The sequence below is a fragment of the Carcharhinus amblyrhynchos genome, chromosome 8 (assembly GCF_965287045.1).
Source record: "Carcharhinus amblyrhynchos chromosome 8, sCarAmb.v2.hapA, whole genome shotgun sequence".
Lineage (NCBI taxonomy): Eukaryota > Metazoa > Chordata > Chondrichthyes > Carcharhiniformes > Carcharhinidae > Carcharhinus > Carcharhinus amblyrhynchos.
In genome coordinates, this window is record NC_137331.1 from 40,594,642 (window position 1) to 40,738,820 (window position 144,179).

The 144,179-nt window shown below is 43.4% G+C and overlaps 3 protein-coding genes across 3 annotated transcripts in view; 1 reads left to right on the forward strand and 2 right to left on the reverse strand.

The window, feature by feature from the left end:
• Nucleotides 1-421: 421 nt before the first annotated feature.
• LOC145346539 (cytosolic non-specific dipeptidase-like) lies at nt 422-29,402 on the reverse strand. The gene is made up of 12 exons (XM_080193929.1): nt 29,254-29,402; nt 26,735-26,842; nt 24,027-24,170; nt 21,812-21,974; nt 20,051-20,139; nt 18,402-18,599; nt 15,144-15,228; nt 12,447-12,607; nt 10,815-10,979; nt 6,977-7,118; nt 4,480-4,627; nt 422-3,019 (listed from the first exon to the last, which is right to left on the reverse strand). Exons 1-12 carry the CDS (start codon nt 29,254-29,256, stop codon nt 2,956-2,958), a joined length of 1,470 nt encoding a protein of 489 aa, XP_080050055.1. The 5' UTR covers nt 29,257-29,402; the 3' UTR covers nt 422-2,955.
• Nucleotides 29,403-37,933: 8,531 nt separating this feature from the next.
• fam91a1 (family with sequence similarity 91 member A1) lies at nt 37,934-93,929 on the reverse strand. The gene is made up of 24 exons (XM_080193928.1): nt 93,658-93,929; nt 85,678-85,762; nt 84,546-84,697; nt 81,398-81,455; nt 79,554-79,621; nt 78,230-78,343; nt 76,364-76,454; nt 74,511-74,573; nt 70,264-70,370; nt 67,948-67,986; nt 65,269-65,381; nt 63,032-63,147; nt 61,553-61,665; nt 57,949-58,035; nt 55,716-55,839; nt 53,782-53,930; nt 52,315-52,449; nt 51,249-51,362; nt 50,197-50,269; nt 49,875-50,027; nt 47,979-48,086; nt 44,867-44,990; nt 41,903-41,972; nt 37,934-40,566 (listed from the first exon to the last, which is right to left on the reverse strand). Exons 1-24 carry the CDS (start codon nt 93,727-93,729, stop codon nt 40,387-40,389), a joined length of 2,508 nt encoding a protein of 835 aa, XP_080050054.1. The 5' UTR covers nt 93,730-93,929; the 3' UTR covers nt 37,934-40,386.
• Nucleotides 93,930-133,968: 40,039 nt separating this feature from the next.
• Nucleotides 133,969-144,179, forward strand: part of anxa13l (annexin A13, like) — a 23,026-nt gene continuing 12,815 nt past the window's right edge. Inside the window, exons 1-3 of the mRNA XM_080193930.1 lie at nt 133,969-134,139; nt 136,389-136,422; nt 142,819-142,898. Coding sequence (XP_080050056.1) covers nt 133,981-134,139; nt 136,389-136,422; nt 142,819-142,898 — 273 coding nt within the window. The 5' untranslated portion in view covers nt 133,969-133,980. The remainder of the gene's footprint in view (nt 134,140-136,388; nt 136,423-142,818; nt 142,899-144,179) is intronic.

Genomic DNA, 144,179 nt, shown 5'->3' on the forward strand with positions numbered 1-144,179 from the left:
ACAAAGCATTGCCACTGACCTCAATGAAAGCTTCCAAAAAGTTAGCGACCTCTGTAGTATGGATTTTCCCTTTCCCAAAGTTAACCTGAATCTGGCACCAAGTCAAGGGGATTCTCCAGGTATGTAGCAGTGATGTCATCAAACAGGTAAGAAACAAATTACTGAAGGGAACTAGGAAGTTAAAGTCCCTTGAGGGGATCTCATAGAAATTTATAAAATTCTAACAGTTGTAGACCGGCAATGTAAAAGTGGACTTTTTTGCCAGCTCACTCTTTGCACCTAGATTGTATTGGTTGTGGAAGAGGGAGGGACCTCAAAAGCACACCCTCTCAACATCTGGATTTCTGCATTATTCCACACTGATTTGCATCCAAGTTATAGAATCATAGAATCCCTACAGTGCAGGAGGCAGCCATTTGACCCACTGAATCTGCACCACAATCTCACCCGGCCCTATCCCCATAACCCTATGCATTTACCCTAACTTGTCCCCCTGACACTAAGGGCAATTTAGCATGGCCAATCCATCTAACCCGGAGACAGCAACCTGAGTTGCTATCAGTTTGTGTAGAATAATGAGAATTTCATTTTCATCCCTACCACAAAATCCAGGCCAAAGCAATCCCCCATTAGCTCTTAGATAGGATTTGGCCCCTTGCACAAGGATACTAGAGATTGCTTTGTTCCAAAGAGTAAAGACTTATCAGAAGTTACAATCTAAGTAATCACAGTATTATTCCTTGAAGACTCTTGAGTTCTCCTTTTCATCTGCTGACCACTGCACATTTCAGAACAGAGCAAACACCAGCACTAAATGATTATGAGTTTGACATCTCAGCCAAAAGACTTTGTCACTGCAGCATTCCCTCAGTGATACACTCGAGTGTCAGCCTTGATTTTTATTTCCAGGCCTTGGATTGCAACTTAACCCACTGCCTTTTGACTCAGGCAAGAGTTGTACACACTGTTGATGTTCTAGCATAAGATGTCTCATTGCAGGGCACTCATCAAGTAGGCAATAAGTAACCAGGGTTTAGGCAACCTTTAGCTGCATGATATACCATTGCTGTTAATCTTTAATGGAAAACCTTGTTCCACAGAAAGCCCAGAAAAGAATGGTTTGTGTATATCCTGCACTTGCTGTCCCTGTGTTAGATCCTCAACGTTTGCAGTATTTTTCTTCATGTGGGAACCATCAAGCACCATTAGACTGACATGGGCCAGAATTCTCCGACCTCACCGATGACTGGTATTCTCTGGTCTCACTGCAGTAATGGAGTTTTGGCTGAGCGCCAAATTCTCCATTCGCACTGGTAACAATGGCAGGACAAACGAGACCACAGAATCCCAGCCATCGTAAGGCCATAAGACCATTCAATCATTGTTGATATTTTTCTCATCTCCAATCTCATCCCCAAAACCAGGGGTTCCCATAACCCCTAATTCCCTTATTAATCAAGAATCTGTCTATCTCTGTCTTAAAGACACTCAATGACCTGATCTCCACTGCCTTCTGCGGCAAAGAGTTCCACAGATTCACCAGTCTCTGGCTGAAGAAATTCCTCCTCATCTTTGTTTTAAAGGATTGTCCCTTTAGCCTGAGGTTGTGCTTTCTGGTTCTAGTTTTTCCTACATGTGGAAACATCCTCTCTATGTCCATCTGCTGCGTAAAAAAGTTCTCATATGCCCCTCGCTGCCAATTATTTGTGTCCTCTGGTTACTGACCCTTCTGCCAGTGGAAATTAGTTCTCCTTACTTCCTCTAACAAAACCCTTCATAATTTTGAATGCCTCCATTAAATCTCTTCTTAACCTTTTTTGCTCCCAGAGGAACAATCCCAACCTCTCCAGTTTCTCCACGTATAAGCCTAGGTCAAGCCAATGTCCTTCCCTAAAGGACATTAGTGGACCAGTTGGGTTTTTACAACAAAACAACAGCATCATGACCATTTTTACTAGATTTTGTAAATGTAACAGCATTTATCTGATTGAGTATTATGGGATACGTGACCTGTTCAGGATGCTTTACAATATGAATGCTGGATAGATTTGTTTACATAGTGATTCTCTTCACATAACAAGGATGAAGAGTGTCACGGCAGTTAGCACTGTGCCAGGGACCTGGATTCAGTTACGGCCTTGGGTGATTGTGTGGAGTTTGCACATTCTCCCTGTCCATGTCTGCATAGGTTTCCTCCGGGTGGTCCAGTTGCCTCCCATAGTCCAAAGATGTGCAGATTAGATGAATTGGACATGCTAAATTGTCCCTTAGTGTCCCAAGATGTACAGGTTAGGGGGACCAGCCGTGGTAAATGTGTGGGGTTACGGGCATAGGGCGGGGGAGAGGGCCTGGGTAAGATGCTCTGTCAGAGATTTGGCACTGACTCAATGAGCCAAATGGCCTCCTTCTGCACTGTAGGGATTCTAAGTCATGTAAGTCATGTGACCATGTATGTAATATTTGTATTTTTGACTCTGGATTCTGTAGACAAATAATACGCAACAGATTTGAAATGAAACAGCAGGACTCCAGCAAACCCTTTTTCTCTACTAATCCAGTGTTGTGCTGAAAATAAATTGTGGAGTGTTAATACAGAGAAAAGAATTTCAGATGGTGTGTTTATAGTGGAGATTCCCCAGAGTAATTGCAAAACTTATGAACTATAAACCCCTGAAATGCTAAAATCACTGTGGATCAAAACACATATCGATATGATTTTTTGACAATTAGAATTGAAAAGATGCAACAGAAAATATTTTCCTGATTAATATTTGAGAATTCATTTTGCATCATTTCAATTTCTGACTGCCATTGTATTTTTAAAAACTTATTCAGAACTAATTCTATTTCTTTGTCTCATGCAATTTCATGCCACTTTGTTACAATACACACAATATGCTTGACTAGTGAAAGCAAAAAATCTGTTTTGATATATTGTAATGTAGACCGTTCTTCTTAAAGCTGTGAAATCTCAGCTATGTATGCCGCAAACAGCTTTGTACCATTTATATAGTTATTCCTAAGAAGAAAGACAAAATAACATTTAATCACACATGTTGTAATTTAAGTGACTAAATGAATATCCTAACTCCCATTTATTCACCATAGCTGTGCTTGTTGACCTATACTGACTCCCGGCCTAACGTCACTGGGAATTTAAAATGATCATCCTCATTTTCAAATCTCTAATTGGCATCACCCTTCCTGAGCTCTGTATTCTCCAGCGTGATCACCTGGCTTATTGGTAATGATAGACTGAGGGCTATGCCTGGCAATGAGGGTACAGATTTGGTTGAGTACAATTCTCCTGCTGCTGATGACCCACAGCATTTCATGTGTCAAAAGTCTGAGGTCAAAAGTCTGAGATCAAAAATCTGTGGTCAAAAGTCTGAGGTCAAAAGTCTAAGGTCACACACCAACCATCTCAAGAACAGCTTCTTCCGTTCTGCCATCAGACTTTTGAATGGATCTATTTTGCATTAAGTTGATCTTTCTCTACACCCTAGAGGTGACTAATGCTACATTCTGCACTCTCGTTTCCATCTCTATGAATAGCATGCTTTGTCTATGGGGCGCACGAGAAACAATACCTTTCACTGTATACTAATACATGTGGTAATAATAAATCAAATCAAATTAAATTCATGGTTGCCCAGTCTTGAGTGGCTAGATCTGTTCAAAATCTATCCCACTTAGCACAACTGTAGTGCTACACAACACAACTGAGAGTATCCTTAACGTGAAGAGGGGATTTTGTCTCCACAAGGACTATGCGATGGTCACCCCTATCCATACTGTTATGGACAGATGCACCTGTGGTAGGCAGGTTGATAAAGATAAGGTCATGTATGTTTTTCCCTAGAGTTGGTTTCCTCACCACTTGCCACAGACCCAATCCTTCCAAATCTGGCCAGCATGGTTTGTGATGGTGTTTCAGCTTGTGGGAGAATCCAAACTTTGGGCCCATAGATGTACAATAATTACAAATTAATCCAATACAGAAATGTGGGAAAATATCTTTAATCAGTGAGTGATTAGAATGTGGAACTCAACACCACAGCAAGTGCTCAAGGCTTAGATGCTTCCAAAACAAAACTATGATGTGGAGATGCTGGTGTTGGACTGGAGTGGGCACAGTAAGAAATCTCACAACACCAGGTTAAAGTCCAACAGGTTTATTTGGTAGCACGAGCTTTTGGAGTGCTGCTTCTTCATCAGATGAGAAGAACTCAGTTAACTAAGAAGGACTCACCTGATGAAGGAGCAGTGCTCCAAAAGCTCGAGATTCCAAATAAACCTATTGGACTTTAATTTGCTGTTGTGAAACTTCTTAAAATGAAACTAGGTGAGGACCTGAGGGAAAAGGGAATAAAAAGATATGCTGAAAGATGAGACAGGGGGAATCAGAGGAGTCTTGTTTGGAGTGTAAACACTGGTAGGGCCAAATGGACTGTTTCTGTGCAATTCTATGTCTGTTACCTGCTGAGTTTTTCATTCTGGGAATGTATGCCGTCATCAGCACCGCCAATTGGCAACATCATCACACTTTTCTGCGTGGTATGCTGGAGGGTCCTGGCAACAGGAATTGTTCCCCCTTCTCGGATCAGATCAGCTTCCATTCCAAACACTGAGCAGGAACAAAAATAAAGAAGATACAAGGTGAGCAACAATTAACTGCCCCCAGGATTCTGTCCTGAGACATACTTCACTTCACTCAGTATCAATAGCTTTCACAAGCATGAATTAAACAGATAAGTTTGGCAGGGATGCTAATTTGCTCAGTATCACTCTGCCAAGTACTGTCCAACTGTCATGACACAGTGGGAGGGTTGTACCCATCATTGTAATTTTATTGAGAGTGGCTCAAAAAGTCACATTCTCATCGCTGAGTCACGAATGTTGGCAGTTCAAGTCCTGCCTTGGGGCCTTTCACATTGTATCAAGTTATCACTCCCAGTGTAGTACTGAGGGAGTACTACATGTTTGAAGGTACCATCTTTCAGATGAGCTGTTGAACCCGTGACCCTTTAACCCTTTGCCTCTCAAGATGACGTAAAAGATCCCTTCAAAGAAAAGCAGAGGGATTCTTTTGGCCAATATTTATCCCTCAAGCAAGGTCACTGTGAACAGATTTGCCAATGATTATTATATTGACGTATGTACGAGCATGCCATGTCCAAATTAGCTGCTGTTTTTCCCACATTGCAACAGTGACTAGATTTCATTGGCTACAAGGAGTTTGGGATGGCAAACCTACCTTCACCAGACAATATATACATTGAGTTTCCTGTAACTCCATGTGCTGTAAGATTGGCTTTATCAACAATCTCGCAAATAGAATGGCACGGTGGCACAGTGATAAGCACTGCTGTCTCACAGCGCCAGGGACCCGGGTTCAATTCTGGCCTTGAGTGACTATATGTGTGGAATCTGCACATTCTCCCTGTGTCTGCATGGGTTTCCTCTGGGTGCTCTGGTTTCTCCCACAGTCCAAAGATGTGCGGGTTAGGTTGATTGGCCATGTTAAATTGACTCTAGTGTCAGGGTGATTAGCAGGGTAAATATGTGGGGTTACGGGAATAGGGCCTGGATGGGATTGTGGTCAGTGCAGATTTGGTGGATCAAATGACCTCCTTCTGTATTGTAGGGATTCTGTTCTACGAAATAGGACTCTCGCCATTTGCTCACTGCGCAAGCTTGATGCAGGAAGAAAGCTTATCAAAGCTATCTTGTGGGCTAATCGTTATCCTGGTCAAAATATTGCTATGTATCTCATAAACTCACAAATGGGCCTAAGGCAGCCACTTTTGGACCTGAAAAGTGCCTGGTCTATCTCAATTTAAAGTTAAAATTTATTTGTTAGTCACAAGTAAGGCTTACATTAACACTGCAGTGAAGTTACTGTGAAATTCCCCTAGTTGCCATACTCTGGCACCTGTTCGGGTCACTGCACCTAACCAGCATGTCTTTCAGACTGTGGGAGGAAACCGGAACACCCGGAGAAAACCCACGCAGAAATAGGGAGGAAGTGCAAACACCACACAAACAGTGACCCAAGCCGGGAATCGAACCTGAGTCCCTGGCGCTGTGAGACAGCAGTGCTAATCACTGTGCCACTGTACTGCCCAAAATTTATCTCGGAAAGGCAAAATATCTCAAAAATTTGAACAATTTGAAGCTGATTCATGCTGCTGCTATGCAGTGGCTATTTGGATGGCATTGCTGCCATCAGTTCAAAGGGACAACATAACTGAGCAAAGTCGAGTATAATTTCTAAGTCAGTCTGATGTTAGGTTCTCATGACGAACATCCCAATGATTGGCTAGTCAAATCAAACATCATGTTCCTTCTGTTGTTCACAGTAGGGAGAACACAGACCAGTCCACAGTTGCAAAATACAACAGGCCTACAGTTACTTGTAATACCCCATGGTGGGGCAGCAGTTTCTGAACAATCTTGAATGTGTCTATAGTTATGCTAGTAACCAATCTAAGATATTCAGTTGAGCTTGGAATATGGTTCATTTATGTTTACTGGAATAGACACATATTCATACAGGGACTCTTCTCTGCAAACAAAAGGTGTATGATCAAGCCTTTTTTTTCCTCTTGTTACCCAGGAGATTGAGAAGCCTATAGTTCCTAGTTCCTTTCTCCATGACAACACCACAACTAATCAGAGTCAACATGCTGACCAATCAGCACTCCTGTGATATAAATTGTTGCAATCATTAAAAATTTGGCATTTATGCATTTGTCCTGCTGAATGCAAGACACAAAGCTTTAGCAACTTCTCTCTTTTCAGCAGTATTTGAGTTCAGTACCAGCAAGGGAATGTTTACCTGCTCTTGGAATAGTGGGCGTGGGATCTTTTGCCTCCATTTGTGAGAGGAGAGGCACCTGCTCGAGGAAGCAGCAAGAAATATCTATAAGTTCTAGCCTCTTGCTACCTACAATGAATGCTAACATTCACTAACCCTTTCTGATGGCTCTCCTCCCGGCATCATATTGCTTGTCGGTAAAATGAGTAACCCACGCTTTTGATCCAGATTCCAAGGTCACTTGCAGTCGGTTGGGACTTCCCCGGGCTGCAAAGATTCCATGGAGATACGTGGTCACCTATAAGGAACATCTGAATAAATTAGCATAATGAAGATACAATAATCTATCCCAATGAATTATTTCATTTGCAATTGGAGTTGTTAGATTCACAGATGAATAAAATTAGCAACACAGATAGACTAGAGCACAAAAATAATACAGCAAACCAAGCACCTGGAGTTCATTACCAGAGGAACAAAATTAAAAAGTGGGCAAATTACATTTCATCGAACTTCAGTTAGACCACATTTGGAGTACTGTTCTGTTCTGCTCTCCTGATGTAGGGAGGCTAATGAGGCCAATAAAAACACATAATCATGGGTTTAACAAGACTATCACAATACTAACTTTAGAATGAATGATCCTGGACTATGGGAACATAAGCCAGCCAGGACTGTTGACATAGAAGACAGCTCTGCAAGATTAACAAATATTTCTCATTTAAAACATGTATTTTGAATTTGTAATATGGGTATGTTTTGCTTTTAGTGACATTTTGTGAAACTTCAAGATACAGCAGGTCCTGGTGGGAGAGTAAGAAACAGTAGGTCCACTGTAGAGCTGTTATGTTATCAGCAATGGTCGGGTACAGGATGGCCATCAATGCCAGTTTTATGAATAGAGTCATACAACTTTGAGTTGATAACACAGGCGGTGAGTAGACATAATTAGTGCTCAGGGTCGGACAAGAGTCACATGGGTTCAATTTAGTGGGAATCATTGCCCCATTTCACTGACCAGTGTCCCATGTTGCTGGGCAACAGAAGGGAGGTACATAAGAACATAAGAAATAGGAGCAGGAGTAGGCCATCTAGCCCTTCGAGCCTGCCCCGCCATTCAATAAGATCATGGCTGATCTGTTGTGGCTCAGTTCCACATTCCCGCCCTCTCCCCATAACCCTTAATCCCCTTGCTTATCAAAAACCCATCAACCCTCATCTTAAAAATATTTAGCGAGGCAGCCTCCACCACTTCAACGGGCAGAGAATTCCAGAGATTCATCACCCTTTGAGTGAAGAAGTTCCTCCTCAACTCCGTTCTAAACCGCCCCCCCTTTATCTTGAGGCTGTGCCCCCTAGTCCTACTGTCCTTTCTGAGCGGGAAGAGTCTCTCCACCTCTATCCTATCCATCCCATTCATCATCTTATATGTCTCAATGAGATCTCCCCTCATTCTTCTAAACTCTAACGAGTACAAGCCTAGTTTATTCAGCCTCTCCTCATAGCTCAGCCCCCTCAACTCCGGTATCAGCCTAGTAAACCTCCTCTGCACCCCCTCCAAGGCCAAAATATCCTTGCGTAAGTGCGGCGACCAAAACTGCACACAGTACTCCAGCTGCGGCCTCACCAATGCCCTATACAGCTGCAGCAAGACCTCCCTACTTTTATATTCAATCCCCCTTGCTATGAAGGCCAGCATCCCATTAGCCTTCCTGACCAACATCTGTAATTAATGACAAATGAAATCCCATGAGGTCAGGATGTATTGTTATTGACTGGAGTTAATGACAGGATGGTTATTGACTAATTTGTATTAACGTTCACTAGAAAAGTGGGTGGTATGATTTTTGGGAATGTATAATTGCCTTCACAGGTGCATTGTTCATCAGAGTGACGTTGGGCTGCCCACAGTCTTCACCTTGAGAGCAGGACTTCCTCATATCATTCTCCCATTCAATCATTTGGTTAAATAAAGTCACATCTTAAAAATCAGTACACTGCATTTTAGCTTAAGTAACAATACATAGCCTTGAGAGGAAAACCCCTATCTACATCTCCACATCACAAGATGACATCAGAACTGAGAAGTGATAGTTTCAGGAAAGACCAACAAATGGGCATCTTTTCTTTAGGATAAAGTTCGAGGAGGACTTAATGGAAGGTTTAAGGTTATCAGGAAGTTTGATAGGGTAGTGAAAATATTTCCACTTATGGGGGAGCCCAGTGCTCAGGAGTGAATAAATATGATAAATCCGATTGGGGATTCAGGAGAAACCTCCGTAGCCAGAGGGGGTTAAGACGTGGAACTCTCCAATGAGAAGCAATTGAGGCAAGATGCATTCAGGGAAAGATGTTTTGGTATCTGAGGGAGAAAGGAATAGAAAGATATGCTGATGGGGTTAGATGAAGATGGATGGGAGGAAGGTCATGTGGAGCATGGACCAGCTACGCGTGTGGCCTATTTTGGTGCTGTACATTCTCTGTAATTTTATGATATCTGAGCTCAAGGGTTACATGGTTCATTACATTCCAGCTGGATTTCTTGCTGCTGCTTTTGGCTTTCCCAAATCCCAGGTCTGGTGAGGGGAGGGCAGGGTGGGGAGCATAGGAATATTCCAGGCAGATAGCCATTCCTCTCTTGAGATGTTGGAGGCAAAAGCTACAACCTTTCAACCCAAAATTAGGAAGATATTCAAACCGTGAGCCAAGCTCAGTACAATTGGGTCTTCAAAATTTACAAAACGTTTATAATGTTTACAGGGCGGCCTGGTGACACAGTGGTTAGTACTGCTGCCTCGCAGCACCAGGGACCCAGGTTCAATACCCAGCTTGGGTCACTGCCTGTGCGGAGTTTGCACATTCTCCCTGTGTCTGCGTGAGTTTTCTCTGGGGTGCTCCGGTTTCCTCCCTCAGTCCAAAGATGTGCAGGTTAGGTGGATTGGCCATGCTAAATTGCCCCTTAGTATCAGGGGTCTAGCAGGGTAAATACAGAGATAGGGCTTCGGTGGGATTGTTGTTGGTGCAGGTTTGACAGGCAGAATGGCTTCTTTGCATACTGTAGGGATTCTATGAATAAAACCCTACCTCAGTGAACAAACTGGTGAACTTGCGAAGGAGGCCAATTCCAGCTGGGATCAACTATCACAGGATGAGGGCAGAATGGACAAGATATTCTGAGGAAAGGTAACAGCCACATACTCAATAATCTACTGCAATGTAATGAGGTAATCACTGTGTCTTTGCTGTAGGGTCTGCCTGATAGGGCAGATATACATACAGATGAGGTATGGATTGAAAACATTTTATGGTTGGATTTGTGCCTTTGTTGTAGAGTTCAACTGTCTGGTCCTTGATTATGTGAGACTTTATTATTGATGCTCAGTGTGTTTGATTGGTTAAACCTGGGTGTGGACTCAGGGAAAGGTAAACTATGATGTCGAAAGAGCTGGAAACTCAAGCTGACACATGGAGCAGACATCTTGAAGCAATGTGAATAATAACTATAAAAAGCATCTCTACATTGATCCAAGCTATACAATGTACAGCATTCATTGCACCTTTCCAATTCTCTTTCCAATCACACATCCCCCATCTTCTCCTCTCTCTCTCATCTCCATCATCACCATTCTTGTGCAGGTCAGCTCAATTTTCCTCTCAAAGATGCACGGTGGCACATTGTGTTGGCACTGCTGCCTCACAGTACCAGAGACCCAGGTTTGATTCCAGGCTTGGGTCACTATCTGTGTGGAGTTTGCACGTTCTCCCCGTGTCTGCGTGGGTTTCCTCTGGGTGCTCTGGTTTCCTCCCGCAGTCCAAAGACATGCAGGCGCGGTAGATTAACGGTGGAAATGTTTGGGGTACTGGGGCTAGGGCAGGGAGAGACAGCCTGGGTAAGATACTCTGTCAGGGAATTGGTGTAGACTCGATGGGCCAAATGGGTCAGATTCTACAATTCTAAGATAAATCAGCATTCCTGTGTGACTCAGATGTTTACCTGACTGCTCAGCTTGTCAGGATCCATATTGGGTACTAAGCGTATGGAGAATTTTCCTGTCACTTTGGCTGGGATAACAGTCTTAGCTCCAGGATCTGAGAAAGCTCCTTCAATTCCATGAATGGACAGTGATGGAAATCTCCACCGGTGTAGCAGAATATCCTCCTGAACGAAGTAACATAGACATAAATCATTTAAAACATTGGTGTTGAAATCTAAGAAAGCATGCTCCTTGGATCTGTAATAAGTCCTCCGGGGCAGAAGTCCCTTCACCAAAATCCCTTTATTTAAAAGTCTGACACCAGTATACGGAGTGCTTTCAGTCAGCAGTCTACACTAGGAGTGCCAGAGGAACTGGCATGCCTGGTTATGTACAAAGCAAGAGGCTCCCTGATTGGCCTATCAATTTGGCGTTTAACCAGGGAGTTCATATTCTAATAGGCCCACCTCCATTGCCTGATTAGTCATTAGAGATCCAATGGCACAATTTGCACATGTAATAACGGCAGTAATCACAACGCCTTGTATTTATATAGTGCCTTTAACAGGATGAAACATCCCAAGGCGCTTCACAGGAGCAGTTTTCAGACTGAATTTGAAGGTGAATAAGGTCATTTTAAGAGAGAAGGAAGTAGCTTTTTGAGAGGACAGGGAGATGGGGATGACAGAATGAGATAGGGAGAGATGGAACTAGAGAAGTGGAGAAGTTTAGGGAGAGAATTTCAGAGCTTAGGGCTCAGGAATCTGAAAGTACACTTGCCAATGGTGGAGTGATTAAAATCGGGAATGCCCAAGAGGCCAGAATTGATGAGGGCAGAAATCTGAGAGGGTTATAGTGTTGGAGGAGGTTACAGAGATTGTAAATGAAGCAATGGAGGAATTTGAACACAGGAATAAAAGTTGTAAAATGGAGGGATCGCTGGATCCACGACCAGTGTGGATAAATGGCAAGGTCTTAGCAATTTGGCAGTCAGCTGATCTGTGAATAACCTGCACAGGCATTGGAGTCACTTAGGGAGTTAATTATTTGGATATCTTTAACTGCCTGTGCTGTACTCAACTTGAGAATGTGACCATGATTTGAAAAGAAACTTGCATTTATATAGTGCCTTTCAAGACACTCCAAAGCGCTTTACAGAAAATGCACCACTTCTGAAGTGCAGTCACAGTCACTATTGTAATATAAGAATCATGGCAGCCTATTTGTGCACAGCAACCTCCCACAAATGTGATTACCGGATAATGTGTTTCAGTCTTTCTGGCGGAGGGATAAATGTTGGCCAGGACAACAGAGAGAACTCACCCGATCTGTTCGAAATAGCACCTTAGGATCTTTTACATTCACCTCAAGAGGGCAGACAAGCCCTCATTAAGAAGATAGCACTTCCAGCAGTGCAGCACTCCCTAGGTACTGAGTGGAGTGATAGCCCAGGCTATTTTGATCAAGTAGTTGGAATGGGACATGTGATTCACCAGTGAATGAATGCTACCCATTGAGACACAATGACCAAATTGGAAAAAGTGGCACAGTTATCCACAATGATGAGCAGAGACAGTAAATAATCATGCCATTTAAGTTTTTCTTTGAAGGCTTTATTGGGTTGACAGCTGATATTTTTAATATTACTGTACCTTGGTTTTATGAAGGAGTTCTGTTATATTGAGGGCACGCTTGAAGGCTTCGAGATTAAATTCAATTCCTTTGTACAAAACACGCTCCTCATCTGTTAGGGGCATGACATCTGAATCAATGCCAGGGATCAGTATATAACCAGTTGAATTCACGAGGCTGTCTGAAATTGGATTATTGAATTAAAATTATAATAGTTTACAGTTCAGAAAGGCTCTGTTTAACTCATAGGATGTGAAGAATCTTACCTTCAGCTATCTGAAAATAGTCCCACTGCCCTGTTCACTATTCAGAAGCTCAGAGCCCTCCAGACAGCATGGGAATAAAGGATAAGGGGATCGAGGGAAAGTGAAGATCAGCCATGATTTTATTGAATGGCAGAGAAACATGAGGGGCCGAATGGTCTTCTCCAGCTCCTACTGCTTCAAATATTTATCCAACTTTCCTTCAAAAGACTCAAATTCCTCCATGACCGATCGCTGCGAATTAATCAACAACTTGTTGCCAACTCATTGATCATAAAGAAATATTCATTCTCTTCTCACCATATCCTTCATTGTTTAAAACATCACTGTGCAAATAGCTCCAGGGTCTCAAGTCTTTCCTGTCATTGCTTTTCCATCTCTTGTGTCTCCCTGGTGAATTGAGGTTAAGCACTCTCTAGGTCTTGTGGCGCAGTGGGTAGCATCCCTGCCTCTGAGCCAAAAGCTCTGGGTTTGAGTCCCACCTCAGGACTTGATGGTCAAGGAAGGTGCATTCAGAGCACAGCCAAATAGGTTAAGTGTCAACCTGCAAATTCCTTCCAAACAGGCCAATGGCTGGCAATAAGAGTGGGAGAGACTCCTGTTCACACTTGGTATGGAGTGGCCCTCCTCAAGATATGGATCTCCAATGCCAGGCTAACTGTAATGACTTCAATCAGGCCATTGAGGTTGGCCTATTGAGTATGAGCTCCCTGATTAAGGAGTCAATTGATGGGCCAATCAGGGAGTCTTTTCCTTGTATTCAACCAGAGTGTCAGTTCCTCTGGCACTCCAAAGGTAGACTGCTGACTGTGATCATTCTGTGTACAGCTGTTGGAATTGTAAATAAAGGGGTTTTGGTGAAGGGACTCCAAGAGTAACGACCTGTTCCAGGGAAAATGTTGCAATGGAATTAGATGAAAGTCAGCCTTGTGCGCCACTAGGCACAGGAAGAGAAAAAACAACTTTCTACTGTTGTTTATGTGCTTCCTACTTTTCAGCTCCCAAAGCTACACAGTGAGCGGTACAATGTCTCATCATCATTCACTGTTATCTCTTATAACTTTACAAATCTATTTTTAAACCCTAAAATGTTATGTTTTTTTGAATGCCTTTGTCCACCAGCACATTGACTTTCAGAGAATTACCTATTCCAAACCTCATTCCTCTGCTTACCCAACCCCTTCCATTAAACGCAAATACCAATCTCCTAAATTGTATCTCCCTCCAAGATAAATTGCACCCTCCCACCTACCTAGCCCGCCTATGAAATATTTTACCCAATCCCTACCCTACAGTCTCGACACTCACACTTTATGCAAGGTATTTGTTATTTTTATTATTCATTCATGGGATATGGGCATCACTGGCTAGGCCGGCATTTATTGTCCATCCCAAATTGTCCTTGAGAAGGTGATGGTAAGCCACTGCCTTCTTGAGTCATTGCAGTGTAGGAAAACCACCAGCTACTTAGCATGCAGGATTCACTAATATACAGCAAAGAGATACAATTTTGCATTTACTGCGCTTCGACAATCATGAAAGCACATGCATTAAAAATAGAGTTCAAAATTAATAAATTGATAACATCCTTTCCACTTCTGGCAACCTGGGGCCACAGAATAGTAAACCACAGATGAAAGCCATTCAGCCCAATGTGCCTACCTTTGGTAACCTAATTAATTCATCCCATTCCCCCTGCTCCAACCAACAAGGTCAGCAGAAACCAGAGGCGATTGTTTTCCACCTCCTTAGCCAGACCATAAGGAGGTCTAGTGACACAATGACTAGCATCCTGGTCCCTGGGCGTAAATGCTCCAGGTTAATGTTCTCAACACATAGGGTTCAATTCCCACCACAGCAGCTGGTGGAATTTAAATTCAATAAATCTGGAATACAAAGTTAGTCTCAGTAACTATGAAACAATTGTTCAAAAACCCATTAATGTTTCACTAATGGCCTTTAGGGAAGGAAATCTGCCATCCTCACCTGCCTGATCTATATGCAACTCCAGAGCCACAGCAATGTGGTTGACTCTTAACTGCCCTCTGAAATGACTGAGTAAGACACTCAGTTCAAAGCCTTGCCAGCAACACCCACATTCCATGATAGAATAAATAAATTAAAATGTAAAGATCTCTTAACTTTCTATACTTAAGAGAATACAAGCTGTGTCTATGCAACCTGCCCTCATAATTTAATTGTTCTAGGCAAGCGTCACTCTGTGGACATCGAAGGCCGATATAAATTTCCTGAGGTGCAGTGCTCAGAACTGGATTTGATTCAGATGGGGGTCTAACTTTTATATAACTTTAGCATAATTTTTGTACCCCTTTGTAATCCAGTGGCCCTGAGTTAAAGGCCACTACATTGCTATGTTACTGTTCCACCTGGTGACAATGTCTGTATCTGAATGTAATACACCCTCATTTTCATCATGTGTAGATGAATTCCTACCTAGGAGAGCTATCAGGTCAGTCATTGCTTCATGTACTGTTCCCCCATACAGACCGGAGTGCAAATCCTGATTGGCACATTGGACCTGAGGACAGAAAATGCACAGGTTACATATAAGAATATAAGAACTAGGAGCAGGAGTAGGCCATCTGACCCTCCGAGCCTGCTCCGCCATTCAATAAGATCATGGCTGATCTTTTTGCGGACTCAGCTCCACTTATCCACTCACTCACCTTAATTCCTTTATTGTTCAAAACCTTTGCTTTAAAAACATTCAATGAGGTAGCCTCTAGTGCTTCACTGGGCAGAGAATTCCACAGATTCACAACCCTTTAGGTGAAGAAGTCCCTCCTCAACTCAGACCTAAATCTGTTCCCCCATATTTTGAGGCCATGCTCCCTAGTTCTAGTTTCACCCATCAGTGCAAACAACCTCCCTGCTTCTGTCTTATATATGCCTTTCATAATTTTACATGTTTCTTTAAGTTCCCCCTTTATTCTTCTGAATTCCAATGAGTATAGTCCCAGCCTACTCATTCTCTCCTTATAAACCAACCATCCAGAACAGAAACAGCAGTTTGATGAACAGAAAATACTGTGGATGCTGGAATCTGAAACAAAAGCAGAAAAATATTGGAAAATCTCAGCAGGCATTCACGCCTTCTGATATTTCATGGACACTTTCAACATCTTCTCAGCCTTCTGTATAGTCATTTACATTCCCTTTGTCCAATTCCACTACTGCTCCCTACCCTCATAGTATAAATCTCTGCTGATTCTCTTTGCTCTCAGCTCTGACAAAGGGTCATCCAGACTTGAAACGTTGGCTCTATTCTCTCCCCACTGATGCTGTCAGACCTGCTGAGATTTTCCAGCATTTTTCTGTTTTTGTTGTGTTAAAAACAGCAGTTTCTTTGCTAAGGGAACATAGAATTACGCAGGGTCCATAGCACAGAAACAGGCCATTCAGCCCAACCAGACCATGCCAGCATTTATGCTGCACTCGAATCTCCTGCCATCTTTCACTATCTGACCCCATCAGCATAGCCCATCACGTGCTTTTCCAGACTTCTGTTAAATGCATCTGAATTATTGTCCCTGCATTAGTGAGTTCCACATTCTCATCATTCTCTGGATAAAAAGTTTATTTTGAATTCCCTATTGGATTTTTAAATGATTATCTTGTACTGATGGTCTCTGGTTTTGCTATTCCCCACGAAGTGGAAGTATTGGACAGGATTCTCTGGCTGCGCACTCCCCAAGACCGGAAATTCCCACCCGAGCTCAACAGATCTTTACATAATCCGTCAAATTTCCTGTCTTGCTCCCTACGATTCCGGCGGCAGATGAGATGGGAAATTTTCAGCCATTCTCTCTGTGTGTACCTTATCAAAAACTGCATAATCTTAAAGACTTCTACAAGGTCTCAGTTTTTTCTCTTCAAGAGAAAAGAGCTCAAGCCTGTTTGTTCTTATCAGTCAAAACCTCAACATAATAGACATCAACAACTTAGAGAGATGAAGGCAGAGGGAGAGAGAGGGAGAGAAAGAGAGAGAGGACAATTTAGTTAAATGAACATGTGTGACAGTAGAGCAGGTGGAGTGGGAAATGAGGAGCAAGCTGGTGGGGACTGAATATAAAAGTAGGGAGGTCTTGCTGCGGCTATATAGGGCATTGGTGAGGCCGCAGCTGGAGTACTGTGTGCAGTTTTGGGCGCCGTACTTACGCAAGGATATTTTGGCCTTGGAGGGAGTGCAGAGGAGGTTTACTAGGCTGATGCCGGAGTTGAGGGGGTTGAGCTATGAGGAGAGGCTGAATAAACTAGGCTTGTACTCGTTAGAGTTTAGAAGAATGAGGGGAGATCTCATTGAGACGTATAAGATGATGAATGCGATGGATAGGATAGAGGTGGAGAGACTCTTCCCGCTCAGAAAGGACAGTAGGACTAGAGGGCACAGCCTCAAAATAAAGGGGGGGGCAGTTTAGAACGGAGTTGAGGAAGAACTTCTTCACTCAAAGGGTGGTGAACCTCTGGAATTCTCTGCCCGTTGAAGTGGTGGAGGCTACCTCGCTAAATATTTTTAAGACGCGGGTTGATGGGTTTTTGATAAGCGAGGGGATTAAGGGTTATGGCGAGAGGGCGGGAATGTGGAACTGAGCCACGACAGATCAGTCATGATCTTATTGAATGGCGGGGCAAGCTCGAAGGGCCAGATGGCCTACTCCTGCTCCTATTTCTTATGTTCTTACAAAGATTAGTTTTGATTTGATTTGATTTACTACTGCCACGTGTTAGTATACAGTGAAAAGTATTGTTTCTTGCACGCTATACAGACAAAGCATACCGATCATAGAAAAGGAGAGAAGAGAGTACAGAATGTAATGTTACAGCCATTGCTAGAGAAAGAGCAATTTAATGTGAGGTAGGTCCATTCAAAAGTCTGATGGCAGCAGGGAAGAAGCTGTTCGTGAGTCAGTTGGTACGTGACCTCAGACTTTAATATCTTTTTCCCAAGCAAGAGGTGGAAGAGAGTGTGTCTGGGGTGTGTGGGTCCTTAATTATTCTGGCTGCTTTTCCCAAGGTAGCAAGAAGTGTAGACAGAGTGGAAGGATATAGGAGAGGGAGGAGTCTATGGCGGTGGAGAGGGTGAGGCTGGCAAGACAGTTGAAGGTGATGAAGAGAATCTTGAAATTGATTCTTTACGGCAGGACATCAGTGGAGTTTGGCAACGACAGCAGTGACAGAGATATGGGTTTTAGTACATGTTAGATCAATAAATAGATCATTCTGGGTGTCTATATGGGTAATGGAAGCAGAGATTTTCTGTGCATCAAATAAAAACGCTTTCTTTTATTTTCCCAAACAAAGTTCCTCTGATCTTAGTCACTGTTCAACTCATTTGTCATCAAGTTATAGAGGTTTACAACAGGGAAACAGGCCCTTCAGCCCAACTTATCCATGCTGCCCAGTTTTTACCACCAAGCTTGTCCCAATTGCCCCCATTTGGTGCATATCCTTCTACCCATCTTACCCATGTAACTGTCTAAATCTTTTTTAAAAGACAAAATTGTACCCGCTTCTACTACTACCTCTGGCAGTTTGTTCCAGGCACTCGTCACCCTCTGAATGTAAAATTGTCCCTCTGGACCCTTTTGTATCTCTCACCTCTCACCTCAAACCTGTGCCCTCTAGTTTTAGACTCTTCTACCTATTGATTATCTAGCTGATCTGGCTATGATGATTGATTTATCTTCGTACCTCAACACGGAAATAGCACAGTCCCCGCGTTCCGTAAGTCAGAGCCGGCTTTTTGCTTAGCCATGCACTGTCTGATATTACAATGTAGTCAATGTTGGATAAAAAGGTCTCATTTTTCTCTTTTAAGACTTCATCCAGTCCCTGAGATCCAGATTCCTCCATACCTTCAAAAATAAACTTTAAATTCACTGGCAGCTCCTGAAATGAAAGCAGAATTAAATGGTTGAATAGTAAATATTCCAAGGCTTCCCAGCACTATTATTGACCTCAACAATGGATCAAGTGCAATTCCAACAACTTTCAAGAACATTGACACTGCCCAGGACAAAGCAGCCCACTTGATTGACACCCCATCTGGCACCCTAAACATTCACTCCCTCCACCACTGACACACTGTGGCCGCCGTGTGCACCATCCACAAGATGCACTGCGACAACTCGCCAAGGCTTCTTAGACAGCATCTTCCAAATCCATGAGCCCTGCCACTGAGTAGGAAAAGCTTAGCAGTTGCATGGAAATACCACCACCTGCAAGTTCCCCTCTAAGCCAGACAGCATCCTGACTTGGAAATATATCAGCCATTCCTTCACCGTCGCTGAGTCAAAATCCTGAAGCTCTCTCCCCAACAGCACTGTGAGTGTACCTACACCAATGGGCTTCAACAACTCAAGAAGATGGCTCATCCCCATCTTCTCAAGGGGTATTGGGGATGGACAAAAATGCTGGTTCAGCCAGCGACACCCACATCCTGCAAAAGAATCAGAATAAATCCTTTCCTATTATCCCTTTATAGTCAGGTACAGCACCCTGGACAGTTCTCCTGGGGTTTAGCTGGATGTACTAGTGGGAAAGGGTAAATCTCAACATTTAACATGTGACAATTTGGCCAAAACCCATGAACGCACACCACAAGGGCTGCCTGCAGATGTCGCTTTTGTCAATTTGACAATCTAAACTCAATTTAAACATTTCAGTGGGGCAATTAAAAGTCAACCACATTGACATAGGTCTGGAGTCACATGTAGGCCAGACTGGGTAATAATGACAGATTTCCTTCCCTGAAGGACATGAGATGGGGTTTAACGATTATTGGTGATAGTTTCATGGTTACCATTACTGAGACTAGATTTAAGTTTAATTTATTAGTCACAATAAGGCTTACATTACCACTGCAGTGAAGTTACTGTGAAATTTCCTAGTTGCCACACTGCGGCATCTGTTTGGTTCAATGCACCTAACCAGCGCGTCTTTCAGACTGTGGGAGGAAACCAGAGCACCTGGAGGAAACCCACACAGACACAAGGAGAACACGCAAATTCCACAGACAGTGACCCAAGCCGGGAATTGAATCCGGGTCCCTGGGGCTGTGAACCAGCAGTGCTAACCACTGGAATTTCAATTCCAAGTTTTATAAATTCCACCAGGTGCTGTGGTGGGATTTGAACCTATGTCCCCAGAGCATTAGCCTGGGCCTCTAGGTTACTAATGCGGTGACAATAGGACTCTTCTTAAAACCTGTAAGCTTTTGACTGAGCTTTTGACTATCTGTTCTAACAGCCCCTTGCAAGGCTCAATGTCAAATTATGACTGATAGTGCTACACTAAAAGATGCTAGGTAAATGCAAGATGTTGTTGTAAGTGATACCTACTTGGTTCAGTGCTTGAAATGCTTCAATGGCATGGAGCCAAGCTAAAACAGGCCCTTTGTCATCTGAGGATCCACGGCCATAAAGATTACCTTCAGGAGAATCAAGAGGAGTATTGTTACTAAAGGCAGGAGAATTAATTGGGTCACGGAGGAGAATTAATTTCCCTTGGTGACCCAATATATGGATCACCAGCAGACTACAATAAACCAACAACAACAACGTACATTTATAAAGCAACTTCAACACGATGACCGTTCATAAGGATTTCACAGGAGTGTTATCAAAAACAAAATATCTGACACTGAGCCACACAGCATGACGGAATGAATTACAAAATCACAGCAGGAGAGCCATTCGGCCCATCCCTTCTCTGCCTGCTCTTCAGTAGAGTTATCCAATCAATCCCAAATAGTTGAAGGAGATATTAATACTAATGGCCAAAAGCTTAGTCAAAGAGGTAGGTTTTAAGGAGCATCTGAAAGGGAAAGGGAGAGATAGGAGAGATATTAGGGAGGGAGTTCTAGAGCTTAAGACACATGCAGCTGAAGACACGGCCACCAATGATGGAAACTGAGGGGGCTGAAGAGGACAAAATTTAGAAGAACACCGAGATCTAAGAGGAATGTAGGTTTGGAGGAGATTACAGTGATAGGGAGATGCGAGGCCATGGAGGGAATTGTAAAGCAGTTGAGAATTTTATAATCAGGTGTTGGCAGATGGAAGCTAAAGATTGCACTACCTTAAGGGGGTTCTTGTTACAGGATGAACAAAGTCTTGTTTAAGATAACTGATGATGATTTTCTAGCATCTGTTCGAATTAGAGTTACCACAGGAATAAAGAGCGGCATGCTGGCACAGTGGTTAGCACTGCTGCCTCACAGCTCCAGGGCCCCAGGTTCGATTCCTGGCTTAGGTCATTGTCTGTGCAGAGTCTGCACGTTCTCCCCATGTCTGCGTGGCTTTCCTCTGGATGCTCCGGTTTCCTCCCACAGTCCAATGATGTGTTGGTTAGATGGATTGGCCATGCTAAATTGCTGCTTAGTGTCAGGGGGACTAGCTAGCGTAAATGCATGGGGTTATGGGGATAAGGACTGGGTGGGATTGTGGTCGGTGTGGACTCAATGGGCCAAATGGCCTCCTTCTGCACTGTAGAATTCTGTGATTCTAGTGTTACTACAGGAATAAAGGGTGGCACGGTGGCACAGTGGTTAGCACTGCTGCCTCAAAGCACCAGGGACCCGCGTTCAATTCCTGGCTTGGGTCACTGTCTGTGCAGAGTTTGCATGTTCTCACCATGTCTGCATGCGTCTCCTCCGGGTGCGCCAGTTTCCTCCTACAGTCTGAAAGACATGCTGGTTAGGTGCATTGGCTGTGCTAAATTCTCCCTCAGTGTACCCAAACAGGCGCCAGAGTGTAGCAACTAGGAGATTTGATAAATTGTCCCTTAGTGTCCAAGATATGTGTGGACTAGAAGGATTAGCAGGGTAAAAATGGGGGGCTTACGGGGATAGGGCGGAGAATAGGTCTGAATAAAGATGCTCTGTGAGAGAGTTGGTGCAGATTCGATAGGCTGAATGGCCTTCGTCTGGACTGTAGGGATTCTATGATTCTAATACAGTGGTAATTCAGCCTAGAACAGCAAGAAGGTAATGAAATAGGCATTGAATATTCCTCCAGAAGAACATGGAAATAATCATGGTGGCCCAACAACCAATGTGAGTTGAGATAATATAAAATGTAGCACCCAGTTATAATACTGACCATCCTTTTCTGTCAGCAGGTATGGATCTGTCGACCATCCATCCTCGATTTTTGCAGATTGAACATCAACATGTCCATAAATGCCAACCGTAGTTTTATTCGGATCTTTTCCCAATTCACCCAGAACCACTGGAGGTAATGGAATGATTTTTCCATCAGCGAACTAGAGAGAGCAAGCATACATCACATCAGGCAAAGCAGTAACCATACATTAGTCATGGAGACATATAAGGCCAGAAAGAGGTCATTCAACCCATCAAATCTGTGCTGGCCTCTGCAAGTCAATCCAATCAGTTCCACTCCCCCATTCTATCCCCTCGTCCTGCAAGTTTAGATCCTTGAGGGCCCGTCAAATTCCCTTTTGAAATCATTGATTATCCGTGCTTCCTGCACCCTCCTAGACAGCTAAGTCCAAAGCATAGAATCATAGAACCCTACAGTGCAGAAAGAGGCCCTTCGGCCCATCAAGTCTGCACCGAACACAATCCCACCCAGGCCCTACCCCCATATATTTTACCCACTAATCCCTCTAACCTACGCATTCCTGGACACTAAGGCGCAATTTCTTAGTATGGCCAGTCAACCTAGCCCCCACATCTTTGGACCGTGGGAGGAAACCGGAGCACCCGGAGGAAACCCACACAGACACAAGGAGAATGTGCAAATTCCACACAGACAGTGACCCGAGCTGGGAATCGAACCCAGGACCCTGGAGCTGTGAAGCATCAGTGCTAACCACTGTGCTACCATGCTGCCCACTCGCTGAGTAATAGGACGGTACGTTGGCACAGTGGTTAGCACTGCTGCCTCACAGCGCCAGGGACCTGGGTTCGATTCCCGGCTTGGGTCATTGTCTGCACAGAGTCTGCACGTTCTCCCCATTTCTGCATGGGTTTCCTCCGGATGCTCCGGTTTCCTCCTATAGTTAAAAGATGTGCTGGTTAGGATGCAATGGCCGTGCTAAATTCTCCCTCAGTGTACCCAAACAGACGCTGGAGTGTGGCAACTAGTGGATTTTCACAGTAACTTCATTGCAGTGTTAATGTAAGCCTACTCATGACACTAATAAATAAATAAAGTCTTCCTTATTTCTTGGTGGGTCAAAGGATTTGTTTCCTGTGTTGTATTGTTGCTACAGTACATTGCTAGACCTGAGACCAGAAAATGCTCCACACAAATACTCCACAAGATACTCCACACAGACTGCCCGAGGTCAATGGATGTTTCCATTGTCCACCTCTCGCCCCCTCTGATTCCATAGTGGACAGCAAATGGCTTCATGGTCACTGTTAGAATCATAGAATCCCTACAGTGAAGGAGGCCATTCATCCCATTGAGCCTGCACTGACTCTCTGAAAAAACATCGTACCCAGGCCCTCTCCCCATAACCTCATGTATGTATCCTGCTAATCCCTCTTACCCACACACCCTGGGACACTAAAGAACAAGTTACCATTACCAATCTGCTTAACCTGAACATCTTTGGAGGAAATCGGAGCACCTGAAGGAAACCCACACAGACACGGGGAGGACATGCAAACTCCACACAGACAGTGATCCAAGGCCAGAATTGAACCCGAGCCTCTGGCGCCATGAGGTAGCAGTGCCATTGTGCCGCCCCTGTTATTGAGTAGTTATGAGACTAATTCCAGATGCGTTCATTGAATTGAATTTCTACCAGCTGCCATGGTGAGATTTGAACCCATGTTCCCAAAGCATTAACCTATGACATGACCATAGCACCACCATCTCTCCACCTCACAGTTGAGATCAATCACGTTATAACAAAGTTGATCAATTTTCCCTACATTGGTTTTACAATTTCCAAATTCTCAAATTCCAATGGTGGGATTTGAACTCACTGGATTATTACACCAAACCTCTGTACTAGAAACATAGAAGATAGGAGCAGGAGGAGGCTATTTGATCAAAGAGTCAAATGGCCTCCTCCTGCTCTTATCTTCTATGTTTCTATTAACCTGCACATCTTTGGATTGTGGGAGGAAACTAGAGCACCCAGAGAAAACCTATGCAAACATGGGGAGAATGTGCAGATTCCACACAAACAGTGATCCTAGGCCAGACTTGAACACAGGAACCCTGGCGCTGTGAGGCAGCAGTGCTAACCACTATGGCACCATGCCATCCCATAATCTAGTGATAATACCACTAGGCCATCACCTCCCCCTATTCATCAGGTTGAGTTATACTGTACCTCCTCATTGCCCACATCTTTAAGCTCGACAGTTCCTCCAAGGTGTTTGATCATCTCACCCACAACCTGCATCATTCGAATCACATCTTCCCTCTTTGTCGGGTTTCCTGATTCACTCTGAATCGCTATCCATTCTTTCAGACGCTGTAAATTGAAATTGCTGCACAGTTATGTACTTAACGCAACCAAATCTTTACAAGTGTCTCTTTGACCAGAGATAAAATGAGCAGTTTAAATACTATGTTCTTGAACATAGATATTGCCTCGATTGTGCTATGCTCCCTGTTAATGGTCTTGTAGACATAGAGTATTAACTTGGCTTAGAGGAAGTATCCTCAATAAGATTGGTAAACAACGTCAACACCGCACAAAGAATTAATGGGAAAAGGGTGACTTTTTTTTTCTTTACACATATTCATAAAATCATAGTGTGATAAAGCAAAGAGGGAGGCTATTCAGCCCATCATGCCTGTGCCAGCTCTTTGAAAGAGCTATTTAATTGATCCCATTCTCTCGCTCTTTTCCCATAAACCTGCAGTTATTTTTCCTTTACAAGTCTAGATTAATAGCACAACTAACAAAGAATAAAGAACAGTACAGCACAGGAGCATGCCCTTCGGGCCCTCCAAGCCTGCGTTAACACATGATGCCTTTTGCCTCTACATGGTCCTTATCCCTCTATTCCACGTCTATTCATGTCTCTGTCAAGATGCCTTTTAAACGTTGCTTAAACTGTGGACCATTCAGCCTCGCAAGCCTTCTCTGCTATTTAATTAGATCATGACTGACCATTACCACAACCCCCACTTTATCTGCCTTCACTTCATATCCTTGATACCCTTTTCCAATAAAAGCCCATCAATATCAGTCTTTAAAGACTAAGTCCCTCATTCTTGATTTCTCCTGTCGGAGAGAAATAGTATTTCTGTACCTATCCTTTGGTATTTTAAACAGCTCAATCAGATCCCCCTTCAATCTTCTACATTTGAGAGAATACAAGCCCAGTTGATGCAAACTGTCCTGGTAATTTAGTTCTTTCAGCCCAGGGAATCTGAGCAAGGCCTCACTCCAGATACTTCAGCACAACTCTGACCATGGAGTGCTACACTGTATCTCAGATGCGACATTAAACCATGCCCCTGTCTATCTTCTCTGGTGGATGTTAAAGATCCCATTGGCACTGTTTTGAAGAGAAGCAAGGATGATCCCTCAGTGTCCTGGCAAATATGTATCCCTCAGCCAAAGTCATTATCACATTGGTCATTATCACATTATCACAAAGGGTTGAGAGCTTCAAGTTTTTAGGTGTCCAGATCACCAACAATCTTTCCTGGTTCCCCCATACCGACACTATAGTTAAGAAAGCCCACCAAAGCCTCTACTTTCTCAGAAGACTAAGGAAATTTGGCATGTCAACTATGACTCTCACTAATTTTTACAGATGCACCATCATCAGGTGCACCGGCATTCTTTCCGGTTGTATCATAGCTCAGTATGGCTCCTGCTCTGCCCAAGACCACAAGGAACTACAAAAGGTTGTGAATGTAGCCCAATCCATCCTGCAAATCAGCCTCCATCCATTGACTCTGTCTACACTTCCCGCTGCCTCGGCGAAGTAGCCAGCATAATTAAGGACCCCACACACCCGGACATTCTCTCTTCCACCTTCTTCCTTCGGAGTTGAGTGGATTGGCTTATGAGGAGAGACTGAGTAGACTGGACTATACTCATTGGAATGCAGAAGAATGAGGGGAGATCTTGTAGAAACATGTAAGATTATGAAGGGAATAAATAAGATAGAAGCAGGGAAGTTGTTTCCATTGACAGGTGAAACTAGAACTAGGGGGCATGACCTCAAAGGGGGAGCAGATTTAGGACTGAGTTGAGGAGGAACTTCTTCACACAAAGGGTTGTCAATCTGTGGAATTCCCTGCCCAGTGAAGCAGTTAGGGATAGATAGATTTTTGAACTGTAAAAGAATTAAGGCTGTAGTGTGTGGGCAAGTAAGTGGAGCTGAGTCCATGAAAAGATCAGCCATGATCTTGAATGGCAGAACAGCCTCAAGGGGTGAGATAGCCTACTCCTCCTCCTAGTTCTTATGTTCTTATGATGTGGGGATGCTGGTGTTGGACTGGAATGGACATAGTAAGAAGTCGCACAACACCAGGTTAAAGTCCAACAGGTTTATTTGAAATCACAAGCTTTTGGAGCACTGTTCCTTTATCTCACATAATGAAGGACCATAAGATATAGGAGTAGAATTAGGCCATTCGGCCCATTGAGTCTGCTCTGTCATTCAATAATGGCTGATATTTTTCTCATCCCCATTCTCCTGCCTTTTCCCCATAAGCCCTGATCCCCTTATTAATCAAGAACCTATCTATCTCTGTCTTAAAGACAGTCAATGACCTGGCCTTCACAACCTTCTGTTGACCTTTAAAGATTTCCCAATCCTCTAGTTTCCCACTAATCTTTGCCATTTTGTATGCATTTTCTTTCAAATTCCCTCTAAGGACTCAGTTAAGGAGAATGTGTGAAACATTTTCAATTAACGTGTCCATTAGCCACACTCAATGTGCCAACTCCTATTAAAGTTCCCGAGCAGAAGACTACAGAGAGGAAACTTATCAAGTACCAAGCACCGAAAGATCAGTAGTATAACCTATACTGTTCCAACTCTGACAACTATTTGTATGTGCAGACCTTACCCGGACATAGTCATCCTGATGTTCATCAATATAGTGGAACACCTGGTCCAGGGGAGATGACGTTTGCATTGCAAAGTGCAAAAGCAAACTGAAAACGGCAAGGGTAAGCTGTAAAGGAGGTTACACTGGTGAATTATTTTGTTATTTATTTATTATTATTGTCATAAGCAGGCTTATATTAATACAGCAATGAAGTTACTGTGAAAATCCCCTAGTCACCACACTTAGGTGTCTGTTCAGGTATACTGAGGGAGAATTTAGTTTGGCCAACGCACCTAACCAGCATATCTTTCAGAGTGTTGAAGGAAACTGGAGCACCCAGAGGAACCCCACACAGACACAGGGAGAGCGTGCAGATTCCACACAGATAGTGATCCAAGCCGGGAATTGAACCTGGTCCCTGGCATTGTGAGGCAGCAGTGCTAACCACTGTGCCACTCAAGATGCTTGGGTGAGACTGCAGTGACTACTATGCACAGTACTTTTCTTGCCTCCATTTTCAGAATTAATACAGATTTCAACATAGCTAATAATGTCAATTAGAAGGAGGTGTGAATGAAAGGAACTAAAAATATTCTGTGAAATAATTGTTTTATAATATTTTCCAAGGAGTCTCATCCTACGCAAAGTCATTTCAGATGATTAGAAAAAGCATTGACAATGAGAGATTGGGCAGTAACAAATCTGAAATATGCAAGGGATTTATTGCATAGAGTTTTACAGCACAGAAACAAGGCCATTCAGCCCCACCCGGTGGCATTTCTGATACAAAAGCAAAATAATTCGGATGTTGTAAACCTGAAATGAAGACAGAAAGCGCTGAAACTGTATTTGTTGATTTATTGGTGTCACAAGCAGGCTTACATTAACACTGCAATGGAGTTACTGTAAAAACCCCCAGCAGATCCAACAACACTGGGCTTTAGTCGCGCGAGTAAAGGCATTCAATAAGGTGAGACTAGATAAATAGGTAACGGAGGAAGCAATGGAAGGATCTGCTGCTAAGATGAAATGAAGGAGTGGGAGGAGGCCCATGTGGAGCATAAACATCAGCCTGGGCCAAAAAAGAGAAAGTGCTGGAGAAACTCAGCAGGTCTGGCAGCATCTGTGGAGAGAGGAACAGAGTTAATCTTTCATGTCTGTACGGTTCTGCTTTAGAGGTCTAGAGAGAGGATACAGACTGGAAACATTGGCTGGGATCTTGTGGCCCCTCCAGCTGGCTGGATTTTTTATTCCTGCCAATGTTGATAGATGTTTGAGACCAAAAGAGAAAATGCTGGAAGATCTCAGCAGGTCTGGCAGCAGCTGTAAGGAGAAAAAAGAGCTGATGTTTCAAGTCCAGGTGATCCTTTGTCAAAGCTTAGTCATCTGGACCGGAAACGTCAGCTCTTTTTTCTCTCCTTACTGATGCTGCCAGACCTGTTGAGACTTTCCAGAATTTTCTCTTTTGGTTTCCGATTCCAGCATCTGCAGTAATTTGCTTTCATCGATAAGTGTTTGAACTGCTTGCTGCTTTTCTTGCCCGCTGACCCTCCCCTATCAACCCACAAAAAGACTGTAAAACACTGCCCATTAACTCTGTTTATCCACAGACGCTGCCGGACCTGCTGAGTTTTTCCAGCACTTTCTGTCTTCATTTCAGGTTTTCAGCATCTGCACTATTTTGCTTTTATATCAGCAGTGCCACCTAGTGGGGCTGAATGACCTTGTTTCTGTGCTGTAAAATCCTATACAATAAATCTTTTGAGTATTGCAGATTTGTTACTGCCCAACCTCTCATTGTCAATGCTTTTTCCAATCATTTGCAAACAACTTTATCTGGGATGAGGCTCCTTGAAAAAGGTTACATTGCCAAAACAACGCAAGTCAACAATTGTCCATTATCTTTGGCTTATTTTGCACTATTAATAGAATTTAATTTAAGAAAAAACTTAACTAATTTGCTGGAAGATTTTATGAAATGCAACCCCATTTAAAAAAATGCAATTCCTTCAAAATGAAAGAAACTATTATGATGTAAACAAAATATGATGTAATCTTCCAGTAAAGACAGCGATGAAGACATATCTTGCATTCAAAATGCAATCAGTTAAACTTTATTTTGCTGATAATCAGCCGGAAAGCAAGAAGGATGCAAAATATTTGCCAGACTGATTTACACAGTCGACTAAACATTATTCTGGCAACTTGCAGACTTACAGACATAAAAGCCAAGGAACTGAATTTACATTAGTCTGCCATTCGGTACGTTCTCACAGAACTGTGATAGCACAGAAGCAGGCCATTTGGCCCGTCACATCTGCACCAGCTCCCCAGTTGAATAACTGCACAATTCATGAAAAGCTTTAACATTTCTTAGCGAAATAGCACAAGTTACTTTGTTACATATTGGGTTCACATTTCTCTAGCTGCTCAAAAATACACAGAATATTCCATGAAAACTGAATGCAATTGAAAAGCAAGTTCTATGAATGTTGACTGATATTTTTTAAATGTACTAAAGGTGGAAACAGACTTACCATGATCAGAGGCTGTTTTATTAACAGAATCAATCGAACTTAACCGTCTTTAACACAGTCTGCCTCTCAGACACATCTGGAAAGCTCTTTTGCTCTATGCATCCAACACTTGAAGCCAGTGAGGACAGACTTACTGGATAATGAGTGTACAAACTTTTGCTGCCAATTGGTTTTAACTGCTTTTTTTCCCTCCCGAGGGGAGCTCATACTAAACAGTCAGGAGGACATTGCCAAGTTTTAAAAAAACACAGAGAAGGGAAGCTTCGTGCATTCAAAGTGGCCTGGAGGAGGGTTTTGAAAAAAAGCAATTTTATTTGCAAAGGGAGAGTGAGAGAAGCGGGGAGGGGGTGGCAGTCATTCTGTCCTATTTTCTCGAGTGAGAGTGATGGAGTTTGCATGCTTTAATGTGATTTAGTGCATCACATGCTGCTGGTGAACTGGTTTGCCAAATTAATTTTGTTCCTGCCCCTCTATGCACCAATTAATGTTATTTCACATAGCATGAAGTTACAAATGATTTACAGTTGGTGTCACCAAAGTTGCATGGAAAATAGTTTTCACAAAGGTTGAGGAGTAATAGAGGTTTGCAAGATTGTGAGTGGCATGGACAGAATGGATAGTCTGATTGTCTTTCCTAGGTAGAAAAATCAAGTACTAGGGGACATATGTTTAAGGTGCATGGGGAAAAGTTTAGAGGAGATGTGCAAGGCAAGTTTTTTTACACAGAGGATGGTGAATGTCTGGAGGTACAATAGTGGCATTTAAGGGGCATCTAAATACATGAATAGGATGGAACTGGAAGGATACAGATTCCATAAGTGCATACGGTTTTAGTTTAGGCAGGCATCATGATCAACACAAGCTTGGAGGGTTGAAGGGCCTGTTCCTGTGCTGTACTGTTCTTTGTTTGTAAAGAACCACAGGTTTCTTTTTAATAAAACACGGATTAAAGCACAATAGTGTGACTGAAAATTGACAAATTACTTTGTGCTGTTAACTTACATTATATTCAACTATTATCCAACAATATATTTTCTAATCTTATTTTCCTCTGCTGGCCATCCTGCATCATCTCCTGATCAAGCCACATCAAGATTCTAAAATCCGCACCCTTGTTTTCAAATCCCTCCACGGCCTCACCGTTCCCTATCTATGTAATCACCTCCAGTGTAGCAACTCTCCCAGACAAAGTGCTGGAAAATCTCAGCAGTTCTGACAGTATCTATGGAGAGAGAACAGAGCCATCATTTCGAGTCTGGATGACCCTTTGTCAGAGCCCTCTGAGATCCAACAGCCTTGTACATGTCTGATTGTAATTGTCCCATCATTGGATAGATACTTTCTGCTGCTCCAATTCTAAGCTATTCTCTCCGTAAATTTTCCCACCACTCTTGCTTCAAGAGCCCTCAAATTCTTGACCAAACTTTTGCTATTGGCCCTAATATCACTTGAAGTCATTTGGTGTCTACTTTTGCTTTTTGTAAAGCTCCTGTAACAAACTTTGAGACAATTTATGTTAAACACATCACATTAATACACATTGTGGTTTCCCCCAGCAGGGTGGCACAGTGGTTAGCACTGCTGCCTTGCAGCACCAGGGACCCGGGTTCAATTCCGGCCTCAAGTCACTGTTGGTATGGAGTTTGCACATTTTCCTCCTGTCTTTGTGGATTTCTCTGATTTCCTCCCTTGGTCCAAAGATGTGCTGGTTAGTTGAATTGGCCATGCTACTAAATTCCCCCTTAGTGTCCAAAGATGGATTAGTTTTAGTAACTGTGTGGGGCTGTGGGAATAGGGTGGTGGGTGGGCCTGGGTAAGATACTCTGTCAGAGAGGTGGTGCAGACTTGATGGGCCAAATGGCCTCTTCTGCACTGTAGAGATTTTATGATTCTAATTTGCTGATGCTATCTCCCAGTTAAGCAGAACTGATGTTGTCCTAATAAGTTCCGACCTTCTTGGAACATGGTCATATTGTGGAATGATTTGCTCATTCTGTTTTAATCAGGGCACATTCTTTATCCTTCTCAGATAGTGTGTCTGGGATGGCCCGCATTATAGAGATGTGCTCAAGGTGCATGGGGAAAAGTTTAGAGGAGATGTGCAAGGCAAGTTTTTTTACACAGAGGATGGTGAATGTCTGGAGGTACAATAGTGGCATTCTCCCACCTTCTTCCATCGGGAAAAAGATACAAAAATCTTCTTCCCTGCTGCCGTCAGACTTTTGAATGGACTTAGCACACATTAAGCTGATCTTTCTCTACACCCCAGCTATAAATGTAACACTACATTCTGCACTCTCTCAGTCACTTGCAGCAAGTTAGGTACTCGTTAGGAATCTGGGAGACATCTTACATCCAGCTCCCTTGACTACTCCTCCTTTTCAAACTGCAACAGTTTGCTGTGTAGCTAATGATGGATACAATTATTTTTGTTCCTCCTTTTCGTGTTGCACTGTTTTCCTCACAACATATTAAATTCTTAATAACTCTTGACAGGGAGTAGGATTGCTGTAAACATGTACAAGTATTGCATCTTTTTTTAATTTTGATTTATTATTGTCACATGTATTAGTATACAGTGAAAACTATTATTTCTTGCTGCTGTACAGACAAAACATATTGGTCATAGAGAAGGAGAGAGTGCAGAATGTAGTGTTACATTTATGGCTGGGGTGTAGAGAAAGATCAGCTTAATGTGTGCTAAGTCCATTCAAAAGTCTGGCGGCAGCAGGGAAGAAGATTTTTGTATCTTTTTCCCGACGGAAGAAGGTGGGCGAATGCCTGGGGTGTTTATGGTTCTTGATTACGCTGGCTGCTTTTCCGAGGCAGCAGGAAGTGTAGATGGAGTCAATGGATGAGAGTTTAGCTTGCGTGATGGATTGGGCTACATTCACGAACTTTTGTAATTTCTTGCAGTCTTGGGCAGAGCAGAAGCCATACCAAGCTGTGATACAACCAGAAATAATGCTTTCTATGGTGCATCTGTAAAAGTTGGTGAGAGTCATAGTTGACATGCCAAATTTCCTTAGTCTTCTGAGAAAGTAGAGGCGTTGGTAGGCTTTCTTAATGATAGTGTTGGCATGGGGGAACCGGAACAGGTTGTTTGTGATCTGGGCATCTAAAAACTTGAAGCTCTCGATCATTTCTACTTTGTCCCCATTGATGGAGACAGGGGCATGTTCTCCACAATGCTTCCTGAAGTCGATGACTATCTTCTTTGTTTTGTTGACATTGAGAGAGAGATTATTGTTGCTGCACCAGTTCACCAGATTCTCTATTTCATTCCTGTACTCTGTCTCGATATTGTTTGAGGTCCGACCCACTAAGGTGGTGTCATCAGCAAACGTGAAAATTGAGTTGGAGGGGAATTTGGCCACAGAAAAGACAAAAGAATGGGGAACAATACCATGGCAATGGCAATACCCCAACAAATCATAGTTGACTAGCCCGCTAATCAGCACCCTTTTCTGATGCAGCCTAAATTGTTGGTCCCTTTGAAATTTTGTGTTCTGATGAGTGCTAGTCAACAAACTTCAATAACATGCCTCTTTTTTTTGAGAAATACTCAAGTTTTGTATTACCAAGGAATGGGATTGTACGTTATTGAAATTTTAAACTGGTTATAAGTTTGCATACTACCTGAAATTATTATATTATCAGTTTTGCATCTCCAAGGATGGGATAACTAATAATAAGCACCAACCTGACCAGTCCATTATTTGAAATAAGAAGTGACAGCGGAAATTTAAGTTTATAATTCCTAAGTTGTGCATCTAGAATCACAGAATCCTACAGTGCAGAAGAAGGTCATTCAGCCCTTCAAGTCTGCACTGACCACAGTCCCTCCCAGGCCCTTATCCCCGTAACCCCATGCATTTACCCTAGCTAGTCTCCCTGACACTAGGGTCAATTTATCATGGCTAATCCATCTAACTTGCACATCTTTGAAGGGTGAAAGGAAACTGGAGCACCCAGATGAAATCCACGGAATCACGGGGAGAGCATGCAGAGTCTGCACAGTGACCCAAGCCAGGAATCGAATCCAGGAACTTGGCGCTGTGAGGCAGCAGTGCTAACCACTGTGCCACCATGCCAGTCCTTGTGCTACAGTGCTGTCTTTTTTCCTAACCTTTCCCCCTGGGGAATTTTGGGCTGGCAGGTCAGCAAAGCAAGGTTAGAGATACACTTTGTCCCGTCTTAGTCTCTCTCTTACATTGCCTCAGGGTTTCTGGGGTTTCTCAGCATTCTCCAGTTCAGTAGAGATATTGAGATATGCACTGAGGAGAGGGACAACTGCGCAAAGGAAAGAATTACTGGAAAAATGAATGATTAAAAGTACAAAAGAGAAATTGGAGATTCAGGTGTCGTGATTGGAAATATCTTCTATATCTTGGCCTGCAGTTAAACTTTAATGGACCCCGAGCTGTTTGCCTTGTATTGGCAATACATTCAGTATTTAATGGTATAGTATTCAACATGTGCAGTAACATTCTCATCCTATGACCCAAACTTATGCATTTTTTTTTCAAAAGTTTATTTATTAGTGTCACAAGTAGGTTTACTTTAATGCTGCAATGAAGTTAATGTGAAAATCCCCTAGTCGCCACACTCTGGCACCTGTTCGGGTACACTGAGGGAGAATTTAGCACAGCCAACGTGCCTAACCAGCACATTTTTTAAGACTGTGGGAGGAAGCCGGAGCACCTGGAGTAAACCCACACAGACATGGTGAGAATGTGCAGACTCGACACAGTGACCCAAGCCTGGAATCAGTCCCAGGTCTGTGGCACTGTGAGGCAACAGTGCTAACCACTGTGTGGATGCCTCTGCCACAGTGGAAGCGCTACAGACTACAGCAAGTCCATCTCAGGTGGTCGTCAGTCCATAGCAACGAAATCCTCTGTCCCAAGATGCTCACAGCAGGCAGACATCACATGACCTCCTGGAACTCAAGTAGCACCAAGAAAGAGAATGGGTTTGCACATCTGGCCCAAAGGGGAAGCCTACAGCTAGAAGGCAGGAGACACAGGCAGGTACTATGGAAGTGGCTTTCACTGCATGTTTTGAAAGGGAACTTGATCAATGCATGAAGAGAAGGGTGTACTGATGATTGACGGAAGTAGTCTAGTGGCCAGAGGTTAAATTGGTTTCCTGTATGAAAGTAGCATCAATGTTTCTTGAAAAGAATTTCCAAGATGCCCCTCAACTTTTTTTCTCATGTGTAGGACATGTGTCATTGGCTGGTCAGTATTGATTGCCCATCCCTAGTTGCCCTTGAGAAGGTGGTGGTGAGCTGCCTTGTTAGGGAGTTCCAGAATTTTGACCCCACAATTTCAAAAGAATGGTGATATATTTCAAAGTCAAGATGATGAGTGGCTTGGAGGGGAAACTAATCCCTCTCCTGCCCTTGGTGTATCATCTTCCCCAGAACTCTCAATGGCAGGCATTGCTGCCTCGCAGCACCAGTGATCCGGATTAAATTCCAGCCTTGGGTTACTGTCTGTATGGAGTCTGCACGTTCTCCCAGTGTCTGTGTGGGTTTCCTTCCACAGTCCAAAAATGTGTAGGTTAAGTCAATTGGCCACGCTGAATTGCCTCTTAGTGCCCCAAGATGTGTAGATTAGATGGATTAGACATGGTAAACTCAAATGATCTGGGAAATAAAGTTCCCATGAATATTGGGAAAGTTGTCACAGGCCCTTCAAATACACTCATTTCTGTCAGCTGTAGTGCACCTGTCTGTTTAAATGGGCATTACGTGTAACCTCCTTTCAGATCTTTGCAATACCCTCTTGTCCAGTTCTTGCCTCTTATGCGTCCCCAATTTTCAGCACTCCACCAATGGCTACCCCACACTCTGTTGCATAGACCCCAAAGCTCTGGCATTTCCTACCTAAACCTCTCCTCTACACATTTCTTAAAACCACTCTCTCCAACCAACATTTTGGCAATCTATCCCAATCTCTCTTTAGGTGAGTTGGTGTTGTATTGCTTGGAGCAAAGTGTTCCTATGAAGTGCAATTAGATGTTAAAAGGTGCTACCGAAATGCAAGTTTTTGTTGTTGGTAACAATGGATACAAGGGCATCATCAGATCATTATAACGCAATTTAAACATGTATGATAGTAGGGTCAGTGCTTCAGTTGTCTGATAGAAATTAGTTGGATAATATCCAAAGATTTGATGAAATGGAATCCTACCCCATTTCCCACTTCAATAAAACCTAAATGACAATCATTTCAACTTGATCCAAACATTGGCCTGACTGTTTGTTTCTGTAACAAACTTATCTTTGACTCTCCTGTTGCATTCCTCATTCACTTTGGGGCCAGTCTGACTTAACCTTGTGTAGTGATTGACCCTTTAAAGATCAATCTGCAGACCCAGGGGACCAATCATGGAGCAGGGTGGGGGATTACCCCAGTGAGCACAGGCCCCAGAGTCCTCTTGGGAGCTAGCCTCTGTATGCTTTTAACCTGGAAATAAACAAGATGTGTTTTCCTTAATTGGTGAATGAGCATTTTTACATCTTGTGAAGTGTTCAACTCAGGTGATATTGTAAACATTGATGAGTTCTTTCAAACTGAAAACACCTATGAAAACATCAGATGGAAATCACAGAATCCCTACAGTAGAGAAGGATGCCATTCGGCCCATCAAATCTGTACTGACCACAATTCTACCCAAGCCATAACAGACATTTACCATCCAAATCCCCCTGCCAACTTTAGCATGGCCAATCAACCTAATCTGCACATCTTTGGACTATGGGAGAAAACCGGAGGGAACGGACAAACTCCACACAGTCAGTGATCCAAGCTGGGAATTGAACCGGGTCTTTGGAGCTCTGAGACAGCGGTGCTAACCATTGTGGCATCGTGCTGCCCTATGATCAAATGAAATCATTGAACTGTTTTATTGTATGGAATTCATAAACTGCAAGGAGAGATAAATTTAGACAGTCAAGGGATGATTTGATTGCACCCATTAATATTTCAAACTTCAAAGAGGATAGAGAAATAATTTCTTCTGATTGCAAGTCTACAGGGACATCACTCCAAGAGTTAGAGTCAGCCTTTAAGGGTGAAATTAGGAAGTACTTATTCATGCAAAGTGTGGTAGAAGTTTAGAACTCTTTTCCAAAAGGCAGTTGACACTAGATGCGTTGTTAATTTTAGTTGGAAATCAATAGACATTTGTTAACCAAAGGTATTAGGTATATGGGGAAAAGGGAGGGCATGTGGAGTTAGGTCACAGATCAACAATGATTGGAGGAACAGGCCAGAAGGACTAAGTGACCTCCACCCAATCCTATGAATAGTGCAAAGATACTTGGGGTTAAAATTCTTCATCCATTCCACAGGACTCCTGCTGTAGTTTTGTAAAGAGGCCACTAGGATGTTCACAATTTCCATGTGACCCCAATACACAGTCTCAATTTCACAGTTGGAGGTTCTGTATGCCTCTTATAAGATTCATAGAGGGATATGGTTGATGGGATGGGGGTAGGATTTCCCCATGTGTTAATTCTCACAACCTAGCTCAGCATTGCTGATGGTAGGCCCAGTGTCTCACATCTGTACTTTGCCCCAAACATCAGGAAATTAGGGTAGAGAAAAAGAACTCAAATGTATGCAGGGATAAACTAATACATTTTTCCCTTATATTTGTATCGGCAAAGATTATAGATCGTTAGTTGGTTTTCAGAGTATGCAAGCTTGTATTGTTAGAAACAGTGCACATAAGGTTAAGAAGGCTCATTCCTGGGATTAAGGGCTTGTTTTATGAAAAACTTCGAGTAGGTTAGAGCCCATACCTATTGGAATTTAGAAGAATAAGAGGCGATTTTATTGAAACACACAATGACCCGAAGGGACTTGACAGGGAAGAACGATAGAATCCCGACAGGAGGCAGTCCCTCAAGTTGACAACGCCCACAATCCCACCCAGGCCCTATTCCCATAATCCCAGATATTTAGCCTAGCTAGTCCCCCTGACACTAGGGGCAATTTAGCATTGCCAATTAACCTAACCTGCACATCTTTGGACAGTGGGAGGAAACCAGAGCACCCAGAGGAAAAGCACACAGACATGTGGAGAAGATGCAATCTCCAGTTACTGAAGGTCGGATCACTGGCACTTTAAGACAGCAATGCTAAACACTCTGCTGCCCTCCACAATGTGGAGTTTTCACTCATTTGTGGGGGGGGGGGGGGGGGAGGAATACTAGAACTAAGTAACTCAGCTTAAAGAATAAAGGGTCTCTCTTAAGACTGAGACAAGGTTTTGCTCAGAGGATTGTTATTCTTTGGAATTTTCTCTGGACCTATTTTTGATAGATAAGAGAGTTGAGGGTTATGGGAGGGTGGTGGGGATGGTCAGACAGGAAAGTGGAGTTGAGACCAGAACCAGATTAACCATGATCACCTGGAAAGGCAGAGCCAGCTCAAAGGGCTGAATTGTCTCCCTGTTGCAACACCTTCATATCAACGTACAAATTAAATGCATTACAATTGGGCAACGATGAGTGTAGATGGAACACTAAGATAAAAGCAAAAGTGTACTTGCAAAACAGTAAGCCAACTACAATAATATGTAACCAGAAAATGCAAAAGATCAGTGCAGTTCTGTGGACCATTTACTGGTACACGTGAAAATGAATGAAAGGTGGAAAAACATGAAGATCTTGTTAACATTTATTGTCTATATTCTTCCAAGATGATACGCATAATAAATGTCCAAAGGTATTACCCTTTAACATTAATCAACAGTCTCATCATTGAAAAAGGTGTCATATTTAAGAGGTCAAATTTCACCGACTGAAGTAACTTAACTTTTTCTTTTTATAAAACAAGATGAACACCCGCAGGAGTACATAGTGTAAGAAAAAGACAAATGGTCATTGTCTAATGTTACGGTCCACTAATGGCATCAATGAACATATACACTCAATGCCTATGTTTATATATATATATATAAAAAAAATCTTCTTACACCTCATTAATCTTTTTGTAAAGATCTCTCTCACATCCATCGCACCTCAAGGCTGACGGGCAATGTAGAATGGAAATGAGACGAGGCATACTCCTGAAATTTCGAGAGTATATGGATTACAAAAGACAAGTACACTGAATACAAGGTGACTTAACTGATTCACTACCATTCAACATCATCTGTGCAGCATTGTTGCTCCCAGAACAGACCAAAGGGCGTCAACCGTGGAAATACTATCCATAACCTGGGATGCAGACAGCTGTAACCAAGATAGATGAGGGTACTATAGAGTGAATGAGCCAATGACACTTGGCATAATGAACCTGCCAATTGCACTTGCCAGATACCTTAATACTTTCATTAAAGTGAAATTGATTTTTAAGCAGCAGCTTAAAAACTGCATGTCGAAAAGCAGCTTTGCTATGGACTTGAAAAGAAAAAAATCTGTTGTTTGCAAATCATGTTTTTTTTTGTAGGTTGCAATAAAGTCTTTATTGGTCACTTAACTGTTCAAACCATTTCCCCAATTTAAAAAAATGAGCATAACTTAAAAGTGGAAACTGTTAAATTCAGAATCCCTCCAAATCAACTTTGGAATCCTGAAAAAATAAGTACAAAATAATCAATGCAATTGTTACTGAAGCCAGAGTTACAACAGATTGATAATTAAAAACTATTTACTGTTATGCAAAAATAGACCCTTACATTAGACAGAATTTCTACTATTAAAAAAGGTATATTTAACTTAATTCAAACCTTTCTCCAAATATTTTCACACAATTGTACATGGGTCTGAATAGTGATATGTTGCACTAACATACTTGATATCAGAGTACAGCATATTATCTTTCTGGAATCGCAAGATCATGGGCAGACACATCGATTAACGAAACTAGGCAGTGTGGCCGTTGAGTGACTCGTCTATTGGCTCAAGTCGATGAATTAGTTCTCAACTAAGCCAGCATAAAACAAACATTGGTTCCCCCTTCAACTGCATTTATATATCATGAAATAGACAACATTTGCAGTATATTATACAGCAGCCAACGCTAGAACATCCCAACATTCATAATCATCAGTTCTTGCTCTCAAACTGCGCTCATGCGTAACGGTCACAAGTTTGAAGCGGTGCCCAAAATGCCCATCAACATTGTCCTTCAGTTGCCTGTGTCAGTTCGTCAACTTAGTCAACTAGTTTTCAATTTGATTCGCAGATTTGGAGGTAGGCCAATGTACATTTTTGTCCCCCACCCCCAAAAACAGTCACCACTCAGCCACTCCAAAAGTGAACAGGTTATAATGAAGAATCTACCAATCCATCTGCACGGTCCTGATAACAACTAACACTGATGCCTGACTAACCAGTCACCAGTTTCCACACTGATTCCACCAATCCCTCAGGCACCGAGGAAGGCAGAAAACTGAGCACAATTATTGTATCAACCATTCCGTGGGATTGCAGTGAATATTACAGCTCATCTTCTCACTGTACTCATATTTTGATATCGGGGTCAAGTGGTTGTTCTAACTGGAACTAAAATAAGCATAATCTGTTCAATTTCCAATCTGTGGAAGTTAAGGGGAAATCACCAAGAAATTCTTCAAAACCAAAACAAGCAACTACTGTTTACAGTAATCCAAAAGATCATCTCCTTCAGAATTCTCAAGAAATTTAAATCACACAAGAGTCCTTAGCTTTTTTTATTAAAACATTATTAAGGTGCTATATAACCACATCAGTTTGGATCAGCGTGTAAAATGTGGCTGTCCTGTAGCAACTGAGAGTGAGACGAGAGAGAGAAAGAGCGAGAGTGAAAGGTAAGGGCTGAGTGAGAGGAAGACAAGTGGGAGAAAGAGACAGGCAAGGGGTGGGGGAGGAAGGGGAAGGGTAATAGTGGGAAGGAGTGGGGGGGGGGGAAATAGAAGAACGCGTATGTGAGAGAGAGAGAGAGAGAGAGAGAGAGAAAAAAGGGACAGTAGAGCTAAGAGAATGGCAAAGTGTGATAGGGAGGGGAAGAGAAAGGCAAGGAGAGGGAGAGATGGAGAGAGAAAGACAAAGGGGGAGAAAGCCAAAAAAGGCAAGCAGAGAGATTCTGACACTTGCTTGAGATGTGCAGTATTTTAACAAGACAAATGGGTTTAATTAGTTTGGTCCTTGTGCAATCTTGCAATATGTAGAGATGAGGGAGAGCATCCAATCCATTCAGACAAAACACCATCTTTGAAGATCAGATTCTTGGCTGGAAGTGGAACTCCTACATCAGCGGACGATGATTGAGTAAATAAAGTTGCAATACTGCTATCCGAGTTGCCAGTTTCCTGAACACAAGAGAATAGTAGTTATTAGAAGCAAGCTTTGTTTAAAAAAAAGTTTTCCAGCAACATATCAATTATAGTCAATGTTTCCTTATCCATCACGCCTGTTATTTTCTTAATATTCTAACTTGTTTCAGGGGTTGGTACCTGATCGACACCAATATTTACTCTAATGCACGGCCAGCAACACCAACACACAGCATCAACTTCTATTTACACAGTGGCTTTAATAAGAGAGCATTATAAAACAACCTGGAGATCTTTTCTTTAGAAAAGAGAAGGCTGAGGAATGACCTGAAAGAGATTTTTAAAAATCACAAAGACCTTCAAGGAGGTAGACAAAGAGATATTTTCACTTATAGAGGAAGCCGAAACTAAGAGGTATAGATGTAAAATAGTGACCAATAAATCCAGTAGAGAATTCAGGAGAAATTTCTTCACCCCAAAAGTGGTGTGAATATGGAACTTACACTGTCTACACTTCCCGCTTCCTTGAGAAAAGCAGTCAGCATAATCACGGACCCTACACACCCCAGGCATTCTCTCTTCCACCTTCTTCCATCAGGAAAAAGATACAAAAGTATGAGACTCAAGAACAGCTTCTTCCCTGCTGCCATCAGGCTTTTGAATGCCTACCTCATAATAAATTGATCTTTCTCTACACCCTATGACTGTAACACTACATTTTGTACCTTCTTTCCTTCTCTATGTACGGAATGCTTTGTCTGGATAGCGTGCAAGAAAATATTTTTTACTCTAACAATAATAAATCAAATCACAAGAAATGGTTATGGCAAATAACATATTTGCATTTTAGGTTAAGTTGGCGAAGTACATGAGGGATAAAGGAATGGAGAGATATGCTGAGAGGAGCATAAACACCAACAAGTGGGCTGAATAGTAACACAAAAACTAAAACAAGTAGGACAAAGTATGATGGATTTTGTAGATATTGAGGTGAGGAACATTCAGGCTGGACAATGGAACTCAACTTAATTTCGGGTATCCGGTGGCTCACTCCCAGACCAGTTCATACCATTTAGATACCGAATAAAGTTCCCGCTACTCTAATTCAATATATCCCAACCCCAATTTCCCACAGTCATTCTTTAACATTTTACCACTTTAGTACCAATTATGATTCAGTTTGCACCAATAAAGGAAGTAAGAAGCTGCATTTAAACAAGTGATTTAAGACAGTTGAAGTCAACAGGTTAGATTTTCATCCTGAATTTGAGTCCTGAAGGGGTAGTCCTTATCCCTCTTACCTTATCCCAATAATATGTTTAAAATCAATTTCATCTTTACACAACATTGAAGTGTTTTGGGTAGTTTCTACCTGGAATGACTGTACAAAGCTGAGGACTTGCAGAGATAGTTTCCTACTGGAATGCAAAAGTTTCTGAAGGCTGTGGAGAGAACAGAACACAATGGATTTAATACTCTGCAACACACTGACCACCCAATTGCACAGGAAGATTAACATGGAAGGAAATGCAATAGTGCAATGCTGTGTTTACAGTGACCAAGGAGCCAAACAAATTCAGAGCATTTTGAAATGTTTTTCTGGGATGTGATCATTATAAATGCTTCAGACAGGTTTCTACCAATGCGCAGACTAAAACAATACAGTAAAATATCACAAGTAGTTATTAACGGGGGCAGTACAGTGGTTAGCATTGCTACCTCACAGTGCAGGGACCTGGGTTCAATTTCTGGCTCGGGTCAGTGTGTACAGTTTGCAAGTTCTCCCTGTGTCTGCGTGGATTTCCTCCAGGTGCTCCAGTTTCCTCCCACAGTCCAAAGACGTGCTGGTTAGCTGCATTAGCCATGCTAAATTCTCCCTCAGTGTACCTGAACAGGCGCTGGAGTGTGGTGTGGTGACTAGGGCATTTTCATAGTAACTTTATTGCAATGTGAATGTAAGCCTATTTGTGACTAATAAATAAACTTCAAAAAACAATATTACAAATAGTTAAAATACTAAAATAATACCACACATCTTTAGTTACCAAAACAATATTGCAAAATATTGCAAATAGTTCACTAAACCAAGACCACAAATAATTAAAGTTAACGAAAACTAAAAGGCGGCACAGAGGCTACTATCTCAGTGCCAGGGACCCGAGTTGGATTCCGGCCTTGGATGACAGCCACATGTGGAGTTTGCATGTTCTCCCTGTGTCTGCATGGGCTTCCTCCCACAGTCCAAAGGTGTGCAGGTGAGATAGATTGGACACTGTAAATGCGCGGAGTTACGGTGGAGGTAAGGGCCTGGATGGGATGCTCTTTCAGGGAGCCAGTGTAGACTCGATGGGCCGGATGGGCTCTTTCTGCAAGGGTTCGATGGTTCTAATACATTATTACAAAGAGTTATCTGTTAAAATAATACCACAAATTGTCAATCACTAAAAATAATACCGCAAATGGTTAACTTGCACAGGCCCAAAAGCTGGCATCTCCCATGATTTGCTTTTCAACAGTTTTAGTTGCTCTCAATTGGCAGTGAATTTCATTCCTCCTCACCTTGAATTTGCAGGTTCTCCTCTTCCCTTTACCCCTGTCCACACTCCTCTGCCTCTACCAAACTTTTTTCAGGGCTAAAATGCCCAAAAGCAGATACTAAGTCATTTTGTTTAGAACTGGTTCAGTGGAAGACTGAGACCATTGCAGGTCAACAGGAACCTGGCTGGCTTCTGGTTTTAGGGTAGAGGGTGTTGTGTAACATTGATGAAACAAGGCCCAATTTGCATTTAACTTTAGTTAAAGGCAGTGAGTGCACTATCAAAGTCAATGCAGAGTGGGGAATTCAACCTCTAAAGTTCCAGCTCCATTGCTGACTTCAGTATCTTTCTAGCGCGGGAGGACAGAATTGATCCACTTGGTCATATCGGGTGGAGAGAAGATTAGTCAATTGTTTTATTTATATAAGTTATCTTGTTTCGTATTGTACACAAGAGTTTAAGAAAGGCAGCAAAATACACAATCAATGGAATCACTGTTCAAAAATCTGATGAAAATCTGCCACAGTTAAGGCAGCACAGAAGTTATTCAATGTGACGGCACTATCCTTGTTTACTGCAGGCATTAATCGGGAGAACAAATGTATGAACATTACCAATTTAAAGTGGTCAAGAGTATACATGGCTGACAAGAAGCCCATTGTGTGTATTTAAAAAAATGGTTCTGAATTGTGTGCCATTTTGATTGAGTAACATGGTGGCACAGTGGTTAGCACTGCTGCCTCACAGCACCAGCAATCCAGATTCGGTTCCAGGCTTGGATCACTGTCTGAAGAGTTTGCACGTTCTCCCCATGTCTGTGTGGGTTTCCTCCAGGTGCTCCAGTTTCCTCCCACAATCCAAAGATGTGGGGGTTATGTTGATTGGCCATGCTAAATTGCCCCTTGTCAGGGAGATTAGCAGGGTAAATGTTGGATTACAGGGATAGAGCTTGGGTTGGATTATTGTTGGTGCAATAATTGATCATCAATGGGCCGAATGGCCTCCTTCTGCCCTATAGGGATTCTATGATTCTATTCTACGAAACTGTTTCCATTGGCAGGGGATCTGTAACGAGGATACTCATTTAAAATTGATAAGAATCAGGCGAGAGAGATTTCTCTAACAACTCAGTACTCCAGTGTCAATTTTAATTTTGTGCTCAGGCCCTAGAGCAGTAATTGAAGCCAGCACATTCCAAGTGCCACCAACTGATACACAGATGATCAGGGAATGCACTGCCTAAAAGGGGTGGGAGAAGTGGAAAGGGAATTGGATCTCAACTTGAGGAGAAAGAAAATTGTAGGGCTATGGAGAAAGAAGGGGGAAGTGGGGCTAATGGGTGGGTCTCTTCAGAAGCCAGTGCAGGCAAGATGGGCCTCTCAGCCCCATCTTTTGCTACATAATTTTATCACCGAACCCTAGTGCAGGAGGCAGCCATTTGGCCCATCAAGCCTGCACCAACCACAATCCCACCCAGACCCTATCCCCCTAACACTACGCATTTACCCTCACTAGTCCCCTTGACAGTATGGCGATGCTAAATTGCCCAATTAACCTAACCTGCACGTCTTTGGACTGTTGTAGGAAACCGGAGCACCCAGAGGAAACCCACACAAATACAAGAAGAACGTGTAGATTCCTGATAGAGTAACCCAAGGCCAGAATTGAACCCAGGTCCCTGTCACTGCGAGGCAGCAGTGCTAACTACTGTGCCACCATAATTTTATGAACCAGCAGCAAGAGCTGTGTATGTGCAAGGAAAACAATACTCATTGTGCAAAGCTTGTGACAAAATTTACCTTTTCTTCCCACATAATTGATGCGTGGCAATTTTCTGACAGACGCTCCTGTTTAGCTCCGATACGAAGAGTGGGATCCCGAAGCACAGCTCCAGAGGAATCCAGTCCTGCTCTGTTATGGAGGCTGGAAAAGTACAGAAAATTTAAAGTCAGCACACTTGAACTTCCTGTTACCTTTTCCCCCCTCATTCTGTGGGTGTCTTGCCCAAGTATGCCAATTTGCTGCGTAGTAGTCCTGACTATAGGCAGCAAGGGCTATTTGACCTGTGGGGCATCACTGCCGACTCATGTACAACCCGCAATGTCTTCAAACATCCCAAGGTGCCTCACAGGAGAGATTAGATAAATTTAACACTCAGCTACTTAGGATATTGGGACAGGTGGTCAAAAGGTGGCATGGTGGTTAGCACTGCTGCTCACATCGTCAGGGGTCCAGGTACAATTCCCAGTTTAGGTCACTGTCTCTGCGGAATTTGCACTCTCTCCCCATTTCTGCATAGGTTTCCTCCGGGTATCCAGTTTCCTCCTACAGTCCAAAGGTGTGCAGGTTAGGTGGATTGGCCATGCTAACTTGCCGCTTAGTGTCAGGGGGACTAACTAGGTAAATGCATGGGGTTATGGGGATGGGACCTAAGTGGTAGTCTGAGACTTGATGGGCTGAATGGCCTCCTTCTGCATTGTAGAGATTCTATGTTTTTAAGGGCATCTTCAAGTTGGAAAAGATGCAGACAGGGAGAGATTTAGGGAAGGAATTTTAAATCATACAGCTGACATGAACAGTGGAGCAATTACAATAGGGGATGTGCAAGAAGCCAGTACTGGAGACATGCAGAAATCACAAAGGGCTGTATGGTTGGAGGACATTACAGGTATATTGAGGGAGACATCAGTCACTTGACAGAAATTAGAGGAGAGCAGTTCATTCTTCTCCACTCTAGCGGAAGAGTCTGGTCCAGAGGTTGGGATCTGCTAGTTCATCACAGACCAGGGATAAGACGCGAGACATTTTGAATCGTACACCTCAAGATAATCACAGGATGCACAGATTCATGGACATGCAGGAAACCCAAATTCATTTTTAAAAAAAACCTTCATGATGTGGGTGTCACCAGCAAGACCCACATTTATTACCCATCTTAGTTACCCTGGAGGAAGTGGCAGTGAGCCACCTCCCTTCAGCTACTGCAGCCCAGATGATGAAGGTACACCGGCAGTGCTGTAAGGTGGGAGTTCCATAAGGTCGGACACAGATAAATGTCCAAGTCAGAATTTGGAGGGAAATCAGGTGGTGTTTCCGTGCCTAGACTGCCCTTGTTCTTAAGAAACATAAGAAATAGGAGCAGGAGTAGGCCATCTAGCCCTTCGAGCCTGCCCCGCCATTCAATAAGATCATGGCTGATCTGTCGTGGCTCAGTTCCACTTTCCCGCCCTCTCCCCATAACCCTTAATCCCCTCTCTTATCAAGAACCCATCAACCCGCTTCTTAAAAATATTTAGCGAGGCAGCCTCCACCACTTCAACGGGCAGAGAATTCCAGAGATTCACCACCCTTTGAGTGAAGAAGTTCCTCCTCAACTCCGTTCTAAACCGCCTCCCCTTTATCTTGAGGCTGTGCCCCCTAGTCCTACTGTCTTTTTTGAGCGGGAAGAGTCTCTCCACCTCTATCCTATCCATCGCATTCATCATCTTATACATCTCAATGAGATCTCCCCTCATTCTTCTAAACTCTAATGAGTACAAGCCTAGTTTATTCAGCCTCTCCTCATAGCTCAATCCCCTCAACTCCGGTATCACCCTAATAAACCTCCTCTGCACTCCCTCCAGGGCCAAAATATCCTTGCGCAGGTGCGGCGCCCAAAACTGCACACAGTACTCCAGCTGCGGCCTCACCAATGCCCTATACAGCTGCAGCAAGACCTCCCTACTTTTATATTCAATCCCCCTCCCCCCTTGTTCTTTCAGGTGAAGAGGTCACAGGTTTGTCAGCTGCTGTATCCTAATTCACAGAATCATAGAAACCCTAAGTGCAGAAGGAGGCCATTCGGCCCATCGAGTCTGTACTGACAATAATCCCACCCCAGGCCCTATCCCCACATTTACCTGACTAATCCCAGAACACCAAGGGGCAATTTAGCATGGGCAATCAACCTGACACACGTCTTTGGACTGTGGAAGGAAACTGGAGCACCTGGAGGAAGCCCACACAGACACAGGGAGAATGTGCAAACTCCACACAGACAGTGACCCAAGCTGGCAATGAAACCGTGGTCCCTGGAGCTGTGAAGCAGCAGTGCTAATCACAGTGCCACTGTGCTGCCCATAAAAGCAAAGTGGAGAATGTGGGCATCAAACTCACTACCTCACATGCGAAGCAAGTGCTCTACCATTTGAGCTAATTCCCCCAAGCTTACGTGCACAGAGTCAACATTACTGCTGAAAAAAATGTGCTGTTGAAACTTTTTGTCTTGTACCCACCAGGACAGATGCGAGAACAGCAAATTTCACAGGTGTACAAGATTGCACCTCCCTTTGAAATTTGGTATTCTTGTGTCTAGAACAAAGAACAACCCAGCACGGGAAACAGGCCCTTCGGCCCAACGAGCCCGTGCCACCGCATCACCCTACACCTATTCTACCCTGCATGTCTACAAATGGAACCCCTAACTTAGCCAGATTCAGGGGAGAATAGTGTCAATTTGGTAAAACCAATCAGCCTAAGAGCACATCTTTGGGGTGTGGGAGGAAACCGGAGCACCCGGAGGAAACCCACGCAACCACAGGGAGAATGCGCAAACTCCCACAGACACAGGCCCAAATCCATGTATCTGCACAGCTAACAGTGCTAGTCACCGAGCTGTTGCGGCGCCCGTCTACCGGTCCGTGTCTGTCCTGATGAGAGCAAACATAAAAGCTCTGACAGCATGTCTCTCCTTCTAGCTATAGTTTCTGTGCTACCATGCATTTAGAATAATTATATTTACACAAGATAAAAGCAAAACACTGCAGATGATGGAATCTGAAACAAAAACAGAAGGTGCTGGAAAATCTCAGCAGGTCCTACAGCACCTGAGGGGTGGGAATAGAGCCAACATTGAGTCTGGATGCCCCTTACCTTCAGCAATTCTTTTGGGCACAGGATCAGCCATGGGCTCATCAGTTACCAATTCAAAGGATTCTGTACTGCCTTGAGCATCAGATCCAGGCGGGGATTCAAATTCTTCTGCAAAATATTTCAAATTACACTGTATTTTTGACAAAAACAATATTTTAGGTGATTTCTACTGAATTTAGCTCCTGAATGGAAACAGAATTGCTAAGCAAATGTCTCTTCAAAAGATTGGAACATGCAGCAATGGAATAGGGCGGAACAGTCTTGAGGTCCCAAAGTAGGATAAGGCAAATCAATATTTTAATATCTAAAAAATCAAATTTAAAAAGGAAAAAATATTTATACAGCGCCTTGCACACATCCTGTCAGGAGATCCTAGAGTGCTTCATAGCCAAGGGTTAAGAACTAGGAAGTGTAGCAGCTAAATTGTACACAGCAAGCTCCCACAAACTACTAACGATAATGACCAGCTAATCTGTTTTGGTGATGTTGGTTGAGGGAGAATTCCCCTCTTTGAGATAATAGCCATGGGTCTTTTACAATCAAAAAGGCAAACAAAGATTTAACATTTCATCTGGAAGATGGCACTTCTTGACGGTGCCTTCAGCACTTCACACAGTTTATTCTTTCACGAACGTGGGCTTCACTGGCAAGGCCAGCATTTGTTACCCATCCCTAACTGCCCTCGAAATGAGTGGCTTGCTCTGTCATTTCACGGAGTATTTTAAGAGTCAACCACATTGCTATGGCTCTGGAGTCAGACGTAGGCCAGGCTGGGTAAAGACTGCAGATTTCTTTCCCTAACGGACATAAGTGAACCAGATGGGTGTTTTTTTTAAAAACAACAATTGCTGACAGTTATCCATTGAGCCATGACAACATTCAAGACAACAGATTTCAATCCCACTAACTTCCCTGACACCAAGGGACAATTTAGCATGGTCAATCCACCTCACCTTCACATCTCGGGACTGTGGGAGGAAACCCACACAAAGGGAGAACGTGCAAATTCCGCACAGACACCCAAGGCTGGAATTGAACCTGGATCCGTGGCAGTGCGAGACAGTAGTGCTAACCACTGTGCTACCCCAAACATTTTGGATTATGGATGACCATAAAGCAACATATGTCTTTAAGGGGAAGCTAAGCACCTGAGGGGGAAAAGGTGCAGATATGATTAGGTGAAGGAAGCGAGGTGGCTCATGCGGAGTTCAAATACAGACACAGTCCATAACATAAAAACAAAACACTGTGGATGCTGGAATCAGAAACAAAACAAATCTCAGTAGGTCTGACAGCATCTGTTGGGAGAGAATAGAGCTAGCGTTGCAAATCAGATTGACCTTCCGGTATAGTCCAATTAGGTCGAATGGCATGTTTCTGGGTGGCATGGTGACACAATGGTTAACACTGCTGCCTCAGCTCCAGGGACCTGGATTCGATTCCCAGCTCAGGTCATTGTGTGTGTGGAGCTTGCACATTCTCCCTGTGTCTGCGTGGGTTTCCTCCAGGTGCTCCAGTTTCCTCCCACAGTCCAAAGATGTGCAGGTTAGGTTGATTGGCTATGCTAAATTACTCCTTAGTGTCCTGCGATGCATAGGTTAGAGAGATTGGCAGGGCAAATATGTGGGATTGCAGGGATAATGCCTGGTTAGGACTGTTGTCAGCACAGGCTCAATGACCAAATGACCTCCTTCTGCACTGTAGGGTTGTATGATTCTCTGCTGCAAATTCTATGAATGGTGGTACTAAGTTCCACATTCACACAAACATTTTATTCATGCGCTATTTTCCAGCGATATGGCAAAACATTTTTAAATGGATTAAAATAGCTCAGTGCATTCTTTGAGTTAGAAGAAGCTGGCGCACAAGTTCATTTCCAATGCAATTTTTGGGTACCTTTCTCATCCAAGTCTTCACTGGGATGTCTTCCACTGGGGCGGTGAACACGAGGGTTCAGCATGTTCACAAACCCACAGAAATGGTCCAGATCCACTTTCGTCCTCAAACTTTTCAAAGCTGGGTGAGCACACATGTTACTCCTGGAGAATTCTGCAGCAAATTCAACATAAAAATTATGGCTTGAAGAGCATCTTAAAACAGAAAGTTGACTGGAGAAGATGAGCTGAAGAGAAAAAAAATTGATCAGGCATATTGCAGGTAATTTCCAGCAATGCACGCTGATCAGAACTGATAATAAGAGGTAAGTACAAACGTTTACCTCCTTTCATCTCTGCTTCATCAAAAGGAAATGGAACGTAAGCAGTTTCTCCATCACCGTGGATACCGTAACCCTGTAAACAATCACATATTAGCCCAGTTTATTAAAATTATACAGTATTAGCAGCACAGCAAACCACTCTCAACGGGAGTTAAACTGAATAACATGAATAACTTGTTATGATTCAACACCTCTGTAAAGTTAAGAGCAAATTATGGCGATGCTGGAATCTGAAACAAAAACAAGAAAATGCTGGAAAATCTTGGCAGGTCTGACAGCATCGGTGGGGAGCCAATAGGGCCAATGTTTCGAGTCCAGATGATTCTTCATCTGAAGAAGGATCACCCAGACTCAAAACATTCTCTTCCCACAGAGGCTGTCTGACCTGTTGAAGTTATTAAAGATGCTTGGGAGAAGAAAAGCACTGATTGAAATGCTGATCTTTTCTACAAAAATACATCAAGGAATTTCTTAAATTTATTTGCAGAGGAATAAAAAAGTACATAACTAAATTGTCAAGCTATCACAAACTTGTATCGCAACATCAAGGCATCAAAATTTTCCTTCAACATTCTCAGGCCTTCTGAAGACACACACTGATGACTATGCACAGGATTGACAGAAACCTTCTGGAAAACACTTCATAAAGTCACAACCTTAATTGCAAGTATACATTGAAAGCACCTCCAGGTGCTCCGGTTTCCTCCCACAGTCCAAAGATGTGTGGGTTAGGTTGATTGGCCATGCTAAAATTGTCCCTTAGGTGTCCTGAGATGTGTAGGTTAGACGGATTAGCAGGTAAATATGTAGGGATATGGGAGTAGGACCTGGGTGGGATTGTGGCCGGTGCAGACTCGACAGGCTGAATGGCCTCTTTCTGCACTGTAGGGTTTCTATGATTACATATCAGCATTGTTAGATTACTCACAACACTTCTATTAATTGAACATCAAAAAAAATCCTGCACCTTTCCCTGAGTCGGATTATGAGTTTTTTAATGGGTCAACAGGCATGATGTTTGATTAACAGAAGATTGAGTCAAAAGCTTTCACCTGTATTAATACAGCTGAATGCGTCAGTGCATCATTCAGCATGCTGAGCACGTTTGAAGTGGGAACAACACCAGGATCATGTCCCCAGGAGGTTATAAGCAATCGGTCATAGCCCTGAGGAAATAAGAGGAAGAAAACAACATTGCATTTTTAATCATCAATTAATAATTACAGTCGCACTGTAATAAAGAACAAAGTACAGTGCAGCATTGGAACAGGCTCTTCGCTCCTCCAAGCCTGTGCCGATCATGATGCCTGTCTAAACTCAAACCACATGCGCTTAGAGTCCGTATCCTTTCGTTTCCAACCCATGTATTCGTCTAGATGCCCCTTTTCGTATTTGCTCCCCGGCAGTGGGGGCATTCCATATCCTCTGTGTTAAAAACTTGCCTCGCACATCTCTAAACTTTTCTCCACGCATGTTGAATATATGTCCCCTAGCACTTGACTTTTCTACCCTAGGAAAGAGCATCTGACTATCCACCGTCTATGCCACTCAATCTTGTGAACCTTTATCAGTTGCCCCGCAACCTCCTTTGTCCCACTGACGATAGAATTCATTCAACCTCTCCTCATAGCTAATGCCCTCCAGACCAGGCAACATCCTGGTAAACATCTTCTGTACCCTCTCCAAAATCTCCAAACCCCTCTGGTAGTGTGGCAACCAGAATTGTACACAATATTTCAAATGAGGCCTAACTACAGCTGCAGCATAACCTGCTAATTTTTATACTCAATGCTCCAACCAATGAAGACAAGCATGATTAAAATTTAAAGTTCATTTATTAGTTACAAGTAGGCTTACATTAACAATGCAATGAAGTTACTGTGAAATTCCTCTAGTCGTCACACGCCGGCACGTCTTTCAGACTGTGGGAGGAAACTCATGCAGAGATGGGGAAAACATGCAAATTCCACAGAGACAGTGACCCGAGGCCAGGAATTGAACCCGGTTCCCTGGTGCTGTGAGCCAGCAGTGCTAACCACTGTGCCATCCCATGCCTTCTTCAGCGAACTCTGCATATTTAAATCGGAAAGTTATTAAAAAAATCATTTTCATAAGTACCTGAAAAATTTCTGGAAGCTTTCTAAGCCTTGATCCTTTTGAAAGTAACAATGATGGGGGTCCTTGTCCAGTAATATGATAGATATAAAGCTTAAACCAGATCGAACTAACCTCTGGGATAGCCGGTCCTATGTGCTAATTAGTTTATACAAAAAAATCTAGTTAGATGATGCACATTAAATAATTTAGTCACATCATAGAAAATATAAATCATGTACAAATCCTTAACATCTATTTTCCTTTCAGAGATTGAATAGCATACACTGTATTTTCAGCAATATTTCACATTACAGTTTTTGTTTTATGCTCAAGACACCAGGTGCAGTTTATGAAATATTAAAAGGGACCATTATATTCATTTAATCTCCAGAAAGTTATGATTAATTAGATAGGTCCATTAACACAGCTGAATAAAACCTAACTGGTTATGCAACTAGTCAAGAATTCACAGTAAAGACATTGGCAAAGACAGGTATTTAAAAGACCGCATCTTTGTTAAAAGAGAATACCGAGAATGATAAGCTCTGCAATCAAAGGCCTTCAAAAAAAGGTAAGTGACGGTATCTCATTTCTAATCTTCCACATACTGTGGCTTATTGACAGCTCAAAGTACTTGTGGGTTTTAACTTTCTCGAGGCTCAAAGTAAATTAGAAAAATCCAAATTAATTCTCAAACATGATAAAATGTTTAAAAACAAAGTATGTCGGAAAGAATAAGAATAGTTAAGTTGCCTTTGATCAACAGACAAGTAGAGACTGCAAGCCAAGCACAGCATGGCATCAAATAGAGAACACAAAGCAAGGTTAGCTGAAGTTAAGTGATTACAGCTACAGAACGCCGATAACCAGTCACTGTGCTGATGACAGATTCTGTTAGTTATCAGTGTGGTTTTACTGTAATTGCCAATATGCCTCACAATGGTATACAAGGGCATTTTTACCTGATGATTAGAAATTGGTGGCAATATAGTCAAAATCAGTATGAAATCAAAAACAATATTTCACTGCACATTCAGAAATTGTGCATGTAAAATGACTCATACCTAAAGCATGTATTGAACGAAAGAAAAACAAATCTTCCAGTTTCCCTCATTTAGCTATTAATTTCTGGTCTTTCATACGTTAACATTGAATTGCAGCTGGTTACATCCTTTCTGAAATTCAGAAGCTCCCAAAGAGCAGTCAAGAATGCGCATTGATGCAGAGAGAAGTGGAGGGAGATTCTAGATATTTAGCTTTACTGTGATGTTCAATTCGTATTATGGAATGTAATTATAGACATATTTTACTGGAGCAGGACAAAACAAAAATATTGAGTATTCAAGCTTTTTCTTCCATTATTTCAGCTACACAACATGGAATGATTCAGCATACAAAGCGGCTATTCAGTTCATCGTACCTGTGCTGGCTCTTCTGAAAGAGCTATCCAATTATCAGCACTTCCTAGAAGATCATTCTTATGCTTACCTGTGGGGTACAGCTGCTTATTGGCCGGATTTCATTGCTGAGTGGTGCCATGGAGACCAACAGAGTATAATTCTTGTTCAGAACTCTGCTGCAGGTTGCAGGATCTAACCCCAACAAGCTCTCGCAACGTAACAGATCTAATGGAAAGCCTGTACAGAACAATCTCATCAGAAAATAAAATCTCATTCATAGAACCATTCTTTGGAGAAACGAAAAAAATATACTATACATTCGCCACTGCTGCCAGAAAAAATAATTTCCAAAGTATTGGTTGTCATTTTAACTCGAGTAGGATTTTCCAGTAAATTAAGCCTATAGCTTATACTTACAGGACTTGTGATACTTCAAGCAAAGAATTAAAAACCAGAGTGCTAAATGCTCCCAACCTTGATCTGGGAGGAATAAAACTATTAAAATTAGTGTAAAAAAGTGACAGATCATTTTAACACTGTCCTTCAATCAATTATCACTTTTTTTATTACAATGCTTTTTTGTTAACAGCACAAAACTGATTGGTCAAATTTCTGCTAGCAGAGGAAGACCCATTTCCTCTGGGGCTTCTTCATATTAATACTTTAAACGATTAACAGATTAATGTGGAAATAATGCTCAATCACTTAGAATCCTCCATAAAACTGCCCCTCAAAATACAGTTGTCTATATTCTGTTCCTAAAACCCCTCACCTCTTCTCTCGTCAAGTTCCAATGCTTTGCTTGCCTCAATGAATCAACATCAGCATCTTTGTTCTTACCTTCGATACTACCACATCTTCATCCCTCCTATCCTAATGACCACCTTCCATTGTTCCCTCCCACTTGCACCCACTGCTCATCAGATGGGGAGATAGCAGCATTGTGGTAATGTCACTGAGCTGATAATCCAGAGACTCAAACTAATGTCCTAGGACATGGGTCAATTCCCACTGAGATCACAAGTGGAATTTACATACAATTAAAGATATCTGGAATTTCAAGTTAGTCACGTAATGGTAACCCTGAAGCAATTACCAATTATCAAATTGTAAAAAGGAACTGCCCGTACCTGATCTGATCTACATGTGACTGCAGACCCACAGTAACGTAGTTAACTCTTAACTACTCTCAAAGGTTTTAGTGGCTTAGTTAATAAGAGCATCAGACTTTTAATCTGAAGATCCAGAGGTCATGTCTCTGTTCAGGCACTGCCTTGGTGAGCGGGACAGTTGATTCATGATGCAGAGCGATGCCAACAACACGGATTCAATTCCCATATCAGCAGAGATCATGCACAAATGCTCTGCCTTCTCAACCTTGCCCCTCACCTAAGGTGTGATGATCCTCAGGTTAAATCAGCGCCAATCTGCTCTTCCTCTCAAAGGGGTGAGCAGCTAATGGTCATCAGGGACTATGGTGATTTTACCTTTACTCCCAACAAATGCTGGTGTCACCCACAGAGATGCCCACATCCCAGACATAAAACAGCTCCTGCACATCATCTTTGCTCCATTACCAGGAGCCATTATAACCCTGCTCTTAAATACTCATTCCAAACCCCTCCGCATTATAGCTCCTTCCTATTTGTAAAATACTTTATTCTTCAACTACCCTCACAATCCTGACCTGCCCCATTCTTTCTCCCCCAACCAATGCCCACATTCTTCTCTGTAAAGCACTGGCATCTTACCAGTCAAGCAGTGCTATTTAAATGCAAGTCATCACTTAACAACCTACAATACTTGCCTGGTATAAATCAATTTTAAAGCATGCTACAATAGATTTCAATAGTTGATTAACTTTATAAAGAATTACAAAACTTTTCAAATCCTAACCCTCTAGAAATAGCAAAAAATCACATCAAAGAAAATGACAATTGTGTGTCAGTGAAGTGATCATGGTATAATTTGAAAATAAATACCAGCGTTGAACTACTACTTTCAACGAAATATAAATCCTACCATTGTTCGGTTGTTCATCATCTGTAACCAGCTCCTTGTTGTGGCGCAGGAAGAGTATAGTGTTTCTTAAAGTTAGTGCGTGATCAAAGTACCTTTGGGCTTCCCCCTCACCAGTGTTTTGAACCTTTAACATTGAACATCTTGGTTACTTTGTGATTTTAAACTGCATCGAAACAAAAGCATTTAAAACTAAATATGTATACTTATAAGTATGATAACAATCAGAACCTCCTGGTTTTCAGCAGTGGAATAGGAAACAGGAGGATGACATTCGGCCCCTCATGCCTGCAATGCCATTTTATAAGATTATGGCTGATCTAATTGTGGCCTCAATTCTACTCTCCCGCCTGGGTCAGCACGGCAGTTAGCATTGCTGCCTCACAGCGTCAAGGACCCGGGTTCGATTCCTGCCTCAAGTCAGTGTGTGTGACGTTTGCACACTCTCTCCGTGGGTTTCCTCCAGATGTTCTGATTTCTCCCACAGTCAAATGATGTGTGGGTTAGGTTGAATGACCAGACTAAATTTCCCCTTGGTGTCAGGGGAAACTAGCAGGATAAATATGTAGGGTTCAGGGGATAGAGCCTCAGTGAAATTGTTGTCGGTGCAGGCTTGATGGGCTGAAAGGCCTCCTTCAGTGCTGTAGGGATTCTATGATGCCCCTATAACACTTGACTCCCTTGTCAATTAAAAATCTAACTCGGCCTTGATTATATTCAATGAACCAGTTGTCACTATTCCCTGGGGAACAGGATTCCAAACACTAAAGATCCTCAGAGAGAAGAAATTCCTCATCTTCGTCTGTAATGGGAGACTCTCCAATTGGAACTCTGCAGCTTAATTCTAGAATCCCCCAGGAGAGGAAACATCCTCTCAGTATTTATCCTATCATATGCCCTGAGAATCTTACATGTTTCAATAAAATCAAGTGCTAATTTTATGACAGGAAATTTCATGATTTATTTTTAAATGGATGTTTTTGAAGTTGCAAATCATTATTTCTTCTACTTTTCTTTCAAAGGCTGAAAGCCAATGGTCTTTATCATAAAATAAATGTAAGCACATCAGGGAAATACAAGTGCAATTACCACTTTTACTGTCTGTGCAAGAATTGGGCAACTGCTCATGCAAAGCAATTTTGCATCACTACAGAAGTTAATTGCGAAGACCCTGTTTAAACATGCCAGCTATTTCAAGCAATTCAATAAGCTTCTGAACCTCCTTAAAATGTGATTAACTGAATTATTTAATCCACTCTGTTGACCAATGTAAAAGCTCCACTGATTTCAGGCAATGTCCTACCATCAGCTCTTTACCAAGAGCACAGTGACATGACAGCATCAGACTGCAGCCAGTTTGCAGCGTTCGTGCTACAATGGATTTTGATATTTTCTAATTAACTTTACAAAGAATTCCACACCTTTTCAATCCTAGCCCTCTAAAAATGACAAAGTCACATCAAGGAAAATGATGGTGGGGAAGTCCAGAACTAGGGGTCATAGTTTGAGGATAAGGGGTAAAGCTTTTAGAATTGAGGTGAGGAGAAATTTCTTCACCCAGAGGTTGGTGAATGTGTGGAATTCACTACCACAGAACGTAGGTGAGGCCAAAAAGTTGCCTGATTTCGAGAAGCAAGTAGATATAGTTCTTGGGGCTAAAGCGATTAAAAGATATAGGGGGGGAAAAGAATCAGGATATTGAACTTGATGATCAGCCATGATCAAAATGAATAGGGGAACAGGCTCGAAGGGCCAAATGGCCCACTCCTGCTTCTAGTTTCTATGAAACGTATAGCAATTATGTCTTAATGTTTTACACAGTAGAGAGACCAGGGCATAATTTGAAAACTCGAAGTTTTAATCTGAGTTTGTAGGAGACCCAGTCAATCCCCAAAATAATTAATTCAATTAAACAGTTAACTTATGATTAACACAAGTTACTTTTGAAGCTGCTTCTACCACACTTTCAGACATTCCAGATTTAAAGTTGTGGCATAAAAATGTTGTCTGACTCCTGTTTTTTTGCCAATTACCTTAAATTAGTGTCCTTAGAATGGAAAAGATTCGATGGTTCTGTTCGATGTCCTTACTAGAGTCCTCTGCTTTGGGAACCATTTTCACCTTATTTGTTCTATCAAACTTTGAATGTATTTCATTATTTTGAATACCTAGTGACTGCTTCAAAGCAAATTGCAGCAACCTCCCTAACAACATTAACCTCACCCTAGTGACGTACCTTCTCAAGTTCCACAAGGAAGCTGTCCAGTGATTCATCTGATAGCTTTCCAACTTCAAACATTGTGACAGCATGGCTCTTCAGATTCTGCAGAAAAATAACAATAAAACGTGAAACACACAAAACAGGGACAAACAATTATCAAGAAGTCAAACAGCTGCAGCAATGCAATACAGAAACTGGCCCAAAGTTTACTCCAGCTTCCTAAAGCAGCATTAAAACTCATTCATGCAATTTATCAACTCCAACATGGTGGCGCAGTGGTTAATGCTGCTGCCTCACAGCGCCAGAAACACTGTTCAATTCCGGCCTTGGGTGACTGTTTGTGTGGAGTTTGCAAATTCGCCGGTTTCCTCTGGGTGCTCCGGTTTCCTTTCATGGTCCAAAAGATGTGTACGTTAGGTGAATTGGCCATGCTAAATTGCCCATTAGTGTGCAAATAAGTGCAGCGTGCAGGAATGGGACAGCCGTAGTTATGGGGGATTTCAATCTGCATATTGATTGGTCGACCCATGTTGGACGCGGTGGGTTCGAGGAGGAGTTCTTGGAATGCTGCCAGGATAGTTTCCTGGAACAGTGTGTGTTGGAGCCGACAAGGGAGCGGGCTATCTTGGATCTGGTGCTATGTAATGAGGCAGGTAGAATTAGGGAACTTGCGGTGAAGGATCCTCTTGGGGAGAGTGATCATTGTATGGTGGAGTTTCTGGTGCAGATGGAGGAGGAGAAAGTGGGTTCCCGAACACGTGTCCTTTGTTTGAACAGAGGGGAGTACGGTAGGATGAGAGAAGAATTGGCGAATGTGGACTGGGGGAGCGCGTTGGAAGGTAGGTCTGCTGAGGAGCAGTGGAGGATCTTTAAGGAGCTCTTTCTTGGTGCTCAGCGGAAATTTATTCCGATGGTCAAAAAGGACCATAGGAGGAGAGGTAATCAGCCGTGGATAAAGAACGAGGTGAAGGAAAGTGTTAAATTAAAAGCGGAGGCGTTTAGAGTAGCTAAGAGTAGTGGGCGAGAAGAGGATTGGGAGAGGTTTAAATGTCAACAAAGATTGACAAAGAAGTTGATAAAGAAAGGTAGGAGAAACTATGAAGCTGGCCTAGCGCTTAATATAAAAAAGGATAGCAAGAGTTTTTATAAATATATAAAAAGGAAGAGGCTGGCTAGGGTGAACGTTGGTCCTTTAGAGGATGAGAAGGGGGACTTAGTGGTAGGGGATGGGGATATGGCGGAGGTCTTGAATAACTTTTTTGTTTCGGTCTTCACGGAGGAGGACGTGAATAATTTGCCGGATGTTAGAGATGGAAAGGTGGTAGGACTGGACGGTCTTGATGACATTACTGTTACTAGAGAGGTGGTGCTCGACAGACTGGAGGGGCTGATTGTGGACAAGTCCCCAGGACCGGATGGAATGCATCCGAGGGTCCTGAAAGAAATGGCGGAGGTGATAGTGGATGCCTTGGTGGTTATTTTCCAGACGTCGCTGGATTCCGGGGAAGTGCCGGAAGATTGGAAAACAGCTAATGTTACGCCGTTGTTTAAGAAGGGTGCCAGGCAAAAGGCGGGGAATTATAGGCCTGTTAGTTTAACGTCTGTTGTAGGTAAGATGTTAGAATCCGTCATCAAGGAGGAAATAGCGAGGCATCTTGAGGGGAACTGCTTGATAGAGCAGACGCAGCACGGTTTTCTTAAAGGGAAGTCGTGTCTGACAAATTTACTGGAGTTCTACGAGGATGTGTCTAGGGCGGTGGATAGAGGAGAGCTGGTGGATGTGGTCTTTCTGGATTTTCAGAAGGCGTTTGACAAGGTACCTCACAAGAGGTTATTACAGAAGGTCGGGGGCATGGAGTTGCGGGTAGGGTGTTAGCGTGGATAGAGGACTGGTTGTCAAATAGGAGGCAGGGAGTGGGGATCAACGGGTGCTATTCGGATTGGCGGATGGTGACTAGTGGAGTGCCCCAGGGATCGGTGCTGGGGCCTCAGCTATTTACCATTTATATAGATGATCTGGAGGAGGGAACCGAGTGTAGGGTGTCGAAATTTGCTGATGACACCAAAATTGGTGGAAAGGCAAATTGTGCGGAGGGTGGGGAGAGTCTACAGAAGGATCTAGATAGGCTGGGCGAATGGGCCAGGAAATGGCAAATGGAATTTAATGTTGGCAAGTGCGAGGTGGTCCACTTTGGTAGGAATAATGGTAGGAAGGATTATTACTTACGTGGAGAAAAACTGCAGCAGGCGACAGTGCAGAGGGACCTCGGGGTCCTTGTGCATGAGTCGCAAAAACCCAGCTTGCAGATGCAGCAGGTGGTCAGGAAGGCGAATGGGATGCTGGCCTTCATCGCGAGGGGGATTGAATATAAAAGTAGGGAGGTCTTGCTGCAGCTGTATAGGGCATTGGTGAGGCCGCAGCTGGAGTACTGTGTGCAGTTTTGGGCGCCGTACTTACGCAAGGATATTTTAGCCTTGGAGGGAGTGCAGAGGAGGTTTACTAGGCTGATGCCGGAGTTGAGGGGGTTGAGCTATGAGGAGAGGCTGAATAGATTAGGCTTGTACTCGTTAGAGTTTAGAAGAATGAGGGGAGATCTCATTGAGACGTATAAGATGATGAATGGGATGGATAGGATAGAGGTGGAGAGACTCTTCCCGCTCAGAAAGGACAGTAGGACTAGGGGGCATAGCGTCAAGATAAAGGGGGGGCGGTTTAGAACGGAGTTGAGGAGGAACTTCTTCACTCAAAGGGCGGTGAATCTCTGGAATTCTCTGCCCGTTGAAGTGGTGGAGGCTGCCTCGCTAAATATTTTTAAGACGCGGGTTGATGGGTTTTTGATGAGGGGATTAAGGGTTATGGGGAGAGGGCGGGAATGTGGAACTGAGCCACGACAGATCAGCCATGATCTTATTGAATGGCGGGGCAGGCTCGAAGGGCTAGTTGGCCTACTCCTGCTCCTATTTCTTATGTTCTTATATTATCCATGGAAAACGTGTGGGGTTACAGGGATAGGGTCTTGGTAGGAAATTCTGTCAGACAATCAGTGCAGTCCCTTCCAGGCCTTATTCCAATAACCCCACACATTTACCCTGCTAATCTCTCTGACACACTATGGGTCAATTTAGCATGGCCGATCAACCTAACCCACACGTTTTTGGACTGTGGGAGGAAACCCATGCAGACATGGGGAGAATGCGCAAACTCCACACAAACAGTGACCCAAGGCCGGAATTGAACCGTGTTTCTGGCACTGAGAGGCAGCAGCATTAACCACTGTGCCACCATGTTGGGAGTTGATTAATTGCATGAATGAGTTTTAATGCTGCTTTAGGAAGGTGGAGTAAACTTTGGGAGGAGCTGAGAATCGAACCTGGGACCCTGGTCTGTGAGGCAGTAGTGCTAACCACTGTGTCACTGTGCCTGCAACTACTGTTTGTGGGAGCTCGCTGTTTGTAAATTGACTGCCGCATTTCCCACATTACAAGAGTAACTATACTTCAAAAGTATTCTGCTAGCTGTAAAACATTTTGGAGTTGTCCATTGTTAAACTAAGTCTTTCTTATATACAATAGTACTAATTATTATGTACCACGAAAGAAAGATTGTAGAAGTCTTTACCGGTGAAAGGTTTCCCATCATTAGGAATGCAGTAAGGGTTGAATCAAACAGGAAGGCGATTCGCTTAGTGTGTCCACTCGATATGCTCAGACTGTTCACACTGGCAGAGTCAGCTAAAAATCAAGATAACAGTGATCCCTTATATCTGTAATAAAAGTTATAACAAACAAAAAAGCTAGCAACATACTTGAATGACTCACTGACCTGCAAAGGCTACAACCTATGGTGCTTCATTTTGTTTTAAATTCATTCACAAAACATGGGTGTTGCTGGCAAAGGCAATAATTATTGTCCATCCCCAATTGCCCTTGATAAGGTGGGAGGTGAGTAGCTTTCTTGACAATCAAGTGGCTTGCTAGGCCATTCCATAGCATCGTTAAGTGTAACCACGTTGAAGTGGATCTGGAGTCACCCACAGGCCAGACCGGGTGAGGATGGCAGATTTCTCTCTCTGAGCAACACATGTGAAATCATGTTATCATGATCCCAAGCCGGTCAGTGAACCATTAAACTAGACACTCGTACTTTTCTTGATACTAGATTTACTCACAGATTGCAGCACAATGTATGTCTGTCTCCTAACGACCATTTATTTGATTTGTCACATGTATTAGTATACAGTGAAAAGTATTGTTTCTTGTGCGCTGTACAAGCATACTGCTCATAAAGAAGGAAACAAGAGCATGCAGAATGTAGTGTTACAGTCATAGTTAGATGTAGTGAAAGAATTTGAGCTCTATTAGAGTGTTTAAAAGAGTTAGAATGAAGTTTTAGAAGCAAAGAATGAGAGTAAAAGATAGAATTAGAAGGTATGCTGGGCACAGCTTGCAAGAAGTCGTCTACCGCCAGTGCCATCTTGGGGAAAAAAAACACTAACTCAGTTAAGACTAATTAAGACAGTTAACCTAGTTAAGACTAACCCAGTATCCGAGCATCTCAGTGCTTAATTAAACAATGCCCTTCACTTATGCATCTTAATAACATAGCTAACATACAATTAATTAGCAGATTTTTTAAAAATGACAATTCATGGTTACGCAGTCATTATTACTGATGCTTGTTTAAGTTTCCAGATCTTTAATTAACAGAATTTAAATTCTCCACAGTTGTTGCAGTGTCTCCAGATCATTAGTCCAGTAACCACCCTAACAGAAGCTTGACAAACGCAGCAGATTAGAAAGACATTTTAAAAATAAATCATCTATAGGAATGCGGGTATCGTTAGGCCAGCATTTATGCCCATTTCTAATTGCCCTGGAGGTGGCAGCAGTGAGCTACCTTCTTGAATTGCTGTAGTGTAGGTAGGCCTACATACTTACAGTGCATTGTCCTTTGTTTTTAATTGCAGAAGTCTTTTTTTTAAGATCAAGTCACTCCATCCATTTTTTGACACTCAAATAAGTTACCTAAATGTATAACATTATTCAGTACCAAAACTTTGTAAACTTGCTAAGACCAAGTCCAGAGTCATGCACTAACCTACATCATCCTGACTAGCTGTATCGGTGTCTGTCATTGATGTTGCATCATGCACAGGACTCCTATTTTCAGTCCCATCCCACGACAGCAGCATCTTCTGTGGATCCATCGCACACCTACAGGAAGTGACAACATTGGGTGGTGTTCTTTTTCAACAACTGTAAAATTACCCATTTGAAATTTGTTACATGTACAACTTTGAAGAATGTTTATTTAATCGAAGCAAATTCATAATAGATTATTAGAAATTATGGCCTTAGATTAATTCTCTTGCTTTTTGCACCTCTCTTCTACTGACTATAAGAGCTAAGCACTGGTTAGAAACATATCTACTAATAACATATTACATATTAATAACAAATAACATCACATATTAATAACATATTACATGTACATATGACATTAATAACAATTAATAATATCAATTAATGAGTTATTCATGTGTGCGCATTTCAAGCTCCAAGTGTATGACTGGGAGGTGCAGAACAGACTATATCCTGACAAAGCTGTGAAGAGCAGGATAGGAAGAGAACAGGGACAAGGCAATGGGAACAAAAGAATAGGAAAGACCCCAGCCAACAGAAAAAGAGTTGGGATTTCTTTTTAAATGATCAGGGCTTGAAAATGAAGAACCTTAAGTACTCTTAACACTTGTGTACAAAACATACCAAACAACATTTTGAACTGGGTTCCAACAGCAATACATTATTCGTTCAGACTTGGGGAAAACATTAGCTGATATATATATAATATATAAATAAATGAAATGTTATATCAAACGCACACAACAGTTTATTATGAGTGGCTATGAGTTTCAGCAGCTTAGAACAATCTCATCAAGGTGCAAAGATATTGTAAAGTCTGATCTGTGAACAGAATATGCCAAAACAGCTCTTACCAGGTTTTCCTTCATCGAGTCCATATTTGTGCAAGGAAAAGAATTTCATCAGAATAAACTTAAGTAGGAACATATTTTACAACAATTCAGACAAGCATCATCTTCATGAGGGTAATAAAAATCAAGAAGACATTTAATGTGAAACACCCTTCACTCAACCAGTAAAGCGTATTCTATCTGCAGGTCAGTGATGGAAGTGTGCCTAGGCTGCAGTTTTTAATTCAGAAGCTAAGATGTTCCTTGGTCAGCTTTTTTTAAGTATGGTGATAGTCGTTTTAATTAAGTAATGTTGCAGCATGTACAATACAAGGCCAACTTTTTGCTCTGCAAAATGTTAGTACAACTCTCTACTGATTAGATTTATAACTAATAGACAAGATTTGAAGAGTTGGGGCAGTACGATGGCAGTGGTTAACACTGCTGCCTCTCAGCGCTAGGGACCCTGGTTTGATTCCTGGCTTGGGTCAGTGTTTGTGTGGAGTCTGCATGTTCTGTCCATGTCTGAGCGGGTTTTCTCCAGGTGCTCCGGTTTCATTCCGCAGTCTGAAAGACGTGCTGGTTAGGGCACTGGCCATGCTAAATTCTCTGTCAGTGTACCCGAACAGGTGCCAGAGTGTGGTGGATTTTCACAGTAACTTCATTGCAGTATTCTTGCAAGCCTACTTGTGACACTAATAAATAGACTTAAACTCAAGAGTGTACAGGGCTGGGGATACTTTCACTCAAAAAGGCAGCTGAGAAGTAGCCAGAGGTCTTTAAAATTATGAAGTAATTCGATAAGTTAGATATAGACGTATTATTTATTTACACGTAAACAGCACATCCACCTAACCTGTGCATCTTTCAGACTGTGACAGGAAACCGCAGCACCCGGAGGAAACCCACACAGACACGGGGAGAACGTGCAAACTCCACACACTGACCCGAGGCTGGAATTGAACCTGGGTCCCTGGTCACGGTCTTCAATCCACTATTTTTATGTGAAAGTAGATGGCAGCACTCAACTAGCATGAGCCACCAGGACCATTAATATTGCTATGCATAATCACAAGTATAACAAGTGCCGCAAGTAAGGGTTGCCAACTTTACAATGGGAGTTCCACTAACGAGCAGCACTTAACTCTTCAGTGTAATCCGATATGGTGTTATAGGTCAGCATTTTTGATGTACAACGGAAACGTTTCTAAATTAGTAACTAGTTAACAGTTTTTTTTTCAGTTAATCAACATGTCTCAAATGTCCAGATTATACTCTAGAATGAGTTTTTGTTTCTCACCCATTAGGTTTACAAAATTCAGAACCTGTTGCTATGACCCATAGTGGGAAAGTCTCCACTTACTTTAATCTGTTGACTGATGGAACATTCCTCCATGTTGGGTGAAGCTGCTCTGCATTTATCACTTGACCTTTTCTGTGTGCAAAACCCAATCGGCAATACATTGACACTGCATTCTAAAGAGATAAAATGAGCTAAAAAAATTAAGTCCTCGAGCAATGATGCTGCACAGAATTATCACAAAATATATCTAAAGGACATATTAGAGCCACCTGACTCCAAAATTTGCAATGAGTGATTAAGTGATGGCACTCACATCTAAGCCCTCAGAAAGATGCCCACAAAGATCTAACAAGCCGTGCAACATGGACTTCACCTTTCCTGGCATAAATTTAAATCAGGTGCCAGCCATGGTGGGGGTGGGGTCTTTGGAATTCAGCAAGTGATGCCATCAAGCAGCCAATCATATTGAACAATTCTCACAGACAGCAAGTCAGGAAATACACTCCATAATTTTCATTAAATGAATTAAAGATTAGAATATATACATAGGATTATGGAAAAAGTTGAAATGTCAAACGTTCACGAAATTTTTATGAACTGGAGAACTTTGGCATTCTACAAATATGAAATCAATTTCTCAGGATCAGAGAGGTTGTTCACTGGTAATTATGATCTAGTATGCTGCTAAAAACTTAGATATACCTCATTCAACATTTTAAGGGCTGTTAGTGATATAATATGGTAAGAGATTGAAATCCTTGTCAATTCAGTGATTTCTCAATGATTTCCATCTGGGAGGTTTTTAACAGCACACCCTCTAGGGGAACAAGGAATCAGTGACGGGATTTTTGAGTTTTACTGCGTCTGTGGCCGCTCGAAGCTCCTGTTAGTTTCAGAGAGTAATGACAGAAAACATTGACAAATTTTAGTATCATTATAATGGCAAATGTGAATTTGTCACGCTGCAATTACATCCTCCTGACACCAAGTTAAAGTCCAACCACTTTATTTGATAGTAATCCCACAAGCTTTCGGATCAACCTCCCACACGCCTGACGAAGAAACACCATTTCCGAAAGCTTGTGGGATTATCAAATAAACTGGTTGGACTTTAACCAGGTGTTGTGAGACTTCATACTGTGTTTTACCCCAGTCCAACGCTACCATCTCTACATTATTACATCCTCCTGCCAATGACCACCCTGCAGTCACCTACCGGTATAATTATCACCTGACAAGTTCTACACAAGTAGACTGCAATTCTCCCAAAAGTGCTGAATTGGCGGGAAAACTGTTCCAGATCCCGACTGGTTTGTTAGTTCAACTTCTCACCCAATCTCCGCACTCTGGGACCTCTGAAGTGCACAATCGTGATTCTCATTAAAAGCTCTGGAGGGTGAGGCCTATTCACGTCAGAGTCTGACAGTTCTGGAACTCTTGCGCACATGCAGTGAGCCCGATCAGTCTCCCTGTTAGCTGGCCAGCCCGGGACCCTCGCAGTGCTGCCCCTCCAGCACCCCCCCATGGCCTGATCACCGCCCCCACAATAATTCCTGGGCCAACCCTGACCCCCCACTACCCCGATATCCAACCCACTGCCCTTCCCCCCACCATTGGCAATCCGCCAGCTCCCTTACCCTGGCAAACCCTCCCACCAGCCCCCCACCCCCCAGCAGACCACCCCAATCTCTGCCCTCCCTCCATCCCAGACCGATTGCCATGCAGACTGGCAGCAGGACCCTCCCACCCTCACTTCTAGGCTCAGCCCACAGTAGGCCCTGCCTGATGCTCTTTGGGCAGTGCCAGGGGACACAGGCTAACACTGCCAGGGTGCCCATGCCCAGGGGGCACCGCCCCCCCCCCACCATCCGATCCCATGAGGGGCCTCAATTGCCTCCCTTTCATTCCGGCAGGGTCTCCTGCTAGTTCCCTGAACGTGGGGAGCTACTCTAAACCACATCAGAATGAAGTACTCCTGGTGGGGTAGGAGATTTAATCGGGACTGCTAGGTTCCCGATAATGAAATGTAAAAGACATTTAAAACATATTAAAAACAGATTCAAATTACTTAACTGCATTTCTGCCAGTTTCCAGTGTGGTCTGGCCTGTGACTGTTCTCTGGCTCTGGGAAATGCGCATGCGTTCCTGGCGCACGCGCAAATCCCAGAACAAGGCTGGCGACGCACATTTCCCACCCTGACCCGCCAGAAAAGTTGCGGGTCAGGATGGGAGAATCGCAGTCATAGTTTGTAGTATAAATGTGGCTTGGGATTGTATGTTGATCAATGTTGAATGGAAATGTCGCAGCTGTAAGATTTTTAATATATTACTAGTAGATTGTCTCTGGTTTTGCCTGCAACAAGTCAGAATATTCAATGCTTCATCATAAAACAGGTATCTGCATTTTGATGCAGCAAGTAACATCAGGGTCACTGACTCCAACAGGATCAGCGACATTTCATTCAATTGCATGACATTGTGGAATTTTACTGGATTTTTGGAAATTCAGTTTTACAACTTATATCCATTGTTCAATGGAAAACACAAAGATGCAATATAGTTAGAGTAATCAAATTTCCTTGCATCTACACTTTTGCTCCTTATAGCACTTGAAATCTCAAGTCATATTGCTGGAAAAATAATGCAACGAAGTATCATAAGCCAAAAGTGGGGACATGCATAAAAAGGTTTAGGATACACTCAGCTTTACCATGCAAATTTGTAAAGCATCATACGTACCTTCACAAGGGACAGGTCTATTTCCAGCACATTTGCCAACTGTAAAACATTAAACAATTCATTATAATCTTCAGAGAGATGCACTTTCTATAAACACCAAAAATCAACAAAACATAGGCTCCTGATTTTTTGAAAAGCTTGTTCCCAGCCATACTGATGGCCATTCCTCCAGCTTGTCATCACCCATAGCCACTCTGTTTCCATGATCTCTCAGAGAAGGCAAAAACCCACCCTTTCCTTGTATCCATCCCTTTCCAATTCAAACCCTTTCCAAACTCAGTTCTGAAAACTCTCCAAGTCACTTACAATTGCACTTCCTAAATCCTAAATACCTACTCCTTTATAATGTTTTTCAAGAAACCTCCACTACATCTCTTCATTTCTGCTGCTCTACAGGAAATAGTCTCGTCTCTTTTCAAGTCACAACAAGAATTTCTCATCTCTGCCACTACCCGGGTTAAATCTGCGCTGTTCACCAACTAAAGCACTTAATGTTCCTTCAATAAATCAATACAAAACTGCACAAATTACAACAACTAGGCAGCACAGTGGTTACCACTGCTGCCTCACAGCACCAGGAACCCAGGTTTGCTTCCCGGCTTGGGTCATTGTCTGTTTGGGGTCTGCACGTTCTTGCGATGTTTGCATGGCTTTCCTCCACGTGCTCTGGTTTCCTCCCACAATCCAAAAGACATGCTGGTTGGACATTGGCTGTGTTAAATGCTCCCTCAGTGTACCCTATCAGGTGCCAGAATGTGGTGACTAGGGGATTTCCACAGTAACTTCATTGCAGTGTCAATGTAAGGCTACTTGTGACGAATAAACTTCAAAAAAATAATTTTCCAAATTTTCTGAACCCTTGCGTTCTCTAATTTTCTTTAATTAAACCAAAAATACATGGTCCGGTTTCAAACTTGTGATGAATTGCTCTATTTTCTCTCGTTCAAATGTCACAAGAGGTTCCAGGAATAGGAATCTCCACTGGCCTCCGGCGGGATTTTACAATCTCATCCAAGCGGGGCCATAAAATCCCACCCAATGAGTGGTTTGGGTCTGGAATGCACTGCCTGGGAGTGGTGGAGGCAGTTTCAACTGAGGCATTCAGGAGGGCATTAGATGATTATTTGAATAGAAACAATGTTCAGAGAAATAGGGAACGGCACTAATCATGATGTTCATTCGGAGAGCCGGTGAAGACACATTCAGCAAAATGGCCTCGTTCTGTGCTGTAATAATTCTGTGATTAACCCGAAAGTCATGGCTAATGTAGCTGCATACACTTTCTTGGGTGGTCTTAATCCCAGCTTCAATTGCCTTAATTGTGGGTATTTCTGTGTAAAATTGTCCGTTGAAGTGGTGGAGGCTACCTCGCTAAATATTTTTAAGACGCGGGTTGATGGGTTTTTGATAAGAGAGGGCATTAAGGTTTATGGGGAGAGGGCGGGAATGTGGAACTGAGCCACGACAGATCAGCCACGATCTTATTGAATGGCGGGGCAGGCTCGAAGGGCTAGATGGCCTACTCCTGCTCCTATTTCTTATGTTCTTATGTAACACAAAGGAAACAATTCAAGTGATGTGAACATTTCAGGAAAGAAAGCAGGAAAGAAATGATGCATAAAGGGCCTTTTACAACTCCGGGGCATCCCAAAATGTTTCAGTCAATTAAGCAGTTTTGAAGCTTAGTCAAAGCTGCAATGCAGGAAATACCAATTTCCGTACACCAAGATCCCTCAAATGGCAATGAGAAGACCAGGTTGCTTCTGAAGTGATGTTTTTAATTTGATTTATTGTCACATGTATTAACATACAGTGAAAAGTATTGTTTTTGCATGCTATACAGACAAAACATACTGTTCATAGAGAAGGAGACAGTGCAAGAATGTAGTGTTACAGTCATCACTCGGGTGTAGCAAAAGATCAACTTAATATACGCTAGGTCCATGTCTGATGGCAGCAGGAAAGAAGCTGTTCTCGAGTCGGTTGGTACGTGACCTCAGACTTTTGTATCTTTTTCCCCAATGAAAGAAGATGGAAGAGAGAATGTTGATGAAGGGATAAATATTCTCAAGGATACTTGCACACTCTCTCTTGCTCTTCTTTTGAATAGGACTGTGGGAGATATTTTATGCCCATGTGATGGGGCAGAAAAGGCCTCAGTTTAATGTCTCACTAAAGATAACAACCCTGACAGTGCAGCACTCTTTCAGGAATGAAACCTGCCTGCATGTTTTTGAAAAAAATTCCAGTGGCTGCTTGTTTGCATTGGTTCAGAAAGTACATAGAACAAAATATCTTTTGTTTGTTCCCCCCTACCTCTGCAACATTGGTATGCTCATCGATAGAAACAAAAATCTTGTAGAGAAGCGTTTCAAAGTAATCACCTTGGACCCGGTTCATCACAAAACCCTCTAATGGTGGCACTAAACACAAAAGGAAAAAAATTTCAAGATGAATTTTCCAGCACTAATATAAAACTCAAATGGTCACTTGGTTGTACAGAACTTGAGTATTGCTGGAAAAGAGAAGAGACACATGCTGTCAAAGATTTCAGTCTTGCACTTCTCAGGACAGGTGCAAGAATATCAAATCTCGTACCGTAACAATTTATAATGCATAGTTCATTCTCCAAGGCAGCTCCTCAACCACAGTCAACTAATGAACCTTTTCTCACTTAGTATAAATTATTGCTCCCTTTGAAGTTTGGCATTCTTGTATCCATCCTGATGAGTGCAAGACAAAAAGCATCAATAGCATGTCTCTTTTCTTCCCAGCAAAGCTTAGATAGCTGAAATACTAAATTTGAAGTTACCAATTCCAAAAAGGATCAGGTGTCCCCTCAAAAGGAAGGAGCAACATCACGGGAGAATGTGCAATAAGTAACCAATTTTCTGTTGCAAAGAATTCTTTACCCTTTTTCTCTGTAGTATTCCATTCCAAAAATATTTACCTAATCTTCCCATTAAAGCTGCAACAGTTTCTGCTGCTACCAGTCTGTCTAGAAAAGCATTCACCAATATTCCAAGTACAGATATTTCTCCACAGTCTGAGAACTTTAAACTGTTAAAGTCCACTGTCTTGCTTGCAGACTGCATGAAGGTGGTCAACAAAGCAATCACCCTGTGTTTTTGTGCGGAGGAGATCACATTGTGAGCAGAAAATGCACTTTATTATAATAGAAGTACCACCAAGTAAATCATCCTTTCACCTGGAAAGAATGAGAGGGGTTCCAATGGGTGAGAGTGGGTAGGTGAATGGGCAGATTCTACATGCGCAGCATGGTTGGGTGGGTGTGCCAGTGCCACCAGGGATAAAGGAGGAATGGGGATCTCCCATCAACATTGCCAACATTCCAGGTTTCAATCCATATTTCTTTGATGCATTTCTTCTGTGAACAGATTGCACTGCATCTGCTCCCATCTTGTGTCTCTTTATTTGTCCCATTACCACCTCCTTTTGGTCTTGTACTAAAACCAATCGCCTCTAACATTGAGACTTAGCTCATCGACCTGAAATATAACTGTTTTCTCCCTGTCTCACGCACTGATGTTTCCAGACCTGCAGAATGTTTTCCAGCATTTTCTGTTTTTAATAAGACAATCAACAGTCTGTTTTTGGTGGCGCACATTGGAGGAATAAATCTCAACCACTAGACTGAAATCTTCAGTTCCTCATTAAACAGTGCCACTTGAACATTTAGACAGAAACTCTGTTTAGCACTGGATCGAACGAGGGACCTGGTGTCCACACTTCACCAGCTACCCCACCTAAAACACTGCAACACTTTAGTACTGCACTGCAGTGCAAGCTCTGATTGTGAATTCACATATGACAAATGAGACCTGAATCAGCAGCCTTCTGACTCAAGAGGTGAGATTGTTACAAACGAACCAAGTTGACACTTTAGATCAAATAAAGATCTTGCTACCAAACCTTTTTATGGAACACAAGAAACGTCTATGCTTAATAGGGTTTAGTTTTTAAAAATATTGTGACGTGATATTGTGATGAAGATGGTTAGCACCACTGCCTCACAGCACCAAGAACCCGGGTTCGATTCCCATCTTGGGTCACTGTCTGTGTGGAGTTTGCACATTTGCCCCTTGTCTGTGCGGGTTTCCTCCCACACTCCAAACATGTGTAGAATAGGTGGATTGGTCATGCTAAATTGCTAGTTAGTGTCAGGGGAACTAGTAGGGTAAATGCATGGGGTTATGGGAATAGGGCCTGGGTGGGATTGTGGTTAGTGTATACTCGATGGGCTGCACTGTACTGTAGGGATTCTAAGATAATAGTGCAATTGATATGAATATATGTGCATTACGTTTGAGGGGAAATTCAGCTTTATTTTAAAGGCAATTTGTTTGGAAGGAATGCTCAGTGTTTGAGAGAGCAAAATAATTATCATTTTAACCTTCTAAGTGGCTACCTTAAGGAGAGGTAATAGACTTTTGTTTACTTAAGTCCCTCTAGGATTTCTGATTACAGTGATTGACAGAATCATGTGATGATGTGGTTTTGTGAAGAGATAAAAAGCTTTTGCAAAAGGCAGTTTAGTTTGCAGCTGAAGCCTGTTTTAAAGTTTATTTATTAGCATCACAAGTAGGCTAACATTAACACTGCAATGAAACTACTGTGAAAACCCCCTAGTCGCTAACTTCAGCGCCTGTTCAGATACACTGAGGGGCAATTTAGCATGGCCAATCCACCTAATTAGCACATCTCTGGATTGTGGGAGGAGACTGGGGCACCCGAAGGAAACCCACACAAACACGGGGAGAATGTACAGTGAGCCAAGCTATGAATCGAACCCGGAGACCTGGCAATGTGAGACAGCAGCGCTGATCACTGTGCCACCATACCACCCTGGTTAAAGTTAGAGGGGTTTAGCAGGCTTCTGGAACTCCATCTTTCTTTCTCTGAAAGTTTCAAGATTGTCGACACTCATTATAGCAAATATATTTATGGTTTCTAACTGTAGTTGAAGTGGCATTTGCGTCTATAAGAAGAATGTTGCTTATTTGGATCTGAAAAAGTGGCAAGTTAGAAATTAAAGTGGTTGCCTTTTCATTTTTAAAAATGTTTCAACTGTTAGTAGTTAAGCTGCTTCATTTGTTAGTGTTGTATTTAAATGTGATATTAAATAAAGTTTGTTTCATTATAAAAGATCCCTACTTTATCAGTGGAATCATTCCGACAAGTAGTATCCTTTTCTCACATTTAGACCAAAAATATTAAAATCTTTTGGGGTCTAGTCCTTCCTTATGTAATTTAGGGTTCTGGTCCAGCACCCTAACAATATGTCAAAATAGGTACTCAAGTTGGCTATTGAGAAGATTCCAAAAGAAAAATAAATCCTAGGATCAAAAACAAAAAATGCTGGAAAATTTCAGGTTTGACCACATCTGTGGAGAGAGAACTGAGCCAACATTTGAGTCAGGACAACTTGATTCTCCCCACAGACCTGCTGAGATTCTGTTTTTGTTTCAAATTCCAGCATTGTTTTTATAAATCCTAAGATTGTAGGGTAACTAATATTAAATAACTAACCCCCTACAATGGATTTCTACACAAAAAAAACTGGGTCATCTGTTAACATAGAATACAGAACTGAAGGAGGCCATTACAAAATTCTTACTCCAAAGATGTGTGGGTTAGGTTGATTGACCATGCTAAATTGACCCTTAGTGTCAGGGGGACTAATCAAGTAAATACATGGGATTACGAGCATAGGACCTGGGTGGGATTGTTGTCGCTGAAGGCTCGATGGATTCATTGGCCTCCTTCTGCACTGTAGAGATTCTATGATTCAACACATTTTGCACGTGCCAGCTTGAATAGCTCTACTCACCTGCACTTTTGCAATAGCCAAATCTTTTCCAATTTCTTTGAAACTGCTTTCACAATTCTTTAGGCAGTGCATTCTACATCATCAGAACTCACTTATGCATTCCTTTCCACCTGTCACAAAAAACCCCTAGCCTCGGGTCATTTGCCAATTAAGTCTAGGTCCTCTGGTTATCGACCTTTCTATCAATGGAAACATTTTCTCCCTCCTCTTGTCAAAATTCTTCAAGATTTGGAACTCTTCTTTCAAAATTCTTCTAAACATTCCTTGCTCCAAAGGAAAACAATCCATGCTTATTCCAGTGTTTAAAATAAGGGGTTAATTAAGGGATGGGTGGTACAGCAGTTAGCATTGCTGCCTCACAGCACCAGGGATCCGAGTTGGATTCCCAGCTTGGGTCACTGTCTGTGCAGAACTTGTATGTTCTCCCTGTGGTTGCATGGGTTTCCTCCAGGTGCTCCAGTTTCCTCTCAGTCCAAAGATGTGCAGGTTAGGTGGATTGGCCATGCTAAATTCTCCCTTGGTGTACCCAAACAGGTGCCAGAGTCTGGTGACAAGGGGGTTTGCAAAGTAACTTAATTGCAGTGTTAACGTAAGCCTACTTGTGATACTATTAAATAAACTGAAATTATTTCATACATCGACTCAGATCACACATATTGGTAAATTTAATCAGAGTAGGACTGCCAAATCTAACTTCAAAGAAACTGCTCACCTGCTATGCAGCTGTCATCTGATATTGGGACATCAAGATAAATGAAGCCTTTGTTATACAAACCTGCAGTGCAAGAGGCAAAACAAATCAATGAAGAGTAAACAAAAAGTATGAATTGACCAGCTTGGAAAACACCATGCACACAATTTATTTACAAAAACAGCAAGGGCTTTTTTCCCCCCGAGAAACTGAACATACCCCCAACTTTGAACAATTAGGTACACCCTGGTTCAACATACAGCAGAGCACCCTCTACTCTTCCCCAACAATCTGATTTCATCCTAATTTCAGAATAGCACCCTTTCCAGCATCATTGAAACAATGTTCCATCTCCATCAGTTACCTTCTGACTTTGATAAAAGGTCGAACTAATATCAATCCCTGCTAAAGGAGGGACATCTTTACTTCATCAGCACACGCTCACCATGAAGCCAAACGCAGAAAATTAAAACATTAACACGCAGAAAGAGGCCATTTGGCCCATTGTGCCTGTGCCAGAAGTGCATGAGTGAGGAAGGAATACAAGGCTATGTAGCTAGGGTTAGGTGAAGGATGATAGGAAGAGGATGGTGTGGAGCATAAATGCTGGTATGATCATGTTAAGCCAAATGGCCAGTTTCTGTTCTGGAAACACTTTGTAATTTAGCTGAAAATGCCAAGTTAACTTCTCATAGGATTCCCACAGCCAACAAGTAGACAAGACCATTAGTCTGCAACATGGTTAAACAACATAAAAATCCAACTCAGGTACACACCAGGCAAGCTTTGTGCTGGGGACCAGCTTCCTTGCAATGCAAGAGTCCAGTGTACAGCAAGAGCCACCCCAATACATAATCAATGTAAGTTCATGGCAGAAAATACCCCACAGTTCTGCACAAATTGGTCAAAGTTATGGAAAAGATTTTGCAGCATAGACCATCTGACTTGCATCAATGACATCCTTTTCTTTATTCTTTCATGGGATGTTGGCCTCACTGGCAAGGCCAGCATTTGTCACCTATCCCTAAATACCCTTGAATTGAGTCACTTGCTAGCTTATTTCAGAGGGCTGTTAAGAGATAGCTAAATTGGAAAGTGCTGAGTCTCCTTTAAATATAGCCACTTACAACCACCAACCACTTCCACCTAGTGTAATTCTTGACAACTGTTTGCACGATTGGACAAAGCAAACTGAACTGCTAAACGTTGTATCTGCCGGGCAAGAGCTCTCAGCCTTATCCTTGCCGGCAGTGATTAACAACCTAGATACTGTGTTACAGCAGCTTTGAAAGTTTTGGTGAGGATGGCTCAAAGAACATTGTTGAAAACTGCTGTAGTAAATTGCAATCTTTTACACTAAGTTTCACCCAACATAATTGAGAGTTGCATGAAAGGGAAATGACATTAGCTGACTGCTTGCATTCTTTCTTGGGACATTTGCAGGACATTGCGCTGAAGGCTGGAGTGGTACCTACAATTTGAAGTGAGAAGTGGAAGAGAAGGGTGGAATGGTACTCATGAGTTTCAATCTGCAAGGTGCATTGAACTGCTGTCTGAGAGGATGGGCTTTGTAGGAATTTCCTGGTGCCATTAGATGATTCTAACAGTGCCAATTTCAGTTTTATACCTACATTTTAATTATCTGTGAACATGGAACCCTAAATCTGCTTGAACCACCACTGTTGCCAGCTTTTTGCCATCAGAAAAGAATCTGTTAACTTATTCACCTCTTTAGTTAGTCCACAACGCTTGGCAACACACTTGACCGCAAATCTATATGGCCCAATTTTGTCCAGCTTGCAGATGAATAGGCCACTTAAGTTTCAGGGTTAAGCAAGATAGGTTTTACTGTAATGTCATTTTTAAATACTCACCAAGAATCACATTGTGCTCCAATATTCCAGCCAGCTGAGGCCCTGTATCAATGATTTTATCAATAGAACTCTTCTCAGGTCCTGAACAAATCTAGGGGCAAATAGACAGCCATTCTCAAAATGATCTCCGCTGAGCAATAGGGTCAACAGAAAAAATATTTACAACACTACAAAAGTATCAGCTCTAATGTCCTAAGTTGTCAGGTGGCAGCATTCTTGGATATCATAAAGGACATACTTTCGGATGTGGAAACACGATCCATCTACAGTCTTGCGTTATGGACAGTTAATTCAGAACTAGCATTAGCAGGATTGAGCTATTCCGAATGTTATTAAGACTCTTTGAAATTTCCATATACATTATTTCTGTAAATTCCCCAGATATGTTGGCAGTATGACAAGAACGTCCTTCCTTAATAAGCTGGCAAAATTACCTGATCACTATTGATAGAATAAACAAAATATATCTGACAATGCTGGATATACTTAAACTACTGGGGAGAGGGGTTTGGGGGGGGGGGGGGGGGGGGGGAGGTAATCACACAGTATCTGCGGGCCCTGTTATGTACCCAGAGCCATTTATATCTCCTCAACTCTCTCCTTCATACCCACCTCCAGTTCAAACTCACTCCACTATGAATTCCAGCTTAAATTTCACCATTATAGATCAACCCATCATCACTGATACCTCTGCGATATTTGCTGTTCTTGCAAGCAACTGTTCTCACTGATTGGTTAAGTCCATCCTCTCCAACAGACTGTCAATAAGCAGCCCTGTTCACTTATTTCAGAGCTGATCAGGTTTTCAATGGCACATCATCCTCTGTCTCACTGGGCACTTCTAACGTAAAAACATTTACCTTCCTTTCAGACAGCAACACAATCTTCAACAGCTTTTGAACGCCAGCCTAACTCCCAGTCTCTTTCCCTTTCATCCAAACTTCCCATTGGATGCCTGGTCATACTTTCACTACACCTTCTGAACTTATGCTCTCTGACCCCAGAATGTTCCTCACTCAGCACCATCTGTCCTTCACCTCCACCTCAACAATTTCTGCACTCAATGCGATGCACAGCGTCTCTCTTTCCCTCTATGCTTTAAGATTTAAAGCCAAGAGATCTTAGCCTTTCCACTGTCTTCAGTTTCCTTGATCGATCGGGACCTTCCATCCTCACTCCAATCACCTACCCTCTTCATTTTTATTTTTAAACCCTTGAGATTATAAAGGAGATGAGAGGTTGACGCTTCTATATTCCAAAATTATCTCCCTCCTTACTATTCTCTTCAATCTATTCCTGGCATGTTAGCAAACCCACCAACAAAGAGGATTAACCATGATAAATATGTGGGGTTATGGGGATAGGGCAGGTGGGCTAAGCCTGCGTGAGAAGTTCTTTCATAGAGTTGGTGCAGACATGATGGGCTGAAGAGCCTCCTTCTGCACTATAAGGATTCTATGATTCTATGTCACATAGAGGGAAAAGAGCCTATTGCTCGTCACTGCTGAATAACAATTCTCCAGTAATTCTGATCATCCACTACTGTTATTGACCTAATCTTCTCTTGGAAATCTCTGTCTGTGCCCACACCAACCCCAGTCACCAAACTCAAGTCAACCAAACTTTCTCAGCTCATTTCTATCTCCTCCTCCTTGAGAGGCAAGTTGGGTAGCCCTGACAAACCAAATGATTCAGCCTATTCCAGTCTCACCAAACTGCTCTTACTCTTTCCTCAGCAATGCATGAGAACGTCAGTCTGGATTTTGTGCTCAGGTCTTAATAAGACTCAATTAACCACGTCAGGTAGAGCATTAGAGCTCATATTGCATAATAAATATCACTTTGTTCTGTTCATTTTAACATTACCTTGATATCATCCTCTGTGATGAAACCAGCCTGCACCACCCACCAGGGCTCAATAGTAATCTCCACAGGCTTCACTGGCAGCAGATCACGAGCCGTTTTCCGCCTAAAAAATTTCTGGAATAATGATTATTTTGCACAATTAGTGAATACAGTTTTCTCTGCAATTAAGAAAAGCCAACATAACACATAGTAACTACTTTGTGGATTAAGCACAAACAGAAGATATTATCTCCTCAATAGGGCTCGAGACATTTATTATTCTACATCATACACAGAGTTGCATTTGATATACTGTGTCCTTGTTAAGGTGAACAATGTCAGTGTATGGTGGAACACTATCCAATTTACAACATTCTTTATCAGCATCATCTCATATTTGGCAATATGCAAAACTTGTACTTAGTTGGATGAATCGTGAACTTACATTTCAAGTTTTTTTTTATTAGTGTCACAAGTAGGCTTACATTAACATTGCAATGAAGTTACTGTGAAAATCCCCATGTCGCCACGACCCGGCGCCTGATCAGGTACACTGAGGGAGAATTTAGCTTGGCCAATGCACCTAACCAGCACGACTTTCAGACTGTGGGAGAAAACCCATGCAGAAATGGGGAGAACATGCAGACTCCACACAAACTATGAACCAAATTAGGAACTGAACCTAGATCTCTGGCGATGTGAGGCAACATTGCTAACCATTTTGCCACCTTTCTAATTTTACAGCACGCTATGGTTTCAAATGGGCCAATTTACAATTTGTTCTTCCAGATTTGTTCATATTGGACCTGGAGGTATTAGGACTATAGAGGAACCCATGTAAAGTAAATCAAAGCAGGACTGTTTAAAAGCGGGTTACCCACAGCAACCCAAAGTAAATATTAAACAACTCATTTCTGTTTAGGAATATAGTGAAGGTACAAGAAGGTTATTTATATTCTGCATCTCGTCACCTTACACCCAAGGATACACAACAGAGAGGAGGTGCCCAATTTTTTAAAATCTAATTCAATCCAATCAAGTCCAATTCAGAGTCTCAACAAGTGAGACATTCTCGATCCAAGCAGACAAGACAGGGCTCTCACCTCCTGTCTTGGACTTGATCTACATGATCCAAGCTGATTGGAGTAGGGTTGCACCTCCTCCAGGCTTGATCTCATTTGCATCTTAGCCAAAAGGCCAAGACACCACTTTTAAAAATTGCTTCAAATGAAGCTAACATGTAAACTAATGACTTCAACCAAGTACATTGGTCTTGATCTAAGCACTTCAATTAATGAACAACTATATATTCCTGCAATGACAAAAGCAAAACAATGGGACTCACTTTTGATGATCTACATTGGTTCATGAGGTCAATGTACTGGTTCCTTCCAATGCCTAAAAGTCGCAGACCTTTATATGAAAAAAATAAGATCACACTCAAGAAAACCTTCATTACAAACATTTTATAGCTGTTCCCCAACAGGTAATCTGTACTCTTTTCTATTTAAGATGTGGAGAAGCTGGCGTTGGACTGGGGTGGACACAGCAAAAAGTCTCACAACACCTGCTTAAAGTCCAACAGGTTTATTTGTATCAGGAGCTTTCAGCATACTGCTCCTTCATCAGGTGAGTCACCTGATGAAAGGGCAGTGCTCCGAAAGCTCACGATTCCAAATAAACCTGTTGGCTTTAATCTGGTGTTATGAGACTTCTTATTGTCTTCCATTTAAGCCAGGTCTGATAATTCAAGTTATCGTCGCTTTATCATTAAAATAGTTGCAAAAATTCCACCACATTCCGAAACCCAAACAACGTGAATTCTTCACGTCAGCTCAGCCCAGGTCACCTCTGAGCCAGAAGACAAGGGACTCCACACCATGCGTAGAAACTCGAGACAAAAATCTAGACTGATACTGCCATTGCAGTACTTGGGACAGTGCTGCATTCTGAGATGCTGTCTTTCAATACGAGGCATTAAAATGACGCCATATCTTTCCTCTCTGGTGGATGTTAAAGGGACAAAGGCACCAACTCAAAGAGGAGCAGGGAAATATTCCCACTGTTCCACCTAATATCCATTCTCCTTTCAACATCATTAAAATCTGATTGCCTGGTCATTACCTCATCAAGATTTGTGGGACATGGCTACACGCAAATTGGCTACCATATATCCTAAACTACAAGAGTGACTGCACTTCAAAAAGTACTTCACTGGTTGTAAAGCACATTGGGACACAGTAAACTCATGGAAAGTATTATAGAAACACAGGACTTTCTTTTTAATGCAGTCACGTGTCCCAAGCCACTGCTCAGGAGTGTCAAAACCAAGCTGCATAGGAGATACTATGTTACATAACAAAGGTTTGATCAAAAGAGGTAGATTTTAAAGGAGAGGAAAAAAAAAATCAGAAAAGCTTAAGGAGTGAATGTTGGAGTTTAGGGTCCAGGCAATCGAAGGCATGGTCACTCCTGATGCAGCCATGAGAATTGGGGATTTGCAGGAGGCCTGAGTAGGTCAGGTGCAGAGAACTCAGAGGATAATGGGTCTGGGGAAATGTTCACGAAATAAATATTTATTTCCAACAGGCCAGTTAAAGAAATCAACATCAACTCAGCCAATTCTTGATGGGATGCCATTCCTTCCAATTCTTTGAAATAATGCTTTGTTCAGAAGGCAAAAAGTTAGTTCTGGAAACTCAAATCATTTCACTTTAACTGATTTCAAATCATTTTTTTGAGACATTCTCTCTCAAAAGAAGAAAACAGGTCTATAGACACAAAATGGCATTGCCCTGGGTGGACACATGATCTGATTCCTGACCTCACTGGTGTGTGAGAAACCTGTTCCAAAGTCCCTGACAACTGCAGTATCCACAGTAGGTCAGAAACCTCATTTCCAGATCTTCAATCAGCTTGGAGAAATTGTTTTTGAGTTTATTGTCTCCAATCCCATCCTACATCTATGACCAATCCTTTAATCAGCTGCTCCATGTTCTCCTTAGGCGGTAGGGGGTCAAATTTTGTTTGATAATAGCACTCTGGCGTGTTTTACTACATAAAGGTGGTCTGCAAATAGAGGTACTTGGAAGTTCAGTAGGCAGGGAGTGTTCTTCAGAGATAGGGCTGAAGAGCATTCACATAAAAGATCAATTTTATTCAGACAGCAAAACTGTACAGAAGACTCACAATCAGCAGCTGTGAAGTTAGGTAACGAATCGTAACTTTTTTCACTGTTCATAATATCCTAGAAAAAGGAAACAAAAGATATTTTTTGTTTAATTTGGTTATACAAAATAAATGATAGCTCCACCAGAGTCCAAAATTGCAGAGATGTTGCTGTTGTTGAACTTGTAATGCCATCCCTACATAGGCCTTCAATCCATCCACAGGTTGCAATTAGGCAGCTCTCCAACAGGCACTGACACATCTGGCAACTTCTCAGTTTGCATTCATCAATTTTAAAAGCAGCAGTAAGGGTTTGAATGTGCTCCAGCTGGTGTCACACAACAGTTAAAATTCTTGACTGTTCTTTCAGCAGCTCTAGCTTTTGACTCCTATTGTCAATCTCCCCGACAAGCAGAACTGAGGATGAGTGAAACGTGTTAGTTCCAGAGTTCCTTTGCATGCAACTTTGTATATGATGAGACAAAGGCATCATGCACTTGGAGAAACATAAACTAATGGGGGAAATGAACATGGAATTTAGATGATGCTGTGGAGTGAAGCAAAGAAGGGTAAAGGGAGGCTCATGTGGCGCACGGACACTCGGCACGGGCTGTCGGTCTATATGGCGCATTTCTGTGCCATAAAAACTATGTGGAATCATAGGATTGTACAACATAGGTTGGTCATTTAGCCCACGGCACCTGTGCCAGCCCTTTATCAGAGCTACCAATTAATCCAATACCATAGCCCTGAAAACATTCAAGTTAGATGTAACACGGTAATTTTTAATCATTAGAAGCTTCATGGTGCTATGATATCAATGCAGTAGCACAATGTGCAAAGGTCTAGAGAAAGATATGATGGAGATGCCAGCGTTGGACTGGGGTGGGCACAGTAAGAAGTCTCATAACACCAGGTTAAAGTCCAACAGGTTTATTTGGAATCGTGAGCTTTTGGAGCGCTGCTCCTTCATCAGAAGAATGGAAAGCCTCTCCATTCGCTTGATGAAGAAGCAGTGCTCCAAAAGCTCGTGATTCTGAATAAATCTGCAGGACTTTAACTTAGATAAATACAGGTAACCTAAAGGAAAGCATTCCTGATTGACTTAAGACTTCATTTCAGTTGACTTGTTAAAGATGGCAAATGTGAAAGGTTATTTTGATTTCTTAAGTCACACATTAATGGTAGGCAAAAAAGCAGCAAGGAGTCTGTTTGCAAACCTCAACAAATACTGCTCTTATTTAGAAATGGCAATTCTCCATCACAATTTTCTTCCCCATATGGCAAAAAATCTTGTACTGCATTAACAAAATTAATAGCCATCCAGCTCCATGATTAGAATTACAGAGTGATATGGTACTTTCAGGTTGTTTACGCCATGTTGCCTCTATATAGAATCATTGAATCCCTACAGTGCAGAAGGAGGCCATTCCGCCCATCAAGTCGGCGCTGACTCTCTTACCCAGACCCTTTCCTCCGCCCCATCCCCATAATCCCACACATTTATCATGGCTAATCCATCTAACCTACAACTTGGACACCAAGGGACAATTTAGCTTGGCCAATCCACCTCATCTGTACACCTTTGGACTGTGGGAGGAAACTGGAGCACCCAGAGGAAACCCAAGCAGAAACAGGGAGAACATATAAACTCTACACAGACACCCAAGGCTGTAGTTGAACCCAGGTCCCTGATGCTCTGAGGCACCATTGTCAATCACTGTGCCACCCTCTGTTAGCTCTTTGGTTGGGCCATCAAATTCATCCCATTTGGTGTAGCACTGTTTAAAGTCCAGACTCTAATAAATGAAACTAATAGTACAGAATTTCTGACCACAACAGAAACAACTTCAATCAATGGATTCATAAAAACATTCACAATTAAAGAAAAAATCTTGTATTTATATAGTGCATTTCACAGCCACCAGACATCACAATGCAGTTCACCATCAATAACATTCCTCTGAAGTTAATAAATTTCATATCACAATAATCAAGGTTCACCCATCAACAAATGCTCATTTTACCGTTTGCTTTCAGTTTTATTTAACAAATTTTAATTAATGCTACATATTGCATGAAGCAGCATCCAACAAATCGAAAGATCCCTGCAAACTGGCTAATTCTATTGTTAAGTTCATTCATGGAATTACTGCAAGAAGATTACGGTGAGCCACCTCCTTTAATTGCTGCAGCGTGTCGATGAGCACTGCTAGAACAGGAGTTCTGGAACTTGGGCCCAGCGACAGTGAAGGAATGGTGAAACATATTTCCAAATCAGGATGGTATGTGCCTCAGAGGAGGCATTGGTGGTGTGCCCATGTGCTTGTCGGCCTGGGTTTTCATGGTGGTTCAAGTCACAGATTTGGAAAGTGTTATTGAAGGAAGTATTCTGTAGGGGGTAGACACTATAGCCACTGTGCACTGTTGGTGAAAGCAGCAAATGTTTACAGTTCGAGGACAGGGTTCCAATCAACTACTACCTTTTTTTGAGTTAAGGGAAGATGAAGTGATGGTACAGGGATACTTCCCATTTAATAATCCAAGGGTGAACCAGAAGCTTTCATTCACCAACACTGGATTCTCCGTAGAGGAGTGAATTCCAAACGCATTTGAACTAGTTATCCTCAATGGGCAAGTTTGATTTGGTAGCAGGAACATCTAATAAGCAAATGGAATTTGACATGTTGCTGTAAGTAATCTAGATTCCAATGAACGGAAACAATACTGACTACAGCTGAAATACCTTCGGTAGCTGTCATCAAATTCCCAATGGATACAGGTTTACATCAGCAAGTTCAGGATGGCACACAGTGGTGAGGACTGCTGCCTCACAGCACCCAGGGACCTGGGTTCAATTCCGGCCTTGGGTGGTTATCTGTGGGGAGTTTGCACGTTCTCCCCGTATGTGCGTGGGTTTCCCATGGGTGCTCCAGTTTCCTCCCACAGTCCAAAAATGTATAGGTTGGGTGAATTGGTCATGCTGAATGTTTAGGAATAAGGAGATTGGGCAGGGGTGAGGGCCTGGGTGGGATGTTCTTTTGGAAGGTCAGTGCAGAATCAATTGGCCTCCTGCTGCACTATATGGGTTCAAAGTTGTCCACAAGAGATGCACAATTTAAAAAAAAACTTATTTGACAATGTAAAGTCCCTGAATGCTGAAACTCACCTCCATAATTCCTATATAATAGGAAAAAGGTGTAACCCGTAGTCCTTTCACCATAATGTCAGATAAATGATATGGATACAGCATGAGATGCTCTCTGCTATATTTAAACAGCTCTTCATAGTACTTGCGTTCATCTTTCTTGATGTATCTCACTGGGGGGAGGGGGTAATGCAAAGAGAAAACAGTCAGTAATGAGGTAGAATTCCAACAACAATAACTAGCATTTATATTGCACCCTTAATGTAGCAAAGGCATTTCACAAGGGGAATTAGCAGCCAGAATCTGACACCACCTCTTAAGACAAATAGCCAAAATCTTAGTCAAAGAGTTTGGTTTTAAGGAACATCTTAAAGGAGGTGGTAGAGAGGCGTGGGTTTAAGAAAATCCCAGTGCTTAGGAGCCAAGCAACTAAAAGTACAGTCACCAACGGTGGAGCTGTTAAAATCAACGATGCACAGGAGCATGGGCTGGAATGATCATGATCACCTTTCAAACTGGATAACATGGCACAGTTTGAAACAAGCCAATTTAGGTTTCATAAAAGAAACCCCAGATATAAAATGATAAGATTCCAGTTTAATTTCTGGCATATATGGGTAGGTATGGAAACAAGGGATCATGGATCATTTTGTATTCATTCTCTGATAATGGGCATTGCTGGTCAGGCCATATGTATTACTCATTTCTAATTGCCCTTGAGAAGGTAGTGATGAGCCACTTTCTTGAACTGCTGCAGCTCTTGTGGTGAAGGTACACTCAGTGTGGTTAAAGAACGATGATATTGTTCCAAGTCAGAATGGTGTGGCTTGTTGGAGGACCTGCAGGTGATGGGGCTGCCCTGCTGCTACTGCTCTTATTCTTCAGAGTGGCTGTTGATGGAGGCATCATACAGATGGTACAAACTGCAGCCATGGTGTGCCAGTGACAGAGGGAGTGAATGTTCAATCCAATGGCTGGTTGGGGAAATTTGTCTTTCATTAATACAATCGCATACTTTCAACACACTGGGGGCACTGGGTAGGAGTTAGCACTTAGCCTCACATGACCTGATGGGGCATGATGAATGAAGTAAATACAATTGAAAATATTGTACATCAGGCTTCACTGAAAAAAAAATTATAATTCCACTGACCCAAGTTACTTCTGTACCGCAGCTGATTGCGGATGCTGTAAAGCAGAACTTGCTTTTCATACTCGCGCTGCGAGTTTCCCAGACTCTGTAAAAGACATCAGAAAGCAGTTTTCACCTTCCTTATTAAATGTCAAAGATTCACAATAAGAACGTTGACTCAAGTGAAGCAACTTCCTATGGACAGTTACAAAAATAGACCACAATTAAAAGAGTGCTTTCTTGAGTCAACATAAATGAGATAATGAGAAGATAATTTGTTTTTTAGTGATGTTGACTGAGGAATAAATACTGGCCAGGACACCAGGGATAATTCCTCCTGCTTTTTGGCAAAATAGTACCACAAGATCTTTTGCATTCACCTGAAAGGGCAGCTAGCATTGTGGTTTAATAGATTGTCTGAAAGACAGCACCTAAGACAGGGCAGCTATCCCTTAGGGCTGCACAGAGATTGTTGCCAAGATTTCATGCTCAGGTCCTGGGAGGGGAGCTCAAACCCACACCCTCAGAGGCAAGAGGGTGATCCACAAGTGACAGCTTTTTATAATATTCTATGTGACTTCACTCATTAGTGGGGCCTTCTTCCAGCCACATTCTGACTCAAGTCAGCTTGAGCACTGAAAGAACCCAACGCCAAAAACATGTATTAAAACCATGGCTCCATTTTGAAATTTCAAAACATTTGAAGCAAGCGCTTTCCCCACAGTTAAAATTTTGATCACGATTTCATAGAATCATGGAATCCCTGCAGTACAGAATGAGGCCATTCACCCATTGAGTCTGCACTGACTACAATCCCACCCAGGCCCTAACCCCATATATTTACCCCGCTATTCCCCCGACTCCAAGGGGCAATTTAGCATGGCAACCCACCTAATCCGCACATCTTTGGATCGTGGGAGGAAACTAGAGCACCTAGAGGAAACCCACACAGACACAGGGAGAACATGCAAACTCCACACAGACAGTGACCCAAGCTGGGAATTGAACCCAGGTCCCTGGCACTGTGAGGCAACAATGCCAACCATTGTGCCACCATTTGATTACTGCACGTAAATACAATTTCATTCTTGTATGCAAAATTGTGGTTAAGGTCAAAAGCTTTAGTAATACTTCATAGAAATAAGAGTAGGCCATTTGGCCCTGCAAGCCTGCTCCATCATTCAGCATGATCATGGCTGATCCTCTATCTCAGCACCATACTCCTACATTCATCACAGACCCTTTGATCTAATCATTTGCATAAGTTTTATTTGCTATCGAAACTGCTAACACCCAAATTGTCTTTTTTACTAAAAGCAAGCAGTGTTCTGGATTAATTTGCCCTTAGAGTCAAAAAGTTGTGGGCTCAAGTCCCACTCCGGGGGACTCCTAAGCATAAAAATTCAGACTTGAAAGCCCAGCAGTAGAGAGAGGAAATGCTGCATTGTCATAGATGTCACCTTTCAGCTGCGACAGCAAATACAGGCTCTATCTGCCCTCTCACGCAGACTTAAAAAAGAGAGTCTGGTGCGCTACTTCTAGAAGAGTTGGGATGTTGGCCTCAGTATCTTGTCCAATATTTAGCCCTCAATCAATATCATGACAGTAATAGATGAAACCGCAGTGCAAGATGGATGGGCAGGTACTCGGTTAACATGCTGCGTACCAAACACTGGTGACAAAGAGCAACAGAGCCTGAGGAACAAAATAAAAGTAGGCAGCAGAAAATGCCAAAGCTGCAATCTGGTAGATCTGGCATCAGCAGATCAATAAATTCATAATACACTAACCACGGCAATAAATCAATAAATTAAACAAAGAGATGGACCACTGAGATGTATAAATGTAATTGGAATGAATCAGTTAATTAAGTACCGAGCAGATCAGAGAAAAAGTAGTTAAATTAATACAGCAGCAGGTTACAGTGAGCCAACAGATCCACAGAGCAGAGAGCATGGCAATGTCTCAATAAACCATTGGAACAGCAAGTACAAAACCAGATAATAATATTGTGGGCACACCAAACATTGAATTAATAAATGAGAGACAAGCACATCAAGCCAACAGAGTAATGGAACAACAACAAATTAGTATTTTTATTCCAATTAAATCAAATCAAGTCCAATTCAGGGTCTCAACAAGTTGAGACATTCCCGATCCAAGCTGACAAGACAGGGCTCTCACCTCCTATCTTGGGCTTGATTTACATGATCCAAGCTGATTGGAGTAGGTATAGCTCCTCCTCCAAGGCTTGATCTCAGTTGCATCTTACCAAAAGGCCGAGATGCCGCTTTTAAAAATTGCTTCAAATGAAGCTAAAATGTAACCTAATGACTTCAAACAAATACAGCATATCAATACTATACTTGATCTTAGCCAGTAAAGCAAACAAGAAGTTAACTGGTAATGGTCAGGGCAACAGAATAATAAGTTAACAAAGGAGAATTAATGCAGGCTAAGGGCTCAGTCAATTTCTGGGAAAGGAAGATTACAGAGGGGCCAAGCAGCCACAGCTTTCAGTTTGCAGTTTATTGGGTGCAATCAGCAAGCTGGAACGGTCAAGGTGAGTGACTTCATCACATAATCAGTCAATAGAATGGGCCAGCCAACCCAAAGTCCAACACTAACCGCTGTCCAAAATAGACGCATCAATGGCAAAGTACAATTAGCAAATGCACATGGAAGGCCAGGGGCCCATTTATTGGGTGAAGATGACACTTATTCATTTGATTAGCAGGAAGAAAGGTACAGGGAGCACCAGGGGGATAGAGAAAATTCCTTTCGAAATTGGTCAGATTTCAGTTACCTTATCCACACGGTATCATTAAACATTAAAACACACTTAGAACGGCAACTTCAGCATGATAACATGCCCAACTGCAGATCAGCAAATAAAATTCCACACTTGAGCCACGTAAGAGAGTAAGACAGATGTCCAAAAGCATGATGGAAGGTTTTAAGGAATGTCTAACAGGACAGCAAGAGGTACAGAGACTTCCAGATATCACACCATTTCAATATGATTGACATACCAAAGATGTATTAGAAATGCTACAGATCTTTTTTTACATTGTAAATCTCACCACTAAAGTGTGAGCAAGAGAAGAGAAAATGGGAAGTACGTTTTGTAGACAGGAAGTGCATGCCATGCACAAAATTTTCAATATCAGACATGCACCAATACACGATTGGAGATACAGAACTTGAGTATTGCTGAATATCTGAGATAGGGATATACAGCGTGGGACATTCAGCCCCTTCAATATTCAATCAGACAATCACTGAACAGCACGGTAAGCCATTCAGCCCATCGTGTCTGTGCCAGTTCTATTGAATGAGCAACACATTGAGTGCTATGCCTCCACATTATTCCTTTTTAGACAACAATCAATTTCCTCTTGAATACCTTGATTGAGCCTTCCTCCACCACACTCAGGAAGTGCATGCCAGAGCTTAACCTCTCGCTGCTTGAAAAAGATTCTCACGTCTTCATTGCTTCTTTTGCCAATTACCTTACATCTGTGCCATCTCATTCTCAATTCTTCCACCAGTGGGAATAGTTTCTCCCCATTTACTCTGTCCAGCCCCCTCATGATTCTGAATAACTTGATAAAATCTCCTCTCAATTTTCTCATTTCTAAAGGGGAACAGTCCCAACTTCTCCAATCTATCCACATAACTGAGTTCCTCACACTCGGAATCATTCTCATTAATCATTTTTGCACTCCCCTCTAATGCCTGATCACCAACTGCCCAACCCTCAATATCTTTGCCTAACGGAAATAGGCAGTCATTCATCTGAAATAGGGATTCTATTTCTCTTTCCACAGAGGCTGTCTGACCAGCTGAACATTTCCAGCATTTTCTGATATTCATTCATCAGCCATGTTAAGCAGTCATGGCAAATAGCTAGGCTATCTGCTTTTTTTTTCAAATTTTACAATTGTATCCAACACTCTTAGTCCAGGCCTCTGGGTTACTATTCCAATAACATAACCACTAAACTACTGTACCAACCTAACTCCTAAATCTCACTTCATTCAAAGGATGTGGATATCATTGGCTTGGCCAGTATTTATTCTCCATCCCTAACTGCCTTTGAGGTGGTGGTGATGATGATGAGCTGCCTTCTTGAAACGCTGGAATCCATGTGGTGTAGGTACACCCACAGTGCTGTTACGGAGTAAGTTCTATGATTTTGACCCGGCAACAGCGAAGGAATGATGACATATTTCCACAACAGGATGGATTGTGTCTTGAAGGGTGGTATTCCCAGATATCTGCTCCCCTTGTCCTTCTAGGAAGTAGAGGTTGTAGATTTGGAAGGTGCTGTCTAAGGAGCCTTGGCGAGTTGCTACAGTACTATCTTACTGTAGGTAGTATACACTGCCGCCACTGTGCTTCGGTAGTGGAGAGAGGGATGTCTGTGGATGGATCCGAATGCAAAACTGACAAAATACTGCGTAAAATTTTGCGCATATCAATTGCACCCTCGTTACTAGTGGCAAAATATCATTCTGCAAAAAGATACACAACTGAAAACATGGAATCAGTCATAATGGCACTGGAGGCCATTTGGCCAATAGAGTCCATGCTGGTTTTGTCCGGGAATCTAGTCAGTCCCATTCCCCACTCTTTTACTGTAACCCGGCAAATCTATTTCCCTCAAGTGTCAAAGCAATTTCATCATGAAATTACCAATTGTCTCTGCTTCTTCCACCTTCATGGGCAGCAAGTTCCAGGTCATTACCACGCACTATTAAAAGTGTTCTTCCTCCTGCATCTCTTGCCTAAATGTGGAGACGCCAGCACTGGACTGTGGTGGGCACAGTAAGGAGTCTCACAACACCAGGTTAAAGTCCAACAGGTTATTTAGTAGCACAAGCTTTCGGAACACTGCTCCTTCATCACTCACCCGATGAAGGGGCAGCACTCCGAAAGCTGGTGCTACCAAATGACCTGCTGGTCTTTAACCTGGTGTTGTGACACTTCTTATTGTTCCTTGCCTAAAATCTTAAATAGATGTCCCTTCAATGTTGCATGTCAACTAATGGGAACAACGTTGATTTGTCTACCTTATCCAAACCTGTCACAATCTTGCACATCTCTATCAAATTTTGTTCTGAGAAGAACCCCAGGTTCTCCAACCTCCCCTTGCAGCCAAAAAGCCTCATCCCTGGAGGCAAATTTATTCTACAATATCACCCCTCAACTTTGCAACAAACAGAAGGCAGCATCTCCAAATGCCAGCAATTGCTCTCTGTGTAGCTCAGTTGCCGTCTTATCTAGCAGGTTTTTCTCATTGCTGCATCAGATTTCCATGTTCCAATAATTGCAACCCAACCATGTTTACTGCATGCAACACTCTCACATTCCTCTACACCATCAAATTCATTCACCTACAGATTAAACTCAGGTATATCTTGCACTTCGAAGTGCAAGTAAAACTGATGTATGGCATACAAAGCAGAACGTGCTTTAGATTGCAAAACAAGACAAACAGCTTAACTGATAATTAAAACAAAGATGCAATTTTAAAAAAATTCTGCTTCATTTCTTATTTAATGGATATTATCACAATTTTCTTTAGAAAAGAAGTTCCAATTCTTTTCTCTTGCACATATGACTATTGCTCAAAAAAGCAGCACATTATATTGATATCAACACCTTCAAGCAACAAAATTTGACACGGAGCAGCATGAGCTTTCAGGGGATGGAGCTGCAGGGGCAAAGAGAGCTGGATTTAGGAATACTGCACTGCGAGTGGGATGTAGGGTAAAGCTGCAGGAGAACAATTGCTCAGGTAAAACAGGTTCTGACTCCTGCTATGAATATCGAGTTCATGACTCACATGTTTCAGATTCAAATATTAATTCTTAAAATTAAGTGTTAAATGTAGGAAATGGGGTAAATGTAACGTTTACAAATTGGGAGGTTATTACACTAAAAAGATCAGAAGAGGTAGAGTTTTAAAATAACGGACACACTGTGCATGACCCTAACCAAAATAGAAAAGTGAAACAGACCCCCTCCATTCTGAAGGAAACAAAACTTGAACAGAAGGTTTGGGAACTATAACCACTTGAGGCTATATTAGAATGCCGCAGCATCCATAAGAACATAAGAAATAGGAGCAGGAGTAGGCCACCTAGCCCTTCAAGCCTGCCCCGCCATTCAATAAGATCATGACTGATCTGAAGTGGATCAGTTCCACATTCCCGCTTTCTTCTCATAACCCTTAATTCCCTTGTCTATCAGAAACCTACCTACCCGTGACTTAAATATATTCAGCGAGGTAGCCTCCACCACTTCAATGGGCAGAGTATTCCAGAGACTCACCACCCTTTGAGTGAAGAAGTTCCTCCTCAACTCTGATCTAAACTGCCCCCCCCCCCCCCTCTTATTTTGAGGCTGTGCCCTTTAGTTCTGCTATCTTTTCTAAGTGGGAAGAATCTCTCTACCTCTACCCCATCTAGCCCCTTCATTATCTTATATGTCTCTATAAGATACCCCCTCAGCCTTCTAAACGCTAACGAGTACAGGCCCAGTCTATTCAATCTCTCCTCATAGGCCAACCCCCTCATATCCAGTATCAGCCTGGTGAACTTTCTATGCACTCTCTCCAACACCAATATATCCTTTCGCAAATGCGGCGACCAAAACGGCACACAGTTTTGTTAAGGTTCAGTGGCAGCTTGGAATTGGTGTGTGCAGTTCACATCTCTCAAACAGATGATAGCCAAGTACATGAGTGGGGCAGACCTGCATAGTAAGCATTTATTGTGTCGAACACAGGTGAGGCATAATTTCAGCTGGAATGCGAAGAAGAAACCAAAAGGCTGCCGAGCTTGAAATCGAGGATCTAGTGGCGCGCTGACACTGCGGCGCTCCCCCAGCGCTGACCCTCTGACACTGCGGCGCTCCCCCAGCGCTGACCCTCTGACACTGCGGCGCTCCCCCAGCGCTGACCCTCTGACACTGCGGCGCTCCCCCAGCGCTGACCCTCTGACACTGCGGCGCTCCCCCAGCGCTGACCCTCTGACACTGCGGCGCTCCCCCAGCGCTGACCCTCTGACACTGCGGCGCTCCCTCAGTTCTACCCCTCTGACACTGCGGCGCTCCCTCAGTTCTACCCCTCTGACACTGCGGCGCTCCCTCAGCGCTGACCCTCTGACACTGCGGCGCTCCCCCAGCGCTGACCCTCTGACACTGCGGCGCTCCCTCAGCGCTGACCCTCTGACACTGCGGCGCTCCCTCAGCGCTGACCCTCTGACACTGCGGCGCTCCCCCAGCGCTGACCCTCTGACACTGCGGCGCTCCCCCAGCGCTGACCCTCTGACACTGCGGCGCTCCCTCAGTTCTACCCCTCTGACACTGCGGCGCTCCCTCAGCGCTGACCCTCTGACACTGCGGCGCTCCCCCAGCGCTGACCCTCTGACACTGCGGCGCTCCCCCAGCGCTGACCCTCTGACACTGCGGCGCTCCCCCAGCGCTGACCCTCTGACACTGCGGCGCTCCCCCAGCGCTGACCCTCTGACACTGCGGCGCTCCCCCAGCGCTGACCCTCTGACACTGCGGCGCTCCCCCAGCGCTGACCCTCTGACACTGCGGCGCTCCCCCAGCGCTGACCCTCTGACACTGCGGCGCTCCCCCAGCGCTGACCCTCTGACACTGCGGCGCTCCCTCAGCGCTGACCCTCTGACACTGCGGCGCTCCCTCAGCGCTGACCCTCTGACACTGCGGCGCTCCCTCAGCGCTGACCCTCTGACACTGCGGCGCTCCCCCAGCGCTGACCCTCTGACACTGCGGCGCTCCCTCAGTTCTACCCCTCTGACACTGCGGCGCTCCCTCAGCGCTGACCCTCTGACACTGCGGCGCTCCCTCAGTCCTACACTGTAAATAACCAGGCACGGGAGAAATTTGAAGCTGGCAGCGGCAGATTGTGGCGAGTCCTGTGGCAGGCTTATTGTCGCACTTCCCTCCCCGGGGCCTCGGGCTCACCTGGCGGACATTCCCAGGCAGTTTGACCCACGGGTAGTTCTGGCGGATGTGAAACTCCACGTCGATGTTCATGGTGAGGGCTGGGCCCGAGGTCCGGGCCCGTCAGTCCGTATGATCGGCTGCTGCTAATCCATGTTGAGGAGCAGTGAGTGAGGAGGGGAATAAGGACGGAATTGTCGGGCTTCACCCTCACAACACAAGCCGAGCCAGGTCTCCACGGCCCCGGCTTCACCGGTGCCCTTCTGCGTGCGCGCCGCCGCCACCTAAGGCTCATACGTACTCGTACCTGACGCTGCACATGCGTCCGACGGGGAGCACGAACGTCAGACGCATGCGTCTCAAACCAAACTGGCTCTGCACATGCGCCCTACCGTCTCAGCGCCTGCGCAGACTGGCGCATGCGCCCTCAACCCTGACCAAGATGGGGGAAGGTTCGCGTCAACGTTAGCTGTTCTCAGAACGACCACTCAGCCTGTCTGCGCATGCGCCTGTACCCTAGCTGGGGCAAGACCGTTTGCGCATGCGTCCTAAACGCACCTGACGGAGGGTTTCACGTTTACGCATGCGCATTAACGTTAGCCTAATTTACGCTGACGGCTGCCGGAATGCCTGCGCATGCGCGACATTCTGTCGCGACAGGATTTGCGCATGTACCCTAACCTCCCGCTGGATATGGAGATTTGCGCTCCAACACCCGTTCACTCGTGACCACAGGATGTGCGCATGCGCTTCTCTCTCCGCCAGCTGATCACGTCGCTTGCTTTCTGCGCATGCGTTTCTCCGCAAGCCGCGTAAGCGCATCACTTTTAAAGGGGCAGCTCCTTTGGCAGTGCAAATTGAGGGAGTGAATGTGGACTGTACAAGACAATTTGTGAGTGCTTTCTGTGTGTAAATTGGCTGTCATCACTCCTTCATATTGATAACATTTCAAAGGTTCTTTGGGACATGTGTAAGGTGATATAGAAATGCAAGTCTTAACATCATACCACACAGAAGGCAGACATTCAATTGGGTGTACAGCCAATCATGGCTTTCAAAAGAGAATTGGATAAACAGCTGAGGATAAAATCATTTGCAGGGTTATGGAAAAAGGCAGGAACTGGGACTGTATGCATTGCTCTTGCAGAAAGGTAGCACTGGCATGATGGACCAAATGGCCTCCTGTGCTGTATCTGTTTTGTGATTGTATTCTATTGGTCATTCAGCCTATTGTGTCAGTTTTGACTGGTTAAAATAACGATACAATTAGTCTCACTGTCACAACACCTGGTAGTATGGAAACAGGTTATTATTAGTGATGGTTACATATGGGTAACAAGATCTGTGCCCATTCGTAATTAAACAGTAGCTTTAAACAAACACCAAAGGAGACATTTGGTTGCCCAATAAATCTGGAAAACTATAATCACATAAACCAAAACAGTGGGTAGCACTGCTGCCTCATGCCACTAGGGACCCAGGTTCAATTCCTGGCAGAGTTTGCACATTCTCCCCATGTCTTAGTGAGTTTCCTCCAGGTGCTCTGGTTTCCTCCCACAGTCCAAAGATGTGCAGGTTAGTGGATTAGCCATGGTAAATAAGAACATAAAAACATAAGAAACAGGAGCAGGAGTAGGCCATCTAGCCCTTCGAGCCTGCCCCGCCATTCAATAAGATCATGGCTGATCTGAAGTGGATCAGTTCCACTTTCCTGCTTTCTCCACATACCCTTAATTCCCTTGTCTGTCAAAAACCTATCTACCCGTGAATTAAATATATTTAGCGAGGTAGCCTCCACCACTTTAACGGGCAGAGAATTCCAGAGATTCACCACCCTTTGAGTGAAGAAGTTCCTCCTCTGATCTAAATTGAACCCCCCCCATCTTGAGGCTGTGCCCTGTAGTCCTGCTATCCATTCCAAGCGGGAAGAATCTCTCTACCTCTACCCTATCCATCCCTTTCACTATCTTATACGTCTCTATAAGATCCCCCCTCATCCTTCTAAACTCCAACAAGTACAGACCCAGTCTATTTAGTCTCTTTTCATAGTCCAACCCCCCCATCTCCGGTATCAGCCTAGTGAACCTCCTCTGCACTCCCTCCAAGGCCAATATATCCTTGCGCAAGTGTGGCGACCAAAACTGCACACAGTACTCCAGCTGCAGCCTCACCAGTACCCTGCACAGTTGCAGCAAGACCTCCCTGCTTTTATATTCTATCCCCCTCGCTATAAAGGCCAGCATTCCATTCGCCTTCTTGATCACCTGCTGCACCTGCAGACTGGGTTTTTGCGACTCATGCACAAGGACCCCCAGGTCCCTCTGCACTGTAGCATGCTGCAGCTTTTCGCCCTTTAAATAGTAATCCCTCCTACTATTATTTCTGCCAAAGTGGATAACCTCACACTTGCTAACATTATACTCCATCTGCCAGGTCCTCGCCCACTTGCTCAGCCTATCCAGATCCCTCTGCAGACTTTCCACACCCTCCACGCAATTTGCTTTACCAATAATCTTCGTGTTATCAGCAAATTTCGTCACCCTACACTCAGCCCCCTCCTCCAGATCATCTATATAAATGGTAAATAGCTGAGGCCCCAGCACCAATCCCTGCGGCACTCCACTATTCACCAACCGCCAATCAGAATAGCATCCATTGATACCAACTCTCTGCTTCCTATTAGACAACCAATCCTCTATCCACGCTAACACTTTACCCCCAACTCCGTGCACCCTAACCTTCTGTAGCAACCTTTTATGAGGCACCTTATCAAATGTCTTTTGAAAATCTAGAAACACCACATCCACCAGTTCCCCTCTGTCTACCGCACTAGTCACATCCTCATAGAAATCTAATAAATTCGTCAAACACGACTTCCTCTTAACGAATCCGTGCTGCGTCTGCTCTATCAAACCATTCCTTTCTAGGTGCCTCGCTATTTCTTCTTTGATGAAGGATTCAAGCATTTTTCCAACTACAGACATTAAATTAACTGGCCTATAATTCCCTGCCTTTTGCCTGCTACCTTTTTTAAACAGCGGCGTAACATTAGCCGTTTTCCAATCTTCTGGCACTTCCCCGGAATCCAGTGAATTTTGGTAAATAATCACTAAGGCATCCACTATCACCTCTGCCATTTCCTTCAGACCCTGGGCTGCATTCCATCCGGTCCTGGGGACTTGTCCACCTTCAGTCCCATTAGTCTATCAAGCACTACCTCTCTAGTGACAGTAATTGCATTCAGGCCCTCAACTCCTACCATCCTTCTATCTTTAATATCCGGCAAACTATTCATGTCGTCCTCTGTGAAGACCGAGGCAAAAAACTTATTTAAGGCCTCAGCCATTTCCTCATCTCCCACCACTAAATCCCGCCTCTCATCCTCTAAGGGTCCAACATTCACTCTAGCCAGCCCCGTCTTCTTTATATATTTGTAGAAACTCTTACTGTCCTTTTTTATATTTAGTGCTAGTTTAGCTTCATAGTCTATCCTTCCTTTCTTTATCAACTTCTTAGTCATTCTTTGTTGATTTTTAAACCTTTCCCAATCTTTTAATCGCCCACTACTTTTAGCCACTCTGAACGCATCAGCTTTTAATTTAATACTCTCCTTTATTTCCTTTGATAGCCACGGCTGGTTATCCCTTCTCCTACATTCCTTCTTTACCATCGGAATATATTTCCGCTGAGCACCGAAAAAGATCTCCTTAAAAATCCTCCACTGTTCCTCAGCCACCCTGCCAACCAATCTGCATCCCCAATCTACATTTGCCAATTCCTCTCTCATCCTATCATACTCCCTTCTGTTCAGAGGACACAGGTTCGGGACCCTACTTTCTCATCCTCCATCTGCATCAAAAACTCAACCATACAATGTTCGCTCGTCCCAAGAGGATCCCTCACAATAATTTGTGATCCCTAATTCTTCCTGCCTTATTACACCACACCAGATCTGAGATAGCTCGCTCCCTCGTAGGTTCCGTCACACACTGTTCAAGGAAACTATCCCGACAGCATTCCAAGAACTCTTCCTCAAGCCCACACTTCCAACTTGGGTCAACCAATCAATATGCAGATTAAAATCCCCCATAATTATCGCCATTCCATTTCTGCACGCATCATTTATTTGCTTGTTTATAGCCCACCCCACCTCTAAGTTATTATTTGGGGGCCTATAGACCACACCCACCAGCGTCTTCCTCCCCTTACTATTCCAATGCGTGGGGTTATGGGCATAGGGTGGACAGGAAGGCCTGGGTGAGATGCTGTTCTGGAGAACCATGCAGACTCGATGGGCCAAATGGCCTCATTCTGCACTTTAGCGATTCTGAAGAAAAAAGAATTTAGTAAACTTAAATACTAATTTTATTACCATTAATCATTACAAACTCCAATCCTTTTGATGCCTATGATTCACAGAAGGTCTTAAGCGTGCTGGCAGATAGTGCATGCTCCTTTTCTAGAGTCACTTGGGTATGATCAACTTGGAAGGAATCAGTTAGACAGCCAGAGCCCACTGATCATGCACAACCTGGATATTTGTATGGCCTCCTGGTCCAGGTCCAGGAGAAAACCCAGCCTTGTGGAGGGTCTCCAGTGTCCACCCCTACAGCACACTGGATAGCCGGAAATCAGGTGGTTAGGACTGGGGTGCTGTTAGAATTTTAATAGTAGCCCCTTCAATTATTTCGAGCAACATGGAAGTTATTAAACCAGCCAAAGTTCTTATTGGAGGGTGCTGCTCCATGAATAGTGTTCCAATTTAGATCCAAATATTGCAGAGGAGATTTATTAGAATGGTAACAAAAATGAGGAGTTTCAGTTGGAATAGAATTGTAGAACAACACTATGCAGAAGTAGATCATTCAGTCTATATCACCTCCACTGAAAATTCCACTTCCTTTCTCGTTACCCTTAGCCCTGCAAATTTCTCCTTTTCACAAATCTATTCAGTTCCCTTTTTGATGTTCCTGCTGTATCTGCTTGTCACCCTTTCAGACAGCATGGCTGGAGTTTTACTGCCTTGCCCACCGCAATTCCAGCTCACAGAACAGAAATCTCCATTGTCCTTGGCTGGGATTTTACGATCTCACCCGGGCAAGGTTGTAAGATCCCACAATATATTCCAAATCATAACAACTCGCTGCAGAAGCTGTTTGTGTACACTGAGGGAGAATTTAGCATGGCCAATGCATCCAACCACATGTCTTTCAGACTGTGAGAGGAAACTGGAGCACCTGGAGGAAACACATGCAGACACAGGGACAACGTGCAGATTCTGCACAGATAGTGACCCGAGACTGGGAATCAAACTCAGGTTCCTGGCGCTGTGAGGCAGCAGTGCTAATCACTGTGCTACCGTGCCAAATCTCACACTACCAGCATAAATGTCCATAATCAAGTTTAATGTAACCGAGTGAGACTACCGGAGCAGTTTACATATCTATATCAATACATGTGTCATGGAAATCATTGACTGGTGCAACTGTGTGTTGGTACCGACTGTTCACCACTGATAGCAGAATTGACTTATGGTGATTGCAACATTAGTTCACAGTTGTCAAACATTCCTGGTATCTGTACCCATTGATGGAAGTCAATAAGTTGATTTTACCTCAGTTACACATTTACTAATGCCGGTAGGTTTGTGGTTTCAGAATGCAAAAAAACAAACAAATACAGCAAGTACACAAAATATAAACAGGAAGGTAGTCTTATTCTCTTCCCTTTAATGCTGAAAGTGCTAAAGAAAACAAAAACATGCATTTGTATAGCACTTTTCCCCAAACCCCAAAGCTTTTTACAGCCAATGAAATACCTTCACGGTGCAGACATTGTTGCAATGTCAGTGACACAGCAAGCTCCCATAGACACCAATTTACACAATAACCAACAGACCTGTTTTGGCAATGTTGTTAAATATCGATTAATGAAAGTCTCCTGCAACTTTTAAATTGAAATACTAGCCATGTGTTCTTTTACATCCACTTGAGAAGGCAGACGGGGCTTTGTTTGAATATATTTTAATATGCATTTAATATCAAAAGGAGGCAATGGCCAAGATTATCACTAGACTATTAATCCAGAAATTCAGCTAATATTCTGGGAACCGGGTTTGATTCCTGCCACGGTAGGTGGTGGAGTTTGAATTCAATAAAAATATCTGGAATTAAGAATCTACTGATGGCCATGAAACCATTGTTGATTGTTGAAAAAACCTGTTTGATTCCCTAATGTCCTTTAGGGAAGGAAATCTGCTGTCCTTACCCATTCTGGCCTAAATGTGACTCCAAAGGCACAGCAATGTGATTGACTCTCAACTGTCCTCAGGCAACTGGGGATGGGCAATAAATGCTGGCCAGCCAGCAACACCCATGTCCCACAAATGAATAAAAAAAACTCATCAGAAAAACAGCATCTCTCACAATTCAGCACTCCCTCAGTACTGCGTGGGAGTATCAACTTTGATCTTTTTTTGCGCTCCTGTCCGGGAGTGGAATTTGAACCCACAACCTTCTGACTTAGCGATCAGTGTGCTACATATTGATCCGCTGCAGACCGCTCATTGGAATGCTGCAGTGACAATCAGGAGGTTTGTAAATGGACTGAGAGTGATTATTTTTTAGAGATATGGATGATGGTGCTTTCCTGTTATTTATTATCCTGACCTGCGGTGTAGTCTGAACAGCAGAAATAGTAGCTCTCAAAGCAGAACTCCATCACAGCAGGCTCTGAAATGCATTCCGTCTGGTAACTGGATCATCAGTTTCAGAGAACAACAGAGATCATAGCTGGAAAATATAACCACAGCTCCTTGATTCATAGATTCCTTAATTCTCACTCTAAACTTCTCTGCATTGCTACATTTCCTCTTTAAGTTGTTCCTTAAACGGATTTCTTTGACCTAATCTTTTGGTCACCTGTCCCAATATCCTGTTGTGGCTCAGGTAAAATTTTATTTGATAATGCTTTTACTGATGTGAAGGTGCCACATAAATGCAAATTGTTATTCCTTGACCCAGAACCCTCCCATTTAAATTTCTTCTTAAAATTGACAATTATTGGCATTTTTAAGTTCCCTGCAAGAAGTAATTGGCTACATTTAACATTGTTTCCGCAATTTCCTGCTCAGTCATTCTTTAATTTGAGATGCTTAATAAAGTTAGAAAATGAATAAGTGAAATAATTATAGGCTAGAAATTATTGTTTCTTTTTCACTGAGAAAGGATCAACCGTGTAAATTGTTTATACACTCCTGTCAAATTAAACATGTTTGTGAACACAGAACTTAACTGTTTAGGAGCTTAACTGTTTGTCAAGTGGCCACTCGACAAAAGTGGCCATGCAAGAAAGACCTTGCTTTTCATAGAAACATATAAAATAGAAGCAGGAGAAGGCCATTCGGTCCTTCAATTCTGCTTTGCCATTCATTTTGATTATGGCTGATCATCAAATTCAACATCCTGATCCCGCCTTCCCCCCATATCCCTTGATCCCTTTCGCCCCAAGAGCCACATCTAATTCCTTCTTGAAATCACACAATGTTTTGACCTCAACTACTTTCTGTGGTGGTGATTTCCAGAGATTCACACAGCCGCTGGCCATCCGAAAGGGCCTTACAATCAATGAAGTACGATTGAAATGTAGGAAACGTGTCAGCTAGTTTGCGCACAGCAAACTCCCACAAGCAGCAAAAAGATCGTGACCAGCTAACCTGTTTCTAATCATATTGTTTGAGGGCCTAATGTTGCCAGGCAGTAAGGAGAAGCCCCCACCCCCCCCCCCCCCCCCCCCCCAGCTCTGTTTCCATATAGTGCCATGGGATCTGTTAAATCCACTTGTGAGGGCAGGTGCTTTGGAAGCAGTTTAGAGAAAGTTCACTAGGTCAACTCCTGGGTTGAGAGATGACAAGGGAAGGTTGAACAGGTTGCGGGTCTATGAATTTAAAAGAATGAGAGTGGATTTTATTAAAACATAAAACATTCTGAGGGGTACGTGCTGGGAGCACATTACCTTTTGTGGGGTAATCTAGAACCAGGGGCACAATTTCAAAATAAGAGGTTCCCCATGTAATCTAGTTTAAGGGCTTTTAGATAAGCACATAAATATGATTTGATTTATTATTGTCACATGTACAGTGAAAAATATTTTTTGTGCGCTATACAGATGTAGCATACCATTCATAGAGAAGGAAATGAGAGGGTGCAGAAAGTAGTGTTGCAGTCAAAGATGGGGTGTAGAGAAAAGTCAACTTCATGCGAGGTAGGTCCATTCAAAAGTCTGATGGCAGCAGAGAAGAAGCTGTTCTTAAGTCGGTTGGTACATGTCTGGTGTATCTTTTGTGGAAGAGAAAATGTCTGGGGTGTGTGGGGTCCTTAATTATGAGGGCTGTTTTGCCAATGCAGCAGGAAGTGTAGACAGAGTCAATGGTTGGGAGGCTGGTTTGTGTGATGGATTGGGCTACATTCACGACCTTTTGTAGTTTCTTGCAGTCTTGGGCAGAGCAAGAACCATACCAAGCTGTGATACAACCAGAAAGAATACTTTCTATGGTACATCTATAAAAGTTGGCAAGGGTCGTAGCTGACATGACAAATTTCCTTAGTCTTCTGAGAAAGTAGAGACGTTGGTGGGTTTTCGTAACTATAATGTCGGCATGGGGGAACAAAGACAGGTTATTGGTGATTGGGGGAACGGCAAATTGTGCGGAGGGTGTGGAGAGCCTGCAGAAGGATCTAGATAGGCTGGGCGAATGGGCCAGGAAATGGCAAATGGAATTTAATGTTGGCAAGTGTGAGGTGGTCCACTTTGGTAGGAAAAATGGTAGGAAGGACTATTACTTACGAGGCGAAAAACTGCAGCAGGCGACGGTGCAGAGGGACCTCGGGGTCCTTGTGCATGAGTCACAAAAACCCAGCTTGCAGGTGCAGCAGGTGGTCAGGAAGGCGAATGGGATGCTGGCCTTCATAGCGAGGGGGATTGAATATAAAAGTAGGGAGGTCTTGCTGCAGCTGTATAGGGCATTGGTGAGGCCGCAGCTGGAGTACTGTGTGCATTTTTGGGCGCCGCACCTGCGCAAAGATATTTTGGCCTTGGAGGGAGTGCAGAGGATGTTTACTAGGCTGATACCGGAGTTGAGCTATGAGGAGAGGCTGAATAAACTGGGCTTGTACTCGTTAGAGTTTAGAAGAATGAGAGGAGATCTCATTGAGACGTATAAGATGATGAATGGGATGGATAGGATAGAGGTGGAGAGACTCTTCCCGCTCAAAAAAGACAATAGGACTAGGGGGCACAGCCTCAAGATAAAAGGGGGGCGGTTTAGAACGGAGTTGAGGAGGAACTTCTTCACTCAAAGGGTGGTGAATCTCTGGAATTCTCTGCCCGTTGAAGTGGTGGAGGCTGCCTCGCTAAATATTTTTAAGACGCGGGTTGATGGGTTTTTGATAGGAGAGGGGATTAAGGGTTATGGGGAGAGGGCGGGAAAGTGGAACTGAGCAGCGACAGATCAGCCATGATCTTATTGAATGGCGGGGCAGGCTCGAAGGGCTGGATGGCCTACTCCTGCTCCTATTTCTTATGTTCTTATGTGATCTGGACACCTGAAAACTTGAAGCTCTCTATCATTTCTACTTCATTCCCATTGATGTAGACAGGGGCATTTTCACTCTATGCTTCCTGAAGTTCGATGACAATCTCCTTCATTTTGTTGACATTGAGGGAGAAATTATTGTTGCCGCACCAGTTCACCAGATTCTCTATCTCATTCCGGTACTCTGTCTCGTCATTGTTAGAGATCCGACGTATTAAGGTAGTGTCGTCAGCAAACTTGAAAATCAAGTTTGAGGAGAATTTGGCCACATAGTAATAGATGTATGAGCAGTAGAGTAGGGGGCTGAGAACACAGCCTTGTGGGACACTGGTGTTGTGAATGATCGTGGAAGAGGTGTTATTGCCTATCTTTATTGGTGGTATGGAATAGAGGAATGTGGACCAAGGGCAGGCAGAAGGGATTAGTTTAATTTGGCAATTTGTTCGACAAATCAATGTGGGCTGAAGAGCCTATTACTTGCTGTACAGTTCTGTGTTCTATCTTCTTTGTTCCCTACATGCAGAAGAATGCCATTTGAGCCGTTGAGTCTGCACCAACTTTCCAAAACAGCATCCTACCCAGGCCCACCCTTGCAGGCGATTGGGTTGTTAACAAGTGTAATAGCTTCTTCATGATTTTAGAATGGTATTTCGCTCACTCACCTTCCATCATTTCTGAGACTAGGCTGGTGACATTATGCTGCTGACTCCTACACCATCACACCCTATTTTACATTTGCTCAAAACAGGGAGAGGAGGGGGTTTGTGAATGGTGGTGGAGGGGTGGGTGGGGGCGCGAAACTGCCTAATGGACAACTATCATGGGTAGTATAGTGGTTAGCAGTGCTGCCTCACAGCGCCAGGGACCCGAGTTTGATTCCCAGCTTGGATCACTGTCTGTGTGGAGTTTGCACATTCTCCTCTTATCTGCGGAGGTTTCCTTCGGGTGCTCTGGTTTCCTCCCATAGTCTGTAAGAGGTGCTGGTTAGGTGCATTGGCCATGCTAAATTCTCCCTCAGTGTACCTGATCAGGTGACTATGGGATTTTCACTAACTCCATTGCAGTGTTAATATATGCCTACTTGTGACTAGTAAATGCACTTTTAACAAATTGAGCCACTTAAATCACGGTTTACATCCATTTATGTCCCAGCGCAATGTGTGGGATCCCAGCAGATGTGTTCACTGAGTGATTTGTCACGGAGAACGGAGCAGACGTTGCAAAAGAAATTAGGTGGAATTTTCCCACCCTGCCCACCACAGGAATCGTACGGCCGGACACACACCATGCAAAGGTCCATTAACCTCGGGCAGGCTTTTCCAGACAATCCCACTCATTAAGTCCAAATTGAAACAGGAACAGAGCAAGCCGGAAAAAACTCAGCAGGAATTGTATCTGTAGATCTTTAGTTCATTTTTAACCTACAGATAATCAATGGAATTCCATACTTGTAAGCTGGTGTTATTTAAACATGAATGGGAACTCTGAATTGACCCTAGCACTTTCGGGTTGACCCAATAGACTTAAAACCCACAAGGATCATTGAAAGATTAGAAACTAAATACTACAACCGTACTGCAAACACCATCCATAAACAACACTCAGGAGATCCATTAGTATAAATGTATATAACCTTTCAATTACCTTTATTTATTGTTACCTTTATTATTTATTAACATATTTACTTTTCATTTACATAAAAAAAACCCGTGCTATGAATATAAGATAGTCTCTAATAAATAATGACACAGTGGTTAGCACTCCTGCCTCACAGCGCCAGGGACCTGGGTTCAATTCCCAGCTTGGGTAACTGTCTGTATGGAGTTTGCATGTTCTCCCCGTGTCTGCATGGGTTTCCTCCGGGTGCTCCGGTTTCCTCCCTCAGTCCAAAATGTCTGGGTTAGGTTGATTTGCCATGCTAAATTGAACCTTAGTGTTAGGGAGATGTCAGGGGGATTAGCAGGGTAAACACATGGAGTTACGGGGATAGGACCAGGATGGGATTGTTGTCAGTGCAGGCTCGATGGGCCGAATGACTTCCCTCTGCACTGTAGGGATTCTGTGAAATCCCATCAGGAATCCAGGAGAAATTTGTTTACCCAAGGAGTGGTTAGTTTAGAATGTCAAACTCATTTCCACTGGGCGTAGCTGAGGCAAATAGTGTTTAGAAAGGGAAACGTGATAAATGCATGAGGGAGAAAGGAATGGTAGGATATGTTGATAGTGTGCGATGAATTAAGGAGGCTCCATTGAGCTTAAACACTGGCACAGACCAGTTGATCCTGTTTTTGTTTTGTAAATGGCCTGCTTCCATTTTCTATATATGCTTCCATGAGATAAAACACTCCACATGCAACGTACCTGCATCTAAGCAACAGTATGCATTGACAGTACCCTGTGATCTGTAAATAGTTAAATACTAACAATAAATGGCTCATGTTTAGATTTACAAGTCTCAATACTTGATATTTGACCCATCTAAAGTACCGATATTACAATAGAGGTGGCCTGACAGCAGCAGGTCAAAACCTCTTTACTTTCAATAGAAGCACAATGCTGCAGCTGCTGGAAACCTGAAATAAAAACAGAAACAGCTGGAAAAAAATTCAGCAGGTCTGGCAGTATCTGTGGAGAGAGAAATTAAATTAACGTCCGCTTTTACCCTTCTTTGGAGCTCTCTCTCTCTCTCTTTCCCCCTACATTTGAGGCTATTGAAGAGCTTCAGCAGCAATGGCAAGGCTACTATCTGCCCATCTCACAGCCTTACTATTGAGTGAGGAAATTCTGGATTTCTGTGTCTCTGATGGCCAGATGCACTGAACATCGCATCCATTCAACAGATATGAAAGGTGGCTTCCATTCCTCCCTGCGATGCCAGCAGTCCAGCCCTGGGCAGAGGTCCCACTGCTCTTCCAAAAACACCATGGAACAGTGGTAATGCCAATGGGTCCGTTTGCCAGAGGTCACAAGCAAATGCTCTGGGGTTATGGGTTCAAATTCCAGATGGCCAATTCATAGAATCATAGATTCCGACAACGCAAAAGGAGGCCATTTGGTCCATCGAGTTGGCACCATCCATAATCCCACCCAGGCCCTATCCCCATAACCCCATGCATTTAACTGAGCGCATTCCCCTGACACTAAGGGGCAGTTTAGCAAGGCCAGTCCACCTAACCTGCACATCTTTGGACTGTGGGTGGAAAACCGCGCAGACACAGGGAGAGCCTGCAAACTCCACCCAGACAGTGACCCAAGCTGGGAATTGAACCCATGTTCCTGGCGCTGTGAGATGGCACTGCTAATCATTAGGCCATCATGCTGCCTGTGCTACTCCTGCTCCTAATCCGTGTGTTACTCACTGTGTAAAAAAAATTCTCATCATCTTCTATCTCTATCCTTTACTATTTATATTAAATTGGTGTCCAAAGGTTACCCACCACCACTGCCAGTAGAAACAGTTTCTCCTTATATTGGGCTGAATGGCCTTCCTTTGGGCTGTAGCCATTCAATGATTCTACTGTGCTGATATTTGATGGAACATTGGGCGGTGTTTTCCTCCTCCCCACTACATGTTTTGCAGCGGTGGAAGCCAATTGCCATTGGCCGGTGGTGGAATTTTTTGGTCCTGCTGATGTCTGTGGTATTTTACATTCTTCACAAGCTGTCCTGCTGTGGAAACCACCATGGTGGAGGGTGGGGATCAGCCTCGATGGGATCCTGCCAGCGGAATGAGCCTGCCTGAAGATTCAGCCCATTGACTCAGCAAACTATCAATGAATTCGCAGAAACCCTTATTGTGAATTGGGTGCATCAAGTGAATATTATCATATCTGTTTGTTAGGGTGCTTGAAGCTGACACGTTGAATATTGGTACAAGATGCTTTATGGTGTAATTTCTCCTGATAGTGTAAAAACATTCAGTTGTACCTTATAAGAGACAAATGCTTTGCATTGCCTTTTGACTTACAAGTTTTTAACTCTAAAACCACTGCGCACTGTATTATTTTATGATCTTTTAAAGTGCAATGGTCCCATATAAAAGATTGTCATTGCACACTATACAGAGTGCTAGGATTTCAGACAGCCAATGTTTTGTAATGTTTTTAATTATTTACTATCTTATCTCCGATGGCAAGGGTCACATACAGGAACTGCTTTTACATGGCGCAACTGAGAGCATATTGTCATCAGGAAAGATTGGCAGACTGGACTCTTTTCCCCAGAGGCTGAGGGGCGATCACATCAAACTCTTTAAGGTTATGATAGAGTTTAACAGAATAGAGGCGGAGAGGATATCCCCACTTAAGGTGAACACCAGAACTCGGTTGCCATAACTATAAGATAGTCAGTAACAAATTGGTAATAAATCCCATAGTAAATTTAGGGGAAACTTTTTTGCCAAGAGAGTGGTGAGAATGTGGAATGCGGGCAAGGAGCAGTCGAGGTGAATGACACTGATACATTTAGGCTCAATAAACAGGAGGGAGAAATGAATGGAAGGGCATGCAGATAGGGTGAGCTAAAGAGAGGTGGGAGGAGGTTCATCTGGAGCATAAAGACCAGCATGGACCAAATGGCCTGTTTCTGTGCTTTAAGCTCTGTGTAATATCTTGTATGATGATCTGCATCATTTCACTCTAGGGTCCTCCATGAGTTTATCTGTTATTTTAATATATAAAATATATAAAAATTATCCTCCTACTTTCTTCATAGAATAGAAGAATATCTACAGAACAGAAGGAGACCTATTGAGCCTGTGCCGACAACAATCCCACCTAGGCCCTATCCCCATAACCCCACATTTTATCCTACTAATCCCCCAGACATTAAGAGGCAATTTAGATTGGCCAATCAACCTAACCTGCACATCTTTGGACTGTGGGAGGAAACCGGAGCACCCGGAGGAAACCCACGCAGACACTGGGAGACTGTGCAAACTCCACACAGACAGTCACCGTTGTGGAATTCGAACACAGGTCCCCAGAACGTTAGCTGAGTTTCTGGATCAAGAATGTAGTGATAATACTACTAGGCTATCATCTTCCTGACACTGTGAAAATACCCTGCCATGTTTCAGTTCTGTTGGGTCCGGATTTGTCAGTTTAATATATTTTTTCTCCACAGGCGCTGAAACAGAAGAAGGCCACTCAGCCCCTTCTGACATTCATTTCGGCTAAAGCAGTGTGCTTTCAGCCGTTTCTGCTCTTCGTTTGATTTCCAGCATATGCATTGCTTCGTTATAAACTATCTATTTATGTCAATCACTAGGTGCATTATAAAGTACACCTGTAATCTGTTGGGGCCATTAAAGTGTACTTTGCATGCTAATTAGGTAGTTTCCAAGCAAACTTACATAGGTTCAAAACTCAGCACACCCATCAAATATATAATTTTATAAGATTATAAAATAAGATCATTTTACAATCTCATATTTTGAAACTACTTTGAAGAAGAGGCAGGCAGTTCACCCCCAGCATCCTGGTCAATATTCATGCCATGCACAACTTCACGAAGAACAAACTACCTGGCCAATTATCACATTGCTGTCTGTGGGAGCTTGTGCACATTTTGGCAACCATGTTTCCTGTACTGGAACACTGCAAAAGGTGCATGATTGTCCGTAAAGCATTTTGGGACTTTCTGAGGGTGTGAAAGTTCTTAAGCAACTAAGACACAGCGGTGTGACATTTGTACGATCAATCATTTGATGTAATTGATTAGGTGTGTGTCGCAGGTTAAAACCTTCATTGCTTTTGGTATTTGGGTCTTAAGTTTCTTTGTAAAGCAATTAATGAGTTTGCCTTGTCAGCAACTACTGATGTAAAGGTTGGCTGAATGTTTTCAGTGTGAGAGAATGTAGGATTAAGGGAGCAACGACTAAAATGACCTGGATTGTCACTGCAGAAGATATTGGTTTCAGCTGAGATTGGAGGAGGCTACCTAACCTTGTGACTAGTGCTTCAATTCTGTGTGGTCATTGATTCAAAAGGAAAAACTTGAATTTATAAAGCACATGCACAGGATGTCGCAATGAGCTACTTTGGAAAGTTTCCTGTTTGCTCTCACACTCAAAAGATGCGCAGGTTAGATTGATTGGCCATGCTAAATTGACCCTTAATGCCAGAGAGATTAGTAGGGTAAATATGTGGGATTATGGGAATAAGGCCTGGATGGGATTGTTGTCAGTGCAGGTTCAATGGGCTGAATGGCCTCCTTCTGCACTGTGGGGATTCTATAATTCTATGTTTGCAAAGCTGCTTAGGTATTTTTAAAATGCCGTCACTGTTGGAATGTAGGAAATACTGCAGCCAAGTTTAAAGCGTATTTATTAGCGTCACAAGTAGGCTTACATTAACACTGGAATGGAGTCACTGTGAAAATCCCCGCATCGCCACACTCCGGTACCTATTCGGGTACGCTGAGGGAGAATTTAGCATGGCCATGCGCCTAACCAGCACGTCTTTCGGATTGTGGAAGGAAACTGGAGCACCCAAAGGAAACCCACCCAGACACGAGGAGAATATGCAAACGCTACACAGACAGTGACCCAAGACAGGAATTGAACCCTGGTCCCGGGTGTTATGAGGCAACAGTGCTAACCACCACTGTGCCACTGTGCCAGGTACAAATGTACAAATGTATAATTTGTACACAGTAATGTCCCACAGACAGCAATGTCTTTTTATCTGTTTTCATGTGTTAGTTGAAGGATAAATATCAGCCAAAGTAAAAACATGTACAAACTCCACCATTTCCTGGCTAACAGCATAGTAGAGTTGGTGTGCATTTTATGGAACAGGTTTCTTTCGTTATTTCTGGAGCCACACCTAACTGGAAACATCCCAATACTGTGGCAACGCCCCTTTCAATGTGTACTGTACACTCATGCATGTCCCTAAGAGTCTTTGTTCGTCTTATCTATTATTCATATTGTTATGAGTGAAACTTTAATGACTAACTCAAGTTGCAGCATTTTGACTACAAGAGCAGTCTACAAGTGGTAGTTTCATTGCTAGTGCAAAGTATTATGATTTCTTAGTATACCTTTTTCATCCACTGTGTTTAAATAAGTTTATACAGTAAACTTTATATTTAAACTGGTTGTAATGTGGAATTCACTACCACAGGGAATGGTTGTGATGAATAGCAGAGAGGCTGTTATTAAAGTTTGTTTATTAGTCACAAGTAAGGCTTACATGAACACTGCCATGCAGTTACTGTGAAGTTCCCCTAGTCGCCACACTCCGGTGTCTGTTCGGGTCAGTATACCTAACCAACACATCTTTCAGGCTGTGGGAGGAAACTGGAGCATCTGGAGGAAACCCACATAGACATGGGGGGAACATGCAAACTCTACACAGACAGTGACCCAAGCCAGGAATCAAAACCGGGTCCCTGACGCTGTGAGGCAACAACACTGCGCCACTGTGTCGCCTAATGTATGACTCTGAGGGGGTTTGACTGATGCTGAGAGGGTGTTTCCCCTTGTGCGAGGATCTAGAATTAGGGGTCACAGTTTCAGATTAAGAGGTCACCCACTTGAAATGGAAATGAGGAATTTCTTGTCTCGATGTTTGGTTGGTCTGTGGATTATTCTGTCACAGAGAGCTGGGGAGGTTCTGTGGTGGCCAGTCAGAAACATGAGAAAGCTTGCATGCGTGAAAAATGATTACCTCCACAGTCCCAGAGGCTTCTCTCTCCTTTGAGGGAGAGCAGCACTGGTGGCGATTTAACCTGAGGGTTGCCATCTCTTAGGCAAGGGGCAAGGTTGAGAAGGCGAGGCCTTCTTGAGTAATCTTAGCCGGTACAGGAATTGAACCTGCACTATTGGCATCATGCTGCATCATGAACCAGCTTTCCAGCTGACCCCCTTGTATATGTCAATGCACAGGAATCTACAGAACACACAGAAAGTAGGCTCCTTAGACACATGCAAATCAGAAACCCATGAGAAACAGAGAAGAACTTGTATTTATTTAGCATGTCTCATGATTTCAGGACATCCAATTTGCATTATGGGCAATGAAGTACTTCTTGCCCTTCTCAAGGGTATTTAGGAACAGGCAATAAATTGTGGCCTGGCCAGTAATGCCCACATCCCATGAATTAATTTCAAAAAGTGTGGTCACTGTTGTGATGTTGGAAGTACAGTAGTAAATTTGCACACAGTACGATCCCACAAGAAGTAATGTGATAATGATTAGATAATCTATCTTAGTAATGTATCTTCAGGGTTACATATTGGCCAGAGAAAACTCCCCTGATCTTCATTCAATAGTGTGCCGGGAACTATTATGTCCACCAGAGAGAGCAGGAAGGGCCTTGGTTTAACATCTCATTTGAAAGCTGGCATCTCTGACAGTGCAGCATTTCCTCAGTGCTGCACCGAGAGCCCAGGTTTTGTGATCAAGGCTGGGATTTTACATGGAGCTGTGGCCTTGTCCACTGGCCAGGAAGCTGTTCCCTACAGACACAGCTTCCACCCCACTGAGGCAGGATGCCCCATTCCCAAGAGCTGCCAGCCAATCAGCAAGCCAGCAGCTCTTCTGTCCGGGCAGCACCATTGGAGAAGTGGCTAACTCTGGGACTGCAGTGGTCCTGGGTTCAGGGGTTGACAGGATCAACTAGGCAGACCCAAGTGGGGGAGGGAGAGGTTGGTTGCAAGGACAGGCAGTGGGGTCCTCCAGCATTTGTGGGCCACAGGATGGGCAATCAGGAGAAATATTCCCCACCTACACCACCACCACTCCCCCACAACCCCTCACTGAATCCACAAAGGAGTCAGCAGAGTCTCCCTGCCAATCCAGCCTCCCCACATGCCAAAGTGACCTCCCCTGGTATTTTAACAGTGGTGATGAGAAGAGGTCCTTAATTGGCACCGCTACCATCCCTCCCACTTTTTACGACAACCCCCACCCTCCCCAACCTACACCTCCTACCACAAATATCCCAGGACAGCGGGGCATAACATTCTAGTCGTTGGTCTCTAAAGTGGTATTTGAAGCCACAGCCATTATTCACAGAGGAAAACTTGATCTATTATTAACAAGTCACAATAGCATTCAACGCACCAAGTCCTGTTCACCTGCCACATTCCCCATGCTCCCAGATCTAACGCTGACTTCCATTCCCAAAATGTTTTAATTTTAAAATTCGCATCTTGTTTTTGAATCCCATCATGACCTTGAGCCCCCCTATCTCTGCCATGCCTTTTGGCCACGGACCCCTCCAAGATCCCTGTGCTCTTTTAATTCTAGCCTCTTGAACATCCCTGATTTCCATTGCTCCACTATTGGCAGCTGTACCTGCAACTCTTTAAGTGCTAAGCTCAGGAATTCCTTCTCTAAACCTGATGTGGAGATGCCGGCGTTGGACTGGGGTGGACACTATTAGAAGTCTCACATCACCAGATTAAATTCCAACAGGTTTATTTGGAATCACTGCTCCTTCATCACTTGATATGCTCCATCTGATGACGTCCTGTTGGACTTTAACCTGGTGTAGTGAGGCTTCTTACCATTCTCTAAACCTCAGCTCCTTTCTGCCTCTACCTCCTCCTTTAAAGTTTAAAGTTTAAAGTTTATTTATTAGTCACAAGTAAGGCTTACATTAACATTGCAATGAAGTTGCTGTGAAAATCCCCTAGTCACCACAGTCCAGCACCTGTTCAGGTCAGTGCACCTAACCAGCATGTCTTTCAGATTATGGGAGGAAACTGGAGCACCTGGAGGAAACCCATGCAGACACGGGGAGAATGTGCAAACTCCACACAGACAGTGACCCAAGCCAGGAATCAAACCCGGGTTTCTGGAACTGTGAAGTAGCAATGCTAACCATTGTGCTACTGTGCCACCCACTCTCCTTAAAACTCTCCTTAAAATCTCTTCATAAAACCTACCTCTTTTACCAAGTGTTCAGTCACCAGTCATCTCAATATCTTTCTACGTGGCTCAGTGCTAAATTATGCTTCTCAACTCTCCAGGATCATTTTACCAAGTGAAAGCTTTAATAACTTTTAAAGTGAAAGCTGATTTTGTTTCCATTGGCATTGGTATGTTACGGCACTCGTAATTCTGAGACCTGGACTAAACCAGGGCAGATTGGGAGTTTTAGTTCAATTTAAAAGAATACAAATCCATATATTTGTATTTGTATCTATGTATCAGATTGTCACGAAGCACATCTGGGTCACTAATGGGATAGAAACCTTCTGTTCTTCATCCTCTCTGATCTCCATGTGACTCCAATCTTACTTCAATGTGGCTGGTTTTTAACTGCTGCTCTGAAGAGGTCTAAGCAAGCCACTCATTTGCATCAAAAAGTGGTTCACCATCTCTATCCCAAGAGCAACAGGGGATGGTCAATAAATGCCAACTCTTGCCAGCAGCACCTACATCCAAAAATGAAGAAGAAATACTGATTTGAATACTACATCGGCTGAGGCATTACTCCATGTAATTAACTTCAGGGAAGGAAAGATTTTAACTCCTGCTGCTGTACAAAACTGAGATGGTAATAAAGTGGTCAGTTTGCCACCATGTTCCCAACCTGTCACCATCTTTTTTTTGATCTCTCACTGAGCAGGAACCTTGTTAACCTATGAAAATCATGTCCAATGATGCTACTTAAAATCTCAAAGCAATTTAACTGCTGGCAGTGCCAGTCATCAGGCTGTTGTCTCTACCTCCTCCTTTAAAGTTTATTTATTAGTCACAAGTAAGGCTTACATTAACATTGCAATGAAGTTGCTGTGAAAATCCCCTAGAATTTAGTCTGGTGTTGTGAGACTTCTAATAGTGTCCACCCCAGTCCAACGCTGGCATCTCCACATCAGGTTTAGAGAAGGAATTCCCGAGCTTAGCACTTAAAGAGTTGCAGGTACAGCTGCCAATAGTGGAGCAATGGAAATCAGGGATGTTCAAGAGGCTAGAATTAAAAGAGCACAGGGATCTTGGAGGGGTCTGTAGCCAAAAGGCATGGCAGAGATAGGGAGGCTCAAGGTCATGATGGGATTCGAAAACAAGATGCGAATTTTAAAATTAAAACATTTTGGGAATGGAAGTCAGCGTTAGATCTGGGAGCACGGGGAATGTGGCAAGTGAACAGGACTTGGTGCGTTGTATGCTATTGTGACTTGTTAGTAATAGCTCGTTTTCCTCTGTGAATAAAGCAATGACCTATTCTTGACATTTTGAAAGCAGAACTCAATAAAAATGAGCTCTTTCTCAATGCGCCAAAGCATCTCAAAGTCAGAGACCGTGCATCAGGTATTACTTATTAAACATTTTATCACTGGAACCCACCTCATTGGTGGTGAGGTCATACCCAATAAACGCGCAGATAGATTTTATTACTCCTCATATAAATATTGCACCATAAGTATCCTACAGTTGTCAGAGCTTCAGGAGAAGATACACAGCTGGGAAAATGGGCAACTCCCATGTAAGTGAATAAGCTGATCTCTTCTATTCAAAGTCAAAATGTCTGCTACATCTGAACTTCCTGATGCTTAAACTTAGTCAATTGTTTGGCAGAAACCCATTCGAGGAAACTTGTAAATATTTAGCTTTTAAAGTTTCCCATTGTAAATGATGAACAAAAAAAATCCTTATATTGATTTAAAGTATTTTGCTAATGCAATCCCTTGCCCTTTTAAGTTTATAATTTAAGCAAATGATTTATTGGAATTTTTTTTTAAATGTATTAATTGTTGGGATGTGAGCATTACTGGCCAGGTTAGGATTTATTGTCAATACCTTGAAAAGTTGGCGGTGAGCTGCCTTCCTGAACTACTGCTGTAGATACATCTGTTAAGGAGGGAACTTCAGGATTTTGATCCGGCAACAGTGAAGGAACGGTGGGGCATTTCCAAGTCAGGATAATGTGTTGGTGAGTGTCTTGGAGAGGAATTTGCAGGTGGTGATGCTCCTATGCATTGGCTGCCCTTACCTTTCCAGGGGAGGCGATGACTTGGTGGTATTATTGCTAGAATATTAATCAGAAACTCGGCTAATGTCCTGGGGACTTGGGTTCGAATCCCGCCACGGCAGCTGGTGCAATTTGAATTTTAAAAAAATCTGGAATTAAGAATCTACTGATGACCATGAAACCATTGTCAATTGTTGGAAAATCCATCTGGTTCACAAATGTTCCTTAAGGAAGAAAATCTGCCATCCATACCCGGTCTGGCCTACATGTGACACCAGCGCCACAGCAATGTGGTTGGCTCTCAACTGCCCTCGGGTAACTAGGGATGGGCAATAAATGTTGATCAGTCAGCGAGCCCATATCTCACAAGTGAATAAAAAATGGTGGTGTGGTTGTGGGTTTAGAGGTGTTGTAGAAGGAACCTTTGTGAATTGCTGCAGTGCATCTTGTAGATTGCACATACAGCTGCCATGGTATGTTGGTGGTAGAGGGAGTGAATGTTTAAGGTGGTAGATAGAATGGCAATTGAGTGAGCTGCTTTGTCCTGGATGGTGCTACGCTCCTTGATTGTTGTAAGAGTTGAAGGAAGAGCCTGTCATTACAAAGATTGATACGTTGAGTATAAGCTGCCTTGCAAAATGAGATTCATCTTTCATCCTTGTTTTCAATCCATCCAATGCCTCAATCCGCCCTAGCTCCATAATCTCCTCCAGTCCCCCAAGACCACCCCACCGCCCCCCCCAAGATCATCAGCATTCCTCCAATTCTGACCTCTGAACACCCCCCAGTTGTAATCACTGAACCACAGGTGGGCATGTCTTCTGCTGCCTGGGCCCCAGACTCTGGAATTCCCTTCCTTAACCTCCCTGACTCTCTACTTTTCTCTGAAGACAATCTTTGAAAGCTGTCTCTTTGACCAAATTGTCCCAACATTTACTTATGTAACTCAGACTAAACTTCTGTTTGATGAAGCTCCTGAGAAGTCTCATGGGATGTTTCACTATTTTGTAGACGCTATATCAATGCAAGTTGTTGTCATTGAAACTTAGTTGTCAGCAATTTTGTTTATGATGTGCCGATTAGATGGATTGGCCATGCTAAATCATCCCTAAGTATTAGGGGGATTAGTAGGGTAAATATGTGGAGTTACAGGGACAGAGCCTAGGTGAGATTGTTGTTGATGCAGCCTCGATGGGCTGAATGACCTCCTCCTGCACTGTAGGGATCCTATGATTCTATGAAATGAGGCACCATTAGTGCCAGGCTAATTCAAACAGGCTAACATGAGCCAAGACTTTAGCAGTACATTCAAAAATCCTATGATGTTGTAAACATTCTAAAATAATAACTTAACCACTTTGGGGTTAATATTTATGTAACTCTTACCAAGATGGTTTGCTTCACGATCTTGGCTCTGTAATCACAGAAACTGATCGTCAAAAGTAAATTGCTGCTAATTAATAATTTAAATAGCTCCCAGAGGTGTTGGTTGTTCTGTTTCTGTACTTCATTCTGTTTTAAAATTTTAATTTTCCTTTTTTTCTTAAGACTAGTACAATTCAGGCTAGAAACTCTAAAGTGTTTTATGAAGTACGTCTGGATCATAAGTTTGAATTTGGCTAGGATAATCATGAGATGTTTCACTTCAGGTATGATTAAATGACCCACTAGGGAGTTTTTATCAAACAAAGTTTATTTAAGAATACAGTTAACATGCATGAAAAGAAAATTAGCAATAGCTTTAACTAATAACAGACAAGAGAAAAACAACCATGATATTGTATAAACCTTAATAAATATATGAAATGTTCCAAGCAAATAAACATCCTCAAACAAAACCCTTGCCACAGGTTTAGTACAGAAAATACGAATGTTCATGTGATGCTAGAACTAAATCCTTTGGTTGGACACTGCAGCTCTGGGCAGCACAGTAGCACAGTGGTTAGCACTGCTGCTTCACAACTCCAGGGACCTGGGTTTGATTCCCAGCTTGGGTCACTATCTGTGTGGAGTTTGCACATTCTCCTCATGTCTGTGTGGGTTTCCTCTGGGTGCTCCGGTTACCTCCCACAGTCCAAAGATGTGTAGGTTAGGTTGATTGGCCATGCTAAAAATGCCCTTAGCGTCCTGCAATGTGTAGTTTAGAGGGATTAGTGGGTAAAATATGTAGGGATATGAGGAAAGGGCCTGGGTGGGATTGTGGTCAGTGCAGACTCGATGGGCTGAATGGCTTTTTTCTGTACTATAGGGTTTCTATGATTCTCCGTTGATGCACATACAGACAAGCTTGGAGTCAGGCAGCTTTCCAAAACACCAGGGAGAGAGAAAGAGAGAGAGAGAGAGTCTCTAGTTACTATCTCGCAAATCATCATCAGCAGAATTTTCACTCTACAAAGGACAAAAGACCTTCTTTCATCTGACCAGCGGAATTTAAAATATCAGGGAGCGAAAGAGGGAGTGACTGCAAGAAAAGCTGCCTGCCACTTGACACAGTAAGAAATCTCACAACGCCAGGTTAAAGTCCAACTGGTTTATTTGGTAGCAAACACCACTAGCTTTCGGAGCGCTGCTCCTTCATCAGGTGAGTGGGAGTTCTGTTCACAAACAGGGCTTATAAAGACACAAACTCTTGGTAGTGGCATTTGCAACCAAATAAACCTGTTGGACTTTAACCTGGTGCTGTGGGACTTCTTACTGTGTTTACCCCACTCCACGCTGGCATATCCACATCATGACTGCCACTTGACAACCAGGGCAGCTTCTGACACTAAAACCAAAAGTGAAAGTGAGTCCTTGGATTCTTCTGGGAAGGAATCATCTGGCTTTGACTTGTCAATCAGTCTTCTCCCTCACAGTGCAAGGTCATGAAAGATCTCGGAAAGTGCCTGGGACCCAGATAAAAATAAACAAAACCTATTCAAATCATTGAAGCAGCAATAAAATACTTCTAGCAGATAGCCCAGTAACAATGAGAAAAACCAAAGCTGCTTATAGCTGCAGAGAACATGATTTTAAAAAAACATTTCTTAACAGTACACTAGCATCACAGGGCCATTTGTTTTTCCCCAATTTGCCTGTTCCCTCCCAGGCCAATATGCCTTGCCCAGAGCCAACAAAAACTGGAATACGTAGAGGGAACATAACCCTGGCGCTGTATTGGCACTTGCCTGAGATAAATATGGGCAAAATACAGCCCAGGTCTGGTTGGTCAGGTTAGAGTTTCCTCTATCAGCACCCACTCCCATACTTTTCTTCCATTGGGCTTGAGCAGGCAGTGGCTGAGGGGATATTTCTCCATGTGGGGGAATCTAGAACTAAGGAGCATGGGTTCAGAATAAGGGGCACCCCATTCAAGACAGAAATGATGAGGAACTTTTTCTCCCAGGAGTTAACAGATCTTTGGAATTCTCTACCCCAGAGTTGCAGAAGGCAAGGAATTGAATATATTCAAGCCGAGACGAACAGATTGTTGAACTCTAGGTGAATCAAGTGTTAGGACAGGAAAGTGTAGCTGAGGCAAAGATCAAATCAATCTTATTTAGAGGGGCCAAATGGTCCACTCCCATTCCTATTTCTTATGTTCTTAATTACGCAACCCAGAGGAGTGAGGGGATGAAGGCTGGCCGCAGTTTCGACCTCCCATCAGAAGAGAATCTTCTTGTTGCTTCCATAGAACTCTGAATGCTTCTGTCCTCCATGACAGGGGAGGGGGATGTAAAATCCATTTTTTACTTGCTTCCTATCTTTTTGACAACAGCAACAACTTGTATTTATATAGCACCAGTTCATTAGTGAAACACTGCCAAAGCCCTTCACAGGAACTTTACCAGACAGACATTAACATTGAGCCAAATAAGACAATATTAGAACAGGAGATTAAATCCTGGGTCTAATGTGTAAGTTTTAAGGGCCTGCTTGTTGGAGGATAACGAGACAGAAAAATATGGGGAGATAATTCCAGGCTTTAGGGCCTTGGCAGCCAAAAGCACAACTGCCAATCATAGAGCAATTAAGATTGGGGATGCTCAAGGGGCCAGAAATGAAGGAGGGCAGAGCGAACAGTGAGATTTAGACCCAGAGAAGGTTGCAAAGTTAAGGAGGAGCCAAGCTGCAGAGGGATTTGAAAACAAGGTGAGAATGTTAAAATTGAGGCATTGCTTGGGCTTGGATCCAATGTAGATCAGTTGATCTCCTACCCACATTCCTTATGGTGGTCTCCTTATCCACATTTCCCCTGATTCTCCTAGTATCCAAGAACATATTCATCTCATCCTTGAATATATTCAGTGACTGTATCTCAGTGATCTTGGCCCCATTTAACCAAACTACTAAACTCAATGTGCAGGATACTCTGGCCTCCCAGCTACATGTTTCCTGCAAGAAGGAGGTGGTGTGTTGTTTGCTAGCAGCATGATTCTCTGGTCTTCCTGTTTACATCACCCCACGTAGGCAGGAAACCCGTGGTGGGGATGCGCTGCCGGCGGAACCGGATGATCCCGTCGGCGTGAAACACCTGAGAATTCTGGCCAACATTTCATGATAGGCTGGTAATCTATCTCAGAACACAGGAAGAACTGATTAACTTAAATGTGAGGTCCATAGGTTAGCAAGAGAAGGGGCAACACAATAGACACACCGTGCTGTGTTTACATTATTAAAATTGTGCAGTTCTTTATTGAACCTTTTCCCTGCCTGACCGCTAAGCTCAAGACCAAAAAATATATTTTTTGTTAAGAGTTTCCCTCTCACTGCAGAGGCTCTAGGTCAAACTACATTCAATAACCTGCTCTGAAAACTCTGCTCATATTTTGACATCTGTGGCAAATTGCATCACATCAGCTGAGATGATCCAAACCTTCCAAAACAATCACCAATATTTAAAATTGAACAATCTACAACATTCTAAAAAAAAAACAATATTAACAAATCTTTTAAAAATTCCTGGATCCGGATCTGCATCTTTGTCAAAATCTAATCTGTTCGTCCTTGGGACAAACTCTGTCCACATACTATGTTTTGTTGAAATCTGTTCATTGGTTTTTGAGATACAGCCAAATAGACTAGCAAACAGGAGTGAAAACATTCATCTAGAGTGTGAGCGATGTTAAGCAGGATTTAATGGCCACCTGCACCTCAAAACCAGACATTCCCATCCGAGGTCATCAAATCTCTAAATTGTCTTGCCAAATTTTCTGTCACGCAGTGGGTGGGATTGGAAAATTTACCCTGATGAATTAGCAACAAAGTGAGGCAGTATTTCTAGCTGAGATACCATTAGACAAATAATGGTGCAGAAATTTCTGAACGTCAACAGCTCATAAATTGGAAGATATTGGCCAGGCCATTTTTATTATTTGTTCATGGGACTTGGGCATCGCTGGCTGGCCAACATTTATTCCCCATCCCTAGTTGCCTGAGGACAGTTGAGAGTCAACCACTTTGGTGTGTCTCTGGAGCCACATGTACGCCAGACCGGGTAAGGACAGCAGATTTCCTTCCTTAAAGAATATTAATGAACCAAATGGATTTTTCTAATAATTGACAATGGTTTCATGGACATCAGTAGGTTCTTAATTCCAGATATTTTTTAATGAATTCAAATTACACATCTGCCGTGGCGGGATTCAAACCTGGGTCCCCAGAACATTAGCTGAGTTTCTGGATTAATTATCTACTGATAATACCATTAGGCCATCGCCTCCCCTTTCATACTGGCAGGATCTACAGGTCCCACTGATGACAACCCCCCACCATGGCTTTCCCAATGGCGAAGAGTGCATTCAATGAACAACCCCAGAAGATCTCACCGCTGGCCAATGGCGGGACATCTCCACTGCCATGAAATACGCAGTGGGTTGGCGGAAAATGCCACCTATTAGGTTCATATCAGCCAATGGTGGAAGTTTGGACATAGGCCTCAGCCAGGTCAGCCAATCTTTCTGTGTGTTTGACACTGGATGGTACCAGGGCATTAATCAACTTTACAACCTAATTGCAGAAAAACCCACATGCAAGTATTTGTCAATCAAATGTTGTAAAATAATAAAGATAAAGAGTTACCGCGTAACTAAGTTGTTAAGGGTTGTGTACACATCTTCATCAACTTGGAAAAGTTGACATCATCTATGCAGTCGGGTTCAAAGCAGATGTCAAATTATTTGCAACTCTCTCTGGACTGAATACAGTTCTCGGCTCCATCTTATAGAAAGGATATGGGGGCTGTAATAAGTCCTCAGAGGCAGAAGTCCCTTCACCAAAATCCCTTTATTTACAAGTCTGACAACAGCAAACAGAGAGCTTTCAGTGGGCAGTCTACACTAGGAGTCCCAGAGGAATTGACACACCTGGTTACGTACAAAGCAAGAGACTCCCTAATTGGCCTATCAAGTTGACTCTTAATCAGGGAGTTCATATTCTAACAGATTCACCTCCATTGCCTGACTTTAAGTCATTACACTGGCACTGGAGAAACGCAAAAATGATTTACAAGGTTGTCACAAAAACAGAGGAGCATTAAGAAACTAGGGAAAAAGCAGTCATGGGGGCTGGAAATTCATCTGCCCCATTTTTTCAGCGGTGTGTGCTTCATGACCTACCTGCACCAGTTCAGAATTCAGATCCAGGTGGGCAATTCACAATTTTGGGCCACCTACCTCTTCTGAATGACCACAGCACCTGCCTGAGAGGGTCGCATGTTGCAGTCTTCTTCCTTACACTACTGGCTGCTACAGAGGAGCTCAGCTGTATTGTTCAGAAAGCATCTGTTGCAGTCAACCCATTGTTCTTAAAGACACGCTGTCCCTCTTAAAGGGATGGTGCACTAAAAAACATTTCTGCAATTTAAATTATGGCTATTTAAATTAATTTAAATTTAAATTGAGGGGGGAATGGTGGCACAGTGGTTAGCACTGCTGCCTCACAGCACCAGAGACCTTGATTCGATTCTGGCCTCGGATGACTGTCTGTGTGGAGTTTGCACGTCCTCCCTGTGTCTGCATGGGTTTCCTTCAGGTACTCCAGTTCCCTCCCACACTACAAAGATGTGCAGGTTAGGTGCATTGGTCATGCTAAATTGCCCCTTAGTGACAAAAGATTTGCAGGTTGGGTGGATTAACCATGGTAGATGAATGGAGTTGCGGGGAGTGGGATGGGGGAGCGGGTCGAGATGGGATGCTCTTTCAGAGGTCAGTGCAGATCCAATGGGCTAAGTGACCTCCTTTTGCACTGTAGGGATTCTATGGTTCAAAATGAGCAGAGGGAAAGAGAGATAGTTGGGCCTAGGATACAGTAATTGACAGGGTTGGATTTGTATTGCTTTTTGTGGACTGGATAGATTTTTCCCACTTGCTGGTTCCCACATCCACTACACCTATGATACTTCATGAGGTCCAGAGTTGGTGTTGAGAATTCCCAGGAAAACACCTTCCTGACTTTATATCACTCTGCTGCCACCTCTGCTGGGTTTGCCTTCTTGGTAGGACAGGACAGATCTAGGGATGGTGGTGCTAGTGTCTGGAATGTTGTCTGTAAGACACGATTTCGTAAGTCCGACTAAGGCCGTTGTTTGACAAGTCAGTGCAACAATTCTTCCAATTTTAGCACAAGCCCCCAGACATTACATAGAAACATAGAAGATAGGAGCAGGTGCAGGCCATTTGGCCCTTAGAGCCTGCTCCACCATTCATCATGATCATGGCTGATCGTCCAATCAATAGTCTAATCCTGCTTTCTCCCCATAACCTTTGATTCCATTCACCCCAAGTGCTGTATCCAGCCGCCTCTTGGATACATTCAATGTTTTGGCATCAATTATTTCCTGTGGTAATGAATTCTACAGGCTTACCGCTCTTCAACTTAACTAGTTACATTTTCAAAGAATTCCAAGAGATTTATCAACCGTGATTTCCCTGTCATAAATCCTTGCTGACTCTGTCTGATCCTGCCACTGCTTTCTAAATGCTCCGCTATAAAGGCCTTGATAATGGATTTGAGAATTTTCCCCACTACTGATGTTAGGCTTATTGGTCTATTATTGGTGACAGGGACTGGGAGCTGAATGTACAGGGCTATCAAGTGTTTAGGAAGGATAGGCAGGAGGGAAAAGGGGGGGGCGTAGCTCTGCTGATTAAGGATAGCATCACGGTGGTAGCAAGGGATGATATTGGAGCCAAGGAGCAGAGGGTGGAATCGTTGTGGGTGGAGATTAGGAACAGCAAAGGGAGGAAGACGCTGGTGGGTGTCGTCTATAGACCCCCGAATAATGATCTGGAGGTGGGGTGGGCTGTTAACGCACAAATAAGTGCGGCGTGCAGGAATGGGACGGCCGTAGTTATGGGGGATTTCAATCTGCATATTGATTGGTCGACCCATGTTGGACGCAGGGGGGCTCGAGGAAGAGTTCTTGGAATGCTGCCGGGATAGTTTCCTCGAACAGTGTGTGTTGGAGCTGACGAGGGAGCGAGCTATCTTGGATCTGGTGCTATGTAATGAGGCGGGTAGAATTAGGGACCTTGTGGTGAAGGATCCTCTTGGGGAGAGTGATCATTGTATGGTGGAGTTTCTGGTGCAGATGGAGGAGGAGAAAGTGGGTTCCCGGACACGCGTCCTTTGTTTGAATAGAGGGAAGTACGGTAGGATCGAAGAATTGGCGAATGTGGACTGGGGGAGTGCGTTGGAGGGAGGGTCTGTTGAGGAGCAGTGGAGGATCTTTAAGGAGATCTTTCTTGGTGCTCAGCAGAAATTTATTCCGATGGTCAAAAAGGATAGTAGGAGGAGAGGTAATAAGCCGTGGATAACGAAGGAGGTGAAGGAAAGTGTTAAATTAAAAGCGGAGGAATTTAGAGTAGCTAAGAGTAGTGGGCGAGAAGAGGATTGGGAGAGGTTTAAATGTCAACAAAGATTGACAAAGAAGTTGATAAAGAAGGGTAGGAGAAACTATGAAGCTGGGCTAGCGCTTAATATAAAAAAGGATAGCAAGAGTTTTTATAAATATATAAAAAGGAAGAGGCTGGCTAGGGTGAATGTTGGTCCTTTAGAGGATGAGAAAGGGGACCTAGTGGTAGGGGATGGGGATATGGCTAAGGTATTGAATAACTTTTTTGTTTCTGTCTTCACGGAGGAGGACGTGAATAATTTGCCGGGTGTTAGCGATGGAAAGGTGGTAGGACTGGAGGGTCTTAATGACATTACTGTTACTAGAGAGGTGGTGCTCGACAGACTGGAGGGGCTGATTGTGGACAAGTCCCCAGGACCGGATGGAATGCATCCGAGGGTTCTGAAAGAAATGGCGGAGGTGATAGTGGATGCCTTGGTAGTTATTTTCCAGACGTCGCTGGATTCTGGGGAAGTGCCGGTTAATTGGAAAACGGCTAATGTTACGCCGTTGTTTAAGAAGGGTGCCAGGCAAAAGGCGGGGAATTATAGGCCGGTTAGTTCAACGTCTGTGGTAGGTAAAATGTTAGAATCTGTCATTAAGGAGGAAATTGCGAGGCATCTTGAAGGGAATTGCTTGATAGAGCAGACGCAGCACGGTTTCATTAAAGGGAAGTCGTGTCTGACAAATTTACTGGAGTTCTATGAGGATGTGTCTAGGGCGGTGGATAGAGGAGAGCCGGTGGATGTGGTCTTTCTAGATTTTCAGAAGGCGTTTGACAAAGTACCTCACAAGAGGTTATTGCAGAAGGTCGAGGGACATGGAGTTGGGGGTAGGGTGTTAGCGTGGATAGAGGATTGGTTGTCAAATAGGAGGCAGAGAGTGGGGGTCAACGGGTGCTATTCGGATTGGCAGATGGTGACTAGTGGAGTGCCCCAGGGGTCGGTGCTGGGGCCTCAGCTTTTTACCATTTATATAGATGATCTGGAGGAGGGAACCGAGTGTAGAGTGTCGAAATTTGCTGATGACACCAAGATTGGGGGAATGGCAAATTGTGCGGAGGGTGTGGAGAGTCTGCAGAAGGATCTAGATAGGCTGGGCGAATGGGCCAGGAAATGGCAAATGGAATTTAATGTTGGCAAGTGTGAGGTGGTCCACTTTGGTAGGAAGAATGGTAGGAGGGACTATTACTTACGGGGCGAAAAACTGCAGCAGGCGACGGTGCAGAGGGACCTCGGGGTCCTTGTGCATGAGTCGCAAAAACCCAGCTTGCAGGTGCAGCAGGTGGTCAGGAAGGTGAATGGGATGCTGGCCTTCATAGCGAGGGGGATTGAATATAAAAGTAGGGAGGTCTTGCTGCAGCTGTATAGGGCATTGGTGAGGCCGCAGCTGGAGTACTGTGTTCAGTTTTGGGCGCCGCACCTGCGCAAAGATATTTTGGCCTTGGAGGGAGTGCAGAGGAGGTTTACTAGGCTGATACCGGAGTTGAGGGGGTTGAGCTATGAGGAGAGGCTGAATAAACTGGGCTTGTACTCGTTAGAGTTTAGAAGAATGAGAGGAGATCTCATTGAGACGTATAAGATGATGAATGGGATGGATAGGATAGAGGTGGAGAGACTCTTCCCGCTCAAAAAAGACAGTAGGACTAGGGGGCACAGCCTCAAGATAAAAGGGGGGCGGTTTAGAACGGAGTTGAGGAGGAACTTCTTCACTCAAAGGGTGGTGAATCTCTGGAATTCTCTGCCCGTTGAAGTGGTGGAGGCTGCCTCGCTAAATATTTTTAAGACGCGGGTTGATGGGTTTTTGATAAGAGAGGGGATTAAGGGTTATGGGGAGAGGGCGGGAAAGTGGAACTGAGCAGCGACAGATCAGCCATGATCTTATTGAATGGCGGGGCAGGCTCGAAGGGCTAGATGGCCTACTCCTGCTCCTATTTCTTATGTTCTTATGTTCTATTCCCTGTTTTCTTTCTACCTCCCTTTTTGAATATTGTAGTGACATTAACTACCCTCCAATCTGCAGGAACCGTTCCAGAGTCTATTAGTAAGGAGAACTTTACAAGGTTGACAGGACTGCCATTGTCATTTCCAGGACCTAGGTTGATAGTCCAGCTTTAAACCTTTTAAGCCTTGCACAACCTTGTAATAGTTTGATACAACTGAGTGACTTGTTAGGCCATTTCAGAGAGCATTTAAGAGTTAACCACATTTCTGTGGATCTGGAGTCATATGTAGGCCAGACTGGGCAAGGATGGCAGATTTCCTTCGCTAAAGGACATTAGTGAACCAGATGGGTTTTACAATAGACTATAGTTTTGTGGTCATTATTGCTTTAGTTCCAGGTTTTTATTAATTGAATTTAAACACCACCAGCAGCCGTAGTGGATTTGAACCTGTGTCCCCAGAGCATTACTTTGGGCCTTTGAATTACTGGTCCAACAACATTATCACAACATCATGGCCTCCCCTCAATTATAATAGGGATGGGTGGAGTCTCACATGGACTAGTTGGACAAAATAGCATGTTAGTGTTATTCTGTCTATGTTTGCTGATATTTTTCAATCACTTAGATTTGATATGTGTGTGCCATTACAAGAAAGGGAAATCATCTGAAGGGATTATCACATTTAACAGTTTACAGGAATTAAAATAGGAGCAGTTGTAAATGCTGACTAACTTGCAGGAATATGGGGTTGGAGGAGATTATAGAATTGGGGCGAAGGGATGATATGGAGGGACATAAAAAAAAGGATGGGAGTTTTAAAATCACGTTGTTGCTGGACCAGGAGCCAGTGTAGTTCTATGAGCACAGGGTGGTGATGGGTGACAGACAATTGGTACTAGTTAGGATGTAGACAGCATGGGCAGCATGGTGGCACAGTGGTTAGCACTGCTACCTCACATCACCAGGGACCTGGGTTTGATTCCTGGCTTGGGTGACTGTGCAGAGTCTGCACGTATCTGCATGCATTTCCTCTGGGTGCTCTAGTTTCCTCCCACTGCTGGTTAGGTGCATTGGCCATGCTAAATTCTCCCTCAGTGTACCCAAATAGGCGCTCGAGTGTGGTGACTAGGGGATTTTCACAGTAACTTCATTGCAGTGTTAATGTAAACCTACTTGTGACACTAATTTAAAAACTTTAGCAGCGTCTTGGATGATTTAACGTTCTTATTATTGTCATAAAGTTATTAATAATAATAAAGTTAATAACTTCTATGATAATAATATTATTATCATAGAATCCCTGTTTTATAGAAGGAGGCCATTTGGCCCATTGAATCTGCACTGATTCTCTGGTACAGCATCTCATCCAGGCCAATCCACCTTAGCCTACACATCTTTGGAGTATGGGAGGAAATCGGAGCACCCGGAGGAAACCCACATAGACACAGGGAGAATGTGCAATCTCCACACAGATAGTCACCCAAGATCGGATTTCAACTCAGGTCCCTAGCGCTGTGAGGCAGCAGTGTTAACCACTGTGCCACCATGCCACACTAAGTTTTGTGTATAATTATGACACAGTGGTAAGTACTGCTGCCTCACAGTGCCAGGGACCCAGGTTCGATTCCCAGTTTGGGTCACTGTCTGCGTGGAGTTTGCACTTTCTCACCATGTCTGCGTGGGTTTCCTCTTGGTGGTCTGGTTTCCTCCTACAGTCCAAAGATGTGCGGTTTAGGTGCATTGACCATGCTAAATTCTCCCTAAACAGGTGCCGGAGTGTGGCGACTGGCAGATTTTCACAATAACTTCATTGCAGTGTTAATGTAAGCCTATTTGTGACACTAATAAATTAATAAATTAAGCTTAATTAAGCAGCATGTATGAATAGTGTTATAACTTCAATGAGGCCATTTAGGTTGGCCTATTGGAGTAGGAGCTCCCTGATTAAGGATCAGGAAAAGAGTTCCCTAAAAAAATGAAAACAGTTCCCTGATTAAGGATCTAATTGGTGGGCTATTCAGGGAGCCTTTGCCTCGTATTTAACCGGGAGTGTCAGTTCCTCTGACGCCCCTGGAGGTAGACTGGCTAGCACTCTGTGTACTGCTGCTGGAATTGTAAATAAAGAGATCTTGGTGAAGGGATCTTATTAGAGGTATGAATAATTTGTATTTTGTTTTGCAGTCGGGTACTCAATATCATGTGCACTTCAGTGAAGAGGGAGATGCTAAGAGGATAAAAAAGGCTTGTAGTGGAGCAGGTAATCAAACAGTTCTAATTTGACATTGACTTTTTATTTGATGTTTTGTGAACACATGCAATTCTGTTGGAACAAAACAGCACACGAGTTTAACTGTGGCGTTGCTTGCTGTGGTCCAATTGGGGATTGAGGAAGCATCTTCAGATCAGAGTCATTTTCTGAAGAGATAGGACCATGCTGATTCCAGGGAAAGAAGGGACAGACCTGCAGCAATGATCTACCCTCATCACAGTGTAAAGATTAGAGTCAGATCTTTCAGGAATGATATCAGGAAAGACCTGTATATGGGAAGGGTGGTCAATGTTATAATGAACCAATGCTCTGAGGATCAGCTGATCCGGTACAAATGGAAAGCAGATGGGGCCTGGTCCATGCGGTGGTGCCATAAAGTTTCTTTTATTAAACCTTTACTTGAAGTTAGTTCTTTTATTGCTTGCTCCTGGAGTATCCTTACTGCAGGATGAACAGTCAATGTTTGGAACTCTCTTTCTCGAAAGACAATTGTTAATCAGAACAGTGACTCTGATTACACTTCGTAAGCAAGTCACTGGCTGTTAAAAATGCTTTGGGACATCCTGGGATTGTGAAATGTGCTTTTTAATTGCAAGCATTTCATTTACTTAATGGAAACAAGTGTTAGCAAGTATGGATAACACATCTGCAAATATAAAAGAACAGTCTTAATTGTTGCACAACATCAGGCTTGTGAAAGAAACTGCAGTTGTATTTTGCTTAATAAACAACAGAGGTCAGCAGTGGTGCATTTTGACAATGCAGTTTGTTAAAAATATATTTTCATACCTTTCTAAGCCATGCAAAAATCTCTTTTAAAATATGCATCACTGATGACAACCAATAAATAAATTCTTTAAACTGAAATAATGTATATAAATTCTGTAGTTTATTAAAATTCAAGATTAACAAACTGATATCTTGCAGTTTTATAGTATCTGGGAGTTTTTGATTTGATTTATTATTGTCACACGTATTAGCGTACAGTGAAAAGTATTGTTTCTTGCATGCTATATAGACAAAGCATATCGTTCATAGAGAAGAAAAGGAGAGGGTGCAGAATGTAGTGTTACAGTTGTAGCTAGGGTGTAGAGAAAGATATTCAAAAGTCTGATGGCAGCAGGGAAGAAGCTGTTTTTGAGTTGGTTGGTACGTGACCTCAGACTTTTGTATCTGTTTCCTGATTGAAGAAAGTGGATGAGAGGATGTCCAGGGTGGGTGGGGTCCTTGGTTATGCTGGCTGCTTTTCTGAGGGAGTGGGGAAGTATGGATAGAGTCAATGGATAGGAGGCTGGTTTGTGTGATGGACTGGGGTACATTCATGACCCTTTGTAATTTCTTGCGGTCTTGGTCAGAACAGGAGCCATATCAAGCTGTGATATATCTGGGAAGGTACTTTCTGTAATGCATCTGTAAAAATTGGTAAGAGTCATAGCGGACATGCTGAATTTCCTCAGCTTCCTGAGGAAGTAGGTGGGCTTTCTTATCTATAGCATCGGTGTGGAGGGACCAAGGCAGGTGATCTGGGCACCTAGAAACTTGAAGCTCTAGATCATTTCCACTTCATCCCCAGTGATGTAGACAGAGCATATCCTCCACTATGCTTCCTGAAGTCAATGGTTATCCCCTTCGTTTTGTTGAGTTCTAAACAAAATACACTTTCCAACCTTCAGTCAATTCCTAAAATGTCTGAAAACCTGAGAGCAACTTTCTCAAAGATTAAAAATAATATGTTTGGGTTTGTTTCTGCCACTCTGCTGCCTCTTGTTGCTTTGTCTCGCTGGGGAGGTTTGCATCGTATGGAATAAGTAAATGCATTCTAAATAATCTCAACATTTTCTGTCTCTTTAATCTTCCTTGATGAATTCTTCCAATCCTGTCTTGTTGTGCATGCCTGACGATTATTGTTCCACCACAGGCAGCCAGTCATGCCTTTAGCTGTCTAGGCCCTTAACTCTAGAATTCCCTCTCTTAAACCTAGCCACCTGTCTCGATGCTTATACAATGCTACCACTTTGACCAAGGTTTCATTCATCTGTTCTAAGATACTCTGACGAAGAGTCATCCAGGCTCAATATGTTAGCTCTATTCTCTCTCCACAGATGCTGTCAGACCTGCTGTGATCTTCCAGTATTTTCTGTTCTAGTTGCCCTAACCTGGCAGCATGGTGGCACAGTGGTTAGCACTGAAGCCTCTCAGCGCCATTATTTAAGAACTGAGATACAAAGAAATTTCTTCATCCAGGGGTTGTAAATCTTTGGAATTCTCTATCCCCGGGAAATGCAGACGCCTCGTCGTTGAGTGTATTCAAAACAGAGTTTGATAAATTCTTGGCAACTGAGGGATGTGGGGAGAGTGCAGGAAGGTGGAGTTGAGGTACACAATCAGGCATGAACTTATTTAATGACAGAGCACATTCGAAGGGCTGAATGACCACTCCAGTTCCTATCTCTTACATTCTTACATTTTATGTTCTCTACCCCAACAATGGCCTCAATCACCTGAAGTATGTCAGGCTGCATCGCCCCTTAATCTTAGTTCTGAGATGTGACACTATTTACAACTGGTGGTGCTATTCAACTTACCCACATGATCTGTTATTGTATCCTTTAGGAACAGATGAAGTTGCTATTATCAAAATCCTTGCAAATCGCTCAACAGATCAGAGACAGAAGATAAAAGAGAAATACAGAGCTTTGTACGGCAAGGTAAGTACAACAGGGACAAGACTCAGATGAAATGTAGCACATTGGGAGCATGGTAAAGTGATACTGAAACTTGTGGAATTTCACCATATTCTCCTGTTTTATATTCATTTTTTCTTCTTTCATGGGATGAGGGCATCACTGGCAAGGTCAATATTTGTTGCACATACCTAACTGCCTTGAACGGAGTTGCTTTCTCGGTCATTTCAAGGGGCAGCTGAGAGAGAGTCAACCACATTGTTGTGGGTCTGGAGTCATGTGTAGGCCAGACCAGATAAGGACAGCAGACTCCCTTCCCTCAAGGTCATTTGTGAACCAGATGGATTTTTCCAATAATCAGCAATGGTAATATAAAAAAGGATAGCAAGAGTTTTTATAAATATATAAAAAGAGGCTGGCTAGGGTGAACTTTGGACCCTTAGAGGATGAGAGGGGGGACTTAATGGTAGGGGATGGGGAAATGACTGAGGTCTTGAATAACTTTTTTGTTTCGGTCTTCACAGAGGAGGACATGAATAATTTGCTGGGTGTTAGCGATGGAAAGGTGGTAGGACTGGAGGGTCTCAATGACATTATTGTTACTAGAGAGGCGGTGCTCGACAGACTGGAGGGACTGATTGTGGACAAGTCACCAGGACCGGATGGAATGCATCCGACGGTTCTGAAAGAAATGGCGGAGGTGATAGTGAATGCCTTGGTGGTTATTTTCCAGACGTCGCTGGATTCCGGATTCCGGGGAACTGTCGGAAGATTGGAAAGCGGCTAATGTTACGCCATTGTTTAAGAAGGGTGCCAGGCAAAAGGCAGGGAATTATAGGCCGGTTAGTTTAACGTCTGTTGTAGGTAAAATGTTAGAATCCGTCATCAAGGAGGAAATAGCGAGGCATCTTGAGGGGAATTGCTTGATAGAGCAGACGCAGCACGGTTTCTAGTCACCAATCACCAATCTGAATAGCACCCATTAACCCCCACTCTCTGCCTCCTACTTGACAACCAATCCTCTATCCACGCTAACACCCTACCCCCAACTCCATACCCTCTTACCTTCTGCAATAACCTCTTGTGAGGTACCTTGTCAAACGCCTTCTGAAAAATCAAGAAAGACCACATCCACCGGCTCTCCTCTATCCACCGCCCTAGACACATCCACACCAAGACTGGTGGAATGGCAAATTGCGAGGAGGGTGTGGAGAGTCTGCAGAAGGATCTAGATAGGCTGGGCGAATGGGCCAGGAAATGGCAAATGGAATTTAATATTGGCAAGTGCGAGGTGGTCCACTTTGGTAGGAATAATGGTAGGAAGGACTATTACTTACGGGGTGAAAAACTGCAGCAGGCGACGGTGCAGAGGGACCTCGGGGTCCTTGTGCATGAGTCGCAAAAACCCAGCCTGCAGGTGCAGCAGGTGGTCAGGAAGGCTAATGGGATGCTGGCCTTCATAGCGAGGGGGATTGAATATAAAAGTAGGGAGGTCTTGCTGCAGCTGTATAGGGCATTGGTGATGCCGCAGCTGGAGTACTGTGTGCAGTATTGGTCGCCGTACTTACGCAAGGATATTTTGGCCTTGGAGGGAGTGCAGAGGAGGTTTACTAGGCTGATACCGGAGTTGAGGGGGTTGAGCTATGAGGAGAGGCTGAATAAACTAGGCTTGTACTCGTTAGAGTTTAGAAGAATGAGGGGAGATCTCATTGAGACGTATAAGATGATGAATGGGATGGATAGGATGGAGGTGGAGAGGCTCTTCCCGCTCAGAAAGGACAGTAGGACGAGGGGGCACAGCCTCAAGATAAAGGGGGGGCAGTTTAGAACGGAGTTGAGGAGGAACTTCTTCACTCAAAGGGTGGTGAATCTCTGGAATTCTCTGCCCGTTGAAGTGGTGGAGGCTGCCTCACTAAATATTTTTAAGACGCGGGTTGATGGGTTTTTGATAAGCGAGGGGATTAAGGGTTATGGGGAGAGGGCGGGAATGTGGAACTGAGCCACGACAGATCAGCCATGATCTTATTGAATGGCGGGGCAGGCTCGAAGGGCTGGATGGCCTACTCCTGCTCCTATTTCTTGTGTTCTTGTATGATCTTGTGTTTCATGGTCACCATTAGTTTTCAATTCCAAATGTATTAATTAATTGAATTCCACCAGCTGCCCAGGTGGGATTTGAACCTATGTCCTCACTGCTTTAAATGTGTGCAGCTCCAGCAATATTCATGACGCTTGACACCATTCAGGCCAAAGCAGCCTGCTTAATTGGCACCCCATCCACTGACTTAAACATTCACAGTCTCCACCGTCAATGCACAGGGGCATCAGTGTGTACCATCTATAAGATGCACTGCTCCAGTGATCTTAATTACTCTCAAGTGAGTGGGCCATCTTCTTGAATCCCTGCAGTCCATGTAGATACACCCTCTGTGCTGTTAGGGAGAGATTTCCAGGGTCTTGACCCCTTGACAGTGAAGGATATATTTCCAAATCAGGATGGCGAGTGGCTTGGAGGGGTAGTTCCATGGTCAAAATTACTGAGACAATCCAGCTTTGTTAATTGAATTTAAGTTCCACCAGCCAATATGGTGAGAGATGGGATGCTTTTGCATACTTCAAATAAATCTAAATCTGGCTGATTCCAACTAGTTCAAGAAAACTGCCACAGTTCAGCCTTCTTCAGATACTTGCTGTCGCTGAGTCAAAATCCTGGATCTCCCTCCCTAACATCACTGTAGGTGTACCTGCACTACTTGGACGGCAGCAGTTCATGAAGGTGACTCACCACCACCTTCTCGAGAGCAATTAGAAATGGGCAACAAATAAAAGCCTGGCCAACGATTCTCATGTCCCGCGAATGAAGAACAAAAAGGCTTGGTCTTTTGCCACGGAGGAGGTCCAGATCTAGTTGTCCAGCTAACTATCTACTCACAAGTGGTGGGTATCCAGGGAGAGTGGGAAGTAAATACAATGATTTTGTTAGCCTCAAATAACCAACTGAAAGGAGGAAAAGCAGAGTGAAATATCCCCTCTTTTCTGCAGGATTTGGAAAAAATGCTGAAAGGTGACCTCAGTGGATGCTTGGAAAAGACAATCTTGGCCATGCTGGACCGGCCCTGTGAATTTGATGCCAAACTGCTAAAGAAGGCAATGAAAGGAGCTGGTACTCATGAAGACATCCTCATTGAGATTCTCTGCACACGTGCTAACTCAGTATGCTTGAATTCAAACTATATTATTTTTGTATGAATACGTTGTGATTCTGTTAAAAGGACACTGCCTTTGGAGCAGCACAGTGGCACAGTGGTTAGTACTGCTGCCTCACAGCGGTAGGGACCCGGGTTCGATTCCAACCTCCGGTGACTGTCTGTGTAGAGTTTGCACATCCTCACTGTGCCTGCGTGTGTTTTCCTCCAGCTGTTCCCCCCACACTCCAAAAGATGTGTGGGTTGGGTTGATTGGCCGTGCTAAATTGCCCCTTAGTGTCAGGAGGATTAACAGGATTAATAATTGTGTTACAAGGAAAGGCATGGATGGGATAACTGTCAGTACAGATGGGCCGAATGGCCTCCCTTCTGTCTTGTAGTGATTCTATAGTTCTTTGGAAGAGTTTCTCTCTTAACATAGAGAATCGTGCAACATAGAAGGAAGGCATTTGGCCCATCTTGCTGGTGTTGGCTCTTTGATGAGCTATTGAATTAGTCCCAAGTCCCCTGCTTATTCCCCCTTGTCCTGTAAATGTTTTCTTTTCAGCTCCTGTCCCCCTAACCCCTACCCCATCCTCCATTTCCTCGTGTCAGAAGGACCTGAAATTTCAGCTAATTAACTGTATCCCTCTCTCCACTGACGCAGCCCACATGTTGAGCATTTCCAGCATTCTCTGCTTCCCCCCCCCCCCCCGCCGCCGCCGCCGCCGCCGCCGATTTCCAGAGGCCACAATATTTTTTGCTGATCTAATGTTTCAGGTCAATGACCTATCGTCATAACCTCACCCTTCTTCCCCTTCATGTTCAGTCCACAAGCTCCCCATTGCTTGTCATTTTAAATCACTCTGAGACCTCGACTGCTTAGCTTTCGAGGCATGGTTTCAATGAGGGTCAACACAAGATTGAGGATTAGCACATCTTCCAGTTGGGCAGTCTGGAGCCTCCCAAACTGTAACAACCTCAACAAGGCCCATGAGGTGGACCTCTTGGAGTATGAGCTCTCTGACTGAGGTAATGACTGTCTGCCCAATCAGGGAGTCTCAGCTATGTATACATAATGAGGAATGTCAGGTCTACTGACACTCCAGATTCTGACTTAATAACTGAATCACTCCTAGCAGTGGAGACAAGTTTGAAAATAAACATAATCTTGCGAAGGGACACTGGCCTCTGAGGGGTTATTCCCTTAGAGATTGAGTTTAACAGCTACCACTCTTAACTACTGCTCCCATTTTCTCTTAGTGCTCAGAGACAGCCTCTCAATCCACATTTTGTTTCTTTACTTGTCCCATTACCACCTCCTTCTGCCATAAATTGTTGGGATGGTGTTGGTTACATAATGTACCCACTAAAGAAGTCTTTGTAGTCCTCTGTATGTTCATTGAATCAAACAGTGTAGAAGGAGCCCATTGAGTCTGCATCAACCACATTCCCACCCAGGGCCTATCCCCATAATCCCACATAGTTACTCTGATAGTCCACCTGACACTAAGGGGCAATTTAGCATGGCCAATCCACCTAGTCTGCACATCTTTGGACTGTGAAGGAAACTGGAGCATCCAGAGGAAACCCATGCAGACATGGGGAGAATGTGCAAACTCCACACAGACAGTGTCCCAAGCTGGGAATTGAACCTAGATCCCTGGCACTGTGAGACAGCAATGCTAACCACTGTGCCATTGTGCTGCCCTGTTAATAGCAAGTCTTTATTAACAGCTTGTATCTATCTACGACTATGCAGGTATGGAGCTACCTCCATATCACATCTGTGGCCATCAACACACTGACCTTAGGGCCAGGTCATATGTCTGCTTACGTCACATTGTGAGCGTACTGTACTCAGCTACATGAACCATCATCCCTTTTATCAGACCCACCCTCCACTCTATCACAGAGCCTTGGCTTACATCCTTTTTTTTCCCACGTTCCTCCTCTCCTGCCACAATGCTCCTTCTTCTCCAACAGTCCTTCCCCCACTTCGCATTGTCTCTAACTTCTTCTCGTTCCCCTTCAGGCATTCCTTGTGAACTTTCTCCTCCCTCTATAACAGTGGGTGGAAGAAGCTAAGTTATGGACCAGTCATGATCTCATTGAATGGCATTGAGCAGGATTGAGGGAACCAAATAACACCCTTCTGTTCCTGACTTCCAAGATATTCTCTGACTGGTTTTGCCTTTATTTTGGAAATCACATACTGTGCATTTGATAAAATGGAGTTTTTTTTCCGCACACATAAATATATATTTCATTTTTCAGCAAATTGAGGCCATCAAGGGAGCGTACAAACAAAGTAAGTGTTACTGTTGCTTTCAAAACGAAACGGCTCACATTGACTTGCAGTGGTGTAGTGCTAATGTCACTGAGCTAATAATTATAATCCAGAAGCTCACACTATTATCCTGGGGGCGTGGGTTCAAATCCCACCACAGCAACTGGTAGAATTTCAATTCAATTAATAAATCTGGAATTGAAAGTTAGGGTGGAATTGTCCAGCCATGCTGGTCTAAGAGCCGGAAATTCTTACCCGGCCGTCAATGGCTAAAATTTCAGTGGCAGGTGGGATGAGAGAATTCCAGCCCTTGTCTCAGTAATTGTGACTGTGACAACGACCATTTATTACCAGAAAAACCTATCTGGTTCACTGAAGTCCTCTAAGGAAGGAAATCTGCCAGCCTTACCTGGTCGGGCCTACATTGACTCCAGAACCACAGCAATGTGGTTGAATCTCAACTGCCCTCTGAAATGGCCAGGTAGACACTCAATTAGGCCTATAGGGATGGGCAGTAAATGTTGGGCCCTGTCAGCAACACCTACATCTTATTAAAGAATTAGTGCTGCCCACATACCCCAGTCTCCTCTCACAAGGATAGCTCAGAGAAGCTGGGGCTGTTCTCCATAGAGAAGAGAATGTAGAGAGGAAACTTAATCGGGGTGCTTAAAAACATGAGATCTAAAAAGTCTAGATAGGGGAACAGTGTTTCCTTTGAGAAACAAAGGACACCAATATAAGGTGAAGGGTAAAAGGCAGGCAGATGGTGAGTGGTTAGAATCTGGAATGCACTGTGTGACAGGGAGGTGGAGACAGATTCACACAGCGAGTGGTTAGGATCAATGCACTGTCTGAGAGTGTGGTGGAGACAGATTCACACAGCGAATGGTTAGGATCAGGAATACACTGCCTGAGAGTGTGGTGGAGGCAGATTCACACAGTGAGTGATTGGGATCTGGAGTGTATTCTCTGTGAGTGTGGGGGAGGCAGATCCAATCATAGCTTTCAAAGGAGAATTGGATCAAAGTAGAAAAGAATTTGCAGGGCTCGGGGGAAAAGTTGGGGGAGTGAAATTTAATGAGTTGCAGTTTGACAGAGTCAGAATGGCTATTGAGTGAATAGTCTCCTGTTTTGTAACTCTGTTGTGGTTCTCTCCATCTTTGTTATTGCCCTGGCCCCAGTTTGGAATTCCCTCCACACCCACACTCTAAGAGGGTGAAAGCAGTCTAGGGGAAGGGTGATTGTGGGAGGGTGGGGGGGTGGGTGAGGTGGTGGGAAGGGGGTCGAGATAAGGAGGATATAGAACAAAATTAATTCTTTGTACTGTTGCCCAATTATCTTTCTCATTGACCTGAAGAAAAGGAATTCCACCCCTCCCCTCTCTGCCGTGTCCCTGATATTAAGGTTGGGAGTATTAGTCACAACCTCCTTTCCATTGAGTAACTAGGCTCTGGAAAATGAGGACCAAAATGCCCTGATTCTCTAGGCTCATCTGTGGCGGGATCCACTGCCAGCAAGAATGGAAAATTTGACATTCCAGCCAAAACTTCATTCATTTTTAGCAGCACAGGAAAATCCCAGCCGTGAGCAGGAATGGAAAATTTTGGGCAGAGAGTTCCAGTGTTTGGTGTGAAAGCCTCAATGGCCTGGGTTTCACTGTGTTTGCAATTCTGTAGAATTGAGTGCAGTCGCATCATAGTTACATTGCTGATTCAGTGATCCACATAAATGATCCAGAGACATTAATTCAAACCCCACTATGGCCGTTTGTGAATCGGATTCATTCAATTGAATATTTATGGAATTAATAGAATCCCCAGAGTGCAGAAGGGGGCCATTCAGCCCATTGAACCTGCACTGACAATTCCCCCCAAGCCCAATCCCGGTAACAGTGGATGGCATGGTGGCACAGGTTCAATTCCAGCCTTCAGTCGCTGTCTATGTGGAGTTTGCATTTTGCATTTTCTCTTTGCGTCCGCATGGGTTTCTTCCAGGTGCTCTGGTTTCTTCCCACAGTCCAAAGATATGTTGCTTAGGTTGATTGGCCATGTTAAATTGCCCCTAGTATCAGGGGGACCAGCAGGGTAAATGTTTGGCTTTATGGGAATAGGGCCCGGGTGGGATTGTGGTCAGTACAGACTTGATGGGCCGACTAGCCTCATTCTGTACAGTCGAGGTTCTAGGTAATACCACATATTTACCCTGCTAATCCCTCTGATACTGGTGGACAATTTAACATGGCCAATTAAGAACATAAGAAATAGGAGCAGGAGTAGGCCATCCAGCCCTTCGAGCCTGCCCCGCCATTCAATAAGATCATGGCTGATCTGTCGTGGCTCAGTTCCACATTCCCGCCCTCTCCCCATAACCCTTAATCCCCTCTCTTATCAAGAACCCATCAACCCGCTTCTTAAAAATATTTAGCGAGGCAGCCTCCACCACTTCAACGGGCAGAGAATTCCAGAGATTCACCACCCTTTGAGTGAAGAAGTTCCTCCTCAACTCCGTTCTAAACCGCCTCCCCTTTATCTTGATGCTGTGCCCCCTAGTCCTACTGTCTTTTTTGAGCGGGAAGAGTCTCTCCACCTCTATCCTATCCATCCCATTCATCATCTTATACGTCTCAATGAGATCTCCCCTCATTCTTCTAAACTCTAACGAGTACAAGCCTAGTTTATTCAGCCTCTCCTCATAGCTCAACCCCCTCAACTCCGGTATCAGCCTAGTAAACCTCCTCTGCACTCCCTCCAAGGCCAAAATATCCTTGCGCAGGTGCGGCGCCCAAAACTGCACACAGTACTCCAGCTGCGGCCTCACCAATGCCCTATACAGCTGCAGCAAGACCTCCCTACTTTTATATTCAATCCCCCTCGCTATGAAGGCCAGCATCCCATTCGCCTTCCTGACCACCTGCTGCACCTGCAAGCTGGGTTTTTGCGACTCATGCACAAGGACCCCGAGGTCCCTCTGCACCGCCGCCTGCTGCAGTTTTTCGCCACGTAAGTAATAGTCCTTCCTACCATTCTTCCTACCGAAGTGGACCACCTCACACTTGCCAACATTAAATTCCATTTGCCATTTCCTGGCCCATTCGCCCAGCCTATCTAGATCCTTCTGCAGACTCTCCACACCCTCCGCACAATTTGCCTTTCCCCCAATCTTGGTGTCATCAGCAAATTTCAACACCCTACACTCGGTTCCCTCCTCCAGATCATCTATATAAATGGTAAATAGCTGAGGCCCCAGCACCGACCCCTGGGGCACTCCACTAGTCACCAACCACCAATCCGAATAGCACCCATTGACCTCCACTCTCTGCCTCCTATTTGACAACCAATCCTCTATCCACGCTAACACCCTACCCCCAACTCCATGTCCCCTGACCTTCTGCAATAACCTCTTGTGAGGTACCTTGTCAAACGCCTTCTGAAAATCCAGAAAGACCACATCCACCGGCTCTCCTCTATCCACTGCCCTAGACACATCCTCATAGAACTCCAGTAAATTTGTCAGACACGAATTCCCTTTAATGAAACCGTGCTGTGTCTGCTCTATCAAGCAATTCCCTTCAAGATGCCTCACAATTTCCTCCTTAATGACGGATTCTAACATTTTACCTACCACAGACGTTAAACTAACCGGCCTATAATTCCCCGCCTTTTGCCTGGCACCCTTCTTAAACAACGGCGTAACATTTGCCGTTTTCCAATCTTCCGGCACTTCCCCGGAATCCAGCGACGTCTGGAAAATAACCACCAATTATCCGAACCTGCACATCTTTGGATTGTGTGAGGAAACTGGAACACCTGGATGAAACCCACACAGACACAGGAAGAATGTGTAAACGCCACACAGTCACCCAAGGCCGGAATTGAACACGGGTCCCCGGCTCTCTGAGGCAGCAGCACTAACCACTGTGCGACTTTGCTGCCCTTGCACAGCACAGTAATGGCAGCCATGAAGATACCAGGTGGTTCGTTGATGCTTTTTAGGGAAGGAAATCTGCACTCATTAACTGCTCTGACCTACATGTGACTCCAGACTTGGCTGAACGTGGTTAACTGCTGGAAATGGCCGAGCAAGCTATTCGGTTTTCAAGAAGGCAGCTCTCTCTAGGGGCAATGGATGCTGTCCCTGCCAATGATTCCCACATCCTGTGAATGATTTAATAAATAATTTGATTGCAACTAACCATCATCCTACCAAGTGGAGGCCACTTAGCTGAAGTGCTGGTGCTGATGGATAAATGTTCCAGGAACTTGGAGCAAGTACATGCAATTCTGTAGCATGACCTCCAGATGGAGTGTGTGCTGTTTGAGCGATGATTATTGGTCAGACTGGCAGGAAAACTCCCCCGTTCTTCAACAGCAGTTCCCTCGGCCTGAGAGGATAGACAGAGTCTCGGGTTAATGTCTCACACTTAAACCCACTTTTGGCTACCTGTTCTAATGAAAGGGGAGAATGGCATTAGGTCGGGTGGACTGGCCATGCTAAATTGCCCCTTAATGTCAGGAGGATTATTGGGGTAAATAAGTCGGGCTTAGGTGGGATTGTTGCAGTGCAGGCTCATTGGGCCGAATGGCCTCCTTCTGCACTATAGGGATTCAATGATTTTATGATATGAGTGGAGGGAATGGAAGGCTGCCAACCCTGCTTGGGATGTATTCCTGGAGTTACCAGCACATGACTACTTGACACTGCACTCCCCTCCCCCTTTGTCACATGACTCATCTATTCGCACAGATTTTCTCACGGCCAATCAAAATGCAAGTAATCTCTTTGCCCCTCCCTCTGATTGGATGGTTCTTCACTGCCAGTCAACCAACATTTTCTCATCCACAACATTTCTTATAAAAGGTTTTTGAAGAAAATGTAGGAAGGAGGTACCTATGAGAGCCTCAAAGGCTGTGGTCACTGCAGCCCACTGGGATTTAGCCTTTCATTCCTGGAGAGTCCAGGACAATCCTGGAAGGTTGGCAACCGAGAGGTGAAGGGGTGAAAGCAGAATTGTGGGGAACAGTCGAGGGTCCTGTCAATCACAATGGGGGAATCCTCAGTTGGGGTTAGGGAAAAGGAAGCCACACTGGAATATTAGTAGGAAAGGTAGATTCATCAGTTCAATTGTGATTACGGGAGAGAAATTGGGAGAATGGGCAGGACTCCTTACAGGTAATGGGGTGGCAAGAAACATAAAAGGTAAAAGGGTTTATTTATTAGTCACGAGCAAGCCCTACATTAACATTGCAATGAAGATACTGTGAAATTCCCTTAGTCGCCACACTCTGGCGTCTGTTTGTGTCAATGCACCTAACCAGCACATCTTTCAGACTGTGGGAGGAAACCCACATAGATATGGGGAGAACATACAAACTTCACACAGACAGTGACCTAAGCTGGGAATTGAACCCAGGTCCCTGGCACTATGAGGCAGCAGTGCTAATCGCTGTCCTACATCTATCTAGCTGTAGGCGTCAGTGAGGTTATTGTGGATACTGATCAATAGTCTATCCTGGGAAACAGAGAAGTCAAGGAAAGGGAAGGAAGTGTTACAGATGGACCATGTGAAGATGAGGAAAGAGCAGAAATTGGAAATAAAGTTGATGAAATTTTCCATTTCCAGGCTGATAGCAGGAAATGGCACCAATATAGTCACCAATGTACAGGAGAAAGAAATGAGAGAAGGTGCAATGTCCTAACTACAATAGGGATTGTGGATTTTCAACAAAAAGATAAGAATATGGTTAGCATACATAGGTTCAAACTAACAACAACAGATTAAATCCTGTACTCTTATACAGAGTATAAACTGAAAGTAAAACAGCAGCCTGTGCAACACCCAAATGACATCATCATCAAATCATGTGATCATCTCTTGAGGCAACCTGCAACCCTTTTAAATAAATAACAGAGCAGCTAAAGTAACAAACTAAGAAAAAGGAAGCAAAAAAAAACTGTTCATATAATCCCACAAAAGGCAGTCATAGCTAGGCCCAGTGTGGGTTATCATAGCAAGACTGTTTATTTGGAGGAAGTGAATGAGAAGTTTTTCATTGTGAGTGCAAATTCATGTTAGGTGGAAGAGAGTGGTGATGAATGGGGGCTAGAAGGATGAAGTGGAGAGCCCTCAGGCCTTCCAAGTAGGGGTGGCAGGGTGGATGATGGTACAGAGAGATGGAATGTCCACGAAGTTGGAACTGTTAAAGAGGCGGATGGAAGGGTTGTCGGGAGAGACGGGGCAAGGGGAGAAAACATGGAATCGCAAGAGGAGGCAATCATTCAGCTTCACTGTGGTCTTGGCTTGGGTTGGCTCCACAAATGAAAGGACAATATTCTGTAATTCACATAAAACCTTCTGCCTCAGTATCTACAGTGTCCCATTTTCCTCATGATAAACCTTTCCTATTTATTCCTGCACAGTGTTTCCAAACGATCTGGCAGTAGATATTCAAAATGACACCAGTGGCACGCTGAGGAAATTGTTACTCTCATTGCTTGAGGTAAGCATTAGTGACACGTTCAAATCTCACTGGCGTGACACAGCTGTAGAAAATTGTTTGAAGCTACAAACAGCACTTGTTTCTATCAACATGTAAACTAGAAAAGAAAACCTGATAATCTAACCATTCAACTGAAAGGATAATTTATCAGATCAATAAGCCATTTCTTTATTACAATTGAATTGTTCAGAAAGACTGCCCACTATCAATAAGGCGCAAGTCAGGAGTGTGATGGAATGCTCCTGACTTGCCTGTGTGGGTGCAGCTCCAACAACACTCAAGAAGCTTGACACCATCCAGGACAAAGCAGCCCGCTTGATTGGCACCTCATCTACAAACATCCACTCCCTTCACCACCAACGCTCAGTGGAAGCAGTGTGTACTATCTACAAGATGCACTGCAGCAATTCACCAAACATCCTCAGACAGCACCTTCCAAACCCATGACCACTTCCATCTAGAAGGACAAGGGCAGCAGATATATGGGAGTGCCACCACCTGCAAGTTCCTCTCCAAGCCAGTCACCATCCTGACTTGGAAATATATCGGCCGTTCAATCACAGTCACTGGGTCAAAATCCTGGAATTCCCTCCCAGTTGACATTGTGGGTTACAGCACGTGGACTGCAGCATTTCACCACCACTTCTCGAGGGCAATGAGGGATGGGCAATAAATGCTGGCCAGCCACCAACATCCATGTCCCATGAATGAATAAAAGAGAAATAAATACTCTGTCTCACTGAGTATCTCAAACCTCATTGCAAAAATGAAAGAACCATGGAATCATACAGCAGAGAATGAGGCCATTCAGTCCATCATACCTGTACTGGCTCTTTACAAAGCCATGCAGTAAATCCTATTTCTCTACTCTTCCCCTACAGCAGTGCAATCTTTTCCCCCCTTTGAACATGAATTCCATCTTGAAAGTTACCATTGAATCTGCTCCCTCCGTCCTCTTAATCTGTGCATTCCAGATCGTTGCACAAATTAAATGTCCTCACTCCCCCACAGCATCACTAACAATACAGCATTGCCTCAGTACTGCACTAAATTTAGTACTGCTTTGACTTTGTGCTTCATGCCTGGAGTGAGACTTGAACCTGGAATTTTCATTTGTGAATAACAAGTGAGAGTGCTACCAATTGAGCCTTGGCTGCCATTTGAAAGGAAGAAGGAGGAAAACTGAGATGAACACAGAATCATAAAATTCCTACAGTGCAGAAGGCAGCCATTCAGCCTATCAAGCCTGCACCAACTCTCTGGCAGAGTATTGTACCCAGG

Coding starts and splice junctions, on each gene's coding strand:
- LOC145346539 (XM_080193929.1), bottom strand. Junction 20,140..21,811: donor CCTGCTGACAGAAAAGGATG/GTCAGTATTATA, acceptor ATTCTCCTGAAG/GTAATCTTTATGGCCGTGGA. Junction 4,628..6,976: donor GAGGAGAGCCATCAGAAAGG/GTTAGTGAATGT, acceptor GTTCCTGCTCAG/TGTTTGGAATGGAAGCTGAT.
- fam91a1 (XM_080193928.1), bottom strand. CDS start 93,729: ATGAACATCGACGTGGAGTTTCACATCCGCCAGAACTACCCGTGGGTC. Junction 67,987..70,263: donor AGCATACCAATGTTGCAGAG/GTAGGGGGGAAC, acceptor AATGTTTTACAG/TTGGCAAATGTGCTGGAAAT. Junction 44,991..47,978: donor GCCCAAAAGAATTGCTGAAG/GTAAGGGGCATC, acceptor GTACTTTTCCAG/CCTCCATAACAGAGCAGGAC.